The 144,179-nt window shown below is 39.9% G+C and overlaps 2 long non-coding RNA genes across 4 annotated transcripts; one reads left to right on the top strand and one right to left on the bottom strand.

Annotated features, from left to right (window-relative positions):
- Nucleotides 1–35,526: 35,526 nt before the first annotated feature.
- On the bottom strand, nucleotides 35,527–39,370 carry LOC129019087 (uncharacterized). The gene is made up of 2 exons (XR_008495512.2): nucleotides 38,807–39,370; nucleotides 35,527–35,811 (listed from the first exon to the last, which is right to left on the bottom strand). It is a non-coding gene; the product is annotated as an uncharacterized LOC129019087 (long non-coding RNA).
- LOC129019086 (uncharacterized) lies at nucleotides 37,871–113,755 on the top strand. 3 transcript variants are annotated; one of them, XR_008495508.2, is made up of 11 exons: nucleotides 37,871–37,914; nucleotides 39,482–39,624; nucleotides 51,619–51,678; nucleotides 52,920–53,095; nucleotides 60,420–60,521; nucleotides 75,032–75,124; nucleotides 76,088–76,203; nucleotides 87,661–87,758; nucleotides 88,832–88,924; nucleotides 101,302–101,758; nucleotides 113,632–113,755. It is a non-coding gene; the product is annotated as an uncharacterized LOC129019086 (long non-coding RNA). The 3 variants fall into 3 exon arrangements; XR_008495511.2 differs by lacking the exon at nucleotides 37,871–37,914 and having other exon boundaries at nucleotides 39,396–39,624; XR_008495507.2 differs by lacking the exons at nucleotides 37,871–37,914; nucleotides 101,302–101,758 and having other exon boundaries at nucleotides 39,396–39,624; nucleotides 113,632–113,717.
- The last annotated feature ends 30,424 nt before the right edge of the window (nucleotides 113,756–144,179 follow it).

The following is a 144,179-nucleotide window of genomic DNA, read 5'->3' as shown; positions in this document are numbered from 1 at the left end:
ACTGCATTCACTCTTCTGTGCTTACAAAGATAGAATGGAGCAGTACATTTTGAAAATATTTTCAATCACAAGGATTGAAGTGGAAAGGATCTGTTACTTAACTCTCAGTTACCTAGAACATGGAATTAATCAAAATACTCCATTGCCCACACATTTCTCTCAATCAAGGCTTTACTGCACTCACAGATTTGCTTTTTTTTTTTAATTGATGCATCATTCTGATGACACTGACAAATATAGAAGAAAATGCCAAGAGGAGGCTGGTGAACCCAGTGGACCTGGGCAAATAACCCAATAGCTCTTCAGGACAGAGTACAGAAGAGGTGGGGAGGAAGCCAACCGCAGCACTAATTAGCCTCCCAGAATATTTACCTGGCATTGGCACTAATTATTTTTAAGCTGGGGACATATGCGTCTTCACATTTAATTGTGGTGAGCCATAAACATGCTTCCCCTTCTCCTGGAGGAGAAGTGGGCAGGCCTGGTTGACCACTCACACTTCTGGTGGCTCACCCCCTTGGGAGCCCAGAGCCTGATATCTTGTTCCTCTCAGATTGCTTTTGTGGGTTTTGCTGCTGCAGTTTGTTTCATAACCTAAACTTCTAAATATGCTCACTTCTCATTTGTAACGTAATGAAGGATTATGGTTCAAATCCTCTTGAGAAAAGGAGAGAAGAAAATAGGATGTGAGTGACTCTCACCATCAAAATGAGACATGATCACATAAATCCAGGCTTGGGGCAAGTGCTTCGGGTAGAGAGCCCCTGACCAGGCAGACTGTCCTTGGAATAATTCAAATGTATAGCTTCCCATTGCAGAAGTCACCCAGGGACTTAGGCATCTTGGGAAATTTCATCCTGTCTTTCAAGCCACACTGAACACTTTAGTAGGGTCCTGAAATGGTAAATTACCAAATCTCTTGTGATAAAGTCATCAAAGCCATAAATATTCCTGAGAGCCTACTACACTCCAGACCAGGCACTGCGCTTCAATGACAAGCAGCACAGTCGTTAATCCTGGGCAACCCTTCTACAGTGCAGAGACACCCGCTGGGCTGAGCCTACCAGTCCGGGAGAGGTGCCTTGCAGAGGCCTTGTACCGAAGACATGACATCAGGGCAGGTCAGCACTGCACAAATTCAGCTCACAGGCTCCTCATCAGGGCTATCTCCAAGGAAGTGACAGGCAAAGAATTGGGCAAAATTACTTTACAAGTGTGGATAAAAGCAGGCACTGATTAGCATGGAGGGAACTGGTACTCTTGGCACCACTTTATACAGTCATTTTGAAATATGTGGCAATCTGGTAGCATTTAGCAGAATTAAGTATGCCCAAACTTATGACCCAATGACTTCACTTATGCTTACATATCCCAGAGCAATTCTTGCAAAATTTTGTAAGGGGTGTGTGTGTTGGATTTCATTCTGGCATTGTGTAGGAAAGGAGAGAGGATGACAACCTTGTGCCTATCATTAGGGCCATGGCCAGGTGACAGGTGGCGGATGACCCAGCATGGGATACAAGGAAGCCATGAGAAACAACACACCAAATGTGCCAACAGCCACATGGGGAGACCCGTGTGGAGCAAAAACCATAATAAAATGACTTAAGAAGTAGAACAGGAATTACAGTACAATACTGATTATCTAAATTAAAAACATATACTCATAAAAATATTTTACAGGGCCACATACATATTTAAGGATAAATATATTTTGGGGTCAGGTTGAAGGAGAAAAATAATTAAGAACCTTGCATTGGTCAGTCTTGATAATACCAAGGAGAATTATAATGATCAAGCAGTGAGGTTTATTCAACCTTCTATGCTTAAGCTCCAAAAAGAAGTGTGGTGTGTAAAGGTGCAGAAATAAAAGGATGTAGCAAAATTTCCAGAATGTTTCTATGAGCAAGTAAACACTTTTGTGGTGCTGTTCTTTCAGGGCAATTGCAGAGACCCTGCCCTCATCTACAGAGCACTGTGGGGATACTCCTTGGATAAAGCAAGGTAGGCCAGATTATGCTGTATTTAAAAAAAAAGAACCAACAAGAGTCAAATCTCCATGGTTTAAAGCAACCCATACCATAGGTTAGTCACAGGTCTTTACTTTGCATGAAATACTCCAGGACCTTGGCTCCAGAACAGCCACACAGGATATTATTGGTGTCTGTGGCAGAAGAAAGGAAACCTCAGGTGAATTACACACTGGTTCTCCAAGCTTCCACCTAGAAGGGACACCTATGACTCTCACTGACATCCCACTGGGCATCACAAGTCTCATGGCTAAGCCCACTTGGAGGATGCCTGGAAAGATGGCAGCCAGAAATATCTGGTGGAAAGCACAAATGAATATCATACTACCCTTCAAATGAGACTCTTCCCAGATTTCTCCCAGTTTTCTTGTTCTAGTGGTATCACTGTGACCAAGTTACTTAGCCTCTTCGTGTTTCAATTTTCTTTTCTGTGGAGTGGGAACTCGATTAGCTACCCCATGGACTTGCTGCAAGGACAGGTGACATAGCATAATGAACATGCCTAGAAATGGGCCTAGCATCCAATGAGCCCTCAGTAAATTGTGGTTTCCATTTGTCATTATTATTACCATTAGTCTCACTTCCTCTTACTCCTCCCACAGATCCATCCTACACACTATCCCTACTTTAATCTTCCTTAAGCATGGCTCTGATCACGTTGCTACTGCAGTCAGAAGCATGCATGGGTTCACTGTTACGTGCTTTGCCTAGGCTCCTGCCTACATGTTTCATATATGTTTTCGTGTGCCACACTCCATCTGCCAGCTGAACCTTGCTTCCAAGCTCACTCATCCACATCTAAAATGTGGCCAAAATCAGGCCTCAATCTCACTTTCCAACCTCAGCTCTCAAGCCTTTTTTGTATCCAGACTAAACTGTATGCAAAGTGAACTACCCCAATCCTCATTAGTCTTTGCCTTTTTCTCCTTTCACTAATTCATTCAATCAATGAACACTTACTCTACAACAGAGGTTGTTCTAGGTGTTGAAGATAGAGATATGAACAGGCAGACAATGCTCAGTCTTCATGAAGCTGGTAAGAAATGTGCAACAAAATAGCTAAGATTGTTTTTAGCTAGTGATGTGTGCTATAGAGGACACTTCATAAGGCAAAAGGACAAGGGTGCCCAGGCAGAGTTTGCTAGGGTGGCCAGGGAAGGCAGAATGATGACCTGAATGAAGAGGAGACAGCCATATCAAGACCCGGGAGAAGAGGATTCCAGAAAGACAGTGAAAAATTTCATGTCAAAGAACTGAAAGAAAGGCTAGAATAAATTAAGCAAAATGGACAAGTAGAAAGGGATAAGAAGAGAAGCAGCAAAGGAGAATGTAAGGGCAGGCCATTTAGAAGAATGGTGGACAGTTAGAAGCCCTTCCTGGATCGTATGCTCTGCGGTAGTGTGCAAGCTCATGCCTTCAACATCCACATAACGCAGACCTCATCAACCTTCCAGGTCCAATTCGAATACACTGTCGCTATGAGACCTTCCTTGGTCTTTGTTTCTCCTCTCCACCATCTCTTGTTAAAAGCACTATTTTTTTCTACTGCCAAACTCACAGGGTAATTTATCTAGCCCAGAAGTTTGCATCCTTTTACCTGGAGAAACACTTCCCCAGTGGCTCATTGATTTCAATTCTATAAAACAAAGTGTGTATTATCAACAGATATCCAAGCATTAGGCATTTATTTAATAGTAGGCATAAAAGCAGTAATGATATCTAAATACATCTTTAAAGTCACATAGGAAAAGCTTCAGAGAAACAGACAAAAATATTTCTAGAACAAGCCATTCACTGTTTTTGGTACAAAGAGCTGGGTCAATAAAAGTGCTTGGTCTGGATAATTCTTTTAAAAAATGTTTCAGCCAGACCCCTTGTCATAATCTCCATAACCCTTTATCCTTTTGCATATTTCTAGAGTAGTAGCTGAGTAATAAAGTTTAGCTAAGGAAATAACAGCTGTGTGTGTTTTAGTTGTTGTTTCTAATGACTTTCCATTATGGCTGCCTGAGTTAGGGTTCCTCTTCAAAACACAAAGACAATAAAATAAAACATAGAGAAACCAGTAAAAGTAAATAATTTTAGGCATTTCTAGGCCTGCATATAAAAGATCATATTTTTTATAGAGCTTGTTAGCTTTCAAATCTTAATTAACAGCTGTAGAACACATCAGAATATGTTGTTCAGTTTTTCTGGTCTCATTGTGCCAGGGGCTTGAGTCGTTACTCACGCCCAGTTGTTATTATTTATTAATATTAATTGAACAGCAGCAATGCACTTAGATGCCACTGGGAAACCAGAATTCGCTGTCATCACTCTTTAGTGAAGTCAGACTCTGAATATGGCAGGATTCAAACCAAAGGAGGCCGCCTATTTGCAGAAAGCAAGGATGGCATCATGGCAGGGGGTTCAGATGGCACCATGTGCCAGGCTGGCTCTGATATTTGTGGGTCTCATGAAACCTCCAGATAAGCAATCTGGTTACACTTGGTTTCAGGGGGGAGATGTGAGGCAGTGAGTTGAACAGCAGGGGCAGGGGTATGTGAACAACTGGGACATGTTCTCCCAGGTCCCAGGCTACAGAAGAAATGTTCTCCAACCTTGCTGGGAAATCAGTCTTGAATTTATAGATCTAGTTGTACTGTATCTTAAGAGTGGATATTCTGGGAATGAATGAGTAAATGAGAGAACACAAAAGGGAAGGAAGAAAGGAATGAGGGCCGGCCTTTTGGCAGCCCATGCAATGACAGGGTGGGGGCAGAAAGAGGAGCCCACAAATCAAGCTTATAGGGTTAGAATGGATATTCAACAATAGCAGAATGTCTGGGAGAGGAAGTTTTGCTTTTTAGGAAAATCACTTTTATTGAATTATAATTTTCAGTGAAATTCATAGATCTTAAGGGGATGGCTCAAAGCATTTTGACAGATGCATACTCTCAGATGCAACCCACTTTCCTACCAAGATACAGAACACTTCCATCACTCCAGAAAGTTCTCTTGTGCTCCTAAGTAGTCAGTCCCTGCACCCCACCCCTATACCACCTCAGAGGACACCATTGTTCTGATTTCTATCAGCACAACTTAGTTTGGTGTGTTTTGGCCACATCGTGAATGGAATCACATAGCAGATCCTCTCTGATGTCTGCCTCCTTACACTCAGCATGTTGTTGAGGATCATCTTTGTCATTATATGTACTATTCCTTTTCATTCTGAGTAGTGTTCCATTGTACTGCTGTACTGCACTTGTAAAATTCATCCTTCTCTTAATCATCACTTGTTTCCATTTGTGTTTTTTCACCCAGTTTTGGCTACTATTAGTAAAGAAGTCACAAGCATTCTTGTACAAGTCTTTATTTGGATATATACTTTCATTTTTTGTGGCAATACTAAGGAGCAGAATTGCTGAGAATAATATTTTTATATGTTTAGTGTTATGAGAAACTGTCAGAGAGTTGCCAAAAGTGGTTGCGCCATTTTAACATTCCTGCCAGCAATGTATGAGTTACAATTGTTCTGCCTCTCTCCAACTTTGGTATTGCTAGTCTTTTAAATTTTCATTTCCCTAATGGCTGATGGCAATATTGAACACTTTTTCATGCATTTATTTGCTGTTTCTCAGTCTGTTAAAGGTTTTTTTGGCCATGTTTATTGGTGTTTTTGCTCTTGACTATTAGGTTGTAAGGGTTCTATATGTATTTTAGAAACAGAATCAACCTGAGTACCCATCAGAAGATGAATGGATAAAGAAAATGTAATACACACACACACACACACACACACACACACACACACACTCCATGGAATACTATTAAGCCATAAAAAAGAATGAAATAATGTCATTTGCAGCAACTTGGATGGAGCTGGAGGCCATTATTCTAAGTGAAGTAACTCAGGAATGGAAAATCAAATACTGCATGAAGTAACTCAGGAATGGAAAATCAAATACTGCATGTTCTTACTTATAGAGCTAAGCTATGCTTATGAAAAGACATACAGATAGGTATAATGGACATTTGAAACTCAGAAAAGGGAAGAGTTGGCAGGGGATGAGGAATGAAAAACTACATATTGGGTACAATATATGCTATCCTGATGAAGGTGCACTAAAATCCCAGGCTTCACTGCTAGTCAATTCACCCATGTAACCAAAAACCACTTGTACCCCTAAAGCTATCGAAATAATTTTTTTAAGAGTTATGTATTCTAAATATGAATTATTTGTCAGATATATTTATTGGAAATATTTTCTGACAGTTTCTGACTTGCCATTTCATGTTCATCATGAAGTTTTCTTGTTCAGAAGAAGCTTACAATTTTGATGAAGTCCAATTTGTTAATCTTTTTCTTTGATAGTAATGTTTTTTGTTTGCTGTCTAAGAAATCTTTGCTTATTTTGAGGTTAAAAGAATCTCTTCTATGTTTCCTCCTAGAAATTTATAGATTTAGACTTTATGTGCTGGTCTAATTATTTTTTGGTATATAAATTAAAATTGTGAAGGAGGGGTTAATGTTTATTTTTTCCTGTGTTGACTTCCAGTTGTTCTGGAACTACCTGTGAAAAGATTTTCCCCATTTGGATTTATTTGGAGCCTAGTAAGGCCAGCATTTAACCAGGAAGAAGTCATCGGTGACCTCAAAGGAAAAACAAAACAAAATGAAAAAACCTTTGGGGAGTCTGGGGAGATGCTCAAAAAAGGAAGAGCCTATAAAACAAGGTAAGCAAGCAATTCAAGAGAAAGAACTAGAAGGTTTAGAATCTAATGTATAGGAAGCAGATAAAATGGAGAGAATAGTTATAGATCACACAGCTAAGGAATTTGGCTAGGAAGAGAAGGGTAAAAATAGGACACTAATTGGAAGAATCGTGTCTAGGTCAGGAGATCAGAAGGATATTTATTATCAGGCAATGGGTTAGGGAAATAATAATGCTAAATTGGGAACTTATAGAGCTTGGGTTGGAAAAGCTCAGATTATTCCCTTTTTTGGAGACCTTGCCACTTGCATAGAATCTTCTCTGGTGTTGCAGTGAACCCAGAGGGACTTATTGGGAACCATACATTTATTGTATAAATGTTTATTCAATATACAAGACTTTTTGGCAAAAGTGTACTGTGTGGAAGTTTGCTGTCTGACGTCAACAGCTGGATTGTCAGATAGGAGGAGGACAGAGCACCTAGGAGTGCTGTGGCTGCACCGTTGTGAAAGGGTTTCCCTTGGGCTAAAGGAAGGGTTGAATGAGTCAGTGCCCCCCCACTATTCCTCATGCTGGACAGAGCAGTGGACTTCCAGAAGATATCAACAGAGCTTCTAGCTCCCTGCTTTCTACATGACAGTTTTTCTTAAACATTCACATGGATGAGCAGAATAGTGTAGCTATTTTCTTCAAACCTTCACTTTAACCATGTGCCATTGACTCTAGCTGCTCTCCGGACCCCACATGGGATACTTTAAAGGCCTACTGCAATTTATTACCCAAAACAGCTACTAGCAGAAAGGAAAGAAAATGATTTACTGATTATTGACTGTATCCCAGGCAAGGTTGTTATATACAGTTGTACAGGCTGTGCACTGCACAACCCTTCATCACCATGAAGGGTACTCTTCTCATCCTAGCCTGATATAGTGCAACGTGGTAGTCTTGGTATCAAGTGTTATTCTGTGTTCTTTGCAAAAGGAAGCCCAGAGTCCTTGCAACCAGCCTATGAGAGGGTCATTATGATGTCCTTTCTATAGAGGAGATAAAGCCACTAGCCCAATGTTGCTCAGTTGTTAAGTAGCAGAACCGTAATTTTTGGATCCTTTGGCTCCAAAACATAACATGTCAGTGGCCTCAAAATGTTGGACCGACAAGAATAATCTTTAGAAGCCCGACAAGTAGACGAACTGGGAGGGAACCAGCAGCCTCCAGGAGGAAGACTGAATGAAGAAAGCCATTGGATTAGGAGACAGAGGGGAAGGGGTTGTAGAAACTGCCAGGGTGGCTAGAGGGAGATGGAGGGAAATTCTGGATTGGCAGTGGCTGGAAGAGCAGATGGTCCAGCAACCCAAGCACACCCATCCATATGGGACAGAAAAGAGCCAACTGCAAATACCAGGGCTGCCCAGCCTGATTGGCTTGGGGAAACTCCAGATGGGGGGGATCCACTGAATTAGAGCATGAAGGATGGGGGCTCTCAGGACCCATCCAATTGCTCAGAAACTTGAGCAGAAATACTCAGTGCTTGCTAGGAGCCTATTGTGTCCTCTTAGGAAGGCAATCTGGCTCAGTGGAAAAAATAAGACTTACAACTTAGGGATCAAATCCTGATTCTCATATTTAGTAGGTGAGAGACTTTAGGAAAGTTATTAAATCGGTTTCTTATCTGTAAAGTGGGATTATAGTATCAACTTACAAAATTGTATTGATGATTAAATGAGAAATGTACCTTAGGTACACAGTCATCATTTAATAACATCAGTTACCCTGTGGCTTGGGGTCCAGTACTGCTGACTTGTGTCATCCTTTGGGTCCAGCACCAGGAAGGTGTTGGAGCTTGGGTGCTGCATTAGCTACTCCACCGTAGGTTATTTCTGCCTCTTTGTAAAAGTTTCTTTATCTGTTCCCACTTGTTCCCTCTTTCCAGGACACCATGCGCCCCAGAACAGCATCCTAAAGTGGCATCCACGACAAGCAGAACTGTGTAATCTGAACTTCTGGTCAGAGAGATGCCAACTCTAAACTCCAAGAAGGGTAGATTTGAATGTTGTTCATTTGTGCATTCTCAAAACTTAGAGACTAGGAGCCCCTCTGTAAACGTCAGCCGAGTGACTGGCCAGTTAATGCACCCACTCCTGGCCACTGCACCTCAGACCTGGCATGCAGTGAGGGTTGGTGAGTTTTGGTGGATGAGCATGAGAAAGTCTTGCTGCCCAGAGTGCTGGCCAGCACTGGTGGTGGGAAATCTGGATTTAGCTGTGGGGCTTCAAGACCAGATTCTCATTGCAAGCCATACCTGGTGGGGGCTTTAATGCATGCACCAAAACCACAAACTGGATAAGCAGACACCTGGCTGTAGCAGGTTGCCGGTTTTCAGATAGCCGTGCCCAGTGGGCACCTGAAGCACACGGCCCCATTGCACATGAGCTGTTTTGTCAGCACAGAAATAAACCTTCCCTTTCCCTGGGCATTGAAAGAACGGAGCTTCTGAAAAGTGATGGAAAAGCAAATCAACCAGTGCTGCCCTGTGGAAAATCCTCTCTCTCCTCCATCCTCATAAAACAAAATGAGACTGGCTCTGCTATTCCATGTGAATTAGTCACTGGTCAGTGCCAAGGTGACTAGTTAAACACTTGAGGAAAGAGGTCAGATTTACAAGGTTATGCTGTAAAACTTTGGGATTGATATCTTCTAATCAGAAATGAGGTAGGAAATGAAGAATGCTATCAAATTTCCAGTAAATGTAATGCTAAAATATTCAGCCATTTGGATATTGCCATGTTATCAATCCAATTAACCTCACTTCATGCTATCAACTGCATTCAGTGATACTGATGTGTTACAAAGCAATATGAAATATCCTACTGACAATTATGATCCAAGATAACAGAGAAAATACAGCTCTTGCATTCCAGGGTTTTGAAAAGAAGTAAAATTCAACTCACATGTTATGAAGGCAGTAATAACCTATGATTTGGTTGCAAACAAATATGATTTTCATTTTATTAGCCACACAAGTTTGTCAAAATCATCAGTATGTGGGACTCCATATTCCAATTAATGATGATAATGGGAAATGAATCTTAATATTCCGCAGTTGAAATGACCCTGTTAGTAATGAAATAAAATTGATAAACTGAACTGTTTTCTTGAAGAAGCTTATTTTTTGAGTAATACCCACTGAATTTTATGTTTTGTTTTCAATTGCTTTATAAATAGAGAAACAAGTGTTTCTCTTATAGCAACTCTACTTCTTTAAAATTCCATTTTCTGCTCAAGGTAAGAAGTGTAAAAAGTATAAGTTGTAGCTATCATCAGTCCTACCTTTGCTGTGTTTGAAAATGTCCTGAAGTTGATTTTATAAATATTTTATTACCAAAAAATGACATATGGGAAGGAAATTGCCAAAATATTCTGGTAACTATTAAGTCTTTGGTTCTATTTAAACTTCATTTATCTATCTAATCTATTCATCTATCTATCTTTACATGTAACAAATATTTCTCATAACCCATGGCATTGATAACTCTTCTACAAATGTGACTGTGGCTGAAATTATTATTTACTTATCCACTCTCAAGTTTCCACATGTAAGGCTCATTAAAATTTTGGTGAGAAAGAAGAGAATCCAGAAGAAATTTAATTTGGTATTTCTTTTTCAATTAAATTTAAACATCAGCTCATCAGCAACCCTCAACCAAAAACAAGGTGGAACTTTCAAAAATGTTTCCTAAATTCTATGGAATTTAAAGTTCTGCTTTGAAAGAATGAGGAAACAGTTCCCATTGAAATGTTTTCCAACATCACTGGAAAATAAAAAACCTATTATATTTGTGTTACATATTTCAGGCGTAGGGAGGAAATGACAAAGTTCAACAACCTTTTCTCTGTAAGATATTATCCTGGAACCTTTAAACCTGACTATTACTACTTATGGAAAATGAGATATTTTCCTGACATGGTTTATAATTTAAGTATACATGAGAGTCAAAATGATTTGAGAGCCTGAGATAAATTACTGCAGCTCTGGCTTAGTAATAAAAAGAATTTATTAAATTAGATGGTGACTTGTGCCAGTGAGTTCAGCTTTGAACAGTAGAAATGCCAGGGTGCATTGATGATGACAGAATGAGCCTGGAGAAGGAAACAGACTTTTCTCCATGAACAGCTGGTGATGAAGACACAGAGGCGGCGCAGGGGAGGAAGTGAGACGGCTGCACACCAAGGCTGTGCACTGCTGTGGCGACTGATGTCTCTTCACTCACGCACTTATAACAGTAAATGCTGTCCACGCCAGGGCACTGCACGGTGAGTGTCTGTTGTCTCCAAGTACCCTCTCCGCACATGCGATCCATTTCCTGGTTATCTGCAGGACCCTAGAGGCTTAGCTGGGGGACGCTAGAGGCCAAGAACCTTAATTGTGAATGCCTGGCACATTGCAGGTGCCCCAAAATGTTCTAGGATAAATATGTACTGGGCACTTTGCTAGGCATTATGGGGGATACAATAAAAGAAGAGGTTCCTAGCCAATAGGTGCTTACAATTGAGTTAGAGAAAGAAGATGCAAATAAAGAAAATCAGTAATACATGGCAGTAACGACATCAATTAGAATAGGAATTAAGAAGAATGTAAACGGGGAGGAAGAGAAGAGAAGGAGGAGAAATCAGAAGCTAACTAATGAAATGAGAATCAGGTGGATAATATAAACTAACTTGTTACATGCCATATATATACATTTAGAATTTTTAAGATTTTTATTTATTTATTTATTTTTAGAGACAAGGTCTTTCTCTGTCACCCAGGCTGGAATGTAGTGGCATGATCATGGCTCCCTGTAGCCTTGAACTCCTGGGCTCAAGCCACCCTCCTGCCTCAGTCTTCCCAGTAGCTGGGACAACAGGCATGCATCACCATGCCCAGCTAACTTTTTGATTTTCTTTGTAGAGACAGTGGATCTCACTATATTTCTCAGGCTGGTCTCAAACTCCTGGCCTTTAGCCATCCTCCCACTTTGGCCTCCCAAAGCTATAGGAGAGGTGTGAGCCACCGTGCCCAGCCATATGCCGTATAAATGACAACATTCAGGTGTGGGAGTTGGCTGATTAGAATAACAAATTATGGATTTCTTAGGATAGGGACTAAGGAATTCTCCCCCCATGTATCCATTCAGCTGTAGATCAGTACCTGACAAAGCAGCAGCCTGTAAAAACATGCCGAGTCACTGTAAAATGAATGAATGAGGTAGAGAGGGAGGAAGGGTTGATTATGGCTTGCACAAGAGGGGTTAGATCTGAAAGGAGGGAGTAGAAATGAAGTGGCCACAAGAGAACGAGGATTTCTAAGCAGCGGGAGCTTTACGGTCTAGGCAGAGACAATGTCCCTCTAGCTAAGGAACAGTGGCAGAATGGTGCTAGAGGGGAAGAGAGGTTGGGAGAACCTCAGAACAGACTGTGGGGACTATGAGTCCCTCTGCCACCTGGCTGAATCCCATTCCTCCTTCAGGCCTTGCTGTGGTCTGATGTCCCAGCCACTGAGCCTCTGCTGACCCCCAGCCTGGGTTTGGAGTTACCTCAGCAGTCCTGGCTGCCTCCATCCTGGACCTATTCCACAACAATGGCACAGCTGAGGCAAGGGCATTCCCACCCTATAGGTTAGACGCTGGGCCTCCATGGAGAAGGACGGAGGTGCTATTCATTTCTGTGTCTCAGCACCCGTAAGGAGCAAATGCGCGTGGCTCTACTGCAATGTTTTCAAGAGGAGGGGTGTGATCAGAGCTGCACTGCGGAGGCTTTACTGAAGGAAGGACAGGGACAGGGTTTGTCTGGTATGATTAGGGACTAGGACGGTGTACGTGGAACAACTCGTGGTAAGACCAGCGTTGAAGTGAGAAGTGGAATTGACGCAGAGAGCAGGGGCCCGCCCTATCCAAGAGGCAGCAAAACGCGGGGACTGACAGCAAACGAGAACACGTCAGTGGGTAAGGCCCATGGGGACAGCCTGCCCGCAGCAATGATGGGGAGGGAAAAGACCAAAAATAACGCTGTGAGATCCAGCTTGGGAGTCTCTGAGGTGCTGTAACAGGCGGGGGATGGCCAGCGCCCTGGGCGAACCCGGGAGCTCCAGAAGAAGCTGGGAGGAGCAGGGCTTAAAGGCTTGAGGGAGCAGGAGGGATCTGAGTGGAGCCTGGCAGAACGCAAGGAACACTGCCAGATGATCAGGGGGCCCAGGGACAGGGACCCCAGACTCGGGTGGTCAGGACCGCAAGAGCCTGGAGTGGGAGTGCAGGATGCTCCAGCCCTGCTCAGGGACGCAGTCCCGGCTATCCCCGGCTTCAGACATCTTCTCACCCTGAAATGATAGCCGTCTTCTCAGTCATTAGAGAATGAAATGCTTATAATGGCATCCGCGTCTTAACGGGGAATGAGAAATAGCCATAATTTCCAAACACTTGTTTTTCATAAGGAAACACACACAAGCATTTCTGAGCAGATGTATCATTGGTTAGTTTTGAGTTTCTGTTGGGAAACGGAACAGAGAAAACCCAGTGGCTTTATTTTTAGTTCTTATAGGGATGAATGACCATCCCCTGTGGTTTAACGATTATTTGAGTATGTTTTTGGCGGTAACCTGCAAAATCAATCTGTGGTTTGCACAGCTTAGCCTGTTCAAAAATGATCGTTGCAACTTATATTTTGAGAGAGGGGAGGTAATGGTCTGGTACTGGGGAAGGGAGGTTTGCCTAAAAGTCCAAAGTGGGAAGGTCTCAGCCCTGCTGGCCCATGGGTGTCATCTGGGCTCTGGGAGGGCCAAGCATCCTCCCTGCATCTCCATTTATCCACCTGTGAAATGAGGCACTGCCTGCCCCATGCTCCCCTCACAAGGAAATTACAATGATGCATATATCCTAAAGGAAGATTCTTCAGGATCTTCCTTTAGGGGGACAACGTTGGGTCCATGTGGAGACAAAGGCTCAAAAATGTAAAGTGACTCGCCACACCACACACAACCAGTTACTCACAAGCCAGGAATAGAAGCCCCCTTTGACCTCTCAGAGTTCTTTCCACCATGCTGAGAGGCTCATTTAAAAGAAGGGCATAGAACTGTGTAGACAAACGTAGAAAGATGTCCAGGATAGCTGGGGAGAAAGGCAAGTTGTAAAACATTTTATACATATATATATACATATATATGTGTATATATATATGTCTGTGTGTATATATATATACACACACATACACATATATATGTGTATATATACATGTATATGTGTGTGCATATATACTATGCATGTATAAAAACTCAAGGAAGTCTACATAAAATGTGATTATTTCTGGAGTGTGTGATTATAGAGAGCGTTTCATTTCATTTCTTTTATTTTTTACCATTTGCATTGTTACAAGCTTGCATTTCTTTCATAATCAGAAATTTCGATGTAAATATAAACAGGTAAATGAAGAATCTTCTCTACCCATGCATGCCCATTATGCTCCATCAATCAATAGATACTGCTGTCTGTCTCTGGAAAAAGTCAGGTGCAGCTGGGGCTGCAAGACCTCAAATGGCCTTTACTCCTGACAATTTCCTTTTAATGTTCCCACCTCTTGTCCTGGGGCTCTAATGCCAACTGGCTATCACAGCCATGCTGATGTCAGTTCATGCAAGATGCCCATGCACAAATTTAGTGTGTTAAAATTTTAAAGCCTACTAAAATGTTCCCTGACAGAAAAACGCCTCCTCACCAGGAATAAGCAAGTATTTAGAAAAACACATTTCTTTGCCTTAAAATGGTTGGAGAACAAGTTTTGGGCGAGGTTGGGGGGGGCTCTTTTTTTTATTAGTATTATTATTTCAAGAGATTTGGCAACATTTTTGTTTCTCTAAAAAGGAGTAAGGAACCAGGGCAATGGCATGGACATTGTAATAGGCCCCATGGGCCCAAGCTCTGAAGGGCACCGGAGGGCACTAGGCTGCCCAGGCTGTTTTATGCATCGCCTGGTCTATCATGAATTTGGGTACAGTTATGACGAGCAGGATGAAATTAGCACAGCTCTGTTCTCCAATTACTGCTGACCAAAATGAATTCTGGTCTGTGATAACTAGGCTGTATGTAACTTCTAAGATACTTCAGAGAACGATGAAAATGCACATCCATATACTTCAGGCATCTGGAGGATGTGATGTGAGGGAGTGACGGGAAACTGACTTTCAAAAATCCATGCCCATTTTACTTGATTAAAATTGTTTAATCTAACTAGCTATTGACCTTGGTTTGTGATATTGAAAATTCTGGGCCTTTTTCATACGCTTCTGTTTAATGTGACTCCTCTTGCATCTTACAGTTTCCATGTTGTCCTTAGACTCCTTGATGTTGATGATTGCATGACATCTATCTTTGGGAATCTCGAGAACCTTTTTAAAGTATTAGTAAGAGCTATTGATCGTCACAAAAACCCCTAAGAGAAAAGGACCACTTCATCCAGGCTTGTTGTGAATTATTTACAGAAAATAACATTAAAAAAAATGGACATCCATTTCTGTCACCATATCTAGTCTCCCCATGCCAAACAAAGCAAACAAAATTGTCAAAGCATTGGACTTTCTAGCACAGAGGAACCAACAAATGTGATGTCCTAGTCCAGACTGGAAGGGCTACTTGATGTAGAGGCGATTTGCAGCATGTCAGATGGAAACGAAAGGGGACAACATCGGGTCCAAGAGGAGACAAAGGCTCAAAAATGTAAAGTGACTCGCCACATGGCACACAACCAGTCATTCACGAGCCAGGAATAGAACCCCCCTTTGACCTCTCAGAGTTCTTTTCACTATGCTGAGCCACTAGCTTATTGGGGCTCGACTTGTACTTCTCTCAGGGCACACACATTTTTAAAAGGCCCTTCTGAGACACATTGATTTAACCTAAAAGAATGATGCCAACTATGGGAATTTCAGACATGGCAAAATTGTACTGGGAGATATTTGGAGCCATCAGAACTTTCAGCACTCTTCCAAATCACTGCCCAGGGGTGATTATTTTCATTGTGTTGCCTTCCCCTTGGAAAACCATTACTTGCTTTTCAGTTCCATTAGACTTGGAAAGATGCCATATATGTGGGCTTTCAGAGTCCTACAATGCACACTCAGTTTTCTTTGATTAATTGATAAGTTCTAATACTGTTTATGTTGCCTTTATTCTGTTTCAAGTGCAGATTTTTCCATCACTAAAAACATTCGTTTAAAGCAGTAGTGTGTTGGAGATGGCTCCTACCAGCTCACAAGAGCCAAATCAAATCTGTGCATCTCATCCCAAACCCAGTTTGGTGACTTTACACTGGTGTCTTGAAATCAGCCATTGGGAACGTATTTACATCACAGAACTTGGCAAACAGTAAAAGTAGAGATTTTTTCCCTCCAGAGAGCCTATTTATCAGCACACCATTGGTTCCAAGTATGCATTTTTTTTTTTTACTATAGTAGGAAATTTAATTCATTTGGTAAACTATTACTAATAGTGCTTAATGCATGGTAAGTACATACACAATAGATCTTTGTAAAGGAAGGATTGAATGAATGAGTGAATGAATGGGCCGCTTCCAGATATATACAATGCTCCATCTTAGTTTTTGAGACTGAACTGGGCATTGAAACTATGCTAATTTTGGATTCTCCATCCCTTTTCAGTTTTATCTTATGTTCGTATGGATCTCTTAAACACCAATTCAGAGTGTGGGAGCTTTTCTACAGATCTCTTTCTAGTGTTCCTTTTTCAGGCAAGAGAAAAACATATCTACAAAAATGAAGAAATATAATTTTCATTGTCATAAAAGAGTAATTTTGACTTTTATGGTACAATATGAAGGAAAACATTTTTACACGGGTTATTTTTATTTTTAAAAGCAGAAGCAAATTTCAACTATAACAGCTAAACTATCTGACGTCGTCTCATTAATATTCTGCTTCTCTGATTACTAGCTCCAGAAATTATGAAGAGTTGCTTTTAAAATTGATGTTCAAATTCAATATGATTGTGCTTTGCATCTTGTTCCAGTAAAGTCTCTTGTCGGTTTGCTTGTCGGGAGCCAAGAAAAGCAGCAATTTCTGCCTTGGAAAATCCTGTGAATATTTATGTAGTAGCTCTAAGCTGCAGGGAATTTAAGAAGCTTAGAAAAATTTTGCAAAGTTTTTAAAGCAGGGAGTCACTGTCATACCATGGATAGAAATCCATAAATGTCAAACTTGAAATTATGTGAGTAGTTACCATTATTCTGTTGGGCTGGGACCTACACAACTATTTGAATGTTTATGAAGTAATGTGAGTTGGCAGTTTCTACTTACTCAAAGTATTCTATTCAAGATTATCTGCACTAGTTTGGGATGTCTGCTAACCTCCTCTTAATAAAGGTTCAGGCTTTTGGTCTTTGCTTTTCATAAAAACCTGTCAAAATCAGGCCCCCAAAATTACAGACCAGATATGATCACTCATGTAACTCAACCTCACAATTCTGTTCTTGGCTCCCAAAATTACAGACCAGATATGATCACTCATGTAACTCAACCTCACAATTCTGTTCTTGGCTGAATCTTACAAAGAAAATATTGAGTGAAGAGAGCTAGAAGCAAAAATTTATTTATTATATTATTCCATTTATATAAAGTGAAAAAGCAGGCAAAACTAACCTATGGTGTTAGGCATCCAGATAGCGGTTGCCCTTTGTGGGGACAGTAGCAGGAAGTGACAGGGGACAATTTTTGAGGTTCTGAAAATGCTCTGTTTCTTAATCTGTGTTCTGGTTACACGATGGGTGTGTCACTTTGTAAAAATACACACAACTGTTCACTTACAATTTGGGAAGTTTCTTGTATGTAACTTATATTTCAATAGAGAATTTACTTCTAAAAAATTGTGCTGCTCTCTGATTCTCTTTGAGATTCTAAAGTGTTTCAAAAATATCCAAGAGGATATTTCTTACATGAGGTTGATGACTAAAAGAGAAATGAAATCCCCACATAGAGAAAGACTTGGTCTTACCATATGAATTCCACTATTTCACCGGACAAAAGGAAGAACTTTCATTTCAGGTGGCTCAGCCATTTGTTTCCAGGAACACTTTCACATTCCTTCTTGCAAGTGGCTGTTTATACGTAAGAACAAAACCTTGCCTTGCAGTTATTTAAAATGTGAAGAAAGACTGTAAGGGGTCACATAGATAGCTCTGTGACAGCTTCAGAGAATCTCGTTCTGGTGTTTTTTTCACCCCATCCTAAAATCTGCTAGGGAACGCTGAGCTAATTAGAAGTGGCCAGCCAGCAGTTAGTCAATAAATAGCTTGGCTCAGCAGATAGGTAATGCGATGCCAGATCAATAGGAACTCTGAAAATTATTTCTTCATTTCCTTCTATGGCAAGTAAGTTATCCATGAAGGACAGAATATCGGCCTTCAGTCAAAGAGGCATGAAGCTTTTCATTATTCTGACACGAGAAGTTGAGAGGGGGCAGAGGTAAATAGTTCCACGTTCCTTATTGATGTGATGTCAGATTTTCATTTTGAAATGCACTAGGCTCTAAGAAGCTTTTGCAAGAAAGGCCCACTCTTCTTAACCAAAAGTGCTCTCTCATTTCCTGGAGATATCCATTAGAAATGGGAACCCCTCTGTCACTTAGAACGACTTGCTGTGATTTCAGTGTTTAGATGATAGGTAGTTATCTGTCACAATCTTACAAAATGAAGGAAAAATTAAAAGAATATTGAAAGATCAGAGGAAACATTTTGGAGGAAGAATGTTAAAAATTTTTCTTCAGGTGACCTTCTAATAATTCATATGGAATGCCACTTGGCTTCCAATTTTGTGGCTATATCAGAGTGAAAATGAAGGTCATTTTCAATACTGTGTGATCTAAAAGAAGCCTTAAAGTGCCAGCGTTCACCATGACCTGGTTGCAAGGTTATGGCTTTGAGCCTTAGGAAAGCAATGACTCAGATACTAAGTGGGGACTAGTATGCTCCCTAAAACTGATAACCCCTCTAGCCAGTTAAGCAGTTCAGATGGTAATAGGTTGGCTGCCTTGATTTTTGGGAAGTGAGGAAAATATAGAGTAAAATTACAAGGTATCAAAGAGAGTTCTTTCATTTCTATGAACCTCAGACTGATAACTGAAGCCTATTTTTATTCCCACACACAATTTGAGAGCTCCTTTTCTGAATCTCAGATGTAGAAAGACATCCATACTTCAGGGGCAGTTTACGCTCTACTTATTTCCTTGGAAGCTCCTTCCTCCTGGCAGTTCAGTAACATTTCCCTAAGGGTGAGCAATCTGGAACCTGAGAGTGGGTTTCTCTTTCTTTTTAAGAAAAAGAAAAAGATTACAGAATTCCTTCATCTCTGAAGACAAAATTAAATTCAGTTGCAATGTCATCAATTCATGGGAAATAATAGGACAGATCTGTCATTTCATCCAAATTTCCTGTGCATGCTTGCTTACTTTTTTTCCCCGCAGAATTTTTTGTTCTCCTGTTCTCTCTATACAATCATAATGGAATATTGATTGGCCCACTAAGAATTAAGTCTCAGCATTTCCCATTTGTTTGTTTTTCCAAATTACTTAAGACAGTGTTAAGGAATATTTTACCATGGGGAATGGTCTTTTGTGTTAACTGATGAGTTTTTAGATGTGTACAGTCATGTAAACAACAGACTCCAAACTGTAAACAACAGACTCCACACTGTTATCAGAGAATTGAAGATCCCCTTCACAGCAAGCCTGCTGGGGTGAAGGCCAACTCTTCACACTTACCAGTTGGCTTTCATCTTCCACGGTTTCGATGGCTTTCTTCCTCCGACCTCCTTCTGTACCTCCTGCCTCTCCCAAGCTCAGCCACCATGGCGTTGCTTTACACAAGCTTTTTCTCTGCTCAGACCACTTTTTCTCCCACTACCCCAAGCTGGTTCTTTTTTCAGTCCAGTTCTCAGCTTAAATACCACTTCCTTTTGAAGCCTTTCTTGACCTCCCTATGTGAAATTGTTGTCGATGCATCCTGTTACCTTGTTAAACTGTCCCTTAGCTTTTCTTTCACAGTGCTGGTGATTCTACTCGCCTTTTTATTTAATTGAGTTATTCAATTTCCCTAACTGGAGTTTGAGAGCCAGGAGGTTTCAGGCCATCCCTCTCTTGCTCAGCGCCCCATCCTCTGGACCGACCATGGTGCCTGCTGCGTGGTACACACTTGGTGAAAATTCGCAGACTCATACTTTTCCTCTGCCATGTTAAGGCTGTACTTCCCATACAAACCAAAGCCTTCAGAAGCTGACACCAGAAACAGTTATAGGGTGGCTGACGATTGCTTCACAGACTTTAACTGCCCTTCAACTAACTGTATGAGTAAATTCAACTTTAACAATTTATTGAGGGGACTATACTAAACCAAAAGTACAATAACTTCCTTCAAATTTTATCTTTCATGTAGGACTAATTCCACTATAAATATTTTTAAATATATGTTCTTATTTGTTTATTTCAACTTTTATTTTAGATTCAGGGGGTACATGTGAGCTTTGTTACCCAAGTGTATTGCATGATGTGTGGCAGTTTGGGGTATGACTGCTCTTATCATCCAGGTACTGAGCACAGTACCCAATCCCCTTCCCCATCCACCTCCTCTTTCTAGTAGTGTCCAGTGTCTATTACTGCCATTGTTATAATACTGTATTTTGGATTAAAATTGGGTTTTAAATTCATAAAATAATAATTTCTGCTAAAGTAAAACTAATGAGTTTATACAATTTATGTCCCTCCTGTTACCAGGGCCAGGCGGGAGTAAGACAATCATGTGTTTCTCCTCCACAATTTCCACCTTTTTTTCCCTCATCTCCTCCCTTTTCCACTTCTCTTAGGTGCTCACACCTGTTTTGTTATTCTTCCTCTATGGATATCAAAACTAGTCCTTTTTATAAAAACTAGATCCCTTATTCACTCCAAAGAATACATAACTTGTTTCAAAATCATTACCCCTCTAAGGATGTTTATCACATTAGAATAGAAGTGACATAATAGATTACATAGTCCAATCTCCTCAATTTCGTCCTCATTTGCATTTTAACATACGAATGCAATGATATCACTCCCTTGTGCAACATCTTCTCCTTCCAGAATCCTCCGCCCAGCAGAGCAGAGTCTTGGGACCTGGCTCCCTGCCTGGCTTCATCCTCTGAGCCCATTTCAGGCTGAGCTCATACACGTCTCTGCTGACAACTCCCTTCCTCCTGCACATTTCCACCCTTGCTGCCTTCCCGGCTCACTCTTATGCTTCCATTGCTGTCTGTCTCCTGGGACAGTGGGCAGACTCTTACCTCCCTACCTGTATCCCCAGCCCAGCCTTGGGCCTGCCATGGGGTACCATCCAAATCAGCAATGTGAATGAAGGAGGCTAAAGTCAGGGAGCTCAGAGAGTGGAAGTTCAGGGATGAGCCAGCAGAAGAATGTTTATTTGGGGACTGAGGTGTTGTAACTCCCAAAACTGTGCCTCCCAAGCAGGCTTGAACTCTGCCTGTGCTTCTGATCCATCCACCACTTGGAAATAGCTCTTAAAAAAACAAAACAAAACACTTTTTTATTGTGTTTATTTATTTTGAGACAAGGTCTGTCTATGTTGCCCAGGCTGGCCTCGAACTCCTGGCCTCAAGCAATCCTCCCTCCTCAGCCTCCTGAGCAGCTGGGACTACAGACATGAGCCACTGTGCCTGGCTTGGACAGCTCTTTTTGGTGATAAGTGTTATGCACACTTGCAGGGACTGGCTGAGGGTAGTCCATCAGTCAATCAATAAGTGTGTTTGCTGATGTTATCATTTGCCGTAAGCAATAATGTATCATTTGCACTAAGCAATAATGTAGAGTCAGGCTAACTGCCCTTTTCCTCCAACCCTTCCTGACCCTCTAAGACTGACCCTGGAATGATCACCTCAGCCATGCGTACTTTCACACTGGGTGAATCAGCCCAGTGTAGCCTGGGAGGGCACTCTGTTTCCCTTCTGTGAGCAGAGCTGATAATAATGTATATTGACGTGTTGAATGTCTTCCCTGACTCAACTGCAGTACCTCCTTATAGTTTTCCTGTTGGATTTGAGTGAGCAAGTAGATGAACTGGAAGAACAAGAAAAAGACGAATATTTGCAATTGTACTACATAGTCCAAGGACGAGGCAGTAGCATGGTGTACTGGGAGGGCTTTGGAGCAGGTGGCTCCGGTGAAAGCTTTGCCACGTGCTATGATCTTGGGCATGCAGGGCACCGCTCCATGGCCCAGAGAATGGGGCCTGCCTAACTCACAGAGTTTTTCTAAGAAACAGAGGAGACCGTGCAGGATGTGTGGACCTGCCTGGCCCATAGCCGTGCTCTGTCTTTAGCAATTCTCATTCCTGAAAGGAGACACCTAGAAGCCATGAATTTCTAGACTGGATGAAAGCTCCCAGATGCCAGAGAACATTTAGCACTGGGCCACACTTATTTTCTCTAAGTCTTCCTTTTTTTTTTTTTTTTTTTTTTTTTGAGACAGAGTCTCACTCTGTCACCCAGGCTGCAGTGCAGCGGCCAATCTCAGCTCACTGCAAGCTCTGCCTCCTTGGTTCACGCCATTCTCCTGCCTCAGCTTCCCGAGTAGCTGGGACTACAAGTGCCCGCCACTACGCCCAGCTAACTTTTTGTATTTTTAGTAGAGACAGGGTTTCACCGTGTTAGCCAGGATGGTCTCCATCTCCTGACCTTGTAATCCGCCCGCCTTGGCCTCCCAGAATGCTGGGATCACAGGCGTGAGCCACTGCGCTTGGCCTTTTTTTTTTTTTTTTAACTGAGATAGCAATAGACTTACACAACTTTAGCCTGTACTTATAAAACTTCAACATCCTCCTGGAAAAACTGTACACAACTGCATCTGCACCTCTCTGCTAGGAGTTTGTAGTATATAGAGAGATCGTTTCTAGGTGCCAGGAGGCTAGCGCAGGTCTAGCCTCAGTCTTAATGAGTCAGGGTTCAAACTGTAAGTTCCTTGGGGCAAGAACGTGGCCTTTTTGTCTGGTTATTGTTATTATTCAGATCAGCCTCATCCATTGTAAAGCAGCGTGGACATTTACTATAGTTTATGAATAATGAACATGACTGTAACTTTGCCGGAACCAGCAACCAGATGAGTCCAGCCTGGCTAGAGCTCCAACCATGAGCTCATGTGTCTCCCAGTGTGTGTGAGCACGCGTGTTAACGGTGTTAATGTGTGTGACAGCATTATGTGAGGGTGTGAGCATTTATGTGTGTAGGGGAGGGCATGTGTGGTGTGAATGTGTATGAGCATGTGAATGTGCCAAAGAGTGGGTGTGAAAACGTGTGTGTGAACGTGTATGAGCACGTGTGTGAGAGCATGTTTGCACGTGGGAGAGGGCATGTGTTTGTGAGCCATGTATGAGTGTGTATGTGAGCATGTGTGGTTGAGCCTGTGTGTATGTGTGAGCGTATGTGTTTGGGACAGACGGCATGTGTGTGTGATAGTGTGTGAACATGTGGGGGGAGGATATGTGTGTGTGAGCATGTGTGTGAGTGTATGAGTAAGCTTGTGTATGTGAGTGTGTGTGTGGGTATGTGTGAGAGCACGTGTGTGAACATGTGTGCATGTGTGTATGTGTGTGTGTAGCCCTTGCCAGCAGTTCTGGGGCAGAATGCGTATTTACAGCTGTGAGCGGTTCGTCTCGTCTCCTCCAGGCTCCCCCAGAGCAGGCCACCAGGTTGCTTAACCATCTAGGCTGTCTTTGTAGAACGTGCAGTCCACATCAGCACTGTTTCTCTGTGGTTCTATCTTTTCAAGTAGGGGAGTTTTGCCCCTATGATGCCCATGCTCACTCCCCCGCCCAGCTCCTCCCCAGCGGATTCAGCAAACTAGTAGCTGTAAGTCCATGAGGTAACACTTCTGAGGCAGCCCTCACCAGCCCCTCTTCTTCCATGGCCTCTGCTGGCACAAAAGAAATGAGGAAATGCATGAATATCAAGTTTGTGGAAACTTACTAAAACTTACTCTGTGCCAGGCAGTGTGGCCACCCTATACCTCTATTATCACATTTAATTCTATAAGGGCACTATGGGAAAAGAACTGTTGTTTTGCCCCCTTAAAGAGAAGGAAATTAAGGTTCAGAGAGGCAGAGAGCTTCCCAAGATTACAAGAGAAGCTGGAGCTGGGCCAGGATCCAGCCAGTTTGACCCGGACCCCTGTTTTTGGCCTCTCCTTGTTGGTTTGGATTGAAGGGCAGGGGCGGAACAGGAAGGAAGTTGAAACTCACAGAGCGTCCAACTATCTCCCTTCGCTGATAAGGACATGAGAGCCCACAGTCTCATGTTCTGACTTGTAAGATTCAGCTTTCAGAGACATGACTTCTGCAAAGATGCACATTTCTGAGGGCAGAGCTAGGAGAAAGACGCAAGTGTCCCAACTCCAGCCCAGAGCTTACGACAGTTAAAATCCCATGTGCTCACTCTGATTCTGTAGACTGGCTGATGAAGACCCGCAGAAGGTCTTCAGAAGGTACTATCTTGAGGCTACAGCTTTCGTTTTCTCTGCTGATCATTGGCACAGCGTGACTCTGTGTCATGGTTCAACACTTCTCCCAGTGAGTGAAGAATAGGCCTTAGAATAACGAGTAACACATCGACCGGAATGCCTTGCTTTGATGTTATAAATCTGAGCAGAAATTCCCTACTACATTGCAAATTCCATTTTACTTAATATTTGCTTTCTTGTCTTGCACTTGCAGATGTAGTTTTCTTTCCAAACAAAACTCTAGGCTTGTATGTGCATTGTGGGAGTACAAAACAGATTAAATTTGTGGAAAAAGTTATAGTGATAATGGTAGCAATAGTAGTAAAAGGAGTTGTTTTTGTTTTTGATTTTTAGCTTATCAAGGAGGCAGGATGACAAGGAGGATCAGCTTCTGATCACCCTGGGAGAGAAGAGTTCCATGGCAGAGGCAGCCTAGTTCCACTCTATGTCTTATTATAGCTTCAAGCTCTTGAAATTTCAGGAGAAAAAAAAAATGTAAGAATCTCCATCCTAATGGATAAGACTTCTTTCTTCACTTTGGTTTCCAGTGGACCCTACTTGACTGCTATAACAATGGCTTTTAAATCAAGTCTGAAGGAAGCAACTGATCCTTCAGAAAGATGATGGCACTGGTGTGGAGAAAAGGGAACGCTTATATACTGAAGGTGGGGATGTAAATAATACAGCCTCTATGGAAAACAGGATGGAGGTTTCTCGAAGAACTAAAAATAAAACTACACTTCAATCCAGCAATCCCACTACTGGGTATTTACCCAAAGGGAAAAACAGTTATATAAACAAGATGCCTGCACTTGTGTGTTTATCGCAGCATAATTTACAATAACAAAGATATGGAATCCACCCAAGTGTCCAACAGCACATGATTAGATAAAATGAACATGGTACGTATACACCGTGGAATACTACTCAGCCATCAAAAAACGTGAAATCATATCTTTTGCAGCAACATGGATGGAACTGGTAGCCATTGTCTTAAATGAAACAACTCAGAAACAGAAGGCCAAATATCGCATGTTCTCACTTATAAGTGGAAGCTCAGTAATGCGTACACATGGAAATAGAGGGAGGAATAGTGAGCTGGAGACTCAGAAGGGTGAGGGGTGAGGGGTGAGGGGTGATGAATTACTTAATAGGTACAACGTACATTACTTGGGATAGTTACACTAAAAGCACAGACTTCAGCACTATGCAATATATCCATGTTACATAACAGCATTTGTACCCTTTAAATTTATGCAAATAAAACAAACAAAATAGACTTTTCTACCAATGTCCCGCATCTTTAGAGCAGGTAAATTCACTGGGCACCAGATAGGAGGGAATGTGTTTATTCTTTATGTCATACCTGTGTGTATTTATGTTCTATATTATAAACATATATTCAGTTACACTATCACATTTTAAAAACCAAAGTGCAAATCTATTAATGATGATTCTTTTTTCCCCTGGATCTCTGCCTACCTTCAATCCCAGCTTCTCTGAGTTCTTCCAGAGGGGCTGTGGGCAGCTGTCAACAGAATCAACTTCAGGCTGAGGTTTCTATGACCAAGAATCAATTATAACCACTTGTCAAGTTCCTATTGTGTGCCATGCAATGGCTAGGAACTTTGTGCATGATGCGTTTGATATTCATTTAAATAATACATATATAGACTTGTTCCTTGTCTTCTGTAATTTCTCCTCAAATGAAATAATCCTTTTCAAACACTTTAGCTGTTTCTTCTGGCATTTCCCCCATTTTTCTAAATATTCTCCTTATACTGTGATTTGTTGACTTTTCAGCTTTATTCATTCGTTTTCATTTAGTTATTTTTTTACAGTGGACAATAAGGGTTTAGCTCTTCCTCCTCCACTCCCCCCACTCCATTCACTCCTCCCTTCACCTATATTCTCCTGGTATAGTAGTTATATCACCATTTCTAGTTAACAGAATAGGCAATGTTTATATTATTCATATGCATATAATATCATCTATACCTGAGCCACATAGCGTATAATCATTTTACTTCTTTCTTTTGAAATGTTTCCCCCCTCTGGAGTTAATACTAACATGACTTGGTTTATTTTTCTATAGATTTATCACTAACTCATTTCTAACACAACAGTAAGTCTGCACCCAATATATTACAGTGCAGAAGACAATATTATCAGTTTCCCTTTTTTAAAAACATTAGAAGACATTCCTACCCATTACACGAGGAAGTCCAACATCCTCCTATAATCCAGATTGGCCATTCCTATCCTGATGCACAGCTACCAGCTTGAGACATCTTTTACCACCATCCTTCATCTTTCCTTCTGTATTAGAACCACTACGGTTGACCCTTGAACAACATGGGTTTGAACTGCATGAGTCCACTTACACATGAATTTTCTTCCACTCCTGCCACCCTTGAGGCAGGAAGACCAGGCCCTTCTCTTCCTACTCCTCAGCTACCCAACATGAAGATGACAAAGATGAAGACTTTATGATCATCGACTTCCACTTAATGAATAGTCAGTATATTTTCTCTTCTTTATGATGTTCTTAATAACATTTCTTTTCTCTAGCTTACTTTATTGTAAGCATACAGCAGATAGTACATATAACATTCAAAATACGTGTTAATCTACTGTTTATATTATTGGCAAGGCTTCCAGTTAATAGTAGGCTATTAGTAGTTAGGTTTTGGGGGAGTCAAAGTTATATGTGAATTTTTAGCTGTATGAGGGATTCATGCCCCTAACTCTCGCAGTGTTCAAGGGTTAACTGTATTTCCGTCTTCATTTTTCTTTGCTTTCCCTACCATCTGTCTTTTGCTATTGTGGAAAGACATCCAGTGGCTAACTCAGACAGGTTCATGGGAGTAATTTTTTGAGACCTTGAATGTCTGAAAATACTTTCATTCTACTTCTACACTTGAGTGATAGTTTGAATATGGAATTCTAGATTGAATATGCCTTTCTCTTAGGCAATTTTGCTGGAGGACTCCTAAATCACTGTCTGTAGAATTTTTTTTCTTTGGCTGAGTTTCCCTGAGAGGAATCCTATAATCACTTTCTAATGGTAAGAGCCTGGCCATTGAGGGACTGGGGGAGAAGGATTAGGGGAGTGTCACACTACAATATATAGACTTCCATTTATTCCTTTTAGTTTTAGCATGGTGCTGTATTCCCAAACTTGGTTCTTCCTGGTGTTCCAAGCCTAGAACATTATTGGTCAGGCTCTCTAGAGAAGAAACCTCCAGATTTCAGTTAGGGTATTGGAGGGCAGCAGCCTGTTGGCACAGACCAAGGAGGAAATCTTTGGTGATCTTTATAGACGTTCAATAAATCCTCCTTAAAAAAAAATTAAAGCCTCATCCATACCTTTGTCTTCAGAAATTCCAAGTACCTGCAATTTCTGAGCATTTCTGCAGGTCAGTGTAATGGGTCAATTTCTGTGCATTTCTGCAGGCCAATGTAATGGGTCAGCTTGCTCATTATTGGTTTCCCCTCTTGCAGTCTGAGGTTTCAACCACTTACCTTCCTTCCATGAGCTTTCCAACTTTCGAAGATGTTTAACCACTCTTCCCCATTGTCATCTTTGTCCTTTTGAATTTATCACCTCTCCCATTAAAAAGAAAACCTGTTCTCTATAATTATAACATTTTAAGAAGAAGTGGACTAAATGTATGTTTCAATATGCCATATTTAGCTGGGCTTCAATCATCCTCACTTAACTTAAAAGTATTAAAAACTTACATCAGACCGTACAGCTCAGTATGTGGCATGGCTAGAATTTCAACCCTCTGGGAAGGAAAGAAAAGAAAGATAAAATGAAATGAGGTCTGAGACTGTGCAGGGTGCCTGATCAGAGAGTGATGAACAATGGAATGATGAGTTTGATAATGGAAGGCATTTCCGGAAAACATGAAATGGAGTTGAGGGGGGCAGCAGAACGTAACGTCCTTGAACAATGATTTCACCTGACTTCTCTCTTCTTCTATTCTTCTGTTTCTCTTTCCATCTTTTCTTTCTCATTCACTGTCTTCCACCCATAAGCAGGTTTGTAGCGACTTCCATGTTTTAAGCTCAGGGCTAGCCCTGAGAATACAATGGTACATAAGGCGGGTGTGCTCCCTGTCCTAACTTAATAGCATGAAACAGCCCTTCAGTGCAGCATGCTCAGGACATAGAGGAGGGATAATGGATAATTAACCTAATTTTAGAGCATCAAAGTAGCTGGCTCTTCCAGCCACTTCCAGAGCTGCTTATTCTTTGACCCATTTCTCCTTAATGTCAACATCATCTTTATCATCACAATCATCATTATTAATACTATAACTACTTATAGAAATTTTATTTACCTGGTCCCATGGTAGACCTTTTATATAGCTTATTTAATTTAATCCTCATAACAATCCAGCAAGATAGATTTTATCAGCTTGAAAAAATTAAGTAACTCACCCAAAGTCACCAGTGGTTAGCAGAGCTTCCTGGCTGCCACCTCCCTTTGACTTTTTAGATGTTCCTTTTCTGTGCCTCCCTACTAATGAATGTAGGTCCTCGTCATTGTGCTTAGCCATCAAACATTTTAAAATCTTTGTGTGCTCACAGAAACTATTCCTCACTGATCTCCGTATCCCTGATGCCTAACACAGTATCTGGCACAGGATTAAAACTCATTAAATAAATAATTTTTTATGTAAGGCAAAGTCAGGATTTGAACCCAGATTTTTAAATTACAAAGTTCATGCCTTTCCATTGTGCAGCATTGTTCTCTAGTTAAGACATTTTCTCATTGATATTACCTTTTCCCTTGTACACAAGGTTCACCTTTGGCTCGCTCTGCCCCATGCCTGTTGGCCCCTGCTGACACCTGCCTTCCTCTCTCTGGGAAGACTTGTGATTAAACCAACAAGCACAGATACATCTTTTTCAAAAGCAAATAAATGCCTTTTGGAAAAAAATCTCTCACTGCCTTCAAGTGCAGTCACAGCACAAATTTAAGCATCAAAACAAACTTTTTGTTATAAATATTTACTCCATTGTGGACAGAGACTTAGGAGTCCATCTGTTCTATGGGATTTTCATTTTAGTAGAATTTTTTGAAAACAGTTCAGCAAATCATTGTTACTATTGGCCACACACAGAAATATCTTGCTTAAACAGAACTCTATGTTCAAATGGCATCTGTTATGAGCCTTGAGCTTGTCTACACAGAGCTACAGAAGGCAGCAAAGATAAGCGGTGGTGGGAACCTGAATCACTGACCGTCAATCAAGGGACTGCACCTCGTGGAATACTCCCTGCTGGTTCATAAGCTCTGGAAACTCAGGTGAAAACAGCAGATGGAACTGGTGTTGATATTAAGACACTGCTGCTTCCTTCCAATTTTTTGCCAATTTCTTTTTCTTTGCCAAATTTGTAAATGCTCACTTTTAGAGGCAGAATAGCAGAGGAACAAACCTGGTTATATTCTTTCTCGCTTTGCATTTGAAAACTGTGACCTTGGCAAGCTGAAGTGGCCTCATCCTGAATCTCTATTTCCTCACCTGTAAAATAAGCCTAACAGTATTGTTTGAAGACTAAATGAGAGAGCTCAGTGAAACACTAGCACCCTTCAATGACTCTTCATTTCCCTTGAAAGAAGATGAAAGAATCACACATTGAGGTGCCTATAAACCACCCCCAAGTACTCTGATTCAGTGTGAGTCCTGTGCAACTGTACATCTTCAGTGAAATTGAAGTGGAGGACCACTGCCATAAGTGAGGTATGGAACCAGTTTTCTCAATTGAGACAAAAGTTTTTTGCTTCCACTCTGGAATTAAAAATGAAATATCAAGTTCAGGATGTAGTAAGCCATTTCACTGTCTATTTATAAAGCATTTTACAATGATTATGTTTATTCTTTCTGTATCCTTGAGGACAGGTTTGCCTTTATGAGCCATGCTTTCTCCTTGAGAACACAAAGATAAAAAGATTCATTCGGAATGTCAATGGCAGCAACAGGATTGAAATCCAGACTATTTATCATCCACAATAGCTCAATGCTACGGTCCTTGCTCAAGCAGGATACCTACTGACAATCTGAATAATTGACTGCCCTAAAAACTTTGTCAAATCAGGTTCATAAATTAGGCTTTAATAGAATATTATAAGTTGGCTGAGCTAAAAGGCGAATATCAATCTTATGATTTGTATTTAAGAATATGCTGAAAATGTCATTCAACCACTTATGGAAATGATAGAGAACTAGTCCTCCAACATAGATTTTTAGCAGGAATAGAGTCAAACTCAGAGTTATGCACAAGGGAAAGAGAACAGTTTGTATTAAATAGAGGTTTCCAGGTACAACATAGAGAAATACTAATGAGAGATCTTGGGAAATTCCCAGAGTTTTTATTTAATAAGAAAGTTTAAGTGTGCTTCTAGGAATGGGTCGAGAAGTTCTTTTCCCAAGCTGCTCATTTTAGGCTGAATTCATGAGGGTTTTGTATTTCATGTCTTGTTTTCACAACTGCTTTATGAAAAAAAAAAAAAACAAACAAACCCAAATTAGAAAAACAGCAACAGACCAGTTATCTAGAAACTATCAACTGCTGGAAATTTTGTTTAAATGTAATTTGCTCCCTATTCTTCTGTTAAATAGATGGAAAGCATGGGGACAGTGGACAATATTGTAGAAAAATCATTCGCTAAAAGTTATAAAGAGGCTAACAGAATTCAAATGGTGAAACTATTCCTATAACAATTATCTTTCAAAGTTGTCTTTGAATCATTCTTTTCAATATAAAGGGACAAAGAATATAGTGTTCCTCACTCTAGGTGCTCCAGCTCTCATTTCCGCAATAAAATATCATGAACTGTGCCATAATATAAGGCATTTAATTAGAGTCATTTAACATATTGTAACTCACCAATGATTTTTGCATTCAGCATGTTTCAAACAGCTGAGTTTTAAAAATGTAGAGATTTGTTCACCACTAAATATCAATGGGCCTCTGCAGCTGCATAGCCCCTTAGATCTGGTTTGCATATGTGGCTTAATGAGTCCTCGGGAACAAGACAGAATCAAGGAAACAGCAGCAAAGAAAAACACCCAACTGGAGAGGAAGTTAACCCAGCCATGGAAGTGGCACTTGTCCACAGACCCTAGGCTGAAAGGCTTCAGAAGAAGTCTGAAGGAAAGCAGGCTGCGAGCCAAATGGAAAGTGACCCTGGGCCTTGGGTGAATGTCATGTGCCCTTAACTCTTTGTCTTAACTCTTTGGTCTTGAGTTCTTGGAGAATCTCCGTAGATTGAGGAACTCAGTGAGTATTTTCTACAGAATAATACCTGACCGTTTACAAGCACATTACATAGTAAGGCCACAAGAAGGCTCGAATTGCCCAACTCTGATTCTCTTACCTGTCTGCTCCCATGGAAACCCCTCACCTCCTATCTGACATCGAACTCCCAATGTTAAGGTTACTCCCCTAGCATCAATATGGCAGGGAAGCCCACTGTCAACAGATGGAAATGTTACCCGTGAGGAAAAGGAGGCTGGAAGGGACATAATTTCCCTCTATTTTTTCTTAAATATATTTCCCTCCTTACCACAAGAAACAAATTCTCAACAATTTAGAAACCATTAACTAAAAAGAGGAAGATATAAAAACTCACACTAAATCCACAAACTGGGTATAAGCACTATTAACATTGGGAAGTACATCCTCCCAGTCCTTATTCTATATCAGAACACCCTTATACCTATACCTCATCCATATCTATCATGGGTTCTGGCACTACCTCAAATCTTATGCACGTTCTAAGCCTTTTTGATAAATATTATGATATATAACATCAAAAATATTGGTCCTCTAAAAAATGAATTATTTTGTATTTGTATCAGAAGAACATAAGAGTGACCATTTACTAACACATTTGCTTATTGGGAATATTATGTTTAGCTTGCCAATTTGAAAGGTGAAAGTCTTTTCATAGCTGTTTAAATTCACAGTACTTTCACATCTCCTTGAATTTTTAGCTCCCCAGTCATCCCCTGGGGGACTGGTCTTCAGGGGAGACTCACTGAACACCCAACCTTCTCTAGGGCAGGCTGACGTTTTCAAAAAGGATGTTACAGAATGAAGTGGAAACAAGAGGAAATAATTATAGAAAATTAAAACAGCATAAAAATATTCATATGTCTGAGACTGAGCCGAAGAATACTTAAGATCAGAAAAGAACGTTCCAAAATTTTGCCTGGATTTTTTTTTCTTCCCACACTCTCAGGCTCCATGTGTTTCCTGCCCTATAGAACAGACCACCCAAGCACCTCCCTTTCACAGACAAATAACTGCTTAAAGCTAAGCCATGCCTCTGGTCTAAATTTCCCAAACTCCTAGAATTCTGTCCTCTCGATGATGTTTCTATATTTTCCGTGTCTAAACTTTGAATACTTATTCTGATCGGGATTTAAAATATAGGCCTTCATAGCTGCATTCATTAGTAAAACATTTATATTACACTTGGCTACATATTTAACAAATTGCCTCTGTTTAAGAAGAACAGAATTATATATAATTTTGAAGAAATTCCAGACGTGTTGAAGGAAGTCCCATAAATTCCATTTCTTGAAGGAAAAGGCCATGAGCCAGTATTTAAATGTATTTCTTGCAAAATAAGAGACAATACCCTTGTAAGGCACAGTCTCTATGGTCAAAGTAAACCACTGATCTTATAAAGAATTTGGGAAGGGTGGCATCCAAGGACTCGTGGACTTTCATTAATGGAAATGTGTATGAATTGATTGACCTGGCTGACGCTTGTGGAAAAAAGGCTACTGGAGTGAGGCTTTTGCTGATTCATTGACTTCGGATATGTGTGGCTGCCACTGATTGGCTGACTTTCATAAGTATTAATATATTCACGTAAATAAGTTGTCCTTGATCAACTGGGATGAGCCTGAAGTTGATTCTGGTGAGCTCTTGTTCATGGCTTGGGATTACTGCCAAAGAAAGGTCTTTTTCTTTCTTGAATTTGAAGGACTGGAATATTTCACTCTGACTTGATTGCTGTATCTTTGAGAGACATATTTTTTTCACAAATGATACGCTTTTCGGTAAAAATGGGCAAACTTGAGATGTAACTGGATGACATGAGTCTTTAAGGTCTGGTGTTTGAGCTCCAACTACTTCTAGAGCATTTTGACATAAGCTTCAGATTAATGTATTAGAATGGCATCATAGAGTAATGAAATTAGATATTCCTTGAAAACGACCTGTTAAGCCTCATTTTGTGACAGGTAGAAAAACTAAAACCTGAAAGGTGTTTTCACATTCCCTAAAAGATAAATCTTAACCTGGTTTCTTATGCACCTCTCAATACCAAGCTTTTCTGACATTGTTTGATGGGAATCTGGTCAATAAATAAGAGGAAAGACTATATCGATAAATTATTCATTGTGAGTAGTTATGTTATTTGATAAAATATAAACTATGTTAAATGGAAAATAGACTGTTTATATACTATATATATTTCTTGATCGTATATATACAAACTATTTTCTGTTTTCTCTTTATTCTCTAAGAGTAGAAAAGGAAAGTGTAGAAGAGAGGAAAAACAACGTGGAAGTGTTCTGATGGGACGGAAGAAGATCGGGCCAAGGAAAGAAGAATGTTGTGAAGATGCAAGCAACCAATATGTGCTCCATAAAAAGTAAAATGTTGAAAGTATACATAAAGCCATTTGTTTCTTTTTCATGGGAAAGTAGAGAAATTAAAGGTGAAGGCAATGGGGTTTGGCATAGGAATAATGGAAAACAAAGTTGATGGTTCACTTCTTCATCTGAGGAGGCTCACCGTGTGGTCCTGCAGCCAGCAATAAGGAAAACCATGGAAGGGCATAGTGGTGATTTACTAGTAAAAACATAGCTCCTGAGTTGGGTGTGGTGACTTACACCTGTAATCTCAGTACTTTGGGAGGCTGTGGAGGGAGAATTGCTTGAGGCCAGGCGTTTGAGACTGCCCTGTGCAGCATAATGAGACCCTGTATCTACAAAAAATAAAAATAAAAAAATTAGCCAAGAATGGTGGCACACATCTGTAGTCCCAGCTACTCTGGGAGGCTGAGGTGGGAGGATCATTGGAACCCAGGAGGTGGAGGCTACAGTGAGTCATGATCATGCCACTACCCTTTAGCCTGGATGACAGAATGAGACTTCCATCTCAAAAAATAGATAAATAAAAATAAAAATACAGCTCCCATCTGTCCACTACTCTCCATTTCCACCACACTCTTTCTCCTGGTCCATGTCCTTAGTCTCCATGTTGGTCTCCGTTTTGTTCACTCTTGCCATCTTCCACACAGCAGCCAGTTATCTTTTAAAAATACAGCTCTGTTTCACTCACTCTCCTTCAAAGGCTTCCCATTGCTCTTAGCATAAAATCCAAAATCTTTTAAATGTCTGATCAGTAATGTGGACACATACTTTGTTATCTCAACAGAGGTACCTTGAGAGAGAAAGGGGGCATTATTGCTGGGACTATCTGGGGCACACTGGGCTGGGTGTTCCCCCCCAGGGCCTTCTGTGACCTTGCCCCATCTACCTTTCCACTTTCTTTTGCTTCTCCCCGCACCAGCACCACTCATGATGCTCTGACAACATTGGCCTTCTTTCTGTTCCTCAAATGCCTGATTGTCTCTGACTGCAGAGCATCTGCACATACTGCTCTTCCTGCCTGGAACACTTGTGCTCCTCTCAAGCCAGCTTCTACTCAGCCTCAGGATGTGCTTCTGATCCACAGTGCAAACTTCCTGATAGCCCAAGCTAACTTAAGTGTCCTGTTACAATCTCTCATGGAGCCCTTTATTTTTTTCTGTATAGTAGTTTCACAATTAGTAATTTTGCATTTATTTATAGTGTTGTTTGCTGAATGTCCATCTTCTCCTCTAGGTGGTGTGCTCCCCAAGGCAGATATTGTATCTTTGTGTTCAGACTTTACTCCTATGTCCTAGCAGTATGGAATGCACATGGCAAGCACTCAAGACACAAGAAATATTTATTGAATGATGGATTGAATAAATATATACCTGGGTGGGTAAGAAGAGACGATACTTATCAAAATGCATAGGACGAGGGCAATACAAATGCTATAGACTTCTGCTGGACCTGTTCATAGGCTTCAGAATTTCCCCAACAATATGTATCTGTTAGCTTAGGCTCAGCACACTACAGTAACAAACATCCTCAGACTCTCAGCAGCTGACACAATAACGGTTTATTTATTGTTCATGTTACATGCCTATTGTAAGTCAGCTGCATGTCTTTTTCATCTGAGACCCAGGTTGTTGTAAGGGTCCCCATTCCAACATTGCTTGTCTCTTCGCAGAGAGAATGAGAGCATGGCCAAGGATGAGAGGGTTCTTGCTCTGCTCAGAAGGAGCACACCTCATTTCTGCTTCTATTTCATTGGTCAAAGCAAGTAACATGTTATCAACAGGGCCGAGATGTGTGATCCTCTCACAGGGAGACATCCACGTAAAGGTGCCTATGAGAAAGGGGTCAATACTTTGAAATACCATAATACATAGGTGTTGCATGCTTTTGATAGATGAACTAAAGGGAGTTTTCTTGCTTGCATATTTTGGTAAGGTCTGGGAGTTAAACAGAAAATATGACTCTAATTTTATTCTTGGGAAAACCAGGGTTCTATGAGCTGAGGCAGTACCCTGAGACTAAAAAGCACCATGTCTGAGAGAGTGAGTCTCCGGACTACTCCTCAGCTGCCTTTCTCCTCTGTGGGCTTTAATTCCCTTTTCACCCATGCCCAGCCCTTGGAGTCATCTTCTGATGTTTCATGATATTCTTCGATATCTTTTATACTTGCACGAATTTTCTTCTTACTAAAGTTAGGCTTTATCTATGCAAGAGAGAGATAAATGCAAATCAGAAGAAAACCCAGCCTTCTGTTTCTAGTGGAGAAGTTCTGTATTTAATGCCTTCTACAGACCATTAACATCCCATTTTTTAAAAGAAAAAGGGGGGTTTTACTGGGTGGGTTGGTCATTCACTCTCCTGATTCCTGCCTTCATCAAGTTCTCCAAAATCAAGACTCTAATAAGAAATTTAACTCAGCCTTTTTTTTGGGGGGGTGGGGTAAACCTCATCCTTCCCTCATTTTAAAGTGAAATGGACAGAAACCCTGAAGAACTGAAAGGTAGGTGAGATCACAGCACTTATACAATAATTCAATTAACATCTGCTTTGTTAAAAGCAGATGTTAAAATTGTATCTGCAGCTTTGAGGCATAATTTAAACTTTTCTTTGGAAATGGAATGATATTTAAAGAATAGAAGTGTGTGACCAGGAATGGAAGGGAGTGCAGCTGAGACAAAGCTGGGGGCATGTGACAAGGTAAAGAGCCTCTTTTAAAATGCCTATGGTCAGCAAATGCACAAGAGACTTATTTTTCCTTTTGGAAATGAGGCTCTGATCTTCAATTGAATCCAAGTACCTGCAACCCCATTTGACTTATATCTATTGTGCCAAAAAAAAAAATTAGAATTAAAATTAGATGAATGTAAGTGCAAAATAGACTGAAAAGGCAGGCATTGTGTAATGACAATTCAGCAAGCAGTGAAACTTCACAGTCATGATCACCAAGGGGAACATCAGAGTCATGAAATCCTGTCAATCTTTTTTTTTTTTTTTTTTTTGAGACGGAGTCTTGCTCTGTCACCAAAGCTGGAGTGCAGAGTGGTATGATCTCAGCTTACTGGAACCTCCACTTCCAGGGTTCAAGCAATTCTCCTGCCTCCACCTCCCGAGTAGCTAGGATCACAGGCGTGCACCACCATACCTGCTAATTTTTGTACTTTTAGTAGAGGCAGTGTGACACCATGTTGGCCAGGCTGGTCTCCAACTCCTGACCTCAAGTGACACGCCCGCCTCAGCCTCCCAAAGTGTTGGGATTACAAGCATAAGCCACTGTGCTGGGACCTTCTGAATCTTTTGGATAAGCCTGTGCCATGCCACGCAATACCTATGAAAATTTCAGCTATTTCTGAAGCTTTAGAGAAGAAGGGTAAAATATCTACTTGTTTTATTGAACTCTTCGTTTTCAGCTTTATCTCAATGTTGTGTTTACTATCAGAGAAATAAGTTGCATTTTCAAGAAATACCCACAGGTGGGTGGTTATTTCTGTTTGGGACCAGTCACACCCACCAGGGAACTGTGGTGCCAGACAGGACAGAATTTCCGCATAACCATCCAGTTATTACCATTAGCAAATGACTAAAGAAACAGGAGATCAAAGCGAATATTCATCCAGTGCTAAATGCTTTGAAGAAGACTCTTCCCTTGCTGAACCCCTTGGTATGAATTAGCTAAGTGATGAATAAATACAAAATGTCTACGTGGGAGCAGGAGTTAAAGAAATTGAACAATGGAGGTGCAGATGGATGTCATGATGACTAACGTGCTTAAGTAGTCAGCTTATCTGTGATGTCCCCTGAGGTTTCTTAGAACTCACAATGACTATTTCATATTTGTACAGCACCCTGGAGTCTCAGACGACACATGAGCTCTACCTGCCACTTGCCTGATTCTGTTGACAGAAGCTGCTTTCAATATGACTGTTGAAATGTAAAGGTGAAATTGGCTATTGAAACTCAAGATATTTAATTACATTTTATTACTTTATTTGCATAAAACATAATATTATAGTTACTTGTAGTAAGTACAGGTTATAAATACTTTATCCCAACTGTTCTTTTTCCCTCCGACTGCTGAATCTAGCTACCTATCTTTAGTCTTTACTTAGGCTGCTCTTGCTTCCACTGTTTAGGAAATTACACCAGCTTTATATCCAGAGAACCTTAAACCTCTCATCCTTTCCCTGCTTCCCACACTCATTCACCACCATTGTGTCCAGGAAAGACACAGTAACATTCTCCCTTTTTCTTTATACCTCTTTACATATGTAGTTTTTACTTCACCTTGCACTTTAGAATTCTGGGTATATAATATGTCCGTTTGTCTCCAAAGAGGCACTATGCTGTAATAGTTTATAGTAAGGGTTGGAAATCATTTTCTGTAAACACCCAAACTGTAAAGATTTTAGACTTTTCAGGCCCTAGTGGTAACTTCTCAATTCTGCAATTGTATTGTAAAATCAGCCATAGACAATATGGGATCAAATAGGCACGACTGTGTTCCAATAGAACTTTACATACACAGCAGCTGGCCAGATTTGACCTACAGGTTGTAGTTTGCTGACTCTTGGTGCAGAGCATGGACTTTGGAGCCACATGGCCTCACTTCCTGGCTTTGTGCACTTGGGCAAGTCACTAACCTCTCTGCCCATTAGTTTTCCCATCATCATGGGAAGAATAACACCTGCTTCACAGGGTTGTTTTGAAGGTTAAATTATCTGACACATGTAAAGTTGGTAAAGATTTCTCTCTGGAATAGTATGAAATCAATATAAATGCTTGCCATCGTTACAAGTAACTTGAGGGGAAAAATAATACGTAATAGTTACCTTTCCTTTGTGTTCCCACAATCTCCTCACTCTCCATAGCACATAATAGAGTCCAAGTTGTAGAGATACTCAATAAATATGTGTTGCATTGAATTATTCTGGCTTGCTTTGGCCTTACTGTTTTTTTTTTATAAAGAAAAACTACTTAATTTCTCTTCTTTCCCGTCCATCTGATGAATATGTCCTGTATAGTTATTACTTTCTTACTCTTAGAGAAAAATTATGTTCTAGGGAGTATCTATTCAGGGCAACTTGAATCTATGTTTCCCAGCTTAAATTTAAAAAAAATTATATTTTGAGCTCCTGCAACCAATATGCTTTTTCCCTTCTTTATGATTTAGACCTAAACTTTTTTTTTTAACTAATCCTTTTCCTTCATGTGTAGACCTAAACTTTTAAAGGGGGTTTTCCTAAAGAGATCAAATATTTTGTCCTTTCTGAATATTTTCATGGGAGACAGATCTAGGACAGCCCTCTGATTATCCTCCCTTGGTAGTATTCATACTATTGTATGATCCCTTTTCTGTGAGTATAGGTGGGACTTGTAAGTTGCTTTTAAACAGTAAATTATGACAAAGATAATATGATGTCACTGTCATTATTATGTCACATAAGATTATGACTTCTATCTTGCTAGTAAACCGTCTCCATTAACTCTCTCTCTTTCTGATTGAGTGTAAGCTGCTATATGAAGGGATCCACAAGAGGAATAATTAAGGGGGACCTCTGATCAACAGCCAGCCAGGAACTGAATCCCTCAGACCTACAACTCACAAGAAACTGAAGCTGAAGCAGATTCTTCCTCAGTCAAGCTTCAGGTGAGATTCTAGCCCTGCTCAACACCTTGGTTATAGCCTCATGACAGACCCTGGAGCAGGCAACACAGCTAAGCTGTACCCAGATTCCTGACTCACAGAAACTGTGAAATAATAAATGTGTATTGTTTTAAGCTGCTAAAATTGTGGCAATACTGTTATGCAAAAATAGATAACTAACACATATGAAACTATTGGATTATAACAGCAATTACTCAAAATAATTATAATGGTTTCTTATCAATGATTTGGTTTGTCAATCATCAAATGTATTTAAGAATTGATTTTTAATGTCATCATGCTTGTTAACTTGGTTCACCACCAATACTATGATAATTAATAATCTACAATAACACTTGCATAATCCAACCTTCTGGGAAATTCTGTTCCCCAAAAGAATCCTAAATCTGGAAAACAGTGTCAGAGAATAAACAAATTCAAATTTTTGTGAAATAAAAAGCACAACTAAGAAAAACTGAAGATTACAGTATTGCAACTGCTGTATTGTAATTGCGATTGGGTAGCTCATAACATAGAACCAGGAAGTTAGTTGTAGTTCTAAAAGAGGAGAAATGGTAGCTGGGCTTGATGGGAGTATACACCATTGCTCCTATTCCATCTAAACATGGCCTCATACATAACTATGGTCAGTGTTTGGGCAGGGGACATTGGCACAGCAATGATCATCTAAATTAATATACTGTGACCTAACAGCTTTAATATATCCTGACATTTTAAGCACTAACTTCCCAGTTTGCAGTGCATTGAACACTGTGGCAAATAGATCCTAGATAACTAAGTAACAATAAGTAATACTTTCTCTTTCCTGTTAATGAAAGTGGATGTGTGAAATCATGAGTTGGATGGACAAAATCACTTTCTCATATGCTTGAGAGACATAAACAGACCTTTCAGATCCAGAGACAGATCTATCAAAGTCATATTTCCAACACCTGCCACTGGTTTCCCTTGCTTTTATAACCCAACAGATAATGGGGCCATGTTTAAAAGGAATGGGGGTGATGGTATAGATTCAGGATCTAGGGGTTATTCATTACAATATCTGTGTTAACGTGAGTGTTAGGAATGGGTCACCAGGGGAGTTTCTGATATAGCCTGAGAATGATGAAGATGCTGGAAAACCTGCCCCGTCACACACCAATGAAGCACGAATAGCTGTGCCCATCTCTCAGACAACTGGCTGATGTAGGCAGCGGGAACTGAACTGAACAGACAGGGAGGAGAGTGACTTTGCTTCTCATCAAAGGTTACAGAATAAAGCCTTCAGCTCAGCTTTCCATGAAGTCATTTTTATGGATTTGGGGTTCTGTGGAACTGATTAATAGTTTTAAATCTCCACTTGGCTTTGTCTTTGTAAGAAGAAAATACCTAATTGTGCCTCAGATTCACATTAACTTGGTCCATATCTAATTGGAAAAATTTTTTTGTTATTCCACAGAATCATTGACTGTAATAATCCATAGATTCACCACATCTAGGCTATTAAAACCCACTCTACCTAACTCGGACAGCATGACAATTGTAGTTGATTAATACTGTGGTGCCATTCTGAATAAGCTTCTAATCTTGTCCTAGTCAAATTCATTGCTTGCTACATGGCTTTCCTGGTTAATTCTGAATTCAGCAAAGAGCTCCACTGGGCTGATGTTGAGCAGAGGCCAGCGGCTGCCAGAACTGTCATACTTACTGCTGTCTCCATGAGCCAGACTGGAAAGGTACACAGAGCTGAGAGCTCGGGGATACCCTGATCCCACTATCAGATCTAACTGGGCTCCCACCATCACCACCCTATTGCAGAAAGAAATCATGAGTGACCACTCAGCTCAAGGCTTCTCTGCTGATGCCATCCAGTGAGTTTCCTGGCAGCCATCTTTTTATGAAAGAATAGAGGTCAGCCTGACTGCACTTTCAGGTGATTAGAGGTGAATCCGCAGGAAATTTATGGTAGACAGTTAATGGGAGGTGTTGATTGTGTGTGTGTGAGAGAACACAGATTGTAAATTCTGGCTTTTCTTGCCTGCAGTTGGCTGTAACAGTGTAATTACATTAAACCAGTTCCTGGAACCATGGGACTGTGATGTGCCTTCATCTAACACATCTGCTTTATTGCTCTCACAACCAGCCCCACGAAAGAGTTGGGGTTTTGGTATAGCCCCCAACAAGCCTCTCTCCTCTCTGCTCAAGTCAGTTACTTCTCTGACTCGGGGGTACCTGTGTCACCCCAAAGGCAAATGTCTTTAAGCTCTAGGAAACTTTCTGCTTCTTGATCGGTGGAAAATGACCTTAAGCTACCTGAAAGCTCCCTGTCTCCTCAAATCTCATCTCCCCATTCCCCCACCGTCCACTCTCTAGCTCATCTCTCACCTGGAAGTCTGCATGAATGAACTTTCCACCCCGCTAATAACCTGATGAAACAAGTGCAGTTCAAAGGAGACCCGTTAACTGAGTTCCACAGACCAGTCAACAGCAGCTCAACAGTAAGAATGAGCAAAGCGTGCAAGTTCTTTAGGGAAGTTTACCCAAACCTGCTGGGCAGCTCAATTATTCCTATCTCATATCCACTGGGAATTCCAAGGAGCTGGTCCTCAAAACACGCCAGGAGGTACGCTATAATTAGAAAAGGGTTCTATTCACTGTTTGAATTAGGAAAGTAAATGAAAACACCTGCCCCCTGAATTATGTTCAAAGAAAACACATTTCCTTTCCCATAGTAATGTAATAACCTTTTTTAACTCTTCCCTTTCTGCAGAGCTCTGAGATCAAAAGAAATTCAATCCTGACACCCTTGATGCTGGGACCTTTTCCTCCTTGGCCATTTCCTAGCTTATTTCCAAGTGGGTTGGACTGAAAGGCCTGAGTTCCAGTCTTAGGTTTATAGACTGAGTTCCAGTCACAGGTTTACATACTGTGATGTCTCACAGTAAGTAACGTGTGTGGATCCCTGGAATCTCCCTGACCGCTATTTTAAGGGGAAAGGCGCTGAGGAAGGATGCAACCTAGAGACTCTTTCCTTCATCCTCCCAATCTCTTATGCTGTAAGAAGGATGTGTTGGGTAAAGCTAGAAGAATATCTTGGGTACAGCCTCTGGTAGTGTTTCCTACCTATGGCATGATACTTTTGAAAGACCCCTTCCTGTCCTGCAGAACATCTTTAGTCCTCACAAGTTCTCCTGCTGCAGGGGACTTGTCTGCCCTCTGCAGGCTGGGACCAGTTCCCCTTATATCCCATGGAGCCTTTTTTTTTTTTCCTGTGGCTGCACCAGCATCGTGTCACCATGCTCTGCTCCTGGGCCTGTCACCTCCTATGGACTGTGAGCTCCTGGAAGCAGTTCATTTTTGTGTCCTAGCACCTGTCATAGAGCCTGGCATGCAGTGGACACTCAACAAATATCTTTGAATGAATTAGTGAGTGGATGATAGTAAAGAATACCAAAAGTAAAACGTTCTTCCAATGAAAGTAGATGTTGAGAATAAAGGTGATCCTCTGAATCGCCCCTGACATGCAAAGACCCTCTGTTTCCTAAGAAGGAAAGTGGATGAATTCCACTCATGGTTGCTCCAGAGCCAAGCACAAGCAGCCCTTATGTGCACTTAGCCTTGGACAGAGGCAGAAAGCCACTGAGCCTGATGCTGATGCCCGTCCTGGCTCCTGCCCTAAAGCAAGCCCATCTTCACTTCCCATCTGGCAGATGGGGTTTCCAGTTTCCTGTGATCCCTGCCTCAATTTTTTGCTCATTCAATGGAGATAATAATACTTACCACTGATGAGTTCTGGGGAAATGAACAATACTACCTACCTTTCACCACTAAGTTTTGGGGAAGTGAATGAGGTTGCAAGGAAAAAATTGCACCTGTAAACTCAGCTATCTTCAATGCATGCCCAAGTTTTTATTTATATTGATGTCCACCATTTGAAGGCTAAATAGTTCTAAAATACTTATTATTTTAAAAGCAGCTCTCCTCCTTCTCCACCACCTTTCCATATACTCATATCCTTTACCCCATTCCTCACAATGCGATTCATTTAGTTTTTGATGAAATTCTCAATGTTTATATTTTTAGGAGCATGAAAAGCTATTTACAGCTTTGTATTTACTATATCACAGTTACAATTCCTTTCTTTTATAACTCCTCTCATCTGGAGTTAAGTATTGCCTTCTTGATTTTTTTGCATGGTGCTCTACGTATCTATCACTATTGCCAAACCTGATGATAGATCTATAAATCTCTTCTTGACACATTAGAACACATTAAGAAACATATCCATTCTACCTACCTACCTATCCATCTGTCTTGGAGATATACCTTTGGAAGCCCTCTATTCTCTTCCCTATTTCTTTGCTCTAATTGTTTTCTAGGCCTGATGCACAGGTTTTATCCTGGGATCCTTCCTCACCATTCTCCCATAGGGTTAATATTCTTTCTTTTTCTCTTCCTCTGGTGTTGGATCCCTCATTTCTTGAATAGCTTTTCCTTTTGCCTCTTTCTTTGTTTATTCTGATTAAACAAATCCTTCAGAAACTTTTGAGAAGCATTTGAGAGGTAAAATTTCTGATGCATTTTATTTCACACTCGATTGACAGCTTGATTGAGACTAGAATTCAAGGTTAGGAAGCCTTTTGCAAAATATTTTTTGTGTGTATGAGAGGGTCCCACTCTGTTGCTCAGGCTGAAGTGCAATGGCACAATCACAACTCACTGCAGCCTTTGCCTCCTGGCTCAAGTGAACCTCCCACCTCAGCCTCCTGAGTAGCTGGGACTACAGGTGAGCAACATCATACTGGCTAACTTTTGTATTTTTCTTTTCTTGGTAGAGATGGGGTTTCACCATGTTTGCCAGGCTGGTCTCAAACTCCTGGGCTTAAGGGATCTGCCTGCCTCAGCCTCCCAAAGTGCTGAGATTACAGGCATGAGCCACCCTGCCCAGTTAGCATGGAATTTTGAAAACATTGATTCATTGTCATATATCTTCCAAGTTACTCTTAAGAAGCCTGGTACCATTCTAATTATTCATATTTTGTACATAATCTATTTTTTCCTCTAGAGCCTTTTAAAATATTCACTTGGCCTTCAATGTTCTAAGTTTTTATGATAGTACTCTTTGTTGTGGGTTCATCTATCATGTTGCCCAATGGCTGGGCCCTTTCAATCTAGAAATACAGGAGCTGTCATATTGGGAAATGTCTTTGAATTACTGCATTGATGATACCCTTCACTACCTTTTCTCTGTTCTCTCTTTCTGGAACTCTTGTTATTTGTGTATCATACTTCCTAGATTTACTCTCTAACTATTTTATAATTTCCTGTATTTTTCAATCATTTTGATTTTTTTATCTGTGTTCTAGAAAATCAACCTCACTCTTCTTTTTATTCTTCCCATTAAGCTTGTACAAATATTTTAATTTAATTTTTAATTTCCAATGGTTTATTTTACTTCTCTCAATGCTTTTTTTTAAAGCACACTGTTCTAGTTTTATGGATGGAATATCTTCTCATTTCTCTGAGGATATTAGTAATAGTGGGTTTGTTGGTTGGTAGGTATTCTAGTAAAGAACTTATTTTGTTTTTCCCTGTGTTTCTCTATCCTGGTCATCTGTCTTGGTCTCTGTATTAGTCTGCTAGGGCTACCATAACAAAGTACCCCAAACTGGGTGGCTTAAAACACAGAAATTTATTGTCTCACGATTTTGGAAGCTAGACGTCTGAAATCAAGATGTCAGCAAGGTTGGTTCCTTCTGAGGGCTATGAGGAAAAGATCTGTTTCGGGCCTCTCTCTCCTTGACTCATAGAGGCTCATCTCTGCCTCTGTGTGCATTTTCTTCCCTCTATGTGTGTCCCCTTCATATGGCATTCTTTTATTTTTTGAGACAGAGTCTCACTCTGCCGCCCAGTCTAGAATGCAGTGGAGTGATCTCGGCTCACTGCAACCTCTGACTCCTGGGTTCAAGCAATTCTCCTGCCTCAGCCACCCTGGTAGCTGGGATTACAGACACACACCACCAAGCCCGGCTATTTTTTGTATTTTTAGTAGAGACGGGGTTTCATCATGTTGGCCAGGCTTGTCTCAAACTCCTGAGCTCAAGTGATCTGCCTACTTGGCTTCCCAAAGTGCTGGGATTACAGGTGTGACCCACCACGCCTGGCCCATATGGCATTCTTTTTTATAAGGACACATGTATTGGATTAGGGCCCACCTTCCTCTCGTATAAACTTACCTTAACTAATTATATCTGTGACCCCCCTACTTCCAAATAATGTCATATTCTCAGGTACTGGGGGTTAGGACTTCAATATATGAATTTTGTGGGCACACAATTCATGCTGTAACAGTCTCTGGCATCATGTTAGAGCTTTCCTCAAGTGTCTGGCATGTGACAGAGACCATTATCTTATGTGTAAGAGCAGGGCACTGAAAGCTAATAAGGAAGCCCCGTATGGGTGGGGCTGGATAGGAGTGGGTTTCACTGTGAGGAGTTTCACCTGGCCATTGTATTACCATGTTGGCATCTATAGGTCTTTTCTCTTGGGCTGATTAAAAAATAAATAAATAAAAATAAAAATGAAAAATTTCCATCTGCATGCCTGAGCACCAGCATTCTGGGTGCTAACTATAGGAAGAGGACTGAGGCTGAGGTTATTCCATTCATAAACCATTATTCATTTCCTCGTTCCCATCTTCGCACCCTCATCTGTGCCCATTGTCCGCCAGTCCAGAGATTCCAGTTTTACCTTCTTCAAAGAACAAATGCCATTTTCTGACTGGAGATGGTGAGGGGCAGCTACCTGGCTCTTCAGAGTCGGGGAGGGATTTTGAGGTCCAATTCCTACTTAACAGATTTAAACCCATCTTTCTGTTTAAGCCCCACCTTTACCCCACTTCCAGAGTTACTTTGTGCCACCAATTCCTATGCCCTTTGGGACTTCAAGGGTGCAGACAAAATTGTATAATAGCTTTTCTTCCCTTTCTCTGTCTATAGAAGGATTTCTGTTTCCTTAGGTCTGTCCTCTGTCCTTAGATACCAGTAAGCCTTTCTTTCAAGCTTCTTAATGTTTTTTGATCTTATCTCTTTTCCCATTTTTATTGTCTTTTGTGTTTCTGCCATTAAAAAGGTTCCTTACTGTCTTACTGCACATCTAGTGGAGTTTCAGTAGGGGGCACAGGTAAGCACTTTATTCAATTCACCCTGTGTTGCCAGAAACCCCTCCATCTCCTGTGCTTAGAACAGCCCAAGTTGGATTCTGGTGGCAGTAACAAGAATCCTGCCTGGTAGAAGAGGACAGATGGAGATGAGGGAGCAGGGATGGGAGCTAAAGCCACCACTGCCTGCCCACCATACACTTTAGCCAAGCTTTAGCCAAACCAGCTCCTGAGGCCTACAGAGGTCAGGCTGTTTCTTTCCTCTGCACCTTTGTTTATACTTTCCTCTTTGTCTGGATAATCCCTTCTCCCCCTGACTGCCTAGAAAACCGTCACCTTTCAAGAGTCAGTTCAAGGCTTACTGACCCCATTCTAATCCTTTTCCGAAGAATTGGCTCCTCTATCCCCCACTCTTCCTCTTCCCACATAGTAGATTTTATTGTACTTGTCTGTTTACAAGTCTGTCCTCCTCTTGATTCTGCACCCTTTCAGGTAGAGATTGTGTTTTGTCTTTGTACCTCCATGCTTGACATATAGCAGATTTTTAATAATTTTCTGTTGTTCATATCCTAGATAGGTTCTGGTATGATTTCAGCATTTCATATTGGGAATATCACGTGTGGCATGTTTCTGTGCAATGCTACAGTTCCTGGGCACATATGGAATTCTATTTCCCTTTTAGTTTAAATTTTCCGTTGAAAGATGTTAAACTGCCTCAATTTCCCCAAATTGACCTCTCGCCAGAAGGTTAAGAGGAGAATGGCCAAAGAAGCACATCGTCTGCTGCTGATTTATCTGTGGCTATGCAGATACACATTAACTGATCTGACTCAACTGGAAGAGCTTTGCGCTGTTGGGGAGCATATGATAGTACACATTTTGCAACACTTTTGGAAGAGAAAATAGTGGTCATTTCATTTCTAGGGTTTCTGAATACTGATAAATTTTATTGGGCCAATTTCATTTCTTTTTGGGGGTCCTGGATCTTTCAAGGTCAGGGCTGCCATACTTCTCATAGACACATCCTGGATGAATGCTGTGGTACTGCAGAGAAGATGCTTGTGCACACAGGTTACCTCCATGTATCAAAAACTTACGACAATGATGATGAGTTCACTAGCTAGTTCCAGCAGTGACCAATTCAGAGTGCCATCGTATGTCATTTATTCACCCAAAATGTACCAAGCCCCCTGATAGTCACGATGCAAGCTGTTAAACACCGAGAAGATAAAATCATTAAAATTCCCAATAATTAGTAAGTGCTCACTATGTACCAAGCACTGCACTAAATGCTTTATGTGATACTAACCATTCAGGGGCAGGAAATAGAGGAGGAAGTAGAGATTTCCAGCAGTTAAGTAACTCAACCCAGGTTATACAGGTGGGGAGAAGTCTACATTTCTGAATTTGAGGGCTTGGCCACCTGCTTAACCCTCCGCTGCCTGCCCCGGGAGTGGGACATTGTCCTCACCCACTGGAAACTCTTTCTCAGCTTTTCCTGAGTCACAGTTATACCCTGGCTGTCTCCTCCTCCCAGTAAGATTAGATTGAGAGAAGAAAATGATTCCCTTGAGACCAGAGAATTAAAAACGAGCTCAAGAGAAGCTCAGTCATTAAAGTATTAAGTTTCACATTGATCCATGATTATTCTAATACAGCTATTCAGGACTCTTGGTAAACCCTGGTCTCAGCACCACCCTCCTCTTGTTTGGAGGTCTCACCATACCCAGTGGAAATGTCATGCAGTTTGCCACCAGTTTCATTTGAAAAACAGTCTAAGAGAGATTTTTAAAATCCCTGACACTGAGAGATTTGTTGGTGTATTTTCACTTTCAAGGCTAGCAGTGGGGGATTCTCGGGATTATTTTTTTCACTTTCACAAATGGAAATGTATGCCTTGAGAATTGATTTGTCACTGTCTGGTTTTAAATTTCTGACTGGAAAATAATGATAATCATGTTACTCTCTTGATTTCAGCCACATCAGGAAGCAGTAAGTGGCAGGGCCATCTCAAGGAAGAACCACCAGTCTCCAGGGAGATTAGGTCTTAGATGTGAAGCCTCAAGTAATTTGCAGAGATTGTCTTGCCTGTATAACACACCCTGTTATTGCCTTTATACAGCCAAACTGACAGGGGTTTGTGAATCAGAATGATGGCTTTGCGTTTTAGCTTAGGGAAGGTAAGGAATAAACAATTTTAATGGCTTTGGGATAAAATACAATATGGGTACTTAAATGGAGTTTCAAGTTTTTCTGTTATAAAATTATGCAGGTGTGCAAAGTATCTTTACTTCTCTTACAAAAGGAACGACTATATTACTCTGCAGTTTGAATACACTGGTAAAGAAAGGAAACATAAATGGAAATAAAGGTGTAAAATGGCACCCAAGCTACTCTTAGCATAGTTCTTCAACAATTAACCACCTCCATAAGCACCTAACTGAACAAAATAAGAATAACAATGATAAAAAATGACATTTTCTGTGGAAGTCAAATGACATCAGTATGCTAGAAACCATTTAAAACATAAAGGTCTTCATCTCGGAAGTCTAGAAGCAATTCTTGAGTTCAGTTTAGGTATAAGAAAGATTAGGCTTTTGCAAAACTCTCTAACCTAGATTCAGGGATTCATAACACCCAATCCAGAATATACATTTGTTCCTACTCACACCTAGAAGGAGAATCATGGAACAAGTATCAGGAAAGAAATGTTGGTGTCATGTGGTCAAATATCAGTATTTAGACCTGTGTTTGTTTGTTTTTTAAGTCTCATTTGCTTTACACTCTCCGAAAGTGGATTTAAAATGGCTAATATTTTTATTTGGCTTTGTATTTTTAAAGATTTAACCAATGAGTAAAATGCAGTTCAGAGCATTCCAAAGCTACACAGCTGGTTACTAGCTGAGCCAGGACTACTCTCCCCGTTCCCAGCCTATATGGATTTTTGCAAATTAAGGGAACTCTTTTATTTCAAATACTGTTTCCTTCAAAGATTGTTGCCATCCTTCCCATTGTTTTGAACAATATCACCACCTAACCTTTTCTGGAAGCCTTAAAACTGCAGCATGTTTAAACATGCAAACATTTTGTCATTTAACTTTTTAAAAAATCACTGGTAAATTACCAGGTATCTTTTCTGCTTGGCTTTGTCCCACATGTGGAGAGAAGCCGCTTCCTCCTGTTTTCTCTGGTAAGATCTAGGCAGCCTGGATGTGCCCAGCAAGTCTGACTGCTCTCTGCAAGTGGAAAGAGAAAGCTCTGCATTGATTGGGCAGTCACTGGCAGCCCCTTGCCGGCTCCTTATCCATCTGCAATTCTCACAGCAATCCCACAGATAGATAATATTTTTAATGGCCAAGGAAATTGAGATTCAGAGAGAGATTAAGTTACCTGCTCAACCATGTACTAGGAAATGTCAGATCTTGAATATGAACACAGGTCGGCCAGACACCAAAGTAGGTATACTTTGCACTGCACACTGCCCGTCCTTCAGAATACAGGTTATATGTTAAAGTGAGGCATAGATCTTTCAGGAGATTACAGTCCAAGAGGGATAAATGATGACAATAATAATGTATTATATCTGTATAAATTTTCCATCTCTGTGCAAGAGAGTGAGCCCAGCCTAGTGTCTTAGCATGCTGTAGGGGCTCAGTAAACCTTCAGTAATTACAAAAAGGAAGGAAGGAAGGAAGAAATGCAATATGGAGGTGAACAGGGCATTGTTCCTACTCTGGCAAGTCTTACAGTCTTGCCAGGGAGACAGACGTGCCCTTAATGAACTCTACTCAAATTAGAGCAATAGTTCTCAATCTTTGTTTTATGTCAGAGTCCCTGAAGGGGGAGGAAGAGGGCAGTGACAAAAGCTCTCTAAAAATGCCAATGCAAAGTGCCCATCCCAGGCCAATTAAAGGAGAATCTCTGGGTAGGACTAGGTGGGTATTTTCAAAAGCACACCCTCCCCAGTGGTGCTAATGTTCTCCCAAGCCTGGAAACCACCAATGTGTACAGCATTGAGTCTGTTAAGAGGAACAGAGAGTGGAGGTATCAGTGCCGCTGTGAGCACAGTGGGTCTTTCTTCAGGGATGTAGTGTATAGCAGGCTCTGTAAAGATTAGTCCAGTTCAACGTGGTGACCATGACAAGAGATGGACTTTGACAGAGAAACCACAGAGGAGCTGGGGGTCACCTAGAGTCATTGGTTGGAAACATGACCTGAGATCCGAAGGCCAGGCTTGGGACCTCCAGTAGCCACTGTGATCCCAGGATGGCGGGCGTAGCAGGAACAGAATGCAGAGTTAGTCTGACTCTGCAGCTTGAAATGTAGATGATAGCTCCTGTAGGCAGCTAGAACTGGTCACTGGGAGCCTAACATAGACTCAGCACCTTTTTACGTGGAAGTGAAAAGAAAGCTGTACTCTGTTTGGGAGGTCTGGCTCCATCCTTCTGGAATTCAAAGAGTGTCTCTGTAAAATAATGGGGTTGTCCCAGAAGAGCAGTTTTTAAATTATGCTCTTGGAGTAATGGGCAGTGATTCTGAAATTTTATGAATATGAGACTCAGTGGAGGATCTTGGTAAAATGAAGATTCTCAGGCTCCCACCTGAGAGTTTCATTCAGTGAGTTGCAGGCAGGGGCATGGGATGCAGAAGCTATGTCTGCTAACAAGCATATGGGAGAGTCTGACACCTGCCTACTTTGAGAAGCCCCATTTAGGGTGTCACTGGGTGCCTTAGGGACTCTGTGTGGGTATGGGAAGGGGCAACAGGCAGGACGTGGGCCCTGACCCCAGTTTCAAACACAGAAACATTGTCTTTGGTTTATATATTGGACTCTACAGGACCTGCTTTGCAGAAAGGATCTCATTGAGAATAGCAAAAGGAAGTTGAGAATCATTACGGTAAGTGATCTCAATATCTCTTCCAAATTCTAACAGCCTATGAGTCTCTGTGCAGGAGATTACCAAGGAACAGGGAGCAGAGGGAGAGTGCAGAGAAGGAAAGATTAAATTGGAGACAATGCTTTTATTTAATGAGTGGGCAGAGGTGAACATTGTCAAGGGAAAACACATAAAAATTTTTAAAGCTTCTGTTTTCAAATACTTTTGGAACCCATATATCACAGAGATAAACCAGAGAAACAGCAAACATCTGGCAAGGCAACATTTTGCCTTATGTAAAGGAAGCCGGTGGGTAGCTGGTGGGAAATGAGAAATTGTCCCCCAGGATGGGGAAATAGCTCAGAGCAGCCATAACTGGAGAAGTTCTTCTCAAACTTACATCCGGCAAGGACTATAAAACCCTCCCTACTGAGTCACAGAGGTATTCCCAGGATGCATTTTGAAGGAGGCATTTGCAGAGAACATCCATGGAGTATTTTGCATTGGGAGAGAATTGAACCGCAATTTCAGTGGCTCTGGGTTCCAGCATACACTTGTGAAATAGCAGAGGAAGAAATTGAGAGGACAATAGAAATAGCATTAGCATATGGATTTTTAATCATTTCTGAAAAGTCAGCTGATCACTCTCTTCATAATGTATTATGATGATACAGAGAAACGGCCAGGCTGACCTGTACCCATGCGATCTGTCCATGCTCACAGTTCCACCAGCCTGCATGTCTCTGCATAATGTAATTGCCTTTCTCCCTAGATAGACTGTAAGCTCCCTTCAAGAAAACTGGGCTGCCTTCACTGTGGTATCCCAGTACTTAGCAAAGTGCCTACCAGATAATGGGCATATAATAAATATTGCTTGATATTAATTGGCATGGACCTAATAGAATGCAGAAAAGAACTCACTATATATGACTTACTAGAAAAAGGATTTGAATGGAACCTACACTAGGATATTCTCTGATCACCCATGGCTAAGACTGTTCATATAAGAACCACACTTAAAATACTATATTTACATATTATTTCTATCTTTAGTTACAATTCTGATAAAGTAATGCATGATTCAGTAAGACCCATTTCTTCACTCTTCACTGGGAGTTCAAGTTAAAGTGCAAGTTCTTTATTATCTATTTTAAGGCCTTTATTATCTATTTTAAGTCCCAAGTTCGGAGATCCCTTCAGTTCTTGTATGTAAGAATTCCTGAACCGGGTTGATTCAACTAAAATTTGGGATTTCTCTCCAGGTGCCCAGCTGGATTGGTAGAGGACAACAACCGCACCCTCTGCGGCACAGCACCTGGAGAGGAACTGCTGCCATGACCATAGAGGACACCCTCTGGATACAATGCCAGACTTGATGCGGGACTGACCAACCTATGGACCCCAGGCGCCACCACCCAGACCTGCTCAGCACCTGAAAGTAAGTCCTACCCTTCTGATGGAAACCCTAGGGTGGCAAAATGAACTTCTCTGCCTCAGAGGACAATAGGGAAAGTGACATCCTCCAGGAAGCACAGAGCAGTACTGGGATGAGAGAACAGAGACGATCTACAAGGATGAGATCAGGTATGGTCAGCATCCCTCACCTCCCAAATCCTCTTCCAAGTCATTCCTCTTGCACCCTTGTGTGAAAACCCTTCCTCCTTTGAGAGGCTATCTGGCTCTATCACAGTGTCAGTCAAAATTCCCTTGGATGTAAACAACAGAAACTGGCTGGCTGATGTAGGCTGAAAATGAATGTATTCAAAAAATGCTGGAGAGCCACAGAATCATGGGGATGGTGCAATGGGATGGGGTGAGAGGCGTGACTGAAGAACCAGGTTCACAGGCTATGAAACCAGGAACAATGCCCCGAACCAATCTGCAGACCTTGTCTGCTGAAAACCCACAGCCCACTCAGCACCAGGCACTCCTGGAGGCTGCTGTCTATGCCAGTGCCTCTGCAGGTGGTAATTGTGCATGTGGACTTGGCAGCGGTCCCTTTCCAGAGTGGCTCCTGCACAATGGGTACAAGGTTGAGCTTCCTGCTGCAAGTTGAGGGAGGCATGTCTGATTGGCAGAACCTAGTCACATATCTGTATGCACCTGCCAGGGAGTCTGAGAAAATGATCCCAATTTCATAATGAAAGGAAGTCTCCACCTCCTAAGATGGAGGATTCGCCAGACAGATTCTGTCCTACCAGTCAGTTGCTACAATCACCCGCTACCTTTCTTTGTTACTTCTGTCTCCCAGTCTCCAGGTTACTCCTTCTCCTGTTTGTTAGGCGCTCCACCACAGACTTTTCCTGTACCTTGTTCTGCTAGCATTACCAAGGATTTCTGTATCCTCATAAATGGTCCATCAGACATCTTCACCTCATAGTTCCTTGAGCACCTCAAATCTAGAGACTTCTACCTCTATGTTATTCTTATCACATATGCCCAGACTTACACCAAGGAACCTACCATTGCTAAGAACTGCTCTAATTTAGAACTCTTCACCTCTAATTTCCCATTCTCATGGCCTCATCACCACAACATCTGCTCTTCTGGAGACAGGGTGCTAGTGCTGCTGCTCTCCTGTTTGTCTCCCTGAGGCCTCTCTTTCCTTCTAACACAACTTGGAGCTGAGCATGGCTTATGAGCATGCATAACTCCTTGGTTCGTCTCCATCCCAATACTTTCTGGAGGACGTCTTCTTTTGCATCTGTCCAACAAACCTATCATAAGGCATCCATTCCATAAATTATCTACTACCAAGCTGCTAGCCCTACTGGAGAAGGTTTCTCAACCTGCTGGTTGGCATCACTAAAGGTTCTTGATCTCCTGCCTTGGCTGGACGTTGAGTGCAGAGAAACAATTTCCTTCAGTTTTGTCAGCTACCATTTTAATATTTTTCCACTTTCCTCAAGCATCCCTCATCCCCTTCAGTGTTCTCACCCTTAGCAAACTGCATGCTTCCTATCTTATCAGGAAAATGACAGCAATAGGGCATGAAGAATTTCAACCACACATCTATTGTTATTGCAACCCAAACTTCATTCATTTCTTTCATTTTCAGACCAAAGGCTGTTTTCTTTTCAGTTCAAGGTCAACCTCTCTTCCCAAACTTTGTTCTCCACTGCCTTCTCCAATAGTTTACTTCATCCGCTTTGTATTTTCAGCTTTTCTATCTCCTGTTCGCTCTTAATGTAGACATATTTTCAAGTCATCTTCTCCAGGCGACACGAGCCTTAAGAGCATCTTTGTACTCATCAGGAATGAGTACACAGTGAGTGATACGCATTTGTTGAGTTGGATCTTTTATATTTCCACACATATTATCAACATACCTGAAATTTATATTCTAAAACTTATATCATTATCTATATTCTAAAAATGTGTATCTTAAAACTCATCTTTGGTTAAGGACCCATTAACAGGGAAAGGCTTTTAGCAAATTTATTAATTAGGGTCAATCTATAGTTATTTATTTAGCTTATTAGCTTAGTTGAAGTCTATCATTATTACTTTTAAGTAAAAGAGAATGAGCTTGAATTTCATAGGTATATATCAACTGCATGTTAAATAATAATTGTTACTATTAAATTCTACCCATGGCTTTTATTCCTAGAACAGTCCCATGCTAACTAAGCTTTTTTTCATAAAGTTATCATAATGTAAAAATTGCTAAGGGTAACTCCTGTTAAGAATCCCTTTCCACATGCACCATCAATGCACGTGATTGTGGGTGTGTTAAGGAGGATGAGAGAATGAAAGGCAGAGCTTACAGTGTCTACTTGGACAGTACAAAAGTTTGTCAGAATTTTTTTTTTTCAAAAAAGCTACTTCAAAGAGGTGAGTTTTGAATTGCAATTCAAAATGAGGGTGGCCAGGCACAGTGGCTCAAGCCTGTAATCGCAGTGCTCTGGGAGGCCAAGGCAGGAGGATCACTTGAAACCAAGAGTTCAAGACCAGCCTGGGCAACATAGCAAGCCCCTGTCTCTATAAAAAATTTAAAAACTAGCCCGGCATAGTGGTGCATGCCTGTAGTCCCAGCTACTTAGAAGGCTAAGGTGGGAGGATCAATTGAGCCAGAAGTTTGAGGCTGCAGTGAGCCATGATCACGCCACTGCACTCCAACCTAATGACAGAGTGAGACCCTGTCATTTATTTAGGCATTTATTTATTTATCATAAATAAATAAATAATCAAATGAGGGTGACACTCAGAGCCACAAGACCAAACGCCAGGTAAGAAGAGAAGGTGAGCATTACAGTCTAATAATAGTTAGTATATGCCATGCTTTCTAGGAAGACCCCAGAACCCTTTACAAGATACGCTGGGGATGAAGAGAGATGAAGTTACAACAAACTATATCTGCTTCAAGGTCCTTTCTTACAGCTCTATATATATGACCTTCCGGAAAAAGAAAGCCTGCTTTCTTTGATGCAGGGATTGTGTTGTGAAAACTCTAGTGCTATGGCTGCCGGTTATTTTCCCTTTCATCCACAGTAGTAATTTCTCCTCCAGCTGATGAGCTCAAAGTGTTATGGTTCCAAGAAGAAATGCTACTTGCAAACAAAAAAATCAGAGAGAGTGTTTTTAAATCCAAATCCTTTTATCTTCTGGTTTGCACGTGAGGAAAGCCTATTTTTTAATATATGCAATGTCACGAGTGGCTCATTATTCCCATGCTGGAATAGAAGGAGAAGGCTGAAGTTTGGGTAAGATATAAAAACAGATTATCTTTCATCAGCACCCAATAGTTGGAGACCATTTTTAAGTAGGTAATAAACAGACTAAGGATGTGCTCTTGACAAGAAGTGTTTCTTGAACTGAAGGTCGAAGTCATTGCCTTGGGCCTCCAGTTAGAATGCAAATCTGCAGGTCTTCCACAGGTTTCTGAAATCTTACGTCTGTATTTCTGGGGTTATCTTCCATGTCTCCAAATGCTAACACATATGCGGGAAATGCAGGCTTGTAATGGTGGATGTCCCTACAATGGGCTTTTTTTGTGCTCTTGAGATTTCTGATCACGTTTTTATGTGATTCTTCAGTCCCTGCACCTACATTCCATACTTTGGAAAGCTGAATGACTGTTCTTGGTCTCAGCTGGTTCTTCTCAATTTCAGTAACGATCTCAGGACATTCATTTATATAAAAAAATCTGATTAACAGTGTGATGCTCATAGGCAGACCCAATTTTCTTACCTTTTAATAAATTCATTAGCAGATAAAAGTGGGCCTCAAAGAATAGTACAGAGAGGTGTTTACCCTCAGTGCAACAAGTGTGCTCTTCTTCATAACTGACTGTAAATAAAACTAATATCTAATTAAGAGGTTGACTTGGCTTAAAATATACCTCCTAGGCTGGGCCTGGTGGCTTCTGCCTGAAATCAGCACTTTGGGACACTGAGATAGGAAAATCACTTGAGGGAAGAAGTTTGAGACCAGCCTGGGCCACATAGCAAGACCCCATCTCTACAAAAAATAAAATAAAATAAAAGTTCAAAAAATAGACCTCATTGCTTAGGAATTGAATGCATTGAATCCTAGCAGAGCTCTAATTGGACACATTCCAGTATCCAACCAGTCATTCCAGTGGCCCATTCAGTCAATGGTAGGATGTACTTTCCCTGTAATGGCTGAGACCTAGCTCTTCAGGATGGAAAGAAGTTGGGATAGACAAGTGGAAAACATTAAGAGAGTCTGGAAGCAAGTTATGGGCAGTGGCAGGGGGCTGGGGCTTCAGTGCCTAAGAGAACAGGTAGGGAGAACAGGTAAGAAGACAGGTAGGGAGAACAGGTAAGAAGACAGGTAGGAAAAAACCTCCACATTTTTCAGAAAATATGATGAATACTATTGCTGGATAAACAAAAGCTTAGTCATATTGAAGAAAAGGGGAAAAAAATAAACACCTGGTCTTAGGAACTACAGAAGAAGGTCAAGGGCATAGTGGGCAGCACGTCCCTCCACCACCGCATCCAGCACAGAAGACACACACTTGTCCAATCAGTGATCAAGCTGAGGGCACCTCCTACATCACATACCTTTAAACTGCCCATTTCTAACCCACCCTATGGCCAGAGCCCCAGTTCAAGCCACCCACACCCCTCACCTGTATTACTAGAACACAGCCTCCCAATTCTTCCTCTAATTCAAGCCTCCCTCCAATCTATCCTCCTCAAAGGCAGCCTGAGTGAGCTTTGAAAAGAGCAAACCTTACCAGTCAGTGTCCTGCTTCAGACCTTTCAATACCTCCCCATTGCCCTGAGCTACAAATGCAGCTACTTGACCATGCCTCTGGGTCCTGGGAACCCCTCTCTGTTCTCCCTTGGTATCTTCTTAAGTCAGAGGAAACTCTCACAAGCTAGCAAGCTTTGTGCTTTCATTTTTGCCCGTAGGACTTTGCACACAGATCTCATGACTTGGTGTGGACTGTCTTTTCCACTCACAATATTGGCATGAGGAAAGCTGGTGGAGACCAGCTTTCAACATAGCCTTCCTTTCCCCCCAGGAAGCCTTATCTGACTTCTCCATTCTGCAGTGGGTTCTCCGGCTGTGTGCCCTTAGATCATCCTACAAACTCCCAGCCTTAGGACTATCATATCCTATTGTCATCCTCTGTTAACAGTTTCTTCCATCCAACCTTAGGGCCTTGCCACTCAAAGTGTGGTCCAGGGGCCAGCAGCACTGCCATCGCCTGTTAGGACTGCAGCATCTCAGGCTCCAGCCCAGAGTTACTGAATCAGAATCTGCTTTTTCAGAATCTCTGGGTGATTCACACACACATTAAAGCCTGAAGAGCACAGTCCTCACAATAAACTCTATGAAAATAAGAGCTTTTCTTTCTTGTTCACTGTGATCTTCCCAAGGCTAGATGACAGCCACACAGTATGTCTTTCTTTCTTGAAGAGATCAAGAACATGGGTCCCATGGAGAGACATGAAGCTCAATTTCACATGCATATGTTTCTCCTTTCATAAACATTCATGACTCCTCCTATAGCTCATTGAATATCCGTAGTTGGCCACCTCATTCAGCATAAATCCCCATCTTATTCTTCCCATTGTCAAAGTGCCTGTTTCTGGCTTCTGGCAGGAGGCTGTGCAACCCTGGAGGCTGCAACCTTTTATGAAAAATAAGCTCTCCTTTCCAAATTTACAAACGTCATCATTCTTCCGTTGACAACACTGAGGCTGCTACCTCCTCTGTGGCTGGGAGCAAGATGAGCCCCAGATGTGTTTCCAAGTGAGTCTAATTGGGACAGGAGCCGACATGGGACTTGGAGGCTGGAGATGGAAGCAGGCATGCAGTGGACTCACTGGCATGGGGCAGGCAGTGGGCTGGGTCAGGGGTTCTATCTGTTCCCATGAGCTGAGCAACACTGGACAAATTCCTTTACCTCTCTAGGCCTTATTTATTGACCTATAAATTGGGCAGATAAAAATATCTATCTTTCCTTTCTCATTGGAGTCTTAGTAAGATTAACTGAGACAACGCATGCAGAGATGCTTTGTAAAAAGTAATCAATTATATATGAGAGAGAGAAGAACCCTTATTTCATCCTGCCCTTTGATCTGCTCAGAGCCATGCACCCACCCTGCAGTGAGTGGGCAGGGCTCAGTGGTCGGGCAGGTGCAGACCCTCTGTGAGAGGGCAGTCTTCCAGGTCACTGCCAAGGCCCACGCTTCCCAGGAGCACTGCACCAGGTGCAGGATTACTGGGGGCCCCACCCTGCCCTGCCTCGCTCAGTGTTGAATGTATTCCAACCATTCAATAGGGATAATGAGCAGCAAGAAATCCATCAGTCCCCTATCAGCCCTGTAATCCTGACCCTATTTAACAAATCTGATGATACTTAGCATATCAGCATGTTTGCTTTCTTTCCAGCAAACAGTCAAACATGATTAAATTCTTTCCTCATTTCCATATTAATAGGACACCCGTGTGAGAAGAATTTAGGAAAGCACATTTCTGGAAATCTCATTTTTGATTTAAAATTTTTCAATGTTGCAATGAACAGACACACTGGCACGCAAAAATGTCCTCTCCTGCCAGGAGCTCCCTTTCCAGCAGCTTCCAGTGGTCAACAGCTGCATCACAAAATGCTCTCTTCTCCATCAGTTTCTTAAGGCTGCAACTTGAGGGCATTTCTTGCTGTTATCTCCTTACTGGGAAGAGAGGAGAGGGCTTCCTAGGGAGCTGGGTAAGGTCTCTTCTCATACCTAAAGATGACAATGACATCCTTCTGTCCCTTTCCAGATCTCAGTCCTTTCCTATTCTAGTTGGATGTCCCATTTCTTCTTACTTTTCTGTAGGTTTGGGGCTGGGACATTGTGTGGCTGAGGAATGGAGAGAAAAGATGAATACAGTTCCCACTGTCCCCCAAATCCAACTTGCAGGCTGACAGCCTGTCATGCTCTCTTCTTCACGGAGTTTTGAGGTTGGGGGTACAGTCCCATCCTCTCCTGCACAGGCACTTTCCTACTGAAGAGACACTGGGGATAAGCTCAGACTCTGGAGGCAGCATCACGGCTTCCTCAGGGACATACGGTGTCATTTGGAGCAAATGGCTCCACAACACTGCTTCTTTACCTGTAAAAATTGTAATAATGTTAGTATCCACCTCATAAGATTGTTAGGAGCCATCTGAAATAAATGATGCATTTGGAACACTTAGCTTAGTGCACAGAATATAGCAAATGCCCAATAGAAGTTGGCTATTGTCATTTTGTTTTCATTGCTCTAAATAATGCATCTGTATTCGCTGTTCCTTCCAGCATTCTCAGCCGTGGAGGGAACTGTTCACTGCTACCATCCATACTTCTGGGCCCCTTCAGCAGCACAGTGACAAGGAAGAGGGAAATCAACTTGGAAAAGAGGTGGGCTTGTGCCACCCCTACTCTGCTACTGTGCTTCCATTCATTGTTGTCATAGAAAGAGCGCTGCTCTGTGATGAGGAGATGTGCGGGTTAGCCCCACCTTTGTCTCTCATCACTTAGGGGAACGCTCAGTTTCTTTAAGTTCTAAAACTTGGGGATTTCTCTGAACTTGCCTCCACTTTCTTGTATTCCTGAGTTGGGTGCAGTAAAGATGATTTATCTGTAGAGGACTCACCAGAGCCCTGTAAGGCAGATTTTACAGGGGAAGAAAATGAGATCCAAACTAAGGTTAAGTGACTTACTTAGGACTGGAACACAGGTCTTCTGGGTACAGACAAATTGTTTTTCCACATGGCCCCACTGACTCTCAGAAGACCAAGGAAGCCTGCTGGCTGAGAGATGCTGTGCTCCTACCGTGGCAGATTCACGGTTGACTTCTGTCCAGCAGGGCACTCACTTTTCTCTCTAGACGCTTTCCTGCCCAGACCGGAGTGCAGCCTCAGGCTAGCTTTTTAGTCGCTGCATTCCCATCTCCAGGTGTCTGACCCTGTGCCTGGAGTTACTGAGCTTCCTTCCATTTCTGAATCCTGCCATCTGCACACCCTCAAGATACTAGCATTCTGGGTGTGCTTCAGGTGACATGTGACTCTTGCTCTGTGAACCTTTCAAAATAATTTGGGAGTTTTCATACAAAACACAAAGCAATGAAAATGATCCTTTTTGTTTTGAGAACTAGGGTAAAGAGGATGAGGGAGGAAAGGGGAGGAGTGGTCCCATCCCTTCCCTTCCCTCTGATTTCATCCCCTTTGAGTTCCAGATGAGTTATCTTATATGCACCTGGATTTTGGAAAAACTCTCAAATTTGTTTTTTCTCTGCTCTCATACCACCACAACACTAATCATCCATACAGACTTCTGTGGCCAAATGCTGGGGGGATTTCCCACACATCAAGCAGCGGACACCAGCAGAGTGTCCTCCAATTCCATTCTGACACTTTCTACCCAGAGAAAGCATCAGATCCCACAGATTGAGGGCTCAGTCCCCAAGACTGCTCCCTGCCAGACACCAGTCACAAATCTGGACCTCCAAAACTTCTAACCAACCAGCTTCAAGTTGGGGTTCCCATGACCCCCTATTTGTGTTTGACTAATTTGGGAAATACTTGCATTTGCTATTTATTATAAAGAATATTGCAAAGGATACAGATGAAGAGATGTGTAGGGTGAGGTGTGGGGGAAGGGCACAGAGCTTTCGTGCTCTCCCTGGGTGCCACCCTCCAGGAACCTCCATGTGTTCAACTATTCAGAAGTGCTCCAAACCCAGTCCTCCTGGGTTTTTATGGAAGCTTCATGACACCAGCATTCCTTCCCCCCAGGTATAGGGCTGGATCCTCTCTGGGGAGGGTCTCTTAACCCACAGTCAGAAAGGCAGGGAAGATTAGAGTCCTGCCTTTGTGCAGGTGAAAGGAGGGTAGGAGGAGGTCAGAGAGATTCTGTTTGCTGAGGCCCCACACACCCAACGTTATAACACAAATCTGTAACGGGGCTGTGGGGGTTATGAGCCAGGAACTGCGGATGAAAACATACGTATATATCATAACAGCGCAACCTGCTTGAGTCTGCCTGTCCTAGGGAGGCCACGTGTGGTCTTACTTCCCAGTAGATTACAGAGAGCTGCTCTGTACTTCCAGCAGATCACAGAGAGCTGCTCTGTTCTGGCCTCCCAGTTTCATCCTCACCACGGGCTTCTGGATCCCTGTGTCTTTGAATGTTTGCCTGGGAAACACCATATGTGTGAACTAAGTTTATAAAGCATCATGTTTAAGAATAAATTTCAAGATGCTATTTTTCAGCAGCCTATGAATCATTTAAACTCATTTGCAAAATAAACCGTTTGCCAGGGGAAATTCATTTTTGATGACCGTAGATAGAATTGAAGTTGTAATGCATGGGGCTTCTCCCTCTTGGTCGTCGTGAGCTATTTTCCAAGGAGGGATAAGAATGACCAGCCACATAACTTTTAAAGGCAAGTTCTTGAGAAATAAAAATATATATAACATATTCTGTCGACTCAGACTATAGTTTTCAGAGCTGCATGCCATTTTGTCAAACAACTTGGGGCTTTATTTTGGTCTTTCACCAGAAGTAGAAAGATGAATATTATAATAAAGATTTTATAGAGTTGCTATATGCCTTGATTTACCAAGGAGCCATTTATTTCACCACCTGGCAATAAAAAAAAAAAAGTATCTGAAAGATACTTCCTCAGAAGGAATGTTAAACAAGAGATGCGTTCTCAGACGAAATGTGGCTGGTGCGTCTCTGATGCGTGGAGGGGACACGGGAAACGGTGATCAAGATTTGCCATCCACATTGCCAGGTTTCAAATGCATTGCTTTCATTTTATCACTTTGTGCTGCCTTTTTTGTGTCTGTGATGCTTGGCTGAATTGTGCCTCTTCAGCTTTCTCTGCTCAGTGTGTTGTTTTTAATATCCTTATCTGGAGAAGGGGAGCTGGGGCCTGCTAATGATGAAAGATACGTGCAGAAAGCAATCAGCACCACTTCATCAGGAGCAAAGCCAGTATGTAGGTCATTTACGTGGATCAGAGCCCCTTGCATCAATCTCACTTTCTTCAGAGAGCGTCCAGGGCTGTGCCAGGGAATTGTCTAGTGAGAGGAGGCACGTCACAGGGATTTGCACTGGGAATCGCTGACCATTTCCAGATGGAGTGCAGCAGGATCAAGGAATTGCAGGAATGCTCTTGTTTACTTGTCATGATAATTGTACAAATAGTGCTGGCTTCCCTTTTCTAGTACATTTTCTTTTAGCAATTCCAGACATGGCTACGTTTCTAAAATCAATCTTGATTGGGCCTTCAGGGATCAAACCAATCACACCGACTTTACTGAGTGATTGGTATATAAACCCTGCATGGTGGTTGAATGTTGAAAGAATGCCGTGAAATGGGGCTTCTATGCTGGCACAGAAGCAAGTCCCAGGTCTGTGCTGAATAGAATTCAGTTGCTTCTGGCTTTCGTGCTGACCACGGAGTAAGAAAATCTTGGCTCGTTCTAATCTGGTTCCATACAGCCTAGTGAGTAGAAAGCAAATTGGGTTTTTGCTTAGACTTAACAACAGCATGCATGCATGCCTGCCTGGTGTGCAGTGTGAACCTATTTTTCTTAATGTAAACATTGGGACAGCAGGAGCCAAGTCCTATGTCTGATGCTCAAGGAATAGTCAGACATTATTTCATTGCTTTTTAATATTTTTTTTAACTCTCTGAGCTTTCAGCCTTCCTGCATGGCAGGCTCTAAGTACAGTGGACCTAGGCAGGAGAGGGCAGGGACCGGGGAGCTTCCCAGGCTGCAGTTTCCTGTGAGTTTGGAGGTTAGGGGTTGGAAATTGGGTTAGGCTCCAATCAGTCACTGCTCAACGTTGTTGAATGCATTATCCTTGTCTACACAACGGTGCTTCAGGACTCTGTATGTGTGTGCATGTATGTGCTGTCCTATCCCTGAGCACACGGGCTGTCCTTCATTCATCTGTTTATATCCCATGGCTAACACAGTGCTTGTCCTCAATGAGTCTGGGAGACAATACCATCTTATAAGGAAGAAGCCCAGAGTTATAGCTCTGAATTAACTTTATGCCAAAATACACCCCCCATCCCCGAACATACACACAACAAATTAGCAACTAAAGGGATACTATAACAAGAAAAGCTTTATGAGTTGAAGGCCAGCGTGAGCCCTAATAACAGTAGGTGCCTCTTAATATGATATAATATGAAGTCCATGACATATTCTTTCTTTTTTTTTTCTTTTTTTTGAGAAGGAGTCTCACTCTGCCACTGAGGCAGGAGTGCAGTGGTACCATTTCAGCTCACTGCAAACTGTGTCTCCTGGGTTCAAGCAATTCTCCTGGCACAGCCTCCTGAGTAGCTGGTATTACAGGTGCCCACCACCACACCCAGCTAGTTTTTATTTCAGTAGAGACAGGGTTTCACCATGTTGACCAGGCTGGTCTCGAACTCCTGACCTCAGGTGATCCACCCACCTCAGCCTCCCAAAGTGCTGGGATTACAAGCGTGAGCCATGGCACCCAGCCTCTTTCTAAAATAAGTTAGATTTAATTAACATTTAGATCTAACTTCTACTTTACAGAAAGTTCAGAGACTAGAGAAACAAGTTAAAGAACACCCAAAGGAAACAATCATACAAATTTAGACTCTGGGACACTCTGTAAGATAAATGGCCCAATCTCTTAAATATGAAACTTAATATAAGAGACTTAAGTATTATTCTCAAAAACCAGGGAAGGTGATGGGGAAAATGTTCTTGATTGTGAAAAAAGACTTAAGAGATATAACAATCAAATGTAGTGTGAGTTTCTCCGTGTGAGAGCCTGGTTTGGAAAAAAAGAAAAGCTATAAAGGATTCTTGGGGCTAACTGGTCAAAGTGAAGCCTGAAATGGGCATTGGATGACACTGGAGAGTTACATATGAAAAAGGAATTGTTGGATCTAGGTAGTGGGTCTTCATTGTACCAGTCTTTGTATTCTTCTGCATGTTCAAAAAATTTTATCAAAAAAAATTTTATTGAAGAAAATAAAATAGCAATTTGACAAGAAGGGGAAGGACATTCTAATGCAAGGTATCATATGAGCTCTTAGGCATGGAGGTAAGAATCAGTGTGGTAGGTTCTGGGACCTACAGGGTGCTTGACATTGCTAGATTGTCAGATTCACATGAGCGAAGCTGACAGTGGAGTGGAAAAGCAGGACCCACCATGGTGCCATGGAGCTTGGACTTGGGAACCACTGGAGGCTTCTTTTTAAATAACAGCTTTACTGAGATACGATTTATATACCATAAAGTGCACACTTTTAAAGTGTGTGATTCACATGGACACATGGGGGGAACAACACACACTGGGCCCTGTTGGTCGGGGGGTTGTGGGAGGGAGAATAGCTAATGGATGCTGGGCTTAATACCTAGGTAGTGGGTTGATCTGTGCAGCAAACCACCATGGCATGTTTACCTATGTAACAAATCTGCACGTCCTGCGCATATACCCCAGAACTTAAAATACAAGTCGGAAAAAAAAGATAAAGTGTGTGATTCAATGGTTTGGGGTATATCCCAAGAGCTGTGCATCCATCACCACTATCTAATTCTAGACCATTTAAATCACACCAATTTGAAACCCTACACACATCAGCAGTCACTCCCCACTCCCCTCACTGCCCCAGCACCTGGCAAACACAAATTTGCTTTTCTGTCTCTATTTATTTGCCTATTCTGGACATTTCATATAGACAGAATCCTAGAATATATGACATTTTCTGTCTGGCTTCTTTCACTTAGCATGTTTTCAATGATTATTCATGTTGTAACATATGTCAAAACTACTCTCTTTTTTATGTTCAAATAATATTTTATTGTATGGATATACCACATTTTGTTTCTCAGTTGATGGACATATGTATTAGTTCCATTTATGATTACTGCTGCTATAAACATTCATATACAAGTTTTTGTGTGGACATTTGATTTGAATTCTCCTGATGATATACCTAGCAGTTTAACATTTTAAGAGCTGTCAAATTGTTTTGCAAGACAGTTGAACCATTTACATTCCCACCAGCAGTGTATGGGGGTTCAAATCTGTCCACTACTCACCAAGACTTAAAATTGTCTTTTAAATCATAACCATGCTAATGGGAATTGATATCTCATTGTGGTTTTGATTTGCATTTTTCTAGTGAATAATGAGGTTGAGCATATTTCCTGTGTTTTTTGGCCATTTGTATACATTATTTGAAGAAATATCTATTCAAATCCTTTGCCCATTTTCAAATTATTTTATCTCTCATTTTATTGTTCAGTTACAAGGGTTTTTTAGATAGTCTAGACACACGACCCTTATTGGGTATATGATTTGCAAACATTATTTTCTCCCACTCTATGTGTTGTCTTTTCACATTTTTATGTGGTCCTTTGAAGCACAAAATTTTTAAATTTCATGAAATTCAATTTATCTTTTTTTTCCTTTTGTCACTCATACTTTTTGTGTTGTATCTAATAAATCATTGTCTAATCTGAGGTCACAAAGATTTACTCTCATGGTTTTCCCCTCGTCCCCAAAGAGTTTTATACTTTTAGCTCTTACATTTATGTCCCATCCATTTTGAGTTAACTTCTGTACATGGTGTGAGGTAGGGGCTCAACTTTATTCATTAGCCTGTGGATATCTTATTTTCCTAGCATCACTTGTTGAGAAGACTATTCTTTTTCCCATTGAATGGTCTTGGCACCCTTGTTGAAAATCAATTGACCATAAATGTACAGGTATATTTCTGGGCTCTCAGTTCTATCCCATTGATATATCTGTGTAAGCCAGTGCAACACAGCTTACTGTAGTAGTAAGTTTTGAAACTGGGAAATGGGAGTTCTTTAACTTTGTTCTTTATTTTCAAGGCTATGTTGGTTATTCTGGGCCCCTTGTATTTCTAAGCAGTAGGTTAAAAAAGAAAGAAAGAAAGAAAAGGTCCAGAAAGAAGAAAAGCCAGCTGGGATCTTCATAAAAATGCATTGTATCTGCAGATCAATTTGGGGAACATTACCATTTAACAATATTAAGTTTTGTAATCCATGAACATGAGTTGTCTTTCCATTTATTTATATCTTCTTTCTATTATATTTTATAGTTTTCAGAGTATAGATTTTGTAGTTCTTTCTTTTAAATTTGTTCCTAAGTATTTATTATATTTGTTGATACTGTGAATTGAATTGTTTTCTTGTTTTTATTTTTGGATTGTTCATTTTTAGTGTGTAGAAATATGGTTGATTTTTGTATATTGAACCTGAAACTTACTGAACTTGCTTATTAGTTCTAATAGTACTCTAATGGATTTCTTAGAATTACCTTTATGCAAGATTATATCATCTCTGAATAGAGATGGTTTTATTGCTTCATTTCCTATCTACATAACTTTTTTTTTTCCTGGCTAATTGCCCTGGCTAGAACCTCCAGTACAATGTTAATAGAGGTGGAAAGAGCAAACATCCTCATCATGTTTCTGATCTTAGGGAGAAAGCATCATTTCTTCCTCTGATGTTAGCTATGGGTTTTTTACAGTCTTTATCATATTGAGGAGTTCCCTTTCTTTGCTAGTTTGCTGAATGTTTGTTTGTTTTTATCCTGAAGGGGGTGTTGGATTTTGTCAAATGCTTTTTCTCCATCTGTTGAGATGATCATGTGCTTTTCCCCCTTTATTCTGCTAATGAATCTATTACATTGACTGATTTTTGTTGAACCACTCTTATGTTTTTGTGATAAATCCCACTTGGCCATGATGCATAATCCTTTTAATACGCTGCTGGATTCGGTTTGGTAATATTTTGAAGATTTTTATGTTACATTCATCAGGAATATCAGTATATAGTTTTCTTATAATGTCTTAATCTTCTCTTGATATTAGGGTAATACTGATCTCAAAGAATGAGTTGGGGAAGTGGTAGCTCCTCTTTTACTTTATAAAAGAGTTTGTAAAGGATTGGTGGTAGTTTTGTCTTAATTGTTTTACCCATGGTAAAATTCATCAACGAAGCCACCTGGGGCTTGGCTTTTTTTATAGGAAGTTTTATGAACGCTAATTCAATTTTTTTACTTGTCATAGGTCTATTCAGTTTTTATATCTCTTTGTGAGTCAGTTTCAGTAACTTGCATCTAAGAAATTGTCCATTTTATGTAGGGTATCTAATTTGTTGGCATACAATTGTTCATAGTATTCTCTTATAATCCAGTAGTGATATTTCCTCTCTCATTTCTGATTTTACTAATTGGAGGTTTTGTTTTTTATTTCTTGGCCACTCTGGCTAAACATTTGTTAATTTCATTGATCTTTCAAAGACACAACATTTGATTTCATTAATTTTTTTCTACTGCTTTTCTATTCTCTATTTCAATTATTTCTGCTCTAGTCTTTATCATTTCCTTCCTTCTGCATATTTTGGTTTAATTTGCTTTGCTTTCTATAGTTTCTTAAGGTAGAAAGTTAGGTTATTGATTTGAGATCTTTTTTCTTTTTAATACCGGCTCATATAAATTCTGAGCTATAGCTAAGCAGGGGAGGGAGTGCTATCAGCAGACATGTCAGACGTGCAGCCCTGCCTTATGCCCAGTTCCATAGTTGTTCACTCACAAGGATTCCTGTGGCAATCCATGACAAAATTTTTATGCTAGAATGAACCTCAGTGATTTTCTAATCTCCTTCCATTCCACTTTCCAGGAACCTGAGGCCCAGAGAGATTAAGTGACCTTCCACAAGGTCACACAATCAAGGGCAATAGTAGTAGTATCTGTGTACATCAGTCTAAGCTTTGCCAACTTTCCTTAAATGGGAATAGCCAGACCATGTCTACTGTATCTTAGTAATATAACTTCTTAATTACAAGGAAACTTTACAATGTCAGCCATAGAGAACAGGTGCTTCAAAGTAATTTCATAAGAATTTTCTGTCAATAGTGTAAAGAGGGACACACCCAGGGTTCTACTTGAGCCACAAATGGGCTGTCCTCCCCTAAAGACATTCAGTCAGAATCTCATAGATATGAAAATCGATATTCCTAGATATGGGCTACCACGTGAATGATTAGGGCGTTTTGTGTTAGGCAGGAAATCTTGCTTATAGAGAGATCTGCCTTGAAAAGGGTACTTATATATTCCCTGATGGGAATCAGAATTGGTCCTGGTGAAAAAGAAAAAGAATCTCTGGTGATAACAAATGCTGGAGAAGATATAGAGAAAAGGGAACTCTTGTACACTGTTGGTAGGAATGTAAATTAGTAAAACCACTATGGAGAAGAGTTTGGAGGTTCATCAAAAAACTAAAAATAGAGCCACCATATAATCCAGTAATCTCCTTGATAGGCATACACCCAAAAGAAAGGAAATCAGGATATTGAAGAGATATCTCCACACCTGCATTTATTGCAGCACTCTTCCTAATAGCCAACATTTGAAAGCAACCTAAGTGCTCATCAACAGAATAGATAAAGAAAATATGGAACATACACGTAATGGAGTACTATTCAGACATAAAAAGAATGAGATCCTGTCATTTGCAGCAACATGGATGGAACTGGAGGTCATTATTGTTAAATGAAATAAGCCAGATACAGAAAGAAAAGCATCGCATATTCTCACTTATTTGTGGAATCTAAAAGTCAAAATATTGAACTCATGGAGATAGAGAGTAGAAGGATGATTACCGAGGGCTGGGAGGGATAGTGGCAGAGTGAAAGGAAGTGGGGATGGTTAATGGGTACAAAGAATAATTAGAATGAATGAATAAGACCTAGTAATGGATAGTACAACGGGGTGACTATATATGTATATATATATATGTGTGTATACATATATATATGACTATATATATAGAGAGAGAATCAATAATAATTTAATTGTACATTTAAAAATAACTAAAAGGGTATAATTGGATTGTTTAAACACAAATGATAAATGCTTGAGGGGATGGGTACCCTATTTACCATGATGTGATTATTATGCATCCCTTTATCAAAACATTTCATGTACCTCATAAACATACACACCTCCTTTAACTTTTAAGTAGCCACAAAAATTAAAAATAAATTTCTTAAAAAACAAGAATTGGTCCTGGAGTTTCAGACAGGGCTGAGCCCCAAGAAGGGTTGAGTTGGCACAGCCTTCTTGGTTAAGGGCTTTGGAGGCAGGGGCATGCAGGTCACACAGTGATGCCAGGTGTCAGGGCAGCAATAAAATAAGGAGGCTAATAAAGTTCTTTGTTCTGAGATAATGCAAGGAGGCAGAATGGAGAGGCCAAGAGAAAAGCCTAGAAGCAAGGGCCAGAAAGAGTGGGGAGAAGATAGATACTAGTGAGGGGTGGGAAGAAGGGTGGGAGGCTCTGGGGGCCAAACTGGGAGGGCCGAACATGCTGTGGAAAATGACCTTTCCCTCCAGGGGCCAAAAGGAGGCTTAAGGACATAATCTGGCCTTGGTGGAAGAGGAGAGGGCCAGCCAGAAGCAGGTCCAGATTCAGGGTAAGGACTGTGCTCATTCCCCCTGGAAGCTCAATGCCTGCCCCAGCATGAGAGCCGGTCATTCTCCTCCACATGCTCCCCCCACATCAGGAACCCTGCTCCTCAGCAGCCTTCCACTCTGAGCTCTGGAAGAACCTCAATCACAGAGTCCCCTTCCCCTTGTGCTCACCACTCAGAATTAGCAACTGCTTTCCCCACACGGCAATATGCACCACAGAGAAATAGATCTGAATCCTACCTTCCTCTTCCCTAGCCCAGAGGAAGGACTTTGGGATCAAAGAAGGGCAAGGGAAGACACATAACAGGAGCTGGAGAGGCTGGTGCTAGGTACCTGGGTCCTATGTCCCGAGGACCTGCCCCACATGTATTCATCCCCAGGAATGCACTTCTTTCTCTCAGGCAGCTTTGTTGGCAGGGTCGTGGCTCATGTGTCAATGTCTCAGGTCCTGTTTGGTGGCAGTGAGGATGCAGACAGGAAGACATGTGATGAATTTTGAGCAGAAGGTCTGGATTTCTGGGTCACAGTAGAGAAGCCCCCAAAGTGGAGACCCTGAATTTCTCTTCAATCAAAATTTTGTGTGGATTCAGCCTCTGCCTCACAGTTTTGCCCCCCAGGTGACACTGATAAAAAACGAACTCTCCTACAAGAGATGGAAACACACTTCGGAGGTTCAGTTGAAGCTTAGCTTGCCTTTGCATCATATGGGAGGATGACTTCTCCAATGGCACCTGCTCCAATGTGCCCGTAGAGAGTACATTGATAGTAGCACCACTTATACAGAAATATCCTTCTTTGATTTTTCTTCAACCTACATTGGAAGAGCAGTTATGAACACACTGGAGTAACTGCCAAGGTATTAGCAGGAATTCATTTACCACATTACCTGTAAGTGTCCAACCATGTGTACTTTGGGGCACTAAGGAAATGCTACCTTCCATTGTAATTGAAGCAAGAACAGAGGTGGGGTTGGGCAAGAGGATAACCATTTGTGCCCTGAGAAAAGGCAGAGCATCTCTAAGTTAGGACTCTGAAGACAGAGATTAAAAGTTGTCATTTTACTGAGTGTTCCCCAACCCAAGAGAATTTTTAAATCCATGATATATCTGCCTCAAGATACATTTAATTTCTGGCTAATTGAGTTAGATTACAAATCACATCTGTTTACTGTAAACAGAAACCCAGTTAGACTTCACCATTCCCATCTGAGTCACTCAGCTAATTAAATTCCTGATTTATCATTATCTATCTGTCCATCTATCTATATCATCTCTATCTCTCTATTTCTCTCTTCTTCAAGTCACATTGCCTGTGGTCAGTCCACCTTATGATTTCTCAAGACGAAAACCAACCCTATGGATGTACAGCCCCCATGACATCAGACAACCTTAGATGCTCCAGTTTAGGGGATCAACACCTCAAAGGTCACAATTTACTCTCCTAACTCAATCTGCCTCCTAGTCAATACAGCAACCCACAATGAGGAACACTTTCTTGACAAATGATAGACTCCACACCATTTTTTTGGAATGCAAGTTAATTTTTGTAATATCCTTTCCAATGTACAAAGCATCTTCGTCTATCATCTCATTGATCCTTACATTAAAATAATCTGGTGAGTTAGGTAAAACTGGTAGTATCATTATAACTGAAGCTCAGAGAGGTTAAAGGGACTTGTTCAATGTCACAGAAGAAGTGTAGGAGCCAAGGAGGAGCTTTCCCTTTAGCTCTCTGAAGTTTTGCTGAAAAATCAACTCATAAAAGGCAGATTAACTGGAGAAAAGGCATAGATATTTATTTAAAGTGTACACACTGGAGCCTTCAGAATGAAGACCCAAAGATACAGGGGAAATTGTCCATTTCTATGCTTAAGTTTGACAAAGTATAAAGAGTCATGTCAAAATACAACTGTACAGAAAAGATATGATCTAATGCTAGTAGACTAATTGGAGAAATCCAGCAAGATCTGTCCGTCTAGATTCTTGTTGGGCTCTCTGAGCTTGCATTCCTTCCTCTGAGTGTAAGGTAGGACCCCCTACAGTAAAACAAGGTAGATTAGATCATTTCTTTATGGCCAGTTTTTACACAGAAAGATGGAGGGAAAGTTAGAGTAATACAATATTGTTACATCTGATGGCTGGCTTTGGGGAAAAGGGAGTCTGGTTTCTATCACTTGCTTTGGGGAAAGGGATTCCAGTTTCTACCGCTAGCCTTGGAGAAGAATGGGACTGAGAGGTAAGAGGGCAGGAGAAGATCAGAGAAAAACTTCTGCTTCTGTGGCTGTTTCTGAGGGCTTCATTTTGGGTATTATTTTCTGAGCCCCAGCATTCCCCAAAATGAAACTTCCTAAAGAAGTTTCAGAGTGCCAATATCAGATTTGTGAATTGTCTCATAAGTCATCAAACCAATCTCTCAGTCCTGAGAATAGGCAAATCCAATTAAACAGTTAACAGTTGTGTCTCATTTCAGGCAAGTGTGCTACAGATGGGCTTTGACCAGAGTCAAGCCTTTTTATGATTTGAGAAATTAGATATTTAGTAAGAGTCATTTCAATGGAAATGAATGCAAAACGAAGGTGAATGGTTAGAACAAACTACAAACTCAGATTTTAAATCCAGAGAGCAGGCAGCCAGTGAGGATTTTTATATGCTGAGCTCAGCATCTTCAGATGAAGTGAGAGCAGACAGTGGCCCTCTGACACATTTTTCCTGGTTTGCAGTTTGCACCAGGTGTTCCAGTGAACTTTCTGAGTAGACTATATATCAAAAGGCACAATCATATGTTAAGTTGTTCATATATTAAATTATTCATACATTAAATGCTGTAATGATTTTTCAAAATTTCTATCAAGTTGTCCAGCCTCACGTTGCAGGGCTTTAGGGAAAAGCAGTTTTAATATCACAGATTTCACATTAAAAAATGGGCAAATAATTGGAAACATTAGTTTGGAGACACATAGCTAGGAAATAACTCAGGATTCGGTCCAAGTTGTAGGCTCAAAAAAAAAAAAAAAGTGGACAAGGCTAGACTCTAATAACAGGTGTACTATAGTTTTCTTTTAAGACATAATTTTTCTCTTTCCAGTCCCCAATTCCTACCAAAGACAAATCATAGTAGGATCAATTTATTTGAAAAATGAGTTTTCCTCTTACTACATTAGGCCTGGTTATTTGCATAAAGTGCCGCAAGAATAGTGATTGGTCATATAGACTTTTATAAGTTGGCTTTGCTGGAACTGTTTTTAATGGAATTTTCAGATTAGCCTTTTTAAAGCCTCTGTAAGCCAAGGATTTGTCATTAAACTGTGCCTGCAATTCTTGTCCAAATTGGGAACATTTCTCTTTTCTCAAATTACCAAAATAACTTGAGGTTTCTGGCCCAGTTAGAAAGTGACAAATTCTTTTCTTACCACAAGTCAGGATCCTTGTAAAGGAATGATGTAGACAAGGCAACCAGGTCAGTCTTTACAGGGGCTTTTTATCAGTTTTATTAAGTCAGCCTCAACTGCTCAAAATAGTCTGGACGTACCTGAAAATATGTCATTCTGGTCCAAGCTTTGGTAAAACAATCAGTGTTTCCAGTTATGCCCTGTTAGAAAAGAAAACAGATTCTTATTGAATTTATGAAAAAAAAAATTGCCATAAATTAAGAATACTCATAAATAGTTTCCAGTTTCTGGAGAAATCAGCTAGAGATAAAGAAAATGCTTCAAATCTGTGTTTACAAAAATATAATTTAACTAATTTATAATAAACTATAAATAGCCCAAAAGAGAAAGAAGTCTTTTTAGTTATAGTCCAATGGTACAGTCTCCGAAGTTATCAGAAACCTGTATTCAAGAGTACTTGCCAGCCTTTTCCATGAATATCCTTAAAGAGGCAAATTTTGGACTATAGCAATTATAAACTGCTTTTTGAGAAGAATCAAAGTAAAACAATAATTTTCTGTGGATGACAAAAGACAGAATAGCCATGGTTAAAGACACAATTGATGAGGAAATTTTGTTATTTCTGTGGCATATAATATTTGACATAACAATCACAATTAATATTAACATGTACCGAGATGTCAGAATTTCAGGAATGTTATATGATTTTGGAACACAAATTAATAACACATTCATACAAACATTAAATAATCCAAAGAAAGTTAAACATGATTTCTTTTGCTTTTTATTTTTATTTTTTAATTTATTTTAATTTTTATTCTAAGTTCTAGGGTACATGTGTAGGATATTCTAATTTTTTAGATACAGGGTCTCACTCTGTCACCCAGGCTAGGGTAGAGTAGCAAGATCATAGCTCACTGCAGCCTTGAACTCTGGAGCTGAAGTAATCCTACTACCTCAGCCTCCCAAATAGGTAAGAGTACAGGCACATGTCAGCATACCTGACTAATTTTTTTATTTTTCATTTTTGTAGAGACAGGCTCTCACTATGTTGCCCAGATTGGTCTCAAACTCCTGGCCTCCAGTGATCCTCCCACCTTGGCCGTCCAAAGTGCTGTAATTACAGGTATGAGCCATCACACCTGGCCATACAATTTATTAATTGACAATGCTTCCTGTATGATCTTAGCATACCAAATAAGGCTAATGTGTCTTTCTTGGACTTCCAGGGGTTCTAATATCCAAAAAGCTAGTTTGAGGTCAAAAAGACTGAATATAGAATTTGACATTTTGATTTTGGAAATTTTGTCAACTATAAATGTTTTAAGCACTTGCTCAAAATTGAGTCACAGGTCACTGGAAAATAAGTCACTCATTTAGCCAAAGGTGTAATTCAAAGATTTTTAAAAGTGAAAACCTTTACTCTTTGATAGACAGAGCCCTCAGTTTCCCAAACAATCATAAGACCTGATAAAGGCAAAATGAGGCAAACTGAGTCTGTCTCTTTCTCTCTTCCCTCTTTGTTTTTCCTTTGTGCAGTTTACTTAAAAGGTAAAAAAAAAAAAAAAAGAAGTTACCAAATCATATCAACATTACATGAAAATCTTGTTCAAAAGATAAAATGAAAATTTACCTTTGTATTAGTATATTATTAATGTTAAAGTTAATTTTGATAAAACCTTATAAATAAATTAATCTAATCTCAGTTTTGACCATATAAAATAAGATTTTTATAAACCTTTAATAATCTCTTATAGTTTTTTCCATTTTTTATTTTCCCAACTTTTTATATCCATTCAGTTTTATTTATCATTTTCCCCTTTAATTTACATCAACTTTTAAAATCCTCTAAACTAGACAAAATTAATTTTCCTTTAACAAAAAAAACTGTATTTTATTGTTTTTTTTACATAATTTTTTAAACCAAAAAGGCATCTTACTTTTCTTATACTCTTTGTAAATAGAATTGCTTCTCTTATATGTGGTAGGTTTTAATTACATATATTGGTTATAATGTTAGCTCTTAGTAATCCTTATTTTCAGTGAAAAATCCAGGAAATAAGCAATTTTAATTATATATCTCATACAGAGCCTTGGACAAAGGACAATGCCTGGAGGATTGAATCCCTCCCAGTGTGGCTAAAAGGCACAGATGGGCTAGGAAGGAGAAGTTCCTGCATCCCTGGGCCTCATCATGTCCTAAAGGTGCAAATCAGAGATAGACTCTCACATATTAATAAAATCATAGAAGCAACTATTTTATGACCTTAAAATACCTATCAGTATAAACCTGTCTGACCAATAGACACAGGTAAAAATATCTAAATTAAATTCTGAAGATGTTTCTATTTTATTTTACCAATAATATTAAAACTACATTTATTTATCAAAGATTATTGAAGTCACATGACCTTGAAAAGCATTTGGGCTAGCTATTTATGAGTACTCATTTATCTTTAAGTTAATTTGGTACCATATGTAGACAGTATATAAACATCTGTATAGACATATACATACATGTAGACACAACATACATATATATGTATGTATCTAAAAGCCAACTTGATCAAGGAGTTTAACGTAGAAGATAGTAAAATTTTAGGTTTAAGAGGAATTTGTCCATTTAACAACTATTGGGGTTTTATGAGGAAAAACAGACTTTTTTCCCCAAAAGAGAAGTCTGTGGTGCCTTTGCTGCTTTCCTTAGAGATTTCAGGGAGTTAGAAATTGTCTTAGGTGTCCCCATGTGCCATGAAGTGTGGAGAGGCAGGAGGCACAGACAGAAGTAAATGGAGAAACACACCCAAGGAGCATGTATGGTTAGCAGGGGTTCAAGAAGAGGGGAATTCAGTGGACAGAGATTTTTAGAGAGAGAGAACAGAGGCATTAAACCTATATGTATATGTGTACATATATGGCCTAAATATCAGTTTTAATAACGTTGACTTTTGCTATATAGCTCCTAAAAAAATCTTTTAAATCTCTTATTATTAGATTTTAGTGGGGACAAATGGCTAATATTTCCAGTTTTTGAAACTTTTTTTCTTAAGCCAAAGATTCCTTTTAAGTTGAACACTAACCATGGTTACGATATAAGCAAGGATGCAACAGGTGTCTCCAAAGAGAGGAAAGCACGCCTCACAAGATCCAGAACCACCTCAAAGACAGCTTAAAAAATGAAAATGTTTGCTGGCCACAAATGAGGTCAAGTCCACATTTCTGTCTAGCCATATTCTTTCAGGGTCTCAGTTTCTCAGCTGACGGTCTACATCAAAGGCCCCCAAACCTTGCGTGCTCCCACAGAGAGAAAAAGACAGGGGCTGGGTTCAGTGGCTCATGCCTATAATCCCAGCACTTTGGGAGGCTGAGGCAGGTGGATCACTTGAGGTCAGGAGTTTGAGACCAGCGTGGCCAACATGGTGAAACCCCATCTGTACTAAAAATACAAAAATTAGCTGGGCATAGTTGCGGGCGCCTATAATCCCAGCTACTTGGGAGGCTGAGACACAAGAATCGCTTGAACCTGAGAGGTGGAGCTTGCAGTGAGCTGAGATTGCACCACTGCACTGGAGCCTGGTTGACAGAGCGAGACTCCTTCTCAAAAACAAAGGAAAAACACAGGAAATCAAAATGATCAATAACAAATGGGTACCCCCAAAAGTCAAAAGTTACACAAATATCAAAACTGGAAAGACTGTTCTCTGGTCAGGAATTGAACCCAGGCAACAGCTATGAAAGCCAGGAATTTTAACTACTAGGCTGCAGGGAGTGGCCTCTATTATCATTCTTGCAGGGATCTAAAGCAGGCAGTTGTACAAGTATTTTAGCTTTGTTTTACGTCCAATTTTTGCTTTTTATAGGGAGAATTTCTAAGGCTAGCCACGATATTGTTAAATGTCTTTCTTTTAATTTGGTCTTCCAATCAATTGTTTAGAATAAGAGATCTCTTTTTTTTTTTTAATTTAGGAGTTTAATTTAAAGCATCCATCTTTCAGATGTTGACAATTAGAACTTCCCATGGTGTATTTATAGCACCTCAATAGCAACTCAATTCAATGGCCACTTCAGAGAAGAAGCAATTCCAAAGACTCCCTCCAGAAAATTCACTCCTAGGAATAGGCTAAGATAGCAAAAGATTCTTGTTGCCACTGACAGTTAGTGTTTGCCTTCAGTAACCCACAAATTTATGGGGTGCCACCAGTCACAGACCTGTTAATCTGTGATACTAGGCAGGCCCTCTTGGGACTGGACTTTTCCAGCACTACGCAGGCAACAAGGGTTGAGATAACAAAAGTTCCTTATGGACAGGACTTCTTTTTTTTATTATTATTATTATACTTGAAGTTTTAGGGTACATGTGCACAACGTGCAGGTCTGTTACATATGTATACCTGTGCCATGTTGGTGTGCTGCACCCATTAACTCGTCATTTAACATTAGGTATATCTCCTAATGCTATCCCTCCCCCTCCCCCCATCCCACAACAGGACTTCTTATTAAGACAAACTTTCCTGAGAGCTTGACATATTCTGAACAAAAGTTTCAGGTTGCTAGCCATTTTCAGACTGACCACCTGACATGACCTGAAAATCATGCCCACCAGGTGGCAGAGACCGACAGAGTGCTCCTGCTTGGTCATAGGTCACACTCTCAGATAAATCAAACAAGATAAGAGGAAACTTTATCCAGTACCTCTTGTTACAAACAACATAGAAAGACAAAGGAAAAGACTATTTCTGGGAGGAAAGGGGTCATATAACATGAATATTCATACCACAAAGAATCCAAAAGTACACCACAGTTGCTACAGCAAGACTAGTCACACACAAATCTTTTGGTCCTATTAATCAAAATTTTGCAAAGAAACAGTGATTTTTACCATCCACTCAACTGGATTGCACAGAGAAAGAGGCTGGAAGCCTGGATGGCTAGAAATTCTTACCCTTTTGCAGCTAATCAGGTTCCCGGATTCCCTTAACTGAGGCTTCCAGAAGGGTGGGACTTTGATCATCTTGTTTGTGACGGCAAACTATAGAAACTATAGGAACTAAGGAGAATCTTCCCCTTGGCTCTCTGAAGTTTTGCTGAAAAATCTACTCATAAAAGGCAGATTAGTTGGAGAAAAGGCACGCAAATATATTTAAAGTGTATACATGGGAGCCTTCAGAATGAAGACCCAATGATACAGGGAAACTGACTTTTTTTTTTTTTTTAAAGACAGAGTCTTGCTCTGTTGCCCAGGCTGTGCTGGAGTGCAGTGGCACGATCTTGGCTCACTGCAACCTCCACTGCCCGGGTTCAAGCAACTCTCCTGCCTCAGCCTCCTGAGGAGCTGGGATTACAGGCATGCACCCACCACGCCTGGCTAATTTTTTGTATTTTTAGTAGAGACGGGGTTTCACCAGGTAAACCAAGCTGGTTTTGAACTCCTGACCTCAAGTGATCTGCCTGCCTCAGCCTCCCAAAGTGCTAGGATTACAGGTGTGAGCCACTGCACCCAGCCGGAAATTGACATTTTTTATGCTTAGGTTTAACAAAGCATGGACAGCCCTTAGAACTGTGATTAGACAAAAAAGGTACAATCTAATGCTATTAGACTGAGTGAGGAAACCCAGCAAGGGCCTGTCTGTCTAGATTCTTCTTGGCCTCCCTGGACATGCATTTCTTCCTTCAAAGTATGGGGCAGGACCCTCTCTGGAATGGGGGTATTAGGACCTACAGTCAAATAAGGTAAGTCAGACTATTTCTTAACAGCCATTTTTTTACACAGAAAGGTGGAGGGGAAGTTAGAGTAGTGTTTTAAGGTTTTATGGCTGGCTGTAGGGGGAGGAGATTCTGGTTTCTATGACCGGCTGTGGGGAAGAGGGATTCTAGTTTCTATATAGCCTTAAGGGAAAATGGGACTGAGATACAGGAGGGCAGGAGAAGATCAGAGAATAACTTTTGCTTCTGAGACTTTCATTGCGGGGTATTGTTTTCTGAGCCCCAACACTAGCAAGTTGTAATGCTACAGATATAGATACAATGGTCTTCTCTCTTAAGATGTCACGTTTTTTATTTCTTTTTAACTACATCACAAAGATGATCAAATGCTACTGACCCTAATCCTAAATCTTAAGAGGATTGGATGAAGAGAGCATCTGACAGGCTGGGGAGATATCTTCAGTTTTAAAGCCTTCTGTTGATTCTCTCTCAATGTACACAATGTGCATAAGACCAAGGAAGGGAATATGTTAGAGTTCATTCTTGAATCTGTAGGCCCTTGTCAACTGGCTTGAGATGCTTGGCTTTTGGTGTGTTCCTTGGTTGGACTCACACTCACATGTGTAGACCACAAAGTACCAATGCCCATAGTGCACATTGCCGTCAGCAGAATAATCTTTCTACAGCACATCTCAATACATGTGTTTCAGTGGTTCTCCTGCTGTCTACCCAACATAATACAACCCCCTCACCTAGAAGTCATGAACTCTCCTTTAGAACTTTTTTTCCACTACTCCATTTTGCATGAAATTTTAGGCCTTATGTGTTCTGCCCTCCCTAACAATTATTTGTTTGCCCTCTTCTTGCATTTTGTGGTCCTTGCAACTACATTATTTTTCTTGAAGCCTCAAATACTACTTCGGGTGGAAGGCTGTCATTTGCCCGGACACAGAAGCAATTTCTCCCTCTTCTGAACATCCATGGCTTTCCGTCTGTGTTGATCTTGCTGCATATCTTTTCAATCTGCTACTAATACATATATCTCATCTTCCTAAATCATAAGATTTTTGGCATAGACTTTAATCTGACGGGTTTTGCATTGCTAACAGCAAGCACCACAGCCATGCTAGTGGTGAGCTGAATAATGGCCCCCAAATATGTCCATGTCCTAATCCCCTGTGAATATTGCCTTATATTACATGACAACAGGGTTTTTGCAGGTGTGACCAAACTGAGGGTCTTGAGATGAGATTATCCTAGATTATCTGAATGGATCTGATGTAATCACACAGTCCTTATAAGAGGGAGCCAGGAGGAATTGGGGTGAGAGGAGAAGGCAATGTGACAATGGAAGCAGAGAATGAAATCACATGCTTTGAAAATGGAGGAAGTGGCCACAAGCCAAGGAATGGAGAGGGCCACTGGAAACAGAAAAAGGCAAGGAAATAGATTCTCTCTATTTCCTCCAGAAGGAACCTATCCTGTGGACACTTTCACCTTAGCCCAGTTAAACTGAATTTGAACTTCTGACCTCCAGAGTGTAAGAAAATTAGTTCTGTGTTGTCTTAAACTACTGAGTTTGTGGTAATTTGTTACAGCAACAATAGGCAACTAATACAGTGGGAAAATGTTTGTTGACTTAAAAAAAGAAATAAATGACTATGAATAAGTCAATACATGAATGAATATATTCAAAAGGTTTTGCTTTATAATGTTGCCTTGCTTCCTATGTCTAATCACTATGGGAAGTCTTGCCATAGAGAAAGGCATTTTTTAAAATGTCCCTGAATGTTTTTTTGGAGGTCCAGTCAAAGTGCCAGTGGTTCAGCTGGGGCTCCGGATCAGTAGGGCATCAACCTCCTTACTCCTATGGACTCCCCCATTGTCCTAGAGAGCACAAGACCTAAGGGAATAGGAGGGGAGACAGGACTCCGTGGGGATGGAGGATCTGAGAGCCTAGGGCACAGGTTGTGTCTAAGGCAGGAGGGGGAAGTTCTTGACTAGATCAAGAGCTGCCCAGTGCCATACCCTGACTTGAACCAAGTAGCTGGGTAGTGAGGCACGCCCAGCTAATTTTTGTATTTTTAGTAGAGATGGGGTTTTGCCATGTTGACCAGGCTGGTCTCAAACTCCTGGCCTCAAGTGATCTGCCCGCCTCCGCTTCCCAAAGTGCTCGGATTACAGGCATGAGCCACCATGTCCAGCCCTCCTATTTCTTTCTAAGGACAAATTCTTATCATTTTCAGGGACAAAAGTTTGGAATAAAATTATTTTTTGTTCAGTGTATTTCTTACTTTTCAGTGACTGACTGATAAGCCCTCTTTTAACTTTAATTAGAAACCAAACTGAAGAAAATACTTGGCTTGACATACCATAGTGATTTAAAAGGGCTTTTCAACTCCAGTACCAAAAAACATGAAACAGTAATTCAAAGGGCTGTTAACATGGAGCCCCCACCACCTCTTGTGCATAGGGAAGGGCTAAATTAACCAAAATGATAACTGTGCTACAAATTAATTACTATTTAAGGTTACTTCTACTAAACTTGACCATAAAACTCTTCATATTCCCTAAACTACAATCTTAACTATTGTCTTTTTGCAAAAAATAAGCCATCTCTTTTATAAAAGCTCATATACACACATACACACTCACACACACACACGTATGTGCACACACACACAATAAGCACATCTCTTCATGGACTATTAACGTAGAGCTGATCATTTCCCTCATTTTCCCAAATAGCATATATCGTTCACACAGAGCGAGAGCATAATTTGAACAAATCGAATGAGATTTTCCTGAGCTTCACATGAATTGAAGTGGGAGATAATAATCCTTTCTATTTTTTTCCTATCCAACAAGATCAGCTCTTAGAAGTCTCCCCAGTGTTTCAGATTTAAATACATGATATTTAATGCAGTTTCTAAATTTTAACTACTTCTAATTCTTCTAACTGTGCAGAAAAGCACACTGAGATTTTGAGATCGGGCAATCATTCTGAAGTCAGGCCCACAAGCATGAGCAAGAGCAGAATGTTGACTGGCCTGCTTAGCAGAATCCCAGCTCCAGGTCTCCAATTTGGAAATGCATCTTTCAGTCAAACTAAAAAACTTACAAAATTAAAATTTCAAGCAAACAAAATGACTTTAATAAAACATCTTATTAAAGTTGTTTTTATACAAATGTATTTAAAGTTATATAAGTTTATTTAAAGTTGTATAAGCATTATTAAAGAGAGGTAGACCGTATAAAGAAAATGTGGTACATATATACCGTGGAATACTATGCAGCCATAAAAAAGAACAACATCATGTCTTTTGCAGAAACATGGATGGAGCTGGGTCATTATCCTTAGCAAACTAAAGCAGGAACAGAAAACCAGATACTAAATGCTCTCACTTATAAGTAGGAGCTAAATAACGAGAACACATGGACACAAAGAGGAAAACAACAGGCACTGAGGACTATCAGAGGATGAAGAGTGGGAGGAGGGAGAGGAGCAGAAAAAGTAACTATTGGGTACCAAGCTTAGCACCTGCGTGATGAAATAATCTGTACAACAGACACCTATGACACGAGTTTACCAATATAAAAAGCTGGTACCCGTGAAACTTAAAAAAAAGAAAAAAAGAGAGAGAAGGAAAAAGAATTATTGGCTACAAGTTCCAAGTAAATCATTCTTTACGTTTAAGTATAATTTTCCACTGTACTGGAATAGTGTTTTACTGACTACTATAATTTATTTTTACCAGCACTAAGAGAAATCAAATGCTTTTAGGAAGAATAAACAAGAACATGTTAAATTAAGCTGCATAAATAATTTTCACACTTTCTACTTGAGTGTCTGTGTGTGTTTTTGTCTTCCATATTATCTGTGAAAGTGCAACCGTTTTATATCCTATGCCTATTCAGATACTGCTCTATGCTTTAAAATTGTAGCTACTGTTTTCTTAACTCAGTAATGTTTGATTCTATGCCTCTTGGATTTCATTACCTCACAGATTTTGCTCAGTTCCTTGACTCCTGTCATTGCCCATAAGTCCGTAACTATTGGCGTATTCATTGGGGAAGTTATGTATGTTTTATCTGTAGTAACGAAATTATGGGAGGTCTGTTCACAGCCTGGTATTTCTTTAGACTGCAGATTTGTCTAGCAATAAAGTTACACATACTCCTTAAGCAAATGGAAATGATCCTGTCTTGATAAGATCACAGGTTCAATGTAGTCACGAGAGCAGAAGAATGCCAATATTCTTAGAACAATGTATTTTACTAGAAGTTTTCAAATTATGTATTTTAAGTAAAAATAAGATGATACTAGGCAGAAGGTTTCAGCTCTGACTAAGCCCAGAGGAAAAATTCCATTATCTCTTATCCTCTCTTGAATCCTTCTACGAGGGACCTCTGACCCAAGAGTTTGGTCAATGCATATGTTGGCAGCCAACTGCACACAGCACCAAATACGAACTTCAAAGAGAAGAAAGCCACATTTGCAAGAAAGCTCATGCACAGACTGTAAATATTTCAGAGCAGATTGTGTCTCTGCAGATTAAGTAAGTTGTGAAAGTCTGAACCTCTGCCAAAATTTTAAGACCTTGACCTTTACATCTCTGAGTTTCTGTCTGTCATTTTACCTTTCTGAGTCTCCTTCTATATTTATAAAATGGAATTCATAATCTTCTCAGCCTACCAAGTGTTAGTGTTCTGGGGATTCAGATAAAATATGCACAAAATTACTTTGAATTACCTAAAACATGACATTTATTCGGTCAACAAATATTTGTTGAACATATACATCCTTCCCGGTGCTGTGTCAGGTGCTGGTGAATATAGCTGTGGTCATGGCAGACTTTACTTCTGCTTTCATAACTATAACATGAAAGTGTTGCTACCACAGTCATGTTATTAGAACGACTACTTTAACATCGACTACTAATATAAAATTTGTAGATGTTTAAATGAAATCATTATTATTTGTGTAACCATTAATATCCTGTGTAATGTTATAATATTTGGGGCATCTTCATAATTGCTAAGTGATTTATTTCATTCCCAGGTGAGTTTGTAGAAAATAATACAATCACTCTCAATTCCATTAGTTTTTACTTTCAGTTTGATTCACATTGCTCATCCCAGTCTGACATAAGTCAGCACCTACAAGAACCAGACAAGGAAAAAATAGAACAAACTTGAAAGAAATCAGCTATCATATCTCTATAAATGTATTCTGCCTCTATTTTTCATTTTCTTTTAGTAAAGTATTTTATAAGAAAAACAATGAAGGGCAGGGAATTAGAATCTACTCAAGCATCTGCTGTATTCTAGACATTTTATGTCCATCGTCTCCTTCACACACCTTGGCACTCCACAATGCAGAGGTTACTATCCCCAATTTGTAGATGGAGGATGAGAGGCATTGAGAGATGAAGTGACTTTTCAGACTCAGTCAGTTGCTCTCTAAAGCCAATTCTCTTTCCACTGTACCTAACAATTTTGTTCTATCAATCTGTTTAACTACAACATATTATTTAATGTGACTCAGTTCGTATGCTATTGATCAGTAGGGAATTGATGTAAATTTTGTTGGTCTTGTCAGCAAACAAGTTACTTTTCCAGTATGACAATGTTGTGACAAGATCAGAAGCCAGCTTTCTCACCATTAAAACAAAGTCTTATCAATATGTGCTGACTTTTATGGAAAGAAACCTGAAATTACGCAGAAATGCCTTCTGCAAGAAGTGGCTAGTATGGTGGCTTCAAGAACAGTGACATTTTCCAGTATGTCCGTTGTTCTAAGACGTTATGTACATCACAATTACCTAGAAAACTTGTTAAAACACAGAAGTCTGGGCTCCCCCTCTAGGCCAACCCCCAATCCCAGAGGGTTTCTGTTTCCATGGGTCTGAAATACCACCTAACGATTTGCATTTCTAACAAATTTCTGCATGAAGCTGCTGGTCTGAGGACCACACTTTGACAACCAGCGCACTACGTTAAGCTATCTGGAGAAGCTGCAAATGCAGATAAAGAAGCTACAAATTTTTCTGTGTCAACAAAAATTGACTGTCGAGGGTGACCTTCGGATCATATTTTCAATGTTTATGAAGCTGGTCTCATTATCAGAAGCAAATGGCTTCAAGAACTTCAGCCTGAGGAAGGAAACATGAGCCCTAGGCATATCAGGCTACAACCATGTTTGGAATGAATCTAGGTGCAAATCTCAGTGGAGAATTAACTGTACCAATATTTTAATTAGGATTACTATTGTTTTGTTACTTCTCTGATTACAAGGTTCTATAGGTTTTGAATGATCCACTGTAACCCTGTTTCTTTTCCATAAGTCGTGTAGTTTTTAGCATGTAATTATGCAGACCATAAGGTTTTTCAGGAATACTAATATGGCATTAGATTAGAAATGCTATATTAAAAATTCTTATTAAATCTAGTGATAGTAACCAAAAAATAGAAGATTCAGAAGAACTAGCAAATGTGGAGAGAATGGATGAAATGGAAGCAGTGTGAACCTAGTGAATACTTGCCAAGCTGTATCTCCCCTGAATTTGTCAAAACATCATCTCCAGCACCTGAGCTAGATCAGCCCTCAGTGCTAACATTGATGTGATTAAAAAGAGTCTGAACTGGAAGCAGAATTCCTTCAGGTATTTTGTTAATAAAATAAAGCCCTCCATCTCTCCTCAAATTAAACAAGCCTGCTCTCCTGGATCATGTTTTGAACATAGTTCATTTTACGAAAGGCTTCCCTTTGGGGCCCTTTGTTTTAATTCTGGTTGTGCCAATCAGCCCATGTTCTGTTCATGAGGGACACCTGTTCATTCTCCGTGAAAACAAATTTGTTGGATGCACCCTGGGAGGCTACAAGGAGAGAAGTGAGAAAGTGCAGAGCAGGTACAAAGAGAAGTAAGAGGCTGGGTGCGGTGGCTCATACCTGTAATCCCAGCACTTTGGGAGGCTGAGGCGGGCTGGATCACAAGGTCAGGAGATCGAGACCATCCTGGCTAATACGGTGAAACCCCGTCTCTACTAAAAAATACAAAAAATTAGCTGGGCGTGGTGGCGGGCACCTGTAGTGCCAGCTACTCGAGAGGCTGAGGCAGGAGAATGGCATGAACCCGGGAGGCTGAGCTTGCAGTGAGCCGAGGTCGCGCCACTGCACTCCAGCCTGGGCGACAGAGCGAGACTCCATCTAGGGGAGAAAAAAAAAAGGGAAGTAAGAGCTTGCAGGAGAGGGTAACTGAAGCCCCTGAGATTTGGGGGTCTTGTCCCCTGCGTCCTGCCAAAAGTCTTGCCATGCACCTCCTTTGCCAAATAAATGAAGAGCCAAAATGCCACCCACTAAAATTAACATGAAAGGGGATAAAAGATGTGATGTTTGCTCCTAACCTGTGTAGATTGAAACAAGGTTCCCTGTGTTCTCTAGCCTCATGCCGTGGGTTGGTGAGGGGTGGGATGGGAGGGCGAAGTTTACAGGAAATCATCCCCGGTGTGTCAATAGTGCTTCAGTAGCTGGTATTGTCACCTTAATTTAGCTAGATAGAGAGTTTATCCCTGGACCCCAGTGTAAGAGAATACTAATGTTTTAATCCCATATAAGCTTCTATTGACTGGTTTGGCTGAATTAGACAATATGGAAATTGAGTGAAAACTTGCTGAAAATGTGTTTCTCAAATGAGCCTGAGTAGGTAAATTAAAGGCAGAAATCTCCTGGTGAGCCAGTGTCTGCAAAGCCTTCAGGGGAAAACAACTTACTAGTTAAATAACAAAATCAGGATCTTAAATGATGTAGCAAGGCGTTCCCCGCAACCCTTTTAAACAATGGCCTTTATTAAAAAGACCACAGTTCTGTGCTGATGGGGAGGTTACTGTAGGTTTGGAGAAAAGGACTAGATGGTGTTCTGAGTTAATTAAAATTTTCACTTTGGGTAAATATTCCAGTTCCTGTGGTGATGACAGCCAACAGTTCATGAGCTGAATGTAACTGTTTGACAAGTATCTGAATGAACAGCTTACCTTGAGAAACCCAATGTCATGCGGTAAGTTACAAATGCAGTAAGTTCTCCATCTGCTGCAGTCTTAATCAAATCTCCCTGAGTAAAGGCATTTTTCAAGCAAGTAGAATGCAAGACAGTGTCCCTGCATACTAAACCTGTGTGGCATGTAATTTAGAATCTTTCTTTTGGGAAACAGTTTATATCTTGATAGGCACTGAAGTTATTAGATAGACATGCAGTTACCAGGGTATATGTAGAAGTAGCTATTAAACATCAGTGTGCATTAGAATCATTTGGAGGGTTTATGAAACCCTAGATTGCTAGGCCCCACCCCCAAGAGTTTCTGATTCAGCTGACCAAGGTTGAGGTTTGCATTTCTAACATTTGTATTTCTGTTAGAACATTCCAGGTGATGTTGGAGCTCCTGATTCAGAGACCACACTTTGAGAACCATAGAAAAGATATTGGTGATAGAGTAGTAAGAGCTTCCACTAGGAATTGTGGCACCAAGAATCTCTTCTAATTAATCATCAGTATGACCAAGGTCAAGCCACTTGGTTTTATTGAGGTTGACTTGATGGCTTCCTACAACTCCACGTTGGAATTATTAGGTGAAATTACTGATGAGTAGAGAATTCTGCTAAGATTGTTAATTGACCATAGTTTGTCAATTAGCCTTGAAACTGTTACCTGATAGTGAATATTTTCCAACTTGAAGAAAATGCTTGAAGAAAAAAAGACACCTAAGCTGCCATTATCAATCAGTTATTACATAATCAAAGAGCATTCAACTTCCGAATCAATAGACTGTGCTTTGGAAATGTTCTTTGATTGTCCAATTAGGGCCAACTCCTGGGCCATGCTCCATCACTCAAACCCTCCCAGATTCTCGGATGCCTACATAGTTTGTCTATGATCTTTTCATCTGATTTAGCCTGAGCTGCTTTGATTCAAGACTATTTGGCCTAGGGATTTTAAGGAACTGGGAAAGCTCATTGATTATTTTCTTTTAGATTAAGCTACATATGTTAAAAGTCACTAAGCAATCATAAGGGCTGAAAAATCTCATTTGCCACAGTGAAGGAAAACAGCAACATTTGGATCTTGTGTTTCAGGCCAGGAATAGAAAAGCAGCATGCAACTGGGTCAACTCCAGAGACCACTATTTGCTGTGTTGTTATATTAATCACTTAAATATGCTTCCAAATGTAAGTCAAGTCCTCTTCCTGGCCATGTTTGAGTAATGTTATCATAGGTTAGTGACTGACATAAGATACTTGAATGTTGTTTTATTCAGCATTGTTAAGCATTGGTTCATGGTGCAGCAACATAAAAACAGAATAATTTTAAAGTCATTCTCAAACTTCTTATCTATAAGCATCATTTAATATTACTAATCATAACATGTATCTCATGGAATATCCTACCCTTGCCTCAGACTGTAAGTCCCACAACTAATGACTGGTCTTACCTGGCGAATAAAGACACACCTGGAGAATAAAAGTTTCCATATATGGAGCCACCTGGGCATCCTTCTAGAAGACCAATTTGGAGCATCATTTATCTTTTTCATTTTCAATTGATCATGGACAAAGAGGAGAATGGCCACCAGCTTCCTTTACAAATGCTAATATTAGAGAATTATTTGAAAGTGCATACCGGGCCATTTCTGTGCTAACTTTTCCCCCATTTCATCTTTGGATATTATTTTCTGAACAGATAAATACTTATTTAAATTTTGTTACAAAGCCAAAATTTTTTAGAAAAAAAACCATTAAACTTGCAGATAAGAAATATATTTTTTCTATATTTATAAATTAAAATTCCAATCCTATGTAAAAGTTCTCTGTTATTTCTGCAAAATTATTTTATCTCACATTTGAAAAACAATAAATATTATATAATGTGCTGCATTTAGAAGATGATGACATGAGCAAAGTGTAACAAACTAGAACACATTTATGAGGACTATCAAACCAGAAGCCAAATACACCTTTCCCTTGAATTATCTTTCTGCTCAGAAAGGAAACCATTAGGCTAATATTAAGAATATAGATTTTCAATAAAATAGAACCAAATATCTTTCCATTTTAAATAACAAATTCTGTGTAAGATGATGATTGCTTATAACAGTAACACGAAGAAATTCTCTCTCACCTAATGGTCTTGATATATTTTATAATTTTAATGATTTCCTTGAACATTAAGAAAAATTGATTTCTGAGGGCTATAGTGACATTGCATAACTATCCTTTTAAATGTTATGTAACTCAAGAAAAAAGAAATGATATTAGCTTCCATTTGGACAGTACCTGACAGGTTCTCATAAACAGCTTTGTTGAGATATAATTTACTCAAAGTGTGCAATTCAACTGTTTTTGGTATATTTGCAGATATATGCAACCACCATCACAGTTAATTTTAGAACATTTTTATCACCTCAGAAAGAAACTCCATACATTTTAGCTATCACCCCTCTACCTCCATCCCAACTTCCTCAGCTCTAATCAACAACTAATCTATGTCTATAGATTTTCCTATTTCGAACTTTCATATGAACAGAATTATATCACATGTGATCTTTTGTGACTGACTCTTTCACTTAATATGTTTTCAAAGTTCATCCACATTTTAGAATGTATCAGTATGATTCTCTTTTATAGCCAAATAATATTCCATTGTTTGAGTATACCACATTTCGTTTACCCGTTTGTCTGTGGATTAACGTTTGGGATCGGGTACACTAATGTTTACAGCATCATTATCTATAATATCTAAGTGTTTATGTGGAAATGTTTTCATTTCTCTTGGGTGTATCCCCAAGGATGGAAATGCTGGATCATATGGTAATTCTATGTTTAATTGTTTGAGGAATTCCAGACTGTTTTCCAAAATGGCTACACCATTTTACATTCCTACCAGCAGTGAATGCATGTTTTGATTTCTTCACATTCTCACCAAACTTTTTTATGTCTTTTTTATTCTAGGCATCCTGATGTGTGTGAAACAGTATCTCGTTGTGGTTTTAATTTGCACTTCTGTCCTGGCTAATAATGTCAAGTATCTTTTCACATGCTTATTGGTCATTTGTATTATCTTTCTTGGAGAAATGCATGTTCTGATCTTCTGCCCATTTTTAAATTGGGTTATTTGTCTTTTTATTGAGTTGTAAGAGTTCTTTATATATTCTAGATACAAGTCCCTTATTAGATATATGACAAATATTTTATTCCACTCTGTAAATATTTCACTTTCTTGATGGTGTCTGCTGAAGCACAAGAGTTTTTAATTTTAATAAAATTCAATTTATTTTTTCTTTCACTGCACATGCTTTTGGTGTCATAGCTAAGAATCCTTTGCCAAATCTGAGGTCATAAAGATTTATGCCTATAATTTTTCTATACTTTTTTAGTTTTAGCTCTTATCTTTAGGGCTCTGATCCATTTTGAGTTGATTTTTGCATATAGTATGAGGTAAAGTGCTAATCCTATTCTTTTGCCTGTGGCTCTCCATTTGTCCAGCATCATTTATTGAGAAGTCTATTCTTTACTCATTGAATGTTCTTGGTACCCTTGTCAAAAAATCAGGTGGAGCTGAGCGCAGTGGATCATGCATGTAATTCCAGAACTTTGGGAGGCTGAGGTGGACGAATCACTTGAGCTCAGGAGTTTGAGACCAGCCTGGGCAACGTGGTGAAACCCCATCTCTACAAAAATACACCCAGGCAGGGGTGGTACATGCCTGTAGTCCCAGCTATGTGGAGGGTTGAGTCAGGAGGGTCACTTGAGCCAGGAAGTTGAGGCTGCAGTGAGCTGCGTTTGTGCCACTCCACTCCACCCTGTCTCACTGGCCATACAGGTATGGGTTTATTTATTGGTATTCCCTCAATTTTATTTCACTGACTTATATGTCTGTCCTTGTGCCAGAACCACTGTCGTGATTACTATTGCTTTATGGTGAGTTTTTAAATTGGGAAGTTAAAGTCCTCCTACTTTGTCCTTTTTCAGAATTGTTTTGGATATTATGGGTCTGTTGCAATTCCATATGAATGTTACAATCATCTTGTCAGTTTCTACAGAGAAGTCAGCTGAAATTCTAATAGAAATTTTGTTGAATCTGTAGATCAGTTTAGGGAGTATTGCCATCTTAACAATGTTAAGTCTTCTGATCCATGAGAGTGGAATATTTTTCCATCTATTTAGACCTTTAACTTCTTTAAATTACATTTTGTAGTTTTCACACCATAGGTTTTACACTTCTTCTGTTAAATTTATTACTATGTATTCTTTTTGATGCTATTGTGAAAAAAATTGCTTTTTTAATTTAATTTTCAGATTGCTCATTGTAAGTCTACAGAACTACAGTTGATTTTTTTGTGTATTGTTCTTATATCTATAACCTTGCTGAACTCATTTATTGGCTCTAATCACTTTTTAGCAGATTTCTTACAATTTTTTATATATACGATTATGTTATCTGAGAATAGAGATAATTTTACTTCTTCCTTTCCAATTGGATTGATCTTTTATTTCTTTTTCTTGCCTAATTTGACTGGCTAAAACCTCTAATAAAATGTAAAATAGAAGTAATGAGAATGAACATTCTTTTCTTATTACTGATTTCAGGAGGAAAAGCATCCATTCTTTCACTGTTCAGTATGACACTAGCTGTGAATTTTTTGTAGACGGACTTTATCAAGTTGATAATATTTTCTTCTTTTTTTAGTGTTCCTATTATTAAAGGATGTTGGATTTTGTGAAATGCATTTTCTGTGTTTTTTTGAGATGATAAAGTGAGTTTTTAAAAAATTATATTGTGATAATGTATTACATTAATTGATTTTTGAATTTTGAACCAACCTTACATTCCTGGGATAAATCCCATTTGGTCACAGTCATGGTTCTTTTTATAATCATGTGGTCAGTTTGTTTGTGTTTTGTTGAGTATTTTTGCATCCATATTTATAACATATATTGGTCTATTTTTTTAGTGATGTATTTATCTGGTTTGTATATCAGGATAATACTGGCCTCATAAAATGAGTTATGAAGTGATGTGGTTTGACTCTGTGTCCCCATCCAAATCTCATGTTGGATTGTAATTCCCAATGTTGGAGGAGGGACCTGGTGGGAGGTGATTGGATCATGGGGCAGATTTCCCTCATGCTGTTCTTGTGACAATCAGTGAGTTCCCATGAGATCTGATGTTTTAAAAGTATGTGGCACTTCCCCCTTTACTCTTTCTCTCTCTCTCTCTCCTGCTGCCATGTGAAGAAGGTACTTGCTTCCCCTTCACTTTCTGCCATAATTATAAGTTTCCTGAGGTCTCCTAGTCATGCTCCTGTTAGACCTGAGGAACTATGAGTCAATTAAACCTCTTTTCTTCACAAATTACCCACTCTTGGGTAGTTCTTTATAGCAGTGTGAGAATGCACTAATACAGAAAACTGATACTAGAAGTAGGGTATTTCTATAAAGATACCCATAAATGTGGAAGCAACTTCGGAACTGTGTAATGGGCAGAGGATGGATCAGTTTGGAGGACTCAGAGGAAGATAGGAAGATGTGGGAAAGTTTGGAACTTCATAGAGACTTGTTGGATGGTTATAATGAAAATACTGAGAGTGATATGGACAATGAAGTCCAGGATGAGGTGGTCTCAGATGGAAGGGAGGAACTTATTGGGAACTAGAGCAAAGATCACTCTTATTATACTTTAGCAAAAAGACAAGGCATTGTGCCCCTGCTCTAGGGATCTGTAGATCTTTGAACTTAAGAGAGATGATTTAGGGTATCTGGCAGAAGAAATTTCTAAGCAGCAAAGCATTCAAGATGTGGCCCAGCTGCTCCTAAAAGCCTACACTCATTTGCATAAGCAAAGAGACCTTATATTTAAAAGGGAAGCAGAGTGTAAAAGTTGGAGAATTTGCAGCCTGACCATGTGGTAGAAAATAAAAACTCATTTTTCAAGCTGGCTGCAGAAATTTGCATAAGTAAGGCAGAGCTGAATGTTAATAGCCAAGACAATGGGGAAAATATCCCTAGGACATTTCAGAGGTCTTCACAGCAATCCCTCCCATCATAGGTCCAGAGGCCTAGGAGGGAAAAATGGTTTCATGGGTCAAGCTCAGGGCCCAGCTGCACTGTGCAGCCTCAGGACATGGCACCTTGTGTCCCAGTTGCTCCAGCTCCAGCCATGGCTAAAAGCTGCCAAGGTACAGTTCAGGCCATAGATTCAGAGAGTGAAAGCCCTGCCAAGCCATGGCAGCTTCCACATGGTGTTGGGCCTATACAGAAGGTAAGAATTGAGATTTGGGGGCCTCTGCCTAGATTTCAGATTCCAGAAAATGCATGGAAATGCTTGAATGTCCAGGCAGAAATTTGCTGCAAAAGTGGAGCCCTCATGGAGGACCTCTACTAGGGTAGTGCAAACGGGAAATGTGGGGTTGGAGCCCCCACACAAAATCCCCACTGAGACATTGCCTAGTGGAGCTATGAGAAGACAGCCACCATACTCCAGATCCTAGAATGGTAGATCCACCAACAGCTTCCATTGAGCTGCAGACACTCAGTGCTAGCCTGTGAAAGCAGCCAAGGGGGCTGTACACTGCAGGAGCAGAACTGCCCAAGGCTTTGGGAACCCACTCGTTGCATCAGCATGCCCTGGATGTGAGACATGGAGTCAAAGGAAATTATTTTGGAGCTTTAAGATTTAATGACTGTCTTGCAGGGTTTCAGACTTGCATGGGGCCTGTAGTCCCTTTGTTTTGGCCAATTTCTCCCATTTGGAACAGGAGCATTTATCCAATACCTGTACCCTCATTGTATCTTGGAAGTAACTGACATGATTTTTATTCTATGGGCTCATAGGCAGAAGGAACTTGCCTTGTCTCAGATCACACTTTGGACTTGGACTTTTGATTTAATGCTGAAATGAATTAAGACTTTGGGGGACAATTGGGAAGGCATGATTATGTTTTCAAACATGAGAACATGAAATTTGGGGGTGGCCAGGGGTGTAATGGTATGGTTTGGCTCTGTGTTCCCACCCAAATCTCATGTTGAATTGTAATTCCCAATGTTGTGAGAGGGACCTGGTGGGAGGTGATTGGATCATGGGGATGGATTTCCCCCATGCTGTTCTCATGATAGTGAGTGAGTTCTCACAAGATCTGGCAGTTTAAAAGTGTATGGAAGTTTTCTCCTTTCCCTTTCTCCCTCTCTTTCTCCTGCCTCCATGTGAAGAAGATGCACACTTCTCCTACTTCTGAGGCCTCCCGGTCATGTTTCCTGTTAAGCCTGTGGAACTGTGAGTTAACTAAACCTCTTTTCTTCATAAATTACCCAGTCTCAGGTAGTTCTTCGTAGCAGTGTGAGAACAAATTAATACAAGAAGTATTTAAACCTTTTCTGGCTTTTTTGGAAGAGTTTATGAAAAGTTGATATTAAGGGTTCCTAAAATGTTTTGCAAACTTCACCCATGAAGGCTTCTGGACCTGGGCTTTCCTTTGTGGGTAGTTTATGGGTCAGTAATTCAATCTCTTCATTTGTTAAAAATCTATTCAGATTGTCTATTTCTGCTGAAATCAGTCACAGCAATTTGTGTCTTTCTAGGAATGTATCTTTCATTTAAGTAATCTGTTGTCATACAACTAGTATTATTTGGATATTTATCTTCTCCAAATCTCATGTTGAAAGGTGATCCCCATGTTGGAGATGGGGCCTACTGAGATGTGTTTGTGTCATGGAAGTGGGTCCCTCATGGATGTCTTGGTGCTCTTCTGTAATAATCTTTATTAGAACTCATTTCTATTCATGTGAGAGCTGGTTGTTCAAAAGATCATAGCACTTTCTCCCTCCTTCCTCCTGTCTTGCCATGTCACATGCTGTTGAGTATCCTTCCACTTCCATCATAACTGGAGCTCTCTGAAGCCCTTACTGGAAGCAGATGCTGACGCCATGCTTCTTATACAATCTGCAGAACTGTGAGCCAAATAAACCTCTTTTTTAAAATAAATTAGCCTGAGATATTTCTTTATAGCAACATGAAATGGACTAATACAACAAATATTCATAGTATTTATTTATGAACCTTTGTATTTCCATAAGGTCAAAAGAAATATCTCTTTTTTAGTTCTAATTTTAGTAACTTGAGTCTTGTTTTTTGGTCAATCTAGCTACAGTTTTGTGATTTTTTGATATTTTTAACCAGTTTTTGGTTTCATTGAATTCCTCTGTATTTCCATTATCTATATCATTAATTTTCAACTTAATCTTTATAATGCTCTGCCTTTCTGCTTGCTTTATATTTAGTTTGCTCTTCTTTTTTTCACTGTTTTAGGGAAAAGTTTAGATTATAAAATTTGAGATCTTTCTCACTATAATATAGAAATTTAAAACTATAAATTTCCCCTAAGCATTGTTTTAGCTGCATCCCAAAAGTTTGGGTATGTCGTGTTTTCATTTTAATTCATCTCAAAATATTTTCTGATTTCTCTTTTGATATCTTCCTTGATCCATTGGTTATTTAGAAATATGTTGTTTAACATCCATATATTTGGGTGTATCCCAAAATTTCTCTATTATTTCCTAATTGTATTCCATTGTAATTATTTCCTTAGACAATTGTATCTCTGAAAAACTCTATCTTTTGATTTGATTATTTAATCCATTCACATTTTATGTTATTATTAATATAATTGGATTTGTAGCCATCATTTTCCTGTTTGTTTTCTAAATGTCTCAAGTATGTTTGTTCCTTTATTTCTCTTTTAATAATTTCTTCTGCTTAAGTGAATATTTTCTTCAGAAACATTTTAATTTCTTTAGTAATTTTTTTACTTTTTTTAAAGCTATTAAAAATGGTTCCTGTAGGGTTTACCATATACATCTTAACTTATCAGAATCTGCTTCAGAGTTTTACTGGCTTAATTCTAGGGATATATGGAAATCTTAGTCATGTATAGCTCTATTTCTTTTTCCTATTTGTGTGGTTTATTATTTCACATATTACATCCACTATGTTACAAACACAGCAGTACCTTGTTATAATTATTATTTTGCCATCTGAGTGATTTCCTTAGCCCAATACAGCTTTGTTCCTACAAACCTACTTTGTACTGTTATTAGCAACTATATTATACATATGTTTTATTTTTGTGTTATAGGCCCAATATTACTTTATATACACATTATCTTATACAATTGCTTTTCAAATCACTTAAGAGAATAAAGAAGGAAAAGTATGCATTTACATTGTCTTTCATAATTACATAATTACCTTTACCATTGCTCTTTGTTTTGTTATGTGAGTTTGAATTACTGTCGAGGATCACTTGCTTTCAAGCTCAAAAACTCCACTAGTCGTTTTTGTAAAGAGGATCTGCCAGCAATCAATTCTCTCGATTTTTGTTTATTTGAAAATTTTTGTGTATTTTGCTTGTTTAATGATGGTTTTGCTGGATGGATCTAGGATTCTTGGTTGATGGTTTTCTTTCTTTCCTTTTTCTTTTTTTGCATCGAAGTCTCACAATGTCATTCATGCTGGAGTGCAGTGGCACAATCTCAGCTCACTGCAACTTCTGTCTCCCAGGTTCAAGCTATTCTCCTGCCTCAGCCTCCCATGGAGCTGGGATTACAGGCACATGCCACTGCGCCCAGCTAATTTTTTGTATTTTTTAGTAGAGATGGGGTTTCACCATGTTAGCCAGGCTGGTCTTGAACTCCTGACCTCAGGTAATTCACCCACTTTGGTGTCCCAAAGTATTGGGATTACAGGTGTGAGCCACTGTGCCCAGCCAAGTTGATGGTTTTTTCCTTTGAGCACTTTGAATATGTTATCCTACTCTCTTGTGGCCTTCATTGTTTCTAATGAGAAGTCAGCTGCTAATCTCATTGGAACTGTCTTACAAGTGACGATCGGTTTTCCTCCTACCATTTTCAAGATTTTCTCCTTGTTTTGACTTTCAGTATTTTTACTATGTTGTGTCTGTTTGTGAATCTCTTTATGTTTAACCTACTTGAAGTTTGTTGAGCTTCCTAGATGTGTAGTATATTATTTTTAATAGATTTGGGGAGTTTTCAAACTATTTTTTCAAAAAAGTTTGTCTGCTCTTTCCTCATTCTCTGTTCTGCTAGTATTACCATTACACAGATACTGACCTGCTTAATGGTATTTCACATTTTTCTGACTCTCTGTTCTTTTCTTTTTAATTAATTTTTCTTTTAGTTATTGTAATTTTCAATTCCAAAATTTTCATTTTTAAAAATAATTTCTATCTTTTCATTGATATTCTCTATTCGATATAATGTTTTCATCATGCTTTCCTTTCTTTTTTAAAAATTTGTATAAATTTATGGGGTTTATTTATGGGATCTAAGTGTAATTTTGTTAAATGGATAGACTACATACAAGTGAAGTCGGGGCTTTTAGGGTATCCATCTCTCAAATAATATATATTTGTGTCCATTATATAATTTCTCATCATCCACCCCCTCCCACCCCATCACTCATCCAGTCTCAACTGTTTATCACTCCACACTCTCCAACCACATGTACACATTATTTAGCTCCCACTTATAAGTAAGAGCATGTGGTATTTGTCTTTCTGTGACTAATTTCTTTAACTTAAGATAATGGCCTCCACTTTCACCCAAGTTGCTGCGAACGACACAATTGTACTCTTTTGTCTGGCTGAATAGTATTCCATTGTGTATATATACCACATTTTCTTTTTTTTATAGTCACGAGAATTTATTTTCTTATGTTTGCAATGATATGCATACAATATATATAGATTTAAACAAGTATATATAGTAATTACAGAGAAACAAGAAATTAATAACAGTTAAACATGTAACAATCACCCAGAAATAATTATTGTTAATATACTATCATTTCTGTTCCAAGGATTCCCATTTTATTTATTTATTTATTTGTATTATTATTAGCATACTTTAAGTTCTGGGATACATGTGCAGAACATGCAGGTTTGTTACACAGGTATACACGTGCCATGGTGGTTTGCTGCACCCATCAACCCATTATCTACATTAGGTATTTCTCCTAATGCTATCTCTCCCCTAGCCCCCCACCCCAGACAGGCCCCAGTGTGTGATATCCCTTCCCTATGACCATGTGTTCTCATTGTTCAAGTCCCACTTATGAGTAAGAACATGTGGTGTTTGGTTTTCTGTTCCTGTGTTAGTTTGCTGAGAATGATGGTTTCCAGCTTCATCCATGTCCCTCCAAAGGACATTAACTCATCCTTTTTTATGGCTGCATAGTATTCCATGGTGTATAGGTGCCACATTTTCTTTATCCCATCTATTATTGATGAGCATTTGGGTTGGTTTCAAGTCTTTGGTATTGTGAACAGTGCTGCAATAAACATACGTGTGCATGTGCCTTTATAGTGGAATGATTTGTAATCCTTTGGGTATATACCCAGTAATGGTATTGCTGGGTCAAGTGGTATTTCTGGTTCTAGATCCTTGAGGAAGAGCAACACTGTCTTCCACAATGGTTGAACTAATTTACACTCTCACCAACAGTGTAAAAAGCATTCCTATTTCTCCACATCCTCTTCAGCATCTGTTGTTTCCTGACTTTTTAATGATCGCCATTCTAACTGGCATGAGATGGTATCTCATTGTGGTTTTGATTTGCGTTTATCTAATGACCAGTCATGATGAGCTTTTTTTCATATATTTGTTAGCCCCATAAATGTCTTCTTTTGAGAAGTGACTGTTCATATCCTTTGCCTGCTTTTTGATGGGGTTGTTTTTTTTTTTTCCTGTATATACCACATTTTCTTTAACTATTTATCTGTTGATAGACAATTAAGTTGATTATCTTTGCTACTGTGAATAGTGCTGTGATTAACATATGGCTGCAGGTATGTTTCCGATATAATAAATTTTCCTTTGCATAGACACTCAGTAGTGAGATTCCTGGATTGAATGGTAGTCCTATTTTTAGTTCGTTGAGAAACCTTCATACTGTTTCCCATAGAGGTTGTACTAATTTACATTCCCACCAACAGTGTTCCCCTTTCTCTGCATCCCTACCAATGTCTGCTATTTTTTGTCTTTTTAATAATAGTCATTCTGACTAATGTAAGTTGATATCTCCTTATGGTGTTAATTTGCATTTCTCTGATTAGTGGCATTGAGAACTTTTGCATATGCCTGTTGGTCAGTTGTATGTCTTCTTTTGAAAATGTCTATTCACGTCCTTTGCCCATTTTTTAATGGTATTATTTGTTTTATTGTTGTTGAGTTGTTTGAGTTCCTTGTAAATTCTGGATATTAGTCCTCCTTCAGATGCACAGTTTGCAAATATTTTCTCCCATTCTGCAGGTGGTCTTTTCACTCTATTGATTATTTCTTTTGTTGTGCAGACGTGTTTTACTTTAATTAAGTCCCATTTGTCTATTTTCACTTTTGTTGCCTGTGCTTTTGAGGTCTTAGTCATGAATTCTTTTTCTAGACCAATGTCCAAAAGAGTTTTTGTTAGGTTTTCTTCTAGTATTTTTGTAGGCTCAGGTCTTAAATTTAAGTCTTTAATCCTTCTTAAGTTGATTTTTGAATATGGTGCGAGATATGGATCCAGTTTTTTTCTTCATATAGCAATCCAATTTTCCCAGCACGATTTTTGAAAACGGTGTCCTTTCCTCATTGTATGTTTTTGTCAACTTTGTCAAAAATCAGATGGCTGTAAATTTGTGACTTTATTTCTGGATCCTCTATTCTGTTCCATACATCTATGGGTCTATATTTTTTTATCAGTACCTGTAATGCCAGCTACTTGGGGGGCTGAAGTGGGGGGATTATTTGAGATTAGGCGTTCCAGACCAGCCTTCCTAACATAGTGAGACCATATCTCTAAAAAAAGTAATAATAAAATAAAAAGAGATTTCCCACTAATCACTTTCATCGGAATGGTGGGGCAGATTTCTCCCCCTGCCCCACCATTCTGATGAAAGTGATTAGTGGGAAATCTTTTTTAATGAGAGATCCTTTACTTCTTTAATTGTGCTTTCCTTTAGGTCTGTGAACCAAACTCTACAAACTAGCTCTATGAATGGATCTCATCAAATTGTGACTCCTTTAAGGAAATAGTTTCTTTTTTATTTTCATTTTTTATTTCAGTGGTTTTAGGGGTACAAGTAGTTTTTAGTTACATGGATAAATTGTGTAGTGGTGAAGTTAGGGATTTTAGTGCACCCATCACCCAAGTAGTGTACATTGTAACCAACAGGTAGTTTTTCATTCTTTACCCCCCTCCCACCACCCTCCCTAAATAAATAGTTTTTGAAGTCAGTATTTGATATTTCTTCTGCCCTCAGGAAGGCTCTTTCTAGCGGGCTTATTCCTGCTTCTCTCCTGCAAACTAATTGTCTACAGTCTAGGCTGTATTTTCATTAAATCCATGAATTTCCTCTCAATTACCTTTTCCCATAACATCCACTGTTCTTGAGAGCACTGTTAAGTTTAAACTTCTCCACATTCTATTGCAAATTAAGTCCAGGTTTTGGGAGAAAAGATTAAGAGATATCTATTTTAATGCTTGTTTTCCTTTCCAGGTAAAATTATCTGAGCCAAGGTTTTGAAGCTGGGTGTGAGGATAGTGGCAAGCTTCTCTCCTAGTGATATTCTCACTCTAGGAACTTTACATTTTGTGCAGAGGAGTGGAGCAGCCTGAGGTCATATGAGTTTGTAGCTCCTGTGTGGGACCACCACTTCACAAGCCAGGGAAAGGCAATCAGGACCCCAGTGTTCTTAGCACATCATGCCCCAGGTACAGCCTCCATTCCACAAGTGGTGGGGCTGGGCAGAAGAAAAGAGCTCTTGCTACTCATTTCCACTGATCTGGAACATAGCTGCAGTAACAGATAGCTGGGGCAAGATGAGAAACACTGAAGTCCTCCTCCTCCTGGAAATAAAGGCCTCTCTGACTAGAAGCTGGTGGGGCAAGGAAGCCCTGTGGTCTTGGCTACAGCAGTCTGGAGTGGAGTCTCTGCTTTATGGGGGAAGAGTGGAGTAAGTAGTCTTGGTTCACATACCACAGACTTTCAAATTTCTTACTGAATTTTCTTGAATAGATGCTTCTTCACTGTTTGTCCTTAGAATCATTTCCAGAGGATTTAAATATGTTGTTTTTTTGCTTTATAATTTTCACCACTTTTACTGGGTAACAGGTCAGTGGAGCTCCTCATACTGTTATGGCAGAAGTTAATCTCCAGTATGTTACATTTTGTAGTTCTACATATGTTTTTCATATTATTGTTAAGTACTTTAATAACCATGTCATTTAGGTAGCGTTTCTCTCATGCTTCAGTTGATATTTACTGAACAGGAATTCTATGTCAAATACTGTAAGTATAAAAATAAATATGATCAGTTTTTTTCCTTAAAGATTTCATGTTACCTATGTGACAAACCTGCACATCCTGCACATGTACCCTGTAACTTAAAATTTAAATTAAAAATTTAAAAAATGTTCACTTGTGTTAGGAGATATGGAGGAAATTCTAAGTTGTCACAGAAATAAGAGTAGGATTTGAACACAAAGTCATTTGAAGCTTAATCTCACTAGATGAAGGTGCCTTCTATTGGATATTGGGACTATATCAAATATGAGAGAAATAGAATAGCCTATTTGAGTGTCAAGACTGTATTGTTTTTACCCTACCAAAGATTGAAGGTATGAAACTCCACAGTGCTCTCTCCTGCCTGACTCTTTTACAATATCACTGTTTTAATTTCAGCTTATCATAATATTAGGCGTCAAGTTTTTTTGGTGGAATGTTAAAAGCCCAGGTTGTTTGTTAGTAAAAATATCTTTAATTTCAACTGCTACTTGGAGCTGGAAGCCATTACCCTCAGCAAACTAACACAGGAACAGAAAACCAAACACTGCGTGTTCTCTCTGTAAGTGGGAGCTGAATGATGAGAGCACATGGACACATGATAGAAAATAACACACACTGGGGCCTAGCAGAAGGTGGGAGATGGGGAGGGAGAGCATCAGGAAGAATAGCTAATGGATGCTGGGCTTAATACCTAAGTGACTGGATGATCTGTGCAGCAAACCACCATGGCACACGTTTACTTACGTAACAAACCTGACATCCTGCACATGTACCCCTGAACTTAAAATAGAAGTTGCAAAGAAAAAAAATAAAAATATTAAAATGCCTAGAAGAGAAGACAATCATTTTGGAGAAGAAAACAGCATTGCCATAAGCCCAAGTGAAAGCGCAATAAAGATTACACTGGGCAGCAAGAACAGCATTTAAATGGGTAGAATCTATTCCTAAATGAGAGCATCTCAAAGAACCAAGACCCAAGCACTGATGAGAATGGTTTGACTAAGACTATCAGTACCATTTCCAGAAGGAAGTGAGCCTTCAGATGAAAGCCACAGAACAGCCATGTCAGAGGCAGAATATAATAAGTTAACAATCTGAGGACAAGGACAAGGACAAGGAAGTTCCAAACATTGTGGACCCAAATCGACAGCAATATCACCATGAGACAGATATGGCAGAGCAGAGAGTCTCTTCAAAATTCAAGAGGAAGAATTGATTAAAAAGGCAGCGATAGGGTAAGGAAATCACTCAAGGAAAGATGATATACCTTTCGCAGAAATTACTTGATTGCAAAGACATGATAAGGCTGCACCAGGCTTGATTGAGCAAAAGCTACACTGCAAGATGGCAGAACCACGTAAAGAAGTATCAGCAAGAGAAGCTGACATTTTCCAATGTCCAAACCAAGAGAGTCCCAATGCTACTCACCAGCAGTTTCACCTCATTCGAATTAAGGAGAAAAAATTTGATGGGGAGTTAAGAGGAGTGAGAGTAAAGAGTTAGAAATAAAGGGAGCCTGGATTATGCCTCATGTGGCTTTGTATTCATAATGGCTGGCACACAGTACATAATAAATAAATGACTTACTGGTATGCTTAGGGAAATATAACAAGAACAAACAAGATGAAGTATCAGTAAGGAAAGTTATTTCTCAAGTTTTAGAGGTTTAAGTTGGTCATTCTATCTCATTCCTTATTAATAATCATACACTACTACTACCTCTACCATTAATGGAACATTTACGGAACATTTACTACATGCCAGGCAGTATACTACTAACATATATGTATATATGTGTCTGTACACATATATATATAATATATATGTGTGTGTGTGTGTTTGTGTATGTGTATGGTTTATGTGTAATACATATATGGATATATGGGGGATATTCATATGGAGATAGATATGAAGGTATATAGTACATACATATAAAGATATATAGTATATGTGGAGATTTGCATAGATGTACTTGATCCTAACAACAATCCTAAGAGTAAGTGATCTTAGCTCAATTTTAGAGATGAAATAACTGAGTCTAAGAGCAGTTAAATAACCGAATCTAAATGACTAAGTGATATACTTGAGATTTGAACTCAAGTTTGTGTGACTCTGAAGCCCACATTCTTAAGCCCTGCATCATTCCATCTTCCTACAAAGAAGCATGAATTTAGACACTGCATTCTCTAGTCTTACTTTATTATCATAATGATTTATTTATGATTTCCTGCTACAGTCCCTATAGAAGCATTTTTTTCCACAAAGAATAATTAATGGAAACCATTAGATTTTTCCTGCTTTGTGTCCCGCTTCTGCTGGGCATTTATTTGGTCAGGACTTTTAAGTAGGAACAGTAGGACCATACAAGGACCAACGGTCTCCTGAGGAGCAGTTTTCTAGGGCAGCGGTCCCCAGCGTTTTTAGCACCAGGAACCGGTTCGGTGGAAGACAACTTTTCCACGGACCAGAGGGAAGGGAGGGGAGGTATTAGATTCTCACAAGGGGCACGCACTTAGATCCCTCGCATGCGCAGTTGACAACAGGGTTTGTGCTCCTATGATAATCTAATGCCACAGCTGATCTGAGAGGAGGCGGAGCTCAGGCAGTAATGCGAGTGAAGGGGAGTGGCTGTAACTACCAATGAAGCTTTGCTGGCTCGCCTGCCACTCACCTCCTGCTGTGAGGCCTGCTTCCTAACAAGTACTGGTCCATGGCCAAGGGTTGGGACCCCTGTTCTAGGGGCAAAATCATTCTCTAACAATGATTCCATTTCCCATCCTCTTTCCATCACAGTATTTTGTAACAGATATTTTGCCTGAGTAGGATTTTTGTTATAAGAGAACTGATAAGATCCTGCGTGCAGATAGAGCTGAAACAGTTGGAAGAAACCTGTCTTCCCCATTGCTCTGGGAGGCCCAGCATGTCATGGGTTCTTAGATAGACCAGAGCTGGCACCCTCCTGAGGTGACTGAATCCTCACAAAAGGCATCATTGGCAGGGCCATGATGAGGCTTCTTCAAGCAGCTTTGTTGACTGAGAGCAAGGGGACTGAGGTGTGTGCTGTGTAAGAATATTTGAGCAGGCGTCTGGGCTGAGGAGCACCAGGTGACACTGATTCTGATCAAAGTGTGCACCATGGACCAGCAACATGAGTATCACCTGGGAGATGGTTAGAAATGCATAGAACAAGGCTCATCCTAGACCTACTGAATCAGAATCTCTTGGAGTGAGAGAAATCTGTGCTTTTACAAGAGCTTTGTGTGATTCTGACACATACTGAAGTTTGAGAAGCACTGATCTAGGTGAGAAGCAGTGAGACTCTGAACTGGAGTAGTGGCATTAGGGATACAGTAGAGGGGAAGGGATTCAAGAGATATTTGGAAGGAAGAACCAGCAGAACCTGATGACCAACTGAAAGTGAATCAGAGGACCACAAGTTTATGTTGACTCTCAAGTCAAAACTGGAGTTAAATACAGCATGGATATCTTTGTTGTTCACTGGGCAAGCAATATAGGAGAAGGAGCAGGTCTGGAGCCCAAAGAGGCAATAATTTCTGTGTTAAGCTTGGGATGCCTGGGAGACATCCAAGCATAAATATCTATTAGAAAATCAGCAGTGATACCCAGAATGCAGAAGAGTTTGTAAATCCAGATATTTAGGTTGTAATTCACCAAAAGAAGATGTTGGAACTGAATTTACATAACATTTTCATATTAAAATTAAATGTAGGATTGAATGAGATAGCACTATGTAGCTATAAAGTAACATAAAAATAGAGCAATGTAATATTTCACTGAGCCTGTGGAGGGTGTAAAAAATGAAGCTGTTCTCCTTATTTAAGAGACAAGTGTGTTCAAACACTAGATGCTCAAGCAAACTGAGAAAAAGGTTTTCTATCCAGAACAATCCTCAAAATGTCTGTCCCCGCCCTTTGGCTCTAGTTACCTCCCATTGCAAGGATATTAGGGAATTTATGTCTTTTCCTTGGTGAGCTCTGATCCTATTTGTAAATCTTTGTGACTCATAAGGCTGAAATGGTACTACATTTTATAGTGACCGTGGGTTCTAAGCCAAAAGTCAGAATATATTTTCTGATGGATTTTTTTTAAAAATCTGATTTGAATATTTACTTAAAAGATTATTATAAAATGTGACAGTTAAGGAATAACTTTTTATTAGGAAAAAAATGTTACATGACATAGAGATCATTGTTTCCTGTTTCAGAATCCACCAGGATGCTCTTTAAAATGCAGGTGAAGCCAGGTGCGGTGGCTCATGCTTGTAATCCCAGCACTTTGGGAGGCCAAGGCAGGTAGATTGCTTGAGCTCAGGAGTTCAAGACCAGACTGGACAACAAGGCAGGACCCTGTCTCTACTAAAAATACAAAAAAATAGCTGAGTGTGTTGTGTGAGTCTATTGTCCCAGCTACTCTAGAGGCTGAGATGGGAGAATGGCTTCAGCCCAGTGGGCAGAGGTTGCAGTGATCTAAGATCGCACCACCGCATTCCAGCCTTGGCAACAGAGTGAGACCCTATCTCACAATAAAATAAAATAAAATGGAGATGCATAGCTTCTACTGCATCAGAATATACCAGAATATCTGGGAAACTGCATTTTAATGATAATTCAAGTGATTCTTTTGCATATGAAAGTTTGAGAAGCAGTGATCTAGGATAGTTTATTTTCAGATTTGTTACTATCATTTAATGCAATGTTTTAAGCCCTGAATTTGTGTGTGCCCATTTTGTGTAATAGGGAGAGATTCCCTTTCTAAGGGACTTTGAGTACCTGAGGGAGGGTAGTTTTAAATTAATCTATAAATTATAAAGCCACAATTTTAAATTAAATCATGCTCTTCTTATACTCTTCTGCTTTATACTTTTATGGGAGCATTTTTTCCTCTAAGTGGCTGACATATGCTGTATCTGAGATTTCTGCCTTAATTTCTAAAAGTAACACTTCCTTGGAGAGTAAGGTGGTTGGTGAAACATCAAATCTAATGGACAGGTGCATTAAATCTCAGTAGATACAGTTCAATATTCTGTAAAGGGAACTGGCATAGGGCCTAACAGAAAATGCTTAGCAATCTTTAGGAGAAAAAAAGGTTTATACTGGAAATGTTGTAATGTCTTATGTTTATTCCAGGATGTCTTTTGTATTACTACCATCACTGTTGGTATCACCTGCCATCACTGCCATCATTTTTTAAACAAATTTTGCATCTTAGGTAATGGAAAACAGTATATATGTAGACAGACTTAAATTTAATTTTCATGATTGAATAGAGAATTTAATGGCCTAACCCTATGCCCTGCTTACTAAAATCAAATGACAAGTGGCCATCCAAATTTATGGAAAAGGCCTCTTGATGTGGCAAAAACATTGTTTGGCCTGAAGGGAAAAATGAAGACCTGAATTTCTAGAAGAATTGAGTGACAAGTGTTGGTTAGAATTTGCTAAGAAAGTGGCATACATAAAAGCAAGGTGGAGGAACGTGTTAGTTTGCTAGGGCTGCCACAGCAAAGCACCACAATTCTGGGGGTTAGAAGTCCAAGATCAAGGTATGGACAGGGCCATGCTTCTTCTAAAGGATCTAGGGCAGGATCTGTCCCAGGCTTCTATCCCAGATTTCAGTAGGACCTTGGCTTATGGCAGCATCACTCCCGTCACCACATGGCATTCTCCCAGTGAGCATGTTTCTTTCTGTGTGCAAATTTCCCCTTTTCATGAAGACACCAGTCATGTTAGATGAGGCTCATCCTACTCCAGTATAACCTCATTTTAAAATTATAAATTGACAATTTATGATCATATAAATTTACAGAGTACAAAGTGATATTATAATTCATAAATATAATGTGAAATAATTAAACCAAGCTAATATATCCATTACCTAAAATACTTAACATTTTTGTGGTGAGAACATTTGAAATTTTGAAATGTACAATACTCTGTTATTAACTGTATTCACCATGCTGTGTAATGGAATTAGAAAAAAGAAGAAAAACATATTCTTCCTGTCTGAGATTTTGTACCCTTTGACAGTCCCCTGCCCATTCCCCAACCCTGCCATGTCCAGCGTCTTTAACCACCGCTCTACTCTCTGCTTCGATGAGTTCAATTGTTTACATTCCACATATAAATGAGAATACGTGGTGTCTGTCTTTCTGTGCCTGACTTCACTTAGGATAATGTTCTCCAGTCCCATCCATGTTATCACAATGACAGAATTTCCTTATTTTATTGAAGGCTGAATAGTATTCCATTGTGCATATATACCACATTTTATTTATGGATTCATCTGTTGATGGACACTTAAGTTGATTCCATAACTTGGCTATTATAATTAGAGCTGCAGTGAACATGAGGAAGCAGACATCTCTTTGACAAAGTGATTTCAGGTCTTTTGAGTAAATTCCCAGAAGTGAAACTGTTGGATCATATGGTAATTCTATTTTTAGTTTTTGAGGAACCTCCAAACTGTTCTCCATAATGGTTGTACTAATTTACATTCCCACCAACAGTGTATGAGGATTCCCCTTTCTCCACATCCTCACCAACCAGTTATTTTCATCTTTTGAAAAAAAATTTTTCCAACAGATTTGAGATTATATCTTATTGTGGTTTCATTTGTGTTTTCCTAATGATTAGCGATGTTGAACCTTTTGTATATATCTGTTGGCCATTATTGTATTTTCTTTTGAGAAATGTATATTCAAGTCCCTCGATCATTTTTCAGCTGGGTTTTTGCTTTCTTGCTGTTCAGGTGTATGAGCTCCTTTTATATTTTGGATATTAACCCCTTATCAGATGTATGGCTTACAAATATTTTCTCCTAATCCATAGATTGTTGCTGCACACTGTTAAAAGCTTCTGCACAGCAAAGAAAACATTCAATTTGTTGTAATCCCATTTGTCTATTTTTGCTTTTGTTGCTTGTACATTTGGGGTCAAATCTAAAATGTACTATCCACAGTAATGTCATATAGTTTTTCCCCTATGTTTTCATCTAGTAGTTTTAGAATTTCTGGTCTTACAATTAAGTCTTTAATCCATTTTGAGGTGATTTTTGTATATGCTGTAAGATAAGGATCTAATTTCATTCTTCTGCATGTGGATATCCAGTTTTTCTATGGTCAAAAATCAGTTGATTGTAAATGTATGAGTTCATTTCTCGGCTCTCTCTTCTGTTCCCTTGGTCAATGTATCTTTTTATTGTGTGTTGGGGGTGGGGAGGTGGGGGGCAGATGGTAATACCATGCTATTTTAATTACTACAGCCATGTAATTTAGTTTGAAATAAGGTAGGTGGTACTTCCACCTTTGTTCTTTTCCTTCATAATTGCCTTGCCTTTGTTACCCAAAGGTTTTTGGTTCAATATAAATTTTAGGATTATTTTCTATTTCTATGAAAAATAATGTTGAAATTTTGATAAGGACTACATTGAATCTATATATCATTTTGGGTAGTATGGACATTTTAACAATATTAATTATTCTAATCCATGAACACAGGATATCTTTCCATTTATTTGTGTCTTCTTTAATTTCTTTTATTGATGTTTTATAGTTTTCAGTGTACAAGAGTTTCATCTCCCTGGTTAAATTTATTCTTAAGTATTTTTTCATAGCTATTATAAATGAGATTGCTCTCTTGATTTCTTTTTTAGATAATTTGTTGTCAGTGTATAGAAAGTCTACTGATTTTACGTGTTGAATTTGTATACTGCAACTCTACTGTATTCATTTATTAGTTCTAACAGATTTTTTCGTTATAGTCTGTAGAATTTTCTATATATAAGATCATGTCATCAGCAAACAGTAGCAATTTCCCTTCTTTCTCTCCTATTTGAATACATTTTATGTCTTTCTTTTACCTCATCTTAACTAATTGCACCTGCAATGACCTATTTCGAATAAGATCAGATTCTGAGATACTGCATGTTATGACTTCAACATATGGATTTGAGGAAGATATAATTCAACCCATAGCAAAGAACATGAGAATCTGTGAAATAGTCTACGAATAAAGGATGTGGATTGTATATTAATAGTGAAAAAATGTTTTATCACTTCTCCAGTCCTATCCCAAGGCCTGTTCTCCTTGAGAAAAAACGTAAATATTCAATACTAAAGCAGAAGGGTCCTGACAGATCATTTACTTTCATATCTTATGGTGTAGCTGGGAAAACTGAAGTCTCCAGGGTTAAAGCAAAGTACTCACTCAAACATTGGGGTAGCAAATCCAAAACTTGAATTTGAGTCTCTTTATTTCCTACACTCTGTCCCCCGTGTCCAGCCTACCAGGAGCTGGGATACTGTGAACAGCTTCGCCCTTTAAACTAAACATTGGTTTTCATTTGTGGGTTGTTAAATGCAAGGGCAAACCCCTTCTGGAAGTGAAATTGGGCATCAGGGCCCCCACGCACATCTCTTCTACAGTTGCCCCTGAAGTTGCATTGACCAGAGGACTCTCCAAAGCATAGACTGAAATTCCTGCAGTGTTTTGGAGCCCTGTGCTTCTCACATTGCACCTCTGCTTCTCCATCTCTCCTTTCACAACTTCTCTGTCCCATCATCTCAGAGCCTAGCCTAGCTCCAAGATGGTAATCAAAAACATGTTAACCTAATGTATTTGTTTCCTAATAGGTGATAGGTAATATTTTAATAGTAATAAGCCAGTCTTCTACTCTCTTTCCTCTTTCAGGAGTGTCTTGGGCTTTCTGAGTGACTATCTTTGGAAGATAAAATAAGACATATTTTCTCCCATTCTGTAGGTTGTCTTTTCACTCTGTTGATTGTTTCATTTGTTGTGCAGAAGCTTTTCAGTCTGATATAGCCCCACTTGCTTATTTTTGGTTTTGTTACCTGTGATTTGGTATCATATTCTTGAAATCGTTGCCAAGACCAGTGACATAAAGTTTTCTCCTGTGTTTTCTCCCATGACTTTCACAGTTTCAAGTCTTACGCTTAGTCTTCAATCAAGTCATTTGAGTTGATTTTTGTGTATGGCATAAGATAAGGATCCAATTTCATTATTTTGCAAGTGCACATCCAGGTTTGCCAACACCATTTGTTAAAGGACTATCCTTTCTCTATTGTGCATTCTTGGCACCCTTATCAAAGATCAATTGACTTGATATACATGAATTTATTTCTGGGTTTGCTATTCTGTTTCATTGGTCTATATGCCTGTCTTGATGCAAGCACCACACAGTTTTAATTACTATAGTTTTATAGTATACATTGAAATCAGAAAATGTGATTCTTCTAGTTTTGTTCCTTTTTCTTAAGATTGATTTGGCAATTCAGTCTTTTGTGGTTCTATATAAATTTTAGAATTGTTTCTTCTGTTCCTGTGAAAAATGCCACTAGGATTTTGATAGGGATTGCATTGAATTTGTAGATCACTTTGGGTAATATGAACATGTTCACAATGCTAAGTCTTCCAAACCATATATCTGATAAGTGCTCAATCTCCAAAATATATTAAAAAACTCCTATGACTCAAGAATAAAACAACAACAACCACAAACATAAATGGGCTAAAGATTTGAGTAGACATTTCTCCAAAGAAGACATATAAATGGCCAACAGGTATCTGGAAAAAAAAATGCTCAGTGTCACTAATCATCAGGCAAAGGCAAAACAAATCCCAATGAGAGGTCACCTCACACCTATTACAATGGCTATTATCAAAAAAGATGAGACAATAAGTGTTGGTGAGGATATGGTTTTATCCTCACCAACCCTCATACACTGTTGGTGGGAGTATAAAATAGTACAAATACTGTGGAAAACAACATGAAGTTTCCTCAAAAATTTAATAATAGAAAATACCACCTGATCTGGCAATCCTACTTTTGGGTGTTTTTCCAAAAGAATTGAAATCAGATCTTGAAAGTTTATTAGTACTTTTGTGTTCATTGCAGCATGATTCACAATAGCAAGATGTGGAAGTAAATCTTCCACTAAATCTCTATCAACAGATGAATATATAAACAAAATGTGGTATACACATGCAATAAATTGTTATTCAGCCTGAAAAAAGAAGGAAATTCTGCAAAATGCAACAACATACATGAAACTTGAGGAAATCATGCTGAGCGAAATAAGCCAGTCATAGAAAGTACGTGATTCCACTTATATGAGGTATCTAAAATAGTCAGGTTCATAGAATCAAATAATAGAATGATGGTTGTCAGGAGCTGGGGAGAGGGGGAAATGGGAGTTGTTAATATATGGTGTAAAGTTTCAGTCAAACAAGATGAACATGCTCTAGTGATCTGCTATACAGCATTATACCTATAGTCAACAATATGAATTACATACTTAAAAATTTATTCAGAGGGTAAATCTCATGTTAACTGTTTTTACTGCAATATAATAAAGACCTCTAATCTTTGGCTTATTTTGACCAAACTAAAAGGCTTAGATTTACTGGATAGATACAGGTGGTCATCATAGTATTCTTCAAATTTCAAAGAGCTGGTCACTATCTGATATGGTTTTGCTGTGTCCCCACCCAAATCTCATCTTGAATTGCAACTCCCATAATTCCTACATGCAGTGGGAAGGACTGGGTGGGAGGTAATTGAATCATGGGGGTGAGTCTTTCCCATGCTGTTCTTGTGATAGTGAATAAGTCTCACAAGATTAGATGATTTTGTAAAGGGGAGTTCCCCCACACAAGCTTTCTTGCTTGATGCCGTGTAAGACATAAATTTTCTCTTCATTCACCTTCCATCATGACCGTGAGGCCTCCCCAGCCATGTGGAACTGTGAGTCAATTAAATCTCTTTTCTTTATAAATTACCCAGTCTCAGGTATGTCTTTAGTAGCAGCATGAAAACAGAATAATACACCATCATTTTTCATCTACTCTTAAGCCTTTGGCATCTTGGGTGGCCTATGGTAAATTTAACACATTGAGGTGTAAAGAGCTTATATTGCAATTGGTATGCTGTTCAGCTTCAGAGCATGTTCTGTAGAGTCTAGGTAAAGTCTACAGTATATTTGATCACACTGGGTTTCAACTCTTCCCACCAAATTTCACCTTTTTCAACCTATTAAAAGATAGCTTGAAACAATACTTTCATGCTGCTTTCACTTTACTCCCTCTGTGCATAGGATTTCAAAAAGGAAAATACTGTATTGATCAGGCAACTATCCTGGATTGTCTCAGAAAATACTCCATTCTCCAAAACAAGCCATCACCTTCAGTTCCTTTGAGGCTGCAGCAGCAAATTATAAATTCGCTATAGCAAATTTATAATTGGAAAATGGCATGAGATTAATTACGGAAATGCTTTTCCAATTTCAATAGTCAATTAATAAGCAAGTATATGAAGACCACAATAATTACACTGTTCTACAAGCATTGTACTACAAGCCTTATTTAAGTATATTTAGAATTTTGAAAGAGAATCTGATTAGCATTATTTTTTAAATGAATTTGACATTCAAGGGATGCATGAATTTACTTTGGATGTTGGATTACAAATTAATGCTTATCAAATTAACATTGCTTTTCTTTGTAGTCTAGGACCATCATCACAGAGAATTTTTCTGCATGAATTCCTGCAATGGTTATCACCAGGCTCACGAGTGAGATATCAGAAGGAACACAAACTTCCATGGACCCTATTAAAAAATACGCTTTCCTGACATCTGTAGTAGCCATGTACAAGTCAAAGATCTATCTTACTCCCTTAATTGAAGAAATTGTTTTTGTCTATTCTGACCAAACAGGGAAAGTAAGAGCTAGCATAGACCCTGGAAGTTGGTCCTAAAAGTATTTGATTTAAGTAACACCTATGACTTATTTTCATAGTATAATTATATGCCTTCAAAGGCAGAGGTCCTAAGTGTACAGTTAGATAAGTTGTAACAAATGTATAAAAAACACTGGAATCAAGATATACAATATTTTCATCACCCTACAAAGTCATGTGACATTTTATGAGAGTAAAATGTAACAGGTCTATCTTTCCACACATCTTCTATAGTCCAAATTTTCTGGGAGTCTGTGGTGATCTTCACTTTGCCTCCTTCCTCCTTGGTGTTTGGATGAATAGAAAAGGCAGAGGCTGCCGTCAATTCATCTACTTACTGGTAGCCCTCCACCCCTTCAGACATTTCCTGGGACACTAGCTTTGTAGTCTAACAAACCAGGCATAACTCTTGGCTCTATATCTACTTATTAGAGTTATTTTAAATGCCTGAGACTTGGTTTCCTTATCTATAAGGTGAAGATGCTAAATGTACCTCATATGGTTGGTATAAAGATTAACTAAAATATGTAAAAGCCCCTGACGTTCAGAACATGCTCAGCTGATACGCCATTCATCCTCTCTAGTTAAAATCTTGGGTGCTGGGTCCTTTCTCTCCCTCTCTCTCGCCCCAAACAACCATCCACAGGGTATATTCTAGTCTTTTAGGATGCTGCATTTTAAGAAGACACTTTTTGTAATCAGGAAAACCAATCCTCACTAATGTGTTAGTAAACTTGAATAATTTCCCCTTCCAGGTAACATATTTGCATTTTAATTTAAGCCTTTGGGAAGATGTTGTTTTAGCCCAAATAAAGGACTTTGAGCTAAAAATGTCAGGAATTGGGGAATGGTGTAATATTTGGGGCCAGGCGGCAATATTTCTCTCTAGGTTCCAGACAGCTACCTCTCTGCCCATGTGCACAGTTGCCTGTGTTAAATGTAGGTGGCTTTTTTCAGGAAAAGATTATGTGTACAGGTTGCGGGCAAATTTTGGACAAGCTGCTTTAAACAAACTCATACAGGTGTTAAAGTCAGAGCTTGGAATCTAAGTGCCATGACAAGGAAGCTGCCTTCTCACGGCTGGAGTGACAGCTCACAGTTGTTTAGCAGATGAGAAGTAGAGATCTGCAGATCAACAACTAGCATCATGGCAGCAAGCAATGGTCTCTGCTTTTGTGCACCTCTCAGTGAAACCCACCTGGCAGGTTCTGCTGGAAGCGCCAAGAGCATATCAGGGAAGGTAGCTTATCAGCTTCCCATTTAAAACATATTTAAATTCAGAGCCCTCAGTGAGAGGCATCAAAACAGCTAGATAAGCATTTTCGAGGGCTGCCTTTTTGTTTTCCTACCTTCCACATGCTGAACTGATAGAGCTCTGGCTACGCCTTGTTCTTCCTCTTCCTTTTTTACTGAAAGTGGTTGCTAACCATTAGAACCTGCCCAGGTATCAGTTCCTATTCAGAGCTCTGTCTTCCTGTGATGTGTCCTAAAGTCTTCCTTGCTATTGGCTAGTCCCTGATTTTGTATCATTTGCTTTTCTCAGGTAAACTGACTCCCATTCACCTTTCCTTTCATCATGCTTCTCTAGGAAACAATAAAATGTCTCTTGATCACAAAAGATACTCTGATTGAAGCAAAGTAGATCTGCTGCCTTTTCTCTCCCTGTGCAGCTTTGTAGATGGATTGCGGATAAAACTGAACGTCAGCTTCTCAAACTGCTGCAAGCACTGACCCCAAAGCAGATGACACATGTCACCCATGATCATCACTCAGCTCAAGATTGATGATGAAGTGCAAAAGTGAGAACTCTTTTAGCTGTATACAAGTTTGCACTCAGTATGTTTTCACAGCTTCAATTGTTTTAACAAACCATTTGAGGAAATATGTTTAGGCATAATCCTTTGCTTCCTTCTTTTTTGGCATAGCATTTAGAACTCATACTTAACAGGAATTCACATAATCAGTATAAATATTAGGGAGCCGTATATATGTAATCTTGAGCACACACAAATAAAAAGCATAAACAGAATAAAAAGTATAAAAAGCAAGGAAAATGAGATACTTAGTACTATTAAATCTTCAGGTCCAAATTACTTTCTTTAAACCTATCTATCTAGACAGCAGCAAGTTATCAATGGGATATATGAGTGGAACCTTCAACATACAGAAAATAGTTAATTTCTTAGACCAATGAATTAGGGAACACAGGAATGGTGTTCAGCAATACATTGTCTTCCCTTGATCATTAATCTAGTTTACAAAGAGCTGCCCAGAGCAGGTTTTTTTGTATTTTTTTTTTACTATACCTGGCATTTGGCATCAATTTTCAATGTCAATTGGCATTAGCCAATTAGGTAACAAGATTAGGAGTGTCCAGCTACAGTAAAGAAAAATATGTCAAAGTCGATTTTTCTTTCTTAACGAGAGTGAAGCCTCCATTTTGCTGGTGTCAAGAAGAGGAAGAATGGCAATCAATGAATTTGATGACTGTGAGACATTTTAGTAATCAATGAGTAATCAATTTTGCAGTTTTTTTCTTTAATCATTCTGAGCAATTATGTGAATGTAATCTTTGGTGTGTATTATTAAAATAAAAGCTTAGGGATTTTAGCAGTACTTAAAGTTGTACCCCTTCCTTTTAAGACAAAATAACAAGAAAAAATAGTGGCCATTAAATTCTTGGAGCTTCTGTTTGAAATAAGCCATTCAATATGTCAGTGATAACTAGCTCTGCAAAACTCTTCCATTTTCAAGTTCGGCACTCTTGGCTAATTTTATTAAGCCACCTTAAGGTCCTTCGGGGCATTCTAAATGGACTGTAGAATAATTCTCATTGCCCAAATAGTTAAACTATTCAGTATATGCAAGCCAAGAGGTCCTGTGTTGACTCAGTGCCAGGACTCCAAACCTCTGAAGGCCCTATTAGGAAAGATAAATGAGAAGTGTTTTCCACCTACCTGTCCTTGCTTTCCACAGAATGAACTTTAAATCAAATTCTTAGCTTTATGTCACTTGAGAGAATAGTGAGAAGGGCTTTCAGGTGGAGGGAGAGCTATGATTAAAGCTTGTGAAGGGTTGAGAACAGATACATGGTAAATGAGAGTGTGTGTGTGTGTGTGTGTGTGTGTGTGTGAAAAATGGTGTTGAGGATTTAGAATAGACAGCATTAGCTGGTACAAAAAAAGAAGTGTGATATATTTAAGGGAAAAAAAGGGGAATACACTTTTGATAAAAACAGTTTCCCTCCATCCATCAATGAATTTGATGGGCAGTTCTTTGCTGGCCACAAAAGCATCAGGGAAGAGAATATAAGTGGAACTCAATATATTTAAACAGTAATGGGTCAAATACATTACTGCATGCAAAAGAATCTAACAGAACACGAAACAAAGAGCATCCAGCTTAGGAAAGAAAATCTTGTCTCTTTATTGGGATCAGAGGCCAGCATTCCTCTTTGGGAGACAAGCAGGCCTCCATGGACACTACAGGTCAAGGTCTTGTGTTTTTGACACATTCAGTATGCAGTTGGGTTCCCAGTGACTCTTGATAGGCTCTAAAGTCAAAATGGCATGGGATTATTGAACTTTGGGTGCCCGACTTTTCCACACTCACAAAACCCAGAATGAAATCCCTTCTAATTGCTCTTTCTCTCTTCTTTGGTAGAAGTTAAGTGGGAGAAGAATTATGCTCTGGAGTAAAGGCTTCCTCATCAACCTCCTGATGTTTATACAGGAGAGTGATCTTTGCTGGGAATTATAGGGCTTATTAAAGTGTTTTCATTAAAACTTGCACAAATTAGCAATCATCATCATCTAAGCCTTTGGTGTAAGTCTACTAGCTTGTATGTGGTTGTAAGGATGTGTTCTAAAACTTGGAAGGGCCATAGTATACTTTTATACAGGTATTTTTCTTCCATAGATTCATATGTACAGTATCTTATTTTAGAGTCTTTAAAATACATATTTTAAACCACATCAGTAAAACTCTTCAGATGTTCTTGTTATATTCAATGTGGTCGGATACACAATCAGTGGTCACTTCATGAACTAAGGCAATGGGCAAGCTGAGAAGCAGGCTAGCACACCACACATTGTGTGTATCTGTACAAAGTGCCTGGTGGGGAACATGCATGGGCTGAAACCCACCCAGCCAGCCTTGTGTGCTCTGGAGAAAGCTTTTTGCCCACCTAGAAGATGTAATTCTGTAAACGCATGGCACATGCAAGTGGATGCCTTGGTGACAAGCCCTTGTTATCAAAGAAAAAGAAATTACCCTCATTCAACGTTAAATGGAAGAAAAATCAGAATTATTTAGATCCTATCTGAGTGTATGAAGTTAACTGGATAATGATGAAATCAGTCACAAAACCTGTACCTGACTCCTTTGGGTCGGGCATTGACCATTGGCCGAGGTGCTTGGGGGAGCAAGTGGTCCTTACTATTTCAGGATACAGCAGGTAGGATGCCAGTCACATGAACAAAAAAGGTGATCCCATATAATTAGTGTTGCAACAAAGTTTACATAACATACAAATAAACCCCAGAGGAGTTAGAGATTGGCAGCTTAGTTAGGAGTGGGTGGAGAAAAGGTAAGTCTCTTTCAAAGCCCCGTTTCTCTTGGAGTGATCAAATCAAGAATTATCTGATTGATATGATCAGAATCCACCTGCTTCAAGTGACCCTATGCCCTTTTATAGTCCTTTATTCTTTTCTCTTTGGATGTTTTCCCCTTCTACCAGGAACCAATACCCCCAAGTGATGAACTCCTACAGCCTAATCAAGCTCCATCAAAGGTATCAATTGAGGGTTCAAATCCTTCAATGCCACTGAAGAGACATCTGAGCTGATTGGACAGTGAGTCTATCCTAATGTATTAAGGGGCAATTGTGTCTTTCCATTATGTCTCTGGAGCAACATGTATTTTAATAGGGCTCTCAAATCCTTAACCTAAGAGATTCACTAAGGTGGGGGCGGTGAGCTGGCAGGGAAGGTATTTGGGAACAACTGGTTCTCTTGGATCTTCTTCAATCATAGCACATATGCAGAGGCTTCATCAACCGAAGGAAGCTATAAAAAGTTTATCCGAAGCCAGAAAAAAAAGTTCCGATTAAAAAGTCCAGAACTCATACATTCATTAGCATAGTTTTTTGATTCCTCAAAAGAATTACTGAGAAGGCCTTTGATGTATCAAATATTAAGCCTTTGATGTATCAAATGCTATATGCCTGGAGGGATTAGTTCTGATTAGAAAATTCTAGTCTCTGGTCTATCTCGCAGCATTTAACGACTTGTGCCTCCTTTATTAATAGGCAAATGGCAGCTGGCATTCTTTTGCCAGTGTTTGCAGGTGCCTGTGTTTGCAGCAGCACACTATGTGTCTAGCCGTGGAAGACACTGTAGTTTGGACTTGGGGGTAGCAGTCAGAAGAACTTACTGATCTTGGGGGCATTGTTCACAATGTTATCACTAAGTATTTTCACGTATTCCCTGAGGATAAGTATTCCTTTCTGAGTCCCTGGAACCTCTGTGAGCTATTGTTTCACTTTGTCTCCCAGGAAGAAAGGACAATCTGGCAGTCTTCATATGTCTAATGGTTCTTTTTTGTACATATCTTTCACCAGGGCTCCCTGGCACTAGAACAGAGATAAACTAAAGTAGAAGGACTTTTGCAAAGTAAACTTCTTAATAGAACATTTCATGGGATGGGCCGCTTTTGCAACCCATTGATATTCGTGAAGGTGTCTGAAGAACAGCAGACACTGGGCAGGGCCCTGACACTGCTTTGTCATTTGTATAAAATCAGTCTTGGTTCATCTATCATCTTAAACAGCTCTGTGTAAAACAGTTTTTGGTGGTCATACTTTTATGTAATATTCACTCTGGAGGGGAAAAAAAGGTAGCTTTATAGGGAAAAGAAGGAAACTGTAAACTTCCACAGTGCTCTGGAGAAACAGTATTTGAGGTGCTGCTGACTGTGGATCTCTGGACTCTCTTCTAGTGGGAATTATTCCCGGTGGTGTCCCTCAGGAGCCTCCCATCCATGGAGAAAGCACAAGTCAGGAAATTCAGCTGTTGGCCTCTTCCTGTGAACAGTCTACCCAGGGGCCTCTCAACAGCTTAAAGTAGAAATAGAAGGCCTTTTGCTAGTTGGGTGCAATGACTCAAATTGTGCTCTCCCAAGGCTGCATACTATTTTGAGAGCAAGCAATTAAGCAATGCTCAGGTTTATGGCTCAGCAGATGAACCTGGAATGGTTCATTTGTTCTCCTAAATAACCGCTGGCTGTGTGTGTGTGTGTGTGTGTGTGTGTGTGTGTGTGTGTGTGTTTCCCTAAAGGTGAACTTCAGGATAGGTCTGCACTATGTATGCCCCAGGAAGCAACTTTATTGGATTGCATTAAAATACCCTTCAGACGTGAGTTAGAGCTCTCCTTGGTGCTGTGGACTCCTTATCTATGCAATGGAAAACACAACCCAACTCTCCTGTAGAGGCTACAATCAATGACTCCCAGGAAGTGGTGGGCATGTGTCACCTATCCTCAGCTGTCCATTTACCTGTTATGTTTCCAGAAGGCTGTTATTCCCAGGAGAGGCTGTAGCTCCAACATGAATGAGCAGTGAGCATTTGCTTTTGCTAGTCCTCAGTTTGCACTGAGCACTTTCCCAAACTGGGCTCTGGGTTTTGAGATGGGCACTTACAGAGCTGAAGGGAATAAGAAGGTGATATGATATCTTCACAGTATTCCTGAAGTCATTTCTTTTTCTTTTTTTCTTTTTAAGAGATGAGGTCTCGCTATGTATTTTCATGCATTCCCTCCCAGGCTACAGTGCAGTGGCATGATCATAGCTCACTGCAGCCTCAAACTCCTAAGCTCAAGTGAACCTCTTGCTTCAGCCTCAAGTAGCTGACATTACAGGCATGTGCCACTGTGCTGGGCTGAGGTCATTTCTTCTTGCCCTAAAGCATCAAAGACAAACCTTCCTTGGTTAAGCAGCAGGGGTAGCCAAGCTGGCACAGGAATAAAAAAGGAGAGAGGTGATTATTGCTCAAGTGCAGTGTCTGCCCACTTCTCCCTCCCGCTCCCGGAACTCTGGACTGAGCTCAAGTCCTACCTTGACTTCCAGGGGGACCTCCCTGCCTTCACCTCTTCAGTGCAAAAGGAGATGCTCCTGAGGGCCAGAGATGCCACCAGGAGATTTTACATACATGTTTTGTATTCAAATTAAAGGTAACTTCAGCAACCTTCCTCATCAGTTAGTCCTCACATATCCTTTTGTATTAAATGTATATTAGATTTCTTCTTAAAAGAAAATGTGACCTCACACCTGCAATCCCAGAACTTTGGGAGGCCAAGGCAGGTGGATCACAAGGTCAGGAGTTTGAGACCAGCCTGACCAACATGGTGAAACCCCGTCTCTACTAAAAATACAAAAATTAGCCAGGCATTGTGGTGTGCGCCTATAATCCCAGCTACTCTGGAGGCTGAGGCAGGAGAATCGCTTGAACCTGGGAGGCGGAGGTTGCAATGAGCCGAGATTGTGCCATTGCACTCCCACCTGGGCAACAGAGCAAGACTCCAAAAAAAAAAAAAAAAAAAGAAAGAAGGAAAGAAAAGAAAGAAGAAAAAAAAAGAGAGAAAGAAAGAAAGAAAAGAAAGGAGAAAAGAAAAGAAAAGAAAAGAAAGGGTGGGTTATTCCCCTAATTTTCAGCTTCCCAACTCTTAAGATTACAGCAGCAGAGTAAGCAGAGTAGAACTACTTTGAAAGGAAGTCATACTCTTCCCCCACTTCCACTCTGGGCCTCAGAGGGCCATTCTAGGGGGCGGCTGTGCAGAGCCCCAGGAGGTCTATGAGGTGACCTTACTTGTGATGGTACAGGATTCCTCAGTGGGGGGTGGGGAGTGGTACAAGTTGAGAATTTGGTTCTCAGTTGACCCCAGAGGGGCCAGCTTCTCCCCAGGGCCCCACAGCCCCACAGTTTCAAAGCCTATCCCAAATGCTGCAGGTGGGTCTGTTAAATTAAGTTCCTAATGTCTCTGTCCCAAATATCAATTTTTCAATTTGAGTTTTCTTTTTAAAATGTTTACACATCCATATTTCCAAAGTCTTATCATGTATAAGAAACACCACAATGTGCTGGGTGTGGTGGCTCATGCCTATAATCCCAGAACTTTAGAAGGCAGAGGCAGGAGGATCACTTGAGCCCAGGAGGTGGAGACCAGTCGGGGAAACATAATGAGACCTTGTCTTTACAAAAAATAATAAAAAAAAATTGTCCAGTCATGGTGGCACATGCTTGTAGTCCCAGCTACCAGGGAGATTGACGTGGGAGAAGGGAGGATCACTTGAGCCTGGGAAGTCAAGGCTGCAGTGAGCCATGATGGGTTCTTGCTCTCAAAATTGTATGGTGCCACTGCACCCCAGCCTAGGCAACAGAGTGAGACTTTGTCTCAGGAAAAAAAAAAAACAAACACACTTTTTTGTGAAAATTCTCAACTTGCATCTCTCCCCACCCCCACTGAGGAATCCTGCACCATCACAAATGGAGATAAGTGATCTTGTGAACTGCCCTCAAGTCAGAAGCAACTGGAAGAGTCAACCCATGAGTCCTTTGGTCCCCAGTGCCTGAATGCTGCCCTACCCACCGGGAATGGAATGTGTAACAATCCCATGGACTGTGGCACTGTATCTACATTACATATGTCACTGTTGTTATGAAGAGTGCAAAGGCTAGGACCTGAATTAGGCTAGGACCCCTGTATTAGTTCGTTCTCATGCTGCTAATAAATACATACCTGAAACTGGGTAATTTATAAAGGAAAAAGGTTCCACTGACTTACAGTTCAGCATGGCTGGGGAGGCCTCAGGAAACTTACAGTCATGGCAGAGGGGGAAGGAAAAACGTCCTTCACATGGTAGCAGCAAGGAGAAGTGCTGAGCAAAAAGGGGGAAAAGCTCCTTATAAAACCATCAAATCTCGTGAGAACGCACTCACTATCATGGGAACAGCAGCATGGGTGTAACTGCCCTCATGATTCAATTACCTCCCACCAGGTCCCTCCCATGACACATGGGGATTATGAGAACTACAGTTCAAGATGAAATTTGGGTGGGGACAGCCAAACCATATCAATCCCCCAGGTTCCATGGATGTGGGTCTGTAGGATATAGATGTGGATTCCTCTCCACTGCTTCCTAGCATCCTTTAGAAAAACACGTAAATGCTCTGAGTTTCATTTTCTTCCTCTGTCATAGAATATCCCATGAGTTATTGTGGAGATTAAATTTCAATATTTTTAAAGGGTTCAACAGGTCTCTCATCCATGGCAAATAGCCAATGCATGTGCTTGATGATATTAACCCAAAGGTCTTCATGCTTTTCAACTGTGAGAAGAGAGGCACATTCCAGCCACCCTGGGAAAGCACTGGGTGGCGTGAATATGCCCAGGCTTCAGGGGAGGTGGCCAGGGTTTGGGGACTGGTTCCAGACCTTAGGCAGTATTATGGACACTCAGACCCTCAGTGAGATGGCAGGGCCTTAAGGGAGTGATTAGGTCATGAGAGTGGAGCCCTCATGATGGGATTAATTCCTGTAAAAGAGGAGACATGAGACAACTTACTTTCTCTCTCTGTTCTTGGCCATGTGAGGACACAATGAGAAGAAAGCCATCGGCAAACCAGGAAGAGGGCCCTCACCAGACGCTGGATCTGTCAGCACTTTGATCTTGGACTTCTCAGCCTCTAGAACTTGAGAAATAAACGTTTGTTGTTTAAGCCTATGGTAATTTGTTTCAGCAGCAGAAACTAAGACAGGAAGGTGGCTCTGTTCTTTTCCCCAGGCTCCAGGATGTACACATAATTAAGAGGCTAAGATGCAGACCCCAATATCAAAGGGGTTTCCTCAAAGCAATGAAATAATGTGGAAAGCCTTTTTGAAATTGGTAGGAAGTAAAAGAAAGGCTCCTTTTTAAAAAACAAATTCTTACACAACCAAATGATGAACTGTCAGTCTCACAAACTCCCCAGGACTTTACTGAAGACTGTAAGATGGCAGCCATAGGAACTGGCCTATACCGAAGGGTCCTGATGCATTCCTCAGGCTCTCAGGAGGACTCAGGCTCCTGGAACCTGAGCTCCAGGCCTCCAGGTAAGCAGTTGCCATATTGAGGGCACAGAGGTGCTGCCATGCTCAGTGCTGCAGTGGCCTCTGCATCAGCCTCTCCCCTGGGGCTCAAAACATAAACTGCTCCTAAAGGTTCCTCCATTAAAAACAGAACTGAGCTCCAGTGCTGATAGCCTTGGGCTTGTTTATAGCCTACCAATGGTAACTTAGAGCACAGAAATGGGAAAAAATTTATTCTAATTTACGTCAGAGCAGAGCCCTGGTGCTCAATCCAGGAACACTATAAGAAATACAGAGGCCAGGCCCCACCAGGGCCTACTCAGTCAAGCTGTCAGGTTGGTCCTTAGGTGACTTATATGAGCATCCCAGGCTGGGACCCATGGGAATCCACCCCAAGATTAGTAATGACAGCTCTCATTTTCAGCAGGACAATGAGCCACTTCTATACAAAGCAGGTGGAGGGTGGATCAGCTGCTTTGCACAACTGTCTTCTAAAGAACAAGACAAGGACCATTGCTCAGAACCTGGGCATCATCTCCATGGGCATTGCTCTCACAAGAGTAGGGTCAACAGAGAGCAAGTTCCTGGATCTTCTCCTTGGTGAAATTCTGCAGTGAGTGCATCTCTAGTGATGGATGGATACAGTGCATCTCTAGTGACGGAGGACTTAAGCTGCAATTGTTAAATCTACCCCTTATATAAAAACCATGAAATATCCATATGTATTAGACCATCTTCGCACTGCTATAAAGAACTTCCCTGAGACTGGGTAATTTATAAAGAGGTTTAATTGACTTACAGTTCTGCATGGCTGGGGAGGCCTCAAAAAACTTACAATCATGGTGGAAGGGGAAGCAGGCACCTTCTTCACAAGTCAGCAGGAGAGAGAAAAAGAGTGCATGAAGGGGAAAGAGCCCTACACTTATCAAACAACCAGATCTTGTGAGAATTCACTCACTATCATGAGAACAGCATGGGGGGAACCAGTCACCTCCCACTAGGTCCCTCCCTTGACACATGGGAATTAGAATTTGAGATGAGATTTGGATGGGGATACAGAGCCAAACCATATAATCAGAGAACAACGTGGCAGAGCCCAGTTGCACTTAATGGGCCTTAACATCAACCATGAACTCACCAATCTGTCTGCATTACTTCAAAGCCACCTGCCTGACAGACAGACAGCCAGATTAGACCTGCCCATTTAGTTAAACCTACCGTCTCATTCTTCCAAAGAGCTGACATTTCCTTTGGGATGGTTTGCACTATGCAGGCTAAGCTTAGGAGCTCCTATTTCTATAATGCCAGTTTGCCTAGAAGGTTGAGTGTGGCCAACAAAAATCTGTCTTGAATCACCAGATTATTTAGATAGCCAGATGATAGGATGTTTAATTGTATAGAAACCATTTTCTTTTGGAAGCAGGTGATAGAGGGAAGTGTTCTTGCTAAGGAACTGTAAATGAGATTCTACCTTGGATTTGTAGTGACCAGTGACCTTTTTTGACTTATAGCTCATGATCAATGATGTCTTAAATTTGAGCATTTCACCTTGAAATTAATTTCTTCAAATTCATGGGATTATAGTATATGGGACTTAGAATCATTCCAGTTCAGCCCCCTAGTTTTAACCCCAAGGAAGTAAAAATACCAGGACTTTGTCAGTGACTAAAATACAAGTGCATGTGCATGCTTACACATATTTGATTTTCTGACTCCTGATAGGGTGTTTTTCCCATGATGCTAAGATGCTTCCAGTCTGATGTCTGAATCTAAAAAAGTCAAAATCTTTGTCATCCATTGTGTATTAGTCAGGATAGGATAGGATAGGATAGGATGGGATGGGATGGGATGGGATGGGACGGGATGGGAGGGGATGGGACGGGACAGGACGGGACGGGACGGGACGGGACGGGATAGGATAGGATATGCTGTGGTAACAGAGCCCCTTGAATCTCAGTGGCTAAACCATAAAGGTTGAACTTTTTAATCACCTCCACAGTAAGCAGCAAGGAGCTCTGCTCCCGGGTTACTCTGGAACCTAGGCTACTGGAAGCACCGCCACTTGTATGTGTCACTTCAGTGTTTGCCACAGCTTTGGGATCTCACACTCTCTAGGTGTCAACCTAAAGTGACGCTCATCACTTCTGCTCTCATCCCAGTGGAAAGAACTGCACATGGGCCTTGGTTGCAAGTGATCTAGGAATCATGGTCCTCTGTGTACAATGGAGGAGAGATGAACCTGATGATGGTTAGCACCACCATATTTAATAAACATCTTGGGGGAACCCATTCTGTACTATATACTGTAACTGGTGGCTGAGACTACCCACAGAAGTCCCTACACAGGAGCATGCATAGGCTGTGGGGGAGCCAGGGAGTAGAAGAAGAGGGAAGGGGTTAGAGTTTGTGATGTGAGAGAATATCAATTAAGACCCTATGGTTAAGGAAACAGTTACCTATGGGTCAAGGGTTCAGGGCCTGGATAGCATGGCATGGCAAATTTCTAAATTCCTATGACTATAAGAAAAACCCCACTCTTATTTAACCTCCTACCAAAAGGAGTTATTAGGCTGATTTACAACCCAGACCACTGCAACTCTGATTGGACAGGGGACTGGTCTTACAAACACTCTTTTCTGATAAGCTATTACAGATTTCAAGTTTTGGCCAGTGGATAGAGACTGCACACAAGCTGTCTTTGTGGCCTGTAGTTCACCTTTTGACATAACGAGCCAAATTCTACCTCATTTTAATGCTAAAACCCCACCCCAAATTGAACATGGCAGAGTAGATTACATATATGTTTACCCATTGTGTATGCATTTACTCCCCTCATAAATATGTATTATTTTCCCACCAAGCCTGCTGAATATGTATGATACCGGCCCTGTGAGACTTTTAAAACCTGTCCTTTCCCTCTTCAGTCCAAGGTGGACTTTCTCTTCCCAGCTTGCAAACCGGTATCTCCAGCAAAGCTCTCCTTTCTACTATTCAGCCATCCTGGTGGTCTTTTGGATGACAACTTGCAGACAGATGAGCTATAATATCACCAATGCCATGATGAAAGTGTGACAAGAGTACTGCCCACTTCAAATATGGGAACAAACACAATTGGGAAAATTGAGAAGGACTAACAAAGTAGGTGATGTTTGAGCTGGGTCTTGAATACAGAATAATAGAATAATCTCCTTATGAACACATCATAGTCTCATTTGAAATAATTCCTTTGCTTTTGTGAATGTTCTACTGAGGTTTGTTTTAGTTCTGTAAGCTTCTTGACAAAGGTCCAACATTCTCTTGAATAGCCTTGAAATAGACTTGAACTTCTAAAGAATCAAATAAGTAATACATAAGCACAGTTGTGTTATCAGTATGAGCTGGAATTGTGTGACCCAGAAAGAAACTGGCAAGAGCCCAGGAGTACAGTGGAAAGTGTACTGAGGTGGTCATATTATATTTTCAAGCTAAAATCAGAAAGCAAGAACTTAGAGGAATTTTAAGTTCCCTTTGCATGAAAAGGCCATAAGTTTGGAATATCTGAGATATTCCAGATGTTTATAGCAATATAGAAACAGAATGTGTTAAATGTTATAAAACGATCCCAGAAAAATCTGAAATGTGTTGTCACAGGAGCAATAAATACAGCCAGTGATTTGTATAACATCCATTTACTGAACACTTTTTCCTAGTCAGGATATTGTATTAACATACAATTAAAAATCACTGCTGCATCATTTTTTCCTTCCTCCAGGAATAAGTAAAATCCCTTTCTTCTACTATCTTAGTGAAAACCTCTACCCAAATTCACAAAGGGTGATGATTTCAATAATGACAATTATAACAAATAACAAGAATTTGCTATGTGCCAATTATAATTCTAACCATGTATTTATTCACACTTCAAGCACACTATGTTGTAGGAACCTCCAGTATCTTTAACTTACCAATTAAATTGCAAATAGCTTTGGGTTCCACACACTAAAGTGGCAGAACTAGGATCTGAACCCAGATAGTCCAACTACAGAGCCTCTATTCTTAATCATTTCACTATGCCTTTTTCATAAAATGATTTATCCTCTAGAAAAGGTGAATGACAATCCCTCGTTTCTAATTAAAAAAGGAAGAAAGAAAAGGCTCGCATATTGGTTTTTAAATTACTGGGCTGCAAATATTTTCTTTCCAGGTATCCAAATCTATATTAAGACCTATCTTCATTAAAAATGACTTATAATATTTAGCTACTCTCAAACACGTCCCTTGCTTTCCAAGGGCTAGGACTAAATAGATTCAGATACATGATGCTGTGGTATTAGGATATAATCCGAAGTATGTATTTGGTCCTCATTCCCAGGTTTCTGCCCAGAGCTCCTAAAACCCTTTTAATTTCCTAAGTGATAAGAGTGATAAAGGTGAAAGGAGCATCTTTTGTTATTCATAACAAGCCCCTTTCATCTACACCTGAGCTTATGTTGATGCGATAACTTTTGGAAAGCCCCTAAGGATGGGGGCTGGTTGCCAGGGGAAATGAACCGCAGGATTAAAGGCTCAGAACTTGCAGCCCCACTCATCAACCTCTGGGGAGGGGAGAGGGGCTGGAGAGTGACCTAATCACCAATGGCCAATGATTTAATCAGTCATATCTATATAATAAATCATCTATTAAAAATCCCTAACGAGAAGGTTTGGAGAACTTCTAGGCTGATGAACACATGGAGGTGCTAGGAGGGTACTGCACCCAGAGAGGACGTGGAAGCTCACTGCCCCATCTCCCATACCTTGCCCTATACATTTCTTTCATCCGGCTGCTCCTAAGTTGTGTTCCTTTTTATAAAAAATCTGGAATCTAGTAAGTAAACTGTTTTCCTGAGTTCTGTGAGCCGTTACAACAAATTATCCAACCCGAGGAGGGAGTCATGGGGGCCCCTATTTATAGCTGGTCTATCAGAAGCACAGGTGACACCCGGACCTGTGACTGGTGTCTGAGTGGAGTTAGTCCTATGGGACCAATCCCTTAACCTGGAGGATCTGATACTATTTCCAGGTAGATTGTGTCAGAATTGTGTTAAATTGTAGGACACCCAGTTGGTGTCTGCCCGACAATTGAACTGAATTGTAGAAGTGTTGAAAGTATTGTGTGAAAGTAGATGGGGACATCTTGTTTGAAATCTCTCTTTGATGGGAACATTTTGTTTGAAATCCCTGTGGCACCATGGCTGGTAAGGCTGTACCAGGTATGAGTCTTTTTCACCTTTTCCCTTCATAGGAAAAGAAGGCAAAAGAGAGGAGGTGCTACTGGCCTTTGATAAGATTGTCAGGTAAACTACCTGTAACCCTTATCCCCCAACTCCTAGCCGTTGGTTCCCTGGGACTGTTTTCAAATACCTATTCATAGGGACCAGGAGTCAAAATGTATCTATCTGTTCTTACTCTCCCTTGAACTCTGGAATAACTACATGTAATACATTGCTAATCATTACCTTTCCAGGATAACATATTTTTGTAAGCTACTTACAGCTTTTTAAGAAGTCACCAGTGACCTACTAGTAGAAACTTGAGATTCATTCAGAGGGAGGCATTTTTCGTAAGAATAACTTTTAGTGGTCTGCTTTTAAAAAAGGCTGGCCTCTTGGAGAGAATTGCCATTTTTGAACCTAGAGGCCCATTCTGCTGCCCCCATTGCTTACGTTTGCATATACCGGAGAACTTATTTCTGGGTTCCATGAAACTGCTGCCTACACAGCCAATCTGCCACTTCTCCTGGCAGAGGCCTCTGTGCACAAGTGCGCACACCACACACATACAGGGCAGGGCTGGCCACGCTTTTCCACAAATCCAGTTTCCGAAGAAGAATACTGAGATGCTCCAGGGTCCCCTCAGAAGAAGGGTTGCTAAAAAGCAACAAGACTCTAGTGAGCGAAGTCTCTGTGCTGGTGCTGATCTCGGGGAAGGCGAATGTGGATGAAAGGTGAGGGGGCTTATAAGACATGAGTGGGGAAATGGAATAACTAGAGTGGAGCACAGGCAAAAGGGAGAAATCTTCTCTCTTCTTTCTCTACCTGGCCTAATGTGAGCAGACGTTATCAGAAGGGATTCTGTCAAAACAAAGTCATTTTCTGTGACATGATTTGTACTAAATGGAACAATGCTAGTTTTGAGTTTTCAGTGTACAATTACCAAGGGGACCTTTTAATAACTTCGGCTATTCAATTGCTAGATCATATATTGCCATTCCCTAGATTGTTGCAGTAAAGGTGATGATATAGCCTGCATCCCATCGCAGTACCTTTCTTCATCACTTGTTTACCAGAAGTCGGGGAGAGAGCTTTTCAAAAAATGAGCATAGACTTCCAGGCAGCAAAGCTTTCTATTCCCACCTGACGGTCTGCAAGTTATCCAGAGCAGCTTCATGGAGAAGAACGGTAATTAGGTTGATTGAATCCTTATGCCTGCATGGCTTTTCAGCTGCTCTGATGCATTCTTTTGAGTATAAATAAGTTTTCAATGAGTATTACAGAATGGGCAATACCATAGGAAAAGACTGCCAGTAAGCTCTGATTTTAGATGCTGGTCCCAATGTAGCTATTTAGTTCCTTGAATTGTTAGCTCTCTAAAGCCCTGTCTCATCCTCCCTAAACCCATGAGCCTAGATGGTTGGGTGTACCGAAGAAGTCTGAGATCATAGAAAAGCTGTCTGGCTCTTGTGGAAATTAAACCCTGACCTTTGTCTCAGTAGCAGCAAGCTTTAGGTAGTACAGCCCAGTACCATGTCTTGGTTTTGGTGATTTCTTATACGACTAGGGTGTAATAAATAATTTTGAATGATGTCTTCACATTCTGAAGCCATAAGCCTCTTAAACATTAGGTCACAAACTTTTTCTGGTTTGTCTAAGACATTGTTGGCCCTAGCACTGGAAGTCCCACATCCAGGAATCCCCTCGAACTAGGGCAAACTGAAATGGTTGACCCCCTCCCTTTCTTAAAAGGTATAATGCAGCTTCCCTAGGATGGGATCTATTTCTCTGTTTTGTCGTCTAGATTTCTTGTTATATCAGTGCCCTCGCATCAGTTATCTCCACTATGTGAGCGGCACCAACTGGCACATTCAACTGAGGGAAGGGGTGGGAGTGAGGTGGGATGATGGAATGAGGGATATAGAGAGCAGGAAGATTAATGTCATATTGGAGTCAGACTGCACGGCTTCTTTTACACAATAAATATTGTATGAAGTGCTGATGTAACCTTTACTGCAGCATGACATGGGATTTGCCTGTTTTTATGGCTCATGATTAAAGTAAGAAACAAGTCTCTGATTAGATGATTCTTTTCCCCCCACAGACCTCTGTCCTTCATATTTCCAAGAATGCTATTTTATTTATGCAATCCATCTAACTCAGACACCAAAATATGTAGATCACAACCTAGACAACATAAAGAAGCATTCTTTTTATTCTTGGCCTCAGATTATTTATAATCTAAAATGCTAGCTTTGATGAGCATTGCAGGGAAAAGAAAGAGTTCAGACTGGCAGATTTTACCTCCTTTTAAAAAGTATATTACCTGCAAGTGGTGAAACCGATTGATATTTTGTTGAGGTTGCATAAGAAAATAGATGGGTTTTTAATGACATTAGTTTGTTGCAATTGCAGATAGATAAATACAGTCAGCTAAAAAGCAAATTGAGCTCTAAGGAACAGAATTAAATAATTTGGTTTTCTCCTTCTGGTCTATCGTATTCAGTAATTTAATTATTTGTGAAACTTTTAAACTCAATTGACTCATTGAATTTGTTCAAGTTGGTTGGTGTTTGGTGTTACACTCATTATATATTTTTTGGTCCTGGTCCAGAAATTAGCAACTCAGCTTTATTCAATCATAGAGAGCCAACTGTATTTGAAATGCCTGTGTTCAGTGTTTAATGTCTTCAAGTTATATCAATTTTTTAAATTCAGAACATTAGTCCGCTTATTATGTGGAAGTGCAATAAAACTATTCAGTTGAAATTGAGGGGGTTTTTCTTCTTTTTGTAACCCTTTATATGAATTTATTGGATGGAAATTTTAAAATTCAACTGTGATGATTAAGGCTAAAAATTAAAATGATCCAGTATAAATAACATCAGAGGGTGAACCCTCATAAATCAGCAAGTCTGTTGTTAAAAATAGTTCCAAAATATTATTCTAGCTATTAGATGCCATCTACTGGTTGTAATTACTATATGATACAACTGGCCATGGTTTTAATGCAAACGGAGAATACCCAAGACATCTATAGTTAAAATTCAAATCGTGTTTTATGGCACTCATATTTTGTGCAAATCAATCACTGAATAAGCTAAGCTACATTTTGAAATTCAGACTGCATTTAGGAAAAAAGCTACTGTGAACCAGAATGCCTTACTTAGATTTTACTTGTATTTGTAAAGTTTGGTCTTCCAAGAATTTCTGCGTGGTGGGGCCAATATGATTTCTGCTGATTCTACAGCTTAGTTTTTTTTTCCAGACGTAGTACAGTATATAGGGATCTGGAGATAGTTCTTTGACATTGTACCTGAAATGCATTTTGCAAAAGCAGTCAGATGCCAGCTGTTCTTCATGTAGGATGTGGAAGTGTGACAGACACAGTGGTTCTTGTGCTGTTGATTAACACACACAGGCTCTATCTGCATTTCTGTATTTAAGAATGATGACTACTGATGTCCATTACAAAGAAAATAAAGTATGTAAACCAATCTCATGACACTTCTCATATTTGTATACAGAGACTGTGCTTATGCTCTAGGAAGGAATAATTAGGAACATTACAGATAAAGAAGTTAACAGTTCCCTGGATATCTTAAATTAGAGGAAAGCACACAGATAGCAAAGTCTGCTAATGAACAGGTGCTGGCAAATTGCAGCCTGTAAATCAAATCCAACTGGCTGCCTGTTTTTGTGAATAAAGTTTTATTAAAACACAGCCATGCCCGTGTGTTTGCGTATTGTTTAAGGCTACTTGCAACAGCAGAGCTGAGTCATGGAGACAGACACCATATGGCCTGCAAAACCTAATATATTTACTATCTGGCCCTTTCAGTAAGTTTGCTGACTCCTATTCTAGAAACGTAGACTCTTTATTAAGGCTATCATTTAGTGGAAATTCTAAATCAGCATCTTTGCTTCCATCAGCATCAATTTTGCAGCAGCCATGGCTTGTCCCATGAGAGATGATTCTACCACAAGAACACAACCACAAGGACAGCTCCCCTTTGAAGATTTTACAGTCGATCTCTGGATCAGCCAGCAAAGTCCTGCTCCCAGGATCCAGGGAGAGACCATGGGTGCCCTCTAGGGCATGGTACAAAGGGAGGATTTGTTCAGTAGAGAATAGAATAGGCCTTTTCTTTCACCTTTTGGTTTCCAGGTGCTGAAATACATGTAGGAGTCTTGGTAGTAAAATCAAGCTTAATGGTTATTGAAATAGAATTACCAGAGAGGTTGTAGAAGCACATGTTTTGTACAAGTTGATTAACTGTCAGCAGTTTTGAATCGTGTAACTGCTTACAAAAAATTTCACATGGTCCAGGAATAAGAGGAAACAAATGTATGAAAAACAAATTCCCAGATACTTACATTTAAAATAAAAAGCAAACTAACAATAATTTGGAAAATTTATACTTTCATATACTACTGTTATGTAGAAAAGAGATTCAGGAAACTCCTAAAGCTGATTGTTCAAATGTAATATTTATTGATATACCCAAGGCCCTTCTTTTTGTTAAAACTACCTACATTGATGATAACAATGGAAAAAATAGGATTTGCATAATATCTTTCTAGGTACTTGTGAAGACATCGTCTCTTTTGTTCAAAAATGCTCTATGGTAAAGAGGGGAAACTATTATCTATCTCTAACTTCAGTGAAAAAAAACGAGGATTCAGAACAGAATGTCTCAGAACTGAACTGTGAGTTTGGATAATTACTTTCTGGCTTTGATGCTGGGGTAAGTTATCTCTTGGGGTAAAAGAAAAATCTGTAAGCTTCAGATTCCATCAGCTGTTAAGTAAGATAATATCCACCCCACAGAGTTATCATAGGGATTGGGGTTGTCCCTTGCCTTGCGTCGGAGAATTTGACTGATACACAGTTCCTTACGATGATTTCAACTTTTCCTAACTGAGAAGAGTGACTCCCTGTGCCTATACACAATGTGGTTTTACACTGAACACCTGCTTTCCTTCTGGGAGTCTGAACTGGTTACATGTTAGGCAGAGGGTGCTTATGTGACCAGCTCCCCATAAAAACCTTGGGCTTTTCTAATGAGAACCTTGGCTTATCTAATGGGCATCCCTGGGCAGAATCAGCAGATGCTTGTTGCTGGAGAAAGAAGCATGCTCTTGGGTGGCCCCTTGCAGGAGGGAGAAAGCATGAGGAAGCCTGCACATTGATTTCTCAGGACTCCACCATGGCTTTTTCTCTTACAGTCTGGCTGTATATCCTTACTATGTTGCTGGAAGGAATCTTGGCCATGATTCAAATTAAATGATTCCCATGAGTTCTAGAGAAACTCCAAGTATTAGGGTAGTCTTAGGGACCCACAACACACTATATAGTTTCTTTATATTTTAATGCTAACTTGATTAGGCTAGCCCACTAGTTCCCAACCTTGGCTATAATTAGAATTACCCAGGAAATTACACACACACATTCCTCCAACTGCCTGTACTCAGCCTCAGACCAATTACATCAGGATTTCTGCTGTGTAAGACCCAGCAATTGGTATTTTTTAGTTCTTACATCTCTATGTGGTTCTTTCTTAATAGTTTCTATGTCTTTGCGGAAATCGTCCATCTCTACAAGGATATTGTCAACCTTTTCCACCAGATTCTTTGGCACCTTTTTTCTTTTTCATTTTATTTTGAAATCTTAGACTTATACTAAATTTCAAGAACAGCAGAGAACCTGAATACTCTTAATTTGGTATAGCCATAGTACAATTATCAGAACTAAGACATTAATGCTGGTGCATTACTATTAACGAAACTATAGACTTTATTTGGATATCACTAGGTTTTTCTAGTTATATCCTTTTTCTGTTTAAGGATTCAATATAGGGCCCCACCTTGCATTTAGTTGTCTTTTTTTTTTTTTCCTAAGACAAGGTCACACTCTGTTGCCCAGGCTGGAGTGCTGTGGCATGATCTCGGCTCACTGCAACCTCTGCCTCCTGGGTTCAAGATATTCTCGTGCCTCAGACTCCCAAGTAGCTGGGACCACAGACATGCACCACACACCCGGCTAATTTTTGTATTTTTAGTAAAGATGGGGTTTCACCATGTTGGCCAGGCTGGTCTCAAACTCCTGGCCTCAAGTGAGAGGCCTCCTTGGCCTCTCAAAGTGCTGGAATTATAGGCATGATCCACCATGCCCCACCGCATTTAGTTGTCTTATTGCCATAGTCTCCCCAGTCTGTGATAGTCCTTCTGTCTTTCCTTGTCTTTCATGACCTTGACACTGATGAAGAATTCTGGTTTTTGCAGATTGTCCCTCAATTTGGCTTTGTCTGATGTTTTCTCACGATTAGATTGAAGTAATGCATTTTCAGTGAACTCTGCAGAAGTGGAGTACCTCTCTCAATGTATTATACCTATAGCAGTGGTATGTAATGTTGATATGTCTTATTCCTAGTGATGGTAATGGTGTTGGGTTCTGGATTTCTTCACTCTAAAGTTTTCAAACATTCCTTGGGGAGGTACATTGAGATTGTGCAAATACACTGTTTCTTTTTAAACTTTTGTCCACTAATTTTAGCATCCATTGGTGAATCTTTCCTACAACAATCTTACTGCAGTATTCTATCAGTAATATTTGATTTCCCTTATTTACTCTACATTTATTAATTAGAATTCTGTAAGAAAGAGCTCTTCTCCCATTTATTAAATTATTTATTTATATCAGTATGGGCTCATAAATATATATTTTATTCTATGTATTTGAATAAAATATTGTTATTATTTCATTTCTTAAATGGTTCCACCTTTGGCCACTGGGAGCTTTTTTCATGTTGGTGTCTGCGCCTCTTGATATATTCCCATCATCTTTCGAATACTTCCTTACTTTTTGGTACCATAAGATGCTCCTGTTTTATCTTATATTTTCCCTAACCCTGCCTTAAAATCAGACTTTTTTTTCAAGGAGCTGTAGTTCCTTTTATGGAGAATGGGATTTAGAAACCAAGATCTGGGCACCAGGTGTGCTCATCACTGCTGTGGAATCACTGCCTCCAGTCCCTCTCAGCAGATAAAGTTTGGAAATATATGTATGTATACCAACCCTTGCATACACACATCTATTAGTTTCCATATCTTTCTACTGAATATACTTTTTAAAAAAATGCTCATGAATTCATACTAATTTCTCCTATTGCAATCCAACACCTCATGTTTCATTCTTGCCTTCCTCCTTTCCTAATTCATAATTTTTTCTTGGATGGTGAGAAGACTGACTCTCATTATTGATAATATTTTTATATGTTTAACCCTAATACATATATAAATTAGTTTCAGAATAGCCAACCCAAAACCTTGTAAGAAACAAATCTTCTAACTAGAAGTTAGTTAGAAGTTAGTCAGTGGTTGTATGCAGTCCTTGCTGTCTTTACCTTTTGGCATCTTCATCGGAGTCACTGTAAAGTTCTGTACTGTAAAGTTCTGTAAAGTCACTGTAAAGTACTGTAAAGTCACTGTAAAGCTTCCTATCTGATCATTCCAATGTCTAGGCCTTCTGGGTCTGCTGCTGTTGATTCATTCCTGGTTTTGACCATAGGTCACATTTTCTTTCCTCTCTGTGTGTCTTGTAATATTGGCTTTTACTTGAACATTTTATATGAAAGAATGGTAGAGACAGAAGTAAATAACACTGACTCCAGACTGATTCTGTCTCATCTGCAGTCATGCTGGGTGTGAGCTTTGTGGAAACTTGAGTTTGAGTCAGTTTACCACCAGTTTCCAGTGTTTTAGGTCAGAATCAGACCTTGTTCTTCTGCGGGGCCAGGGATACAAGCACTGGTGAGATCCTGGAAAGCTCTTTTGCTTGACAGCTGAACTGGCCAGCTTTCTGGTTAGTTGGGAGACTTTTCTTCACTTTCCATCCCAGCTGCCAGCTGCTCTGGAATCTTGGGGAGGTTGTGCTCTCCAGCCCTTCTCAGCACTGCCTTCCATTCTGTGGAGGCCCCTTGGCTTCCTGCCCTCCTATCTCTTTTGGAGGGCAACTGCCTTGCCCCTGGGGGAGACACTTCAAGCCTTCATGGGGCAGCCCTGTGGACACCTTGATTTTAGTGAGACTGTGTCAGACTTCTGACCTGCAGACTGTTAGATGATACATTTATCTTGTTCTGAGCCAATAAGTCTGTGGTCATTTATCACTGCAGAAACAGGAAATGGATGCACTCCCCCTAAACATTCAGTAAAGACCTGGGGGAAAGAGTTGCAGGTGGGAAAAGTTGCTTTGTGGCTAGGCCTCTGGAATTCTGACTGTGTGAAGCAGCCTACCTCTGGGTATTAAAAGCTCATTAAGAGTTGGGCTGGTGGTGTTGGGATGAATTGTGTCCTCACAAAATTAATATGTTGAATCCCTAATCCCAGCATCTCAGAGATTAACTGTATTTAAAGATAAGATCTTTACAGAGGTAATTATGGTAAACAGGACCATATCCAATAAGACTGGTGTCCTTCTAAGAACAGGGCATTAAGGCACAGACACAGAGGGAAGACCTTGTGGAGGCTTGGAGGAAGACAGCCATCTACTATCCAAAGACAGAGACATCAGGATGTAACCAACCCTGCAACACCTTGATCTGGGACTTCCACCCAGCCTGTGGTGCTTGTCATGCCAGCCTGAGCAGACTGTCACAGCTGGCTTCTCCTGACTCCCATTTACAGAGGCCTCCTCCCCTTCCTGCCACTCCACAGGTAAGAAAGAAGTCATGGGTCTCTCATCTCCTGGCAAGGGCTCGTTACTTTCTGAAATTCAACTAATTTAAGCTTCTTTGCATCATTAGCTCTCTATTAGTTTAAAAAAACAAAAATCACAATTTATACAGCTTATTTTAGTGGAAGTCTCCAAGCACTAGTGTTTCTGAAAAGTGTTCCTCCACAGCCAGAATGAAAATCCCCTTGGCTAGAATGTCCTAGTCTACAGGCTTGGCATATTTTATAAAAAATTGAGGCACCAAACAACCTTCAGAAGAACATCAAGTCACAGTCTCCCATCCCAAAACACACACACACACACACACACACACACACACACACTCCTTTCACCTCATAGTCTTGAGACAAATGCTCTTTGACCTGTGGAATAGGTCATTTTGACCCCGTTTTAGGCGACCAGTGAACATATAAGTTTGTGTTGGTTTTTTACCCCCCAATAATGACCTTCCTTCCTTCCTTCTTTTCTTTCCTTCTTCACTACTGTGACCCAACAGACATGTAATAGAATGCCAAACTACACTGTAGGGCATAAGCTTCTGGAAAGTAGTGGCAGTTATGTGACAAGAAAGATTGCCAGCCCAAATCTCAAACCTCTATGAAAGTTCCTAATGATGTACATGAGCACACCATGTAGTGGTATTTGAACAGTTTTCCTGGACTAATAGCTAAGAATTCTTACATTTCTATTTCATATTACCTTTATAAGTATCAAGACATTAAAAATATTTTTATGCCATCTGCTACCTCTTTTGTGCTAAGCTTTTAAAAAAATTTATCTAACACTTAACAATTGACTTTCTTTTTATAGGTATTCAGTGCATTACATTTTTTCTTTAGAAATATCTTTGAGATATTTTTAGATACTTCTCCTAGGGCCTTTCACCCTCCAAAGATAGAAGACAATTTTCTCATAATTCTGTAATGCAGTGAATTTTATAGACATATGTATACATGTTTAATAATTAAATTGCTACTCAGTGTCTCACTGTTTAAGGGAGAGGGCTGACCGTGTTCAGAAGCCTAGAATCCTCACTCTGTCAATGATTATAGTTATAGTTACCAGTAAGACTAACAGAGTCAGTTCCCACATTGAGTGAGTGGTGAAGAGCAAAGTATTCAGGCATTGAAGAGATATTGAGATCACTGAGCTAGAGATCACTTAAAGTACGTTGTTCTGTGCAAACGCCGTTGGTCAGATCAATCTTCAGAGACCGAGTTCTTAGCTTTGCATGTCCTGTGCTGCTTCTCATTCTTGAGGCATTTTCTGAACTGTCACAGACTTACCAAACCCCCAAAGCATGCAAAGGTGTCATTTACAGTGAGCCCTATAACTTCCAGATGGACCACAACATCAATGTGTGTAAGCCAAGACGTATTGTCCCAGTGGGATGTCTACATGGGAAGTCAAATGATTCTCAGAAGGTGGTTTTGGCAAGCAGGAATCAGAGCAGCAGCATATCTTAGCAACCCAGCAATTCAGCTGTGATAGTCCAGTGTGGCAGCTTCCACCATCGACCCACCACAGGGATCAGAAATGGTACAGCTGCTTGTTAAGACCCTGGTCACTGTTGGAAAGAAACTGAAATCCTTGCTTTTCACCTTCTCCTTCTTAAATTGTTTTAAATATTCCAAGATGATTTTCGATGTCCTGTTGGTTGTATGCTAGGGTATAATATATTGGTCCTACATTTCTCTATAAAATTTCAGTGACTTTACCTAAGAGTTTGCCAGTCTCTTCTATCGAGCACTCAAAATGTCTTAGGTAACTTCTAAGAAGGCTAACCACTTTTCTTAGGTGTTAATTTCCCTAGTTCTACTTCAATAGGTAACCTATTGTATTGTTCAATAGGTAACCTATTGTATTGTTCAATAGGTAACCTAAGTATTGGAGTAAAAGAGACTATCACAGTCACCTGGTGGCCCCCTATAAAAATATTTATTATGTAATTAAATAAAGAAGTACCAGTGGCTAAGAACTATTGAGCCTTTACTACTACATGCCAGATACAGAACTGTATGTTTCATATCTAGTATCTCATTTAACCCTCATAACAAACCTAGGAGGCACAGGAACTATTACTATCCTCCATTTTATAGATGCAGAAACAGGTAAGCAAAGTCTGGTCACCCATGGTTTTAACTGCTCTAAGATATTGTCTCCATCAACCATAATGGGCATGATTGATTCCATTAGCCCTAAACTACAAAGTCAGACACTAGTTTAAGTGGTAGATGTGATACAGTATGAATGATTGTTTAAAATGTAATTCATTTATAACGCAAGGATTTGGGTTGGACTTAACACTTCTATTTCAGAACTAACCATGTTATATAAAGTTTGTATTGCATGAGTTTTTATATTTCAAGGGCATGATTTAGCTCATGGTACATCCAACTGCATGAAGTAAGGAAACTTGCTATAATAGAATGCCATGGTATGTATTAACATGTCCATCGGAAAAGCTTCCTCAGAACTACAAATGTATGACTCCCATGTTTAATGGAGATCAGGCTGAACACTGTAACAAGCTGCCAGATAATTTGATGCATACTTGGAGCATAGGGACTCTGCTTCCAGGAAATGCATAAAACTCAAGTATAGACAGGTCATCAATGAGGGTGTGTTCAGAAGGCTTGTGGCCAAGAACCATAACATTAACATAACCCATTAGAGACTTTTCCTTCTTTTATCACTCAGATTGTATGCATCAGATCAGTGGTTTTAAAAGCAGTTTGCCACTAACAGCAATCCATCACAAGTTTTCACAGGTTTCTGATTTCTTATAAAATAAAAAATAATGTCATTGGAAATATCTCTGTTAGAATATTTGACTAATGAGTCCTGTGTTCAGGCCTCAGGTTTTGCTGGGAGGATGTCCACAGTCTGTGGTCATGAGCTACATCCTAGCTCTTCATTCCTGGAATAAATATTTTTATATTCCTCTCTACTTTGAAATTCTATATTTTTGTGTCACGTTTTAATTCCTTTGACATTGCTCTTACAGTGTGGTCATTTGAAAGCTAAATAAAACCACCTGGACTTCTGGATAATCGCTCATATTTTAGTATTTTTCTTTCATTAATGTTCATATATAATGATTTTGTTTCTCAGTTGGAGGGGTAACTTTTATCTCCCAAGGGATATATGGCAATGTCTGGAGACATTCTTGGTTGTCACAACTTGGGGGACAGGGGTACTACCAGGAGCCAGTAGATAGAAGCCAGGGTTGTTGCTAAACATTCCATGGTGCCTAGAAGGACCCACGCAACTAATAACTGTCTGGCCTAAAATTTCAATAGTGTCAAGGTTGTGAAATTCGGCTTAAGGAAAGCACTTTTGAAAACATTAAGATTTACTTATGCTTAATTTTAGTCTGTTGACATGAAGATTTTCATCATATTTTAATGTTCTTATTAATTAAATGGTGCTTGTCTACTTTCTAATTAGCATTAAATGACTTTTCCTATATTCTAGGACAATAGAAAGATTTTTTAAAGATCTATATAAAGAATAAGAAGTTAGTCCCTTTCGGACAAAAATCTTCAGTAAAATTGATCTGTGCCAAGGCACAAAAAGAAGCAGGAATCTGGGTATCCTCACTGTGAATATTCCATATGTCTAGCTCCTGGAAACCTAAAACAAGACCAGAGAATACCAAGGAAGACAGATTATTTGGAAGACATGGATGCCAAATTGCTTCTCAATCCAGTCTCAGAAGCCGGAGATGTCAGTTGGTGCTGCTGTTTTATTTCCTGTGAATCAGAGGACGATGAGAAACCAAATGAAAATATTGCCACAGTTAAGATTGAAAAGAAGGCAATCTATGAGTGAGGTGTGGATTTCAAATGAGATCATCTCTGTTGACAGAGAGCCTTTGCTCCAAGCCAATACCTGAGCTTCTGCCAGTTCGAACAATTATAATGGAGGAAGGAGATGAGGGATTAGAAAAAACAAAGCTGACAGACGGCAATCTGTGAAGAGTTGAATCAACATAAATTATATCTCATCAGTGAGCAGAGGAAAGAGAGGATGTTTTCCAGTGTTCGGCTAACCACTGAGACAGTGAACATGCCAGAAGCACAGCAAGCAAACCACTGGGCACCCTCCAGAGCTGGATGCAAGCACAGAGCTGGAGAAATACCCTTTATTGGAAAGCCATATGGATTGCAAATTGTGGGTAGACATCTATTTGAAACAATACAATAAATGAACATCTGGGATTTTGGAAGGTGTCAGTCATAGACTACAGAAAACCAGAATAAACTTGCTCATAACTAAATATGATAATGCAGAAAGTATCCAAGACTAGCCAGTTCAAAACCCACGTTTTTAATAGTGTATAAAGTAAGTGTAAATGTTTTTTTCTGAGGTTGGAAAGAGTTCACTGAAATCATATAAAATATTCAAGTTATCAATTTTTTTCTGTAGCCTTAAAATTTCATTCTTTGAAATTAAGTAATTAAACATTAATGTTAACTTTCCAAACTTTTGTAAACTCTCAAGGGAAATAGAAAAGTCAGCTTGTCAGACTCAATACATTGTAATAACATATAATATAAAATAACATAGATATGGATATACATAAAAAATGACTTTAAGTCATGATAATTATAACTTTGGGGGTTAAGTAAAAAAGATCTCCAAATTCAAATATAACAAATATTAGGTTCATGTGAAATAAAAATCTTTTAGCAAGATTTCTGTGTGAAAATGTTTCATTGTATGAAAACCCTAAGTTTTCTCTAGTGAACAAACTAGAACCCAATCAGAATAACTAGACCAGCAGATGGCACTAAAAGGAAAACTAAGAGTCTCAGATTTTCCTAGGGCTTAAAATTATAGAACGGGAAGATTCCAAAGTGAATATAAAATAGATTGAAATCCATATTTCTGCTTATATATGTAAAGGGAAAGAAATAGATTTTGGGAAAAGCAATATAACGCTTATGTCTACTTTTTTTTCATTTTGAATGATTGGCTGTGGTACAAATAAGTTTTACACGTCTTAAAGATTGTTTCTAGTCAATAAATATATTGTCTCAAGTTATCATTAAAATGATTATGTAGAGATATTATCATAACAGTTGTTCAACTGGGAAAAGCAGCAGGTGGTTAACTGCTTGTAAGAAACTAACGACATCTCAGTGGGTGGCCTATTGCAAGGGGCAGTTTGAGGTTCATAAAGATTTTTGTGACCCTCTTGTATGCCTCTACCATTTGAGGATTTTGTATAGGACAAACACTTGTAAAGGCAGAAAACAGTATTTAATATTTAATGAAGTCATCCTCCACTGATGCTTCACAGCAGATGTGCTTGACTTAGTAGAATGTTGGAAAGAAAATGTAGAGACAAACACATTAAAAATTATCAGACATCCTCGTAGCCTCTCCCTGCAGGTGTTTCTGAAGGGTAATTACCTTCTGCACAAGATGGAAATAAAATGGGGAAAATGTTTTGGTACAAAAGTACAAGAAGTGATTTAACGATGGGCGGGAGTCATAAGCTCCAGATGCATTATTTTTCTTTTTGTTACTTCCAGTTTTTCCTTTTTTCAAGATGAGTCCTACATTATATGCAGGACTTACAGAGGAACAATAAGACAGTCTTTAATAATTCATATCTGAGATGAGTGAAAATAGAAGGGTGCATCTTATTATGAAGACATCAACTAGATTAGTTATTCTAGCACACAGGAGACACTACAAAACCATCTTCATTCCCACTGAAAAGGCACATTCTTTTATTTTCTTTCTTGGAAATTTCTGATGTTGGAGGGCCTAAGATTCTCGGACAAGCACCCATTCGATTCTTAATGGTTTGCTCCCCTTTGGGGTTTAAACTTAAGATCTAGATGTAGTTTTGCCAGCCAGCAAGAGGAGAAAAGGGAGAGAAGGTGACAATAAGAAAATGAACTTGGGGAGCCAAAAGGTCACTTTTTCCATCATGCTAGATGCATATTTTGATGTGAACTGGCAGAAAGACTTGCCGCAGGAAGCCGTGTTATCAATGGCATCAGTACTGCCTTGTTGAACAACTGAACAGTGTATGCTGCTTCCTCCAGACCAAATTCTGTCATTTGAATCTGAAATGGCAGCCGTGTCAAAACAAATTTACAATATGAAGACCTAATTCCAATTTCAAAAATGCTGATTCAAAAATCTGTGTAACTCAGCAACAATCAATTATATTTGTCAACCTCTTCGAATAACTGTTTATTAATTTCT

Source organism: Pongo pygmaeus, chromosome 17 (assembly GCF_028885625.2).
Source record: "Pongo pygmaeus isolate AG05252 chromosome 17, NHGRI_mPonPyg2-v2.0_pri, whole genome shotgun sequence".
NCBI lineage: Eukaryota > Metazoa > Chordata > Mammalia > Primates > Hominidae > Pongo > Pongo pygmaeus.
The sequence above is the reverse complement of the archived record's forward strand: the minus strand, read 5'-3'. Positions and strand labels throughout refer to the sequence as shown.